We start from the raw sequence: 144179 nt of genomic DNA, 5'->3' as shown, positions 1-144179 counted from the left end.
TCTGCCTCAGGACTTGACTCCACACAGCTGCCGCTGAGCAGGATGTGCAGGGCGTCCTGCCTCCGTGGCTCAGTTTTGGGGGCTGGAGGAGGCCAGGACCAGGCTTGACTGTCTATCTGCCGTGGGGACCCATCCCCGCTGACACGGGCTGAAGTGACACGCATCCACCTGGGGAAGCAGGTCCATGAGCTGAACATTTCCCAAAGGGCAAGAAGGTGCCCAAAGTGCCTGGGCAGTTCCACTGGGGAGATGGGGCCCGCACTGAAAGAGGCTGCCCTGGGGCAACGCCATCTGGACAATTTTGAAAAGCTACCTTAATAGGTAGAAAATGGTATCTCATGATTAATTTTTCTTTAATCACTAGAGAGAGCAACCAGTGTTCCTCTTTTACTTTCTCTAGATTTCCATTGGGCTTAATGGAATCCATTCACTCTTCACCGTGGAGCCCCAGTGCGCAGCAGGATCCCTGGTGCACACTGGGTGCTCCACAAACATTTGCTGAATGGGTTTCACTAAAGTCAAGGCCACATTGATGGCGCTGGTGGAACCTGCCCTGGAAGCTCCCGGGCCGGCTGCCCTGCTTGCTGGACATGGGCTCCTGCGCCCCCTCAGGCACAGGAACCTCCAGAAGTCCAGGTTCAAAGTCACCCTGCCCTGTCTCCACCCCAGCCTCTTCCCACCTACTCCCCAAAGGTCTGGTGACTGTACCAGCCCCCAGTGGACCTGTCTGCTCCCAGCCTCTCCCGACGCCACCACCCTCCCCTCTTCTAAGTCATCTTTCTAAAGCACGGTTCTCATCCCATGACATTTCTGTTCTAAAGTCTTTTACGGTTCTTCATTGTCTGCAGAAAAGAGCCCTAAACCGGTAGCTTTCCATCAAGGGCCCTTCACAATCCATCTTCAGTTGCCCTCTCTGGTTTCTTCTCAAATCACCGCCCTGGTCCCTCACCCCCATCCTTGCCCCATGCACCCCCCACTCCAGCCAAAGGGGAAACTCCGTGATGCTGGGGCCACCATGCACAGTCCTGTCTTTTTGTCTTCCTCATGCTGTTCCATTTGCACAGAGTTTCTGCTTGCCTTGCCCAAGTGTTTGGCTTTTATTAAACCTGTGAGAGAGATCAAACACTCCTCTGAACTTTCCCTGTCTTCTCCTCAGTTCCATCCCAGCCTCAACCCTATAGAATCAACTGTTTCTTAGCCACATTCTGTTAGCCCCTGTCTGTATCATATTCTATGCACACATTCTCCCCTCCTCTCCCCTCTCTCTCTCTAGCTCCCCGCCCCCCCGCTCTCTCTCTCTCTCTCTGTCTCAGAAGTCCCTGGGGGCTAAGCAGGTAAACAATTCGTCAGCATCACCAGAGCCTAGTACTGTGCCTGGAACACAGTCGGCACTGAGGTCAGTGTGATTTTGTAGAATTAAATGGGATCTCTGTGGGTCACAGTTTTGCGACAACACCCCCAGGTTCTTTTCTCACCAATGCCCATGCTCTCTTCCTCCACATGCCCCAGACTGGGCTCAAAAGCAAACGCCAATTTCCGTCTTCCCTCATATTAGGCCCTGAATTTCACTTTCACAAGGAAGAGAATCTTCTCTTGATTCTATCCGTGAATGGCAGATGACCTCGTGGGGAAAAAACGATGCCATTGTGTGGCAAAAGTCAGGAGGGCTTAATGCTGTCTGAAGGCCAACCAGGCTATCTGTGTTCACAATCAGGCCTGCCATCCCCACGCACAGGGCGATGTTGGTTTGACCTCAGCAGAAATCAGATCTGCTCTACATGGTGATGGTAATAGCAAACATATGGAATTGATTAAATGAATAAATAACCCTACTTAGTTTTGCATAAGAATATGTGGCACCCAGGTCAAAGATAATCCCTAATTTTTCTATGCATAATAGATTCCAAAGTGTAAACATCACCAGTAGCCTGAACCAAACTAGATGCTTTAAGTCAACAGTCAAAGGTGTGATTGTAAACTCGGAAATATTGACAATGTTTGTGAATATCACTTCTCTAAATTAGGTGAGAGTCCATAGCTGAGGCGGGTGCCTAATTTAGCTGACATCTCAGCGTCAGGGCTTGGTCAGCCTCAGAAATGTGATCACAGCTTTCTTCCTACTTCGCAACTGTAGAGAATTTCTCTAGATTTTGTGGGCTTTTTCCTTAAATTTAAAATTATTACACATTGTCAAACACTCCATTAGAAACTAGCCATTCCCTGCTAAAACATTTGAGTTGTTTGAAGCCACAGACTTCTAATAAAGTTTGTTAGGGTCTCAAGGTGACTTCTGCCAATGAAAATTTTATTTTAGTTTGCAAAGTTTTAATTGTCATTCACTCAGTAATCCCCAGCCTTGTATCATCGGGGTCCCTTCCTTCTGTCCAAACCTGGCTAGAACAGGACACCAGCACCCAGAACCAGGGTGGCCGGGGTGTACGGGGGGCCCGGGGGGCTTGAGCAGCAGGCCACAGGAGGAAGGGGCCGGGAAAAGCACAATGCCAGAAGGCAAGCTGAAGGCCGCTGGGCAGGGGATCAACATCAGGAGGGCGGGTGGTAAAATTCAACAAGCCCCCTACAGTGGGTTAAATAGTGCCCCCCCAAAAAACAATATGTCCAAGTCCAAAGCCCAGGCACCTATTATTTGGAAACAGGGTCTTTGCAGGTATAATTAAGTGAAAGATCTCAAGATGAAATTATCCTGGATTTGGGCTGGCCCTAAATCCGATGACTGGTGTCATTGGGAGAGAGGAAGAGATCAGAGACAGAGACCCAGGAGGAAAGACCGCGTGAAGACAGAGGCGGAGACGGGAGTGATCCACGCCGGGGGACATCAGGACTGCTGGCAGCCACCAGAAGCCAGAAGAGAGGCAGGGAACGGACTCTTCCTCAGAGAGAATGACCCAACTGACACCTTGATTTTGGACTTCTGCCCTCCCAGAAGGACTGTGAGTGAACCAAGTCACCAAGTTTGGGGTAATTTATTACAGCAGTTCTGGAAAATTAACACAGTCACCCACATACGTGTGTGCTTCCCATGCACAGAACATGCCAAGATTATGTTTCAGGAGGGCAAGGTGTTAGCCTCCTTCACTCTGTTTCTCTAGTCCCAGAGAGGCGCCTGGCATTTAGTAAGCACCCAACCAGTACTAGCTAAGCGAATGAATAAACCTGCTCTTCCTTCCTCCCTCTCTCATAGATCAGAGGCCCCAGCCATAAAGAAGGGGAGGTTCTTTCCTACAGACTCTAATATAAATGCTTAGGATTGACCATCTCGAATAGAAGAATCAACCTTTAGAGAAATTTAAGTAAACTTATTATCTTTATTTATGTAAAGAATGAAAGAAAACCCATTTTTTTCCAGCTCAGGTACAGTGTTGGGTGTAAATAGGATAGGCTCATGATTTGTCGAGAGTAAGACACTCATTCATTCAATGTTTTCAATCAACCAATTCTTCAGCTATGTCTTTAGCACTCTAAGAGTGGTAAGCACGTCACTCAAAGTAGGGATCCAAGGCTATTACCAATAGGAACTTGTGGAGCCTTTAGCCTGATGGCAGAGGAAACAGCAGTTAACCAAATCACGCTCCAGTATATCATCGCAAACGTAGTAAGAGCAGGGGAAGGGAAGTATAGCACACTTTGTTCACAAGTAACTTGATGAGTGTGTGTTTCTGCAACTCACCTGTAAGGCCTACATGGCAGGACCATTTCTCGCTTTGCTCTCCTCTGTTTTCCTAGTGCCTCACTCAGTTCATAGTCCAGATATATTTTATTAAATAAGTAAATAAATAGTTCTTTTCTATCATCTAGACTCCCAGTTACAGCACTATACTGTTTTCCCCTTCTGACTTTTCCCTACAGGAAGAGAAATGCAATCCTTCTAGCAGGATCAGAGATGATCAATGAGCCACCGTCCCAGGCAATCAAAAGTCAATATGAAGCCAAAGAACGTCCATTCTCTAAGACAAGGGAAACTTCATTTAGTAAAAGCAAACTTCATCCAGGGAACCGCCAGCATCCTGCCAGGCCATCTGCTTTCGCAGCTTCCAGCACCTGTTAAAACGTGGCGACTAAACAGAATCTGTGTCTACAGTCACAGCCACTGTGAGCTGATGGCGTTTGCCGGCCAGAAGAAGAAAGTCCTTGTGGCAAAGTTTTGATTAGCCACAGTTTTACGAATGTTTATTATTTCTGGGTTTGGGGGTAGTAGTCAGAATGTTTCTGTGAGTGGTTATCCATCAATTGTGCCCTCATGAAGCACCTATTAAATGTAGGGTATGGCACTCAGCCCCGGGGAAAGCACAGACGTAGGAGCTGAGATTCACGTCCTCAAGTTAGCTTATCACTGGGTAGGGAGACCAGCCTCTAGGGCACATTTGCATCTCTGCTAACAGTGTCCGTTCTCTCTGTCCTGTAAAGTCACTCCTCCCCCATGTTCTCTGATAGACTTGTCTCTACCCCCTGCTCGAGATGAAAACATGTGGCTTAGATCAGGCCAATTGACTCATCACATTGTCCTATCCACGGTCAATGAGATTTTTGACTAGAAGCGTGGAACCAAGATCTTCCTTTCTCCTACCGCATGCGAAGCTGGGTAGGTAGAGCCCTGGGAGCCACTGGCAATTACTTTATGCTGAGGTGGGGCCACAGAATGAAGTCAATACCGAAGATATAGGACTGAGAAATGAAGAGAGGAAAACTGGATCTCAGGTAGAGCTTTGAATCCTGGATAAAGACTTGCCCGAAATCAGCAACCCCCCTAGACTCTGTTCAGTTATAGGAACCAGCAAACTCTCCCCTCCCCCTCTCCTTTGGCCTAAGCCAGTTTGGTTTGCATTTTCCGTCACCTGCAACCAAAAGAATCTTAACTGACATAGAGACACTACAAAAAAAAGCATTAGCAATAAAGGTCAAAAGTCGAGAGAGTGGCTAGGGTGGGCTATAGAGGAGGTGCGAAAATCCCTGTGCTCCTGAGAGGAACACTGTGGCTAAAGCACATATCAGAGGGCAGGTGTGGGAAATAATATGAGGTAGGCCGATGCCAGTTCATTGAATGGCTGAACAATGAGTCTGGAATCTAACCTGTGGCCCTTAGATCTTTTGTACTGAGTAATGACCTGATGCGGAGGAAATTGATCCTTAAGGATCATCAATTTTGTCAATCAGCTCTCCACACAATTAGGAGAGAGGGCCAGGTCAGCTTGAAAGGCAACCTAATGCTTTGTTTGTTTAACCACCCTTGGTGGAGGCTTTTAGCACCTCAAGGGATACTTTACATGGTGCTGTTCTCACTGGTGACAGGGCAGCAAACAAAACAAGGGGCCCTTACCTTGCCCCCAAGATAAAAAGCCAGGTAAGTGTACCATTAGCTACCAAGGAAGATAGAGGTAGCCTGTCTAGGCTGCTTTCGGAGATGTCAGGCCGGATGGTCAACCCCGTGCTGACTATGGATGAACCTTAGTCTTAGAAGTGCATCCAAGATCAGGTAACAGAAACCTGGGAAACTTCCCAGGTCAGCATCTTTTAAGTCTAATAATTAAAGGATCCTTAAATAAGAGCCTCTCAACTTCCCTCTCCCAGAAGCACACAGAGGGTGTGCTTTAGGCATTTTAAAAAATATGTTCTTATTGATGTTTAGAGAGAGGAAGGGGGAGAGAGGGAGAGAGAGAGAACATCGATTGGCTGTCTCCAGCACCTGCCCCAACCCAGGATTAAACCCAAAACCTGGGCCTGGGCCCTGGCCGGAATTGAACCGGCAACATTTCGGTGCATAGGACTATGCTCAACCAACTGAACCACACCCGCCAGGGTTGCTTTAGGCATTTGACTGTAGCTCGAACACATTTGATTAAAATTAGGACTGCAACTTGTCTCTAGAATATTCCTCAGTGCATGTACTATCATCATTGAGTCCCACTTATAAATTGGGGGCAGAAGTGAAAAACCAAAAGGAATGTTTTTACCCCTTTTAGCAGATGTGTAGACTCTCTGACTCCAGCGTTGGGGTAATTATCTTTCAACAATAGTTAATTCCAAAGTTAGACAACATGTGAGTAAACAGTTCCTTTCTCCGTAGCTCTCATTTTAATGTCCTATTATAAATAGCGAGTAAAAGGCCCCCTGGAAGATAAAATTCCAAAGCAGGAGAGAATTACTTCAGAGGGACTATCTAGAATTTGGTTGGGTATCAAGAGTAACATGAGGATCACAGTGGTCTTATGGGGAAAACGCCAGAACATCTGTTAGGTTAAGTATAACAACAACAGAACCAAAATAAATCTCCAGTGAAGAAAAAACTTTTAATAGATTACCGTGGGCTTCTGCCTTCTTCAGCGGGAAGCTGGCCAAAGAGCTGCAGTGGGGACGTAATGGGCAAAGTAATCCCAGGATGTGAATCCAGCAAGGCCACCTTGCAGGCCCGGCTAGCTCAGTCCTCTCACGCTTGGCATCCTTGCGCTAGGAGTCCCAAGTCACGACAGCCAGCTCCCAAGAAAGCCAGCTGTCACTCACATCCGGCATCGTCTTCTTATTTCCCTCATTGTTTTTAATAGAAGCACTTTCCTATGCATAAGGAGAGTGTGATCTGATTGGTGATAAAATAAGAACCCTCAACATTGTCAAGTCAGTTTCCTCCCTTCACTTAATGCGCAGCCATGCCATTTGAGATGAAAAGACTTTAGCCTGATCTGGCTAGATATTAAGAAATAAACAGATGAAATGCAAAAATCACCACAAATGTTCAAAATCCAGATTGGCTCAATCTGACTTACAAAGTGTTTGAATAATTTTCTAAATATAGCTAATCCAGGCAAACTTCCATGTCCTCGGGAAATAAAAATGCCCCTGTTCCTGCTGGAGCTGAGAAATCTTAGGGGCATGTAATGCATTTTGGATGTTTGTGCACATTTCAGCTTTGATGAGGGAGCTCTAACGTGGTCTAAACAGTAGCAACCTGATGCAGTCTTTACACCTTAAAGACAAAAGCTTCTTTAAAAAAATTGGTTAATGAGCATTAAGCATTTCCAAGTCAAACGTGATGATGTGATATTCAGCCACTTTTAAGGTAAAGAGAGTCTGTCCCTTTTGGAACAGAATAGCTGACATCTCAGAAATTTAGTAAATCTAGAGAGGAGCGGACTAAAAGATCTCCATATAAATTTGCTACATATTACGAAGAGGAAGAGCGGTAATGGGTCTTGTGTCCTTGGCCTAGAATATACGATGATCTAACCCCTGCTGACCTCTCCAAATTCATCTCAAGTCACTGGTTCCCTGGCTCACCTCCCTGCAGATGCGATGACCTGTTGGTTCAGTGTCATTTTTTCCTACTGCTCCTTCCGTCTGGAATGTTCCTTCCCACTTAGCTCTCCACATGGCTCGCTTTTTCTCATGCTGTGGTCTCCTTTGGTGGACCTCTGTGTGCATTCCTCCTGGGAATTTCTTCCCACTTCTTTGGGTAGCAAAATCCAAATTTTCCTTTGAAGGAATCAACGTGCCCCACCCTTAGAGAGATTTTGGAAGAAGAGGCCGAGCCCTTCCCAGGAAGTTCCCAGGCATAGAGCGGAGCTCTGGCCACGGTGACTGGTTCAGGGGTTAGCGTGGGACTTACTGCTGGCCAGTGAGGGCTCGCCTCTGAAGTGTTTCTGGAACCAAGAGAAAGAGGTTCTACGTTGTTAGGATGTGAGCTTGGTGCTGCCGTGACCACCTTTGTCAGCTCAGGAGGACACCTCTCGGGGAGGAGCGGAATAGAGGGGAAGGAGGAGCCAAGAAGCAGAGACGGGGCAGAGAAGCCAGGTTTCAGAATCGCCACTTCCAGCACATAGCCTCTGTGATTCCTCACTCACCTGGGAGTAATATTTGCACTCATGAAGCTATAGATTCACTTAGTGTGCGCAGGGAGTTTAAAGCAGTTTTCCTAAGAAAAGCTGAGGTCTGAGAGCATAGAAAGGGCAAGCCCCAGAATGTCCAATAAATGAGAGAGGACCTCACTCATTCCCTGTTCCCCCTGAACACAACCTCTCGCTGTCTTAGCTCTGTCATTTCTCTAATAATCTCTGCAGTGTTTAGAAATCCTTGGATCCCTGGGTTTTTAAGAGTTTCCTTAAAATTCAGAGGTACCAAGATCACTGTCATCTATTGTCCAAAAAGGAGACTGGCTGACGGGTGCCTAAATTCATAGGTAATGAAGCCCATGGCAACTAACAGGGATGGCTAATAGAAAGGAGCAGCCCTTCCCAGCCCTTCCTCAGCCCACTTCACCTTTCATGGCCCCAGACATCACTAATCAACAAATCACCCATTCCCACCAAGCCCAGGCGTGGCCTCGGAGCCCCTCTCCATCCAGGCGGCCACCACCTACGAACAGACTAGTCTTGACAATGCAGGTAAAAGCTGTTTCCCAGGTCTGTCAATGGGACAGGGAATGGGGTGCTGGGGCTAAGTGAGTGTAAAAGAGTTCCTTCTTTTCAGGTAAAGGAGAACCATTAAAAGGGTCACTCCTTTTGAGGATAAATTTACTTACCAGCTGCCTGTGTTGAAAATAAACAGAAACCCAACACTTTCAGGGGAATGATATTATCATTGGCCCTCCTTCCCCTGGGGTAGTTAAAGCTCTGGGGCCCTCGAAGTAACTTGACCGCTTTTGATAGGAAAAGTTCCTGGGTAATTTTTATTAACGTATTTAGCTTGGTTTAACCAATGTACGGGGGACCTCTTCGAATCTGTGAGGGGAGGGCGTCTCCACTTGGCCCAACCCGTTCGCCGCCGTGCTTTCAAGGCCACGGAGGAAAATGCATCCCTGAATCGCAGGCAGCTACCGCGGTGCCTGTGAGATGGGGGCCGCCTTCAGACCCAGCAGCACATCTTGAGACCTGTCTCGGCAAAATGACATTCCTCCGCACTAGCTTTCGGCTCAAAAATGTCACACATACTAAAATGCACTTGGAAGTATATTAAATTCCAAGCCCACGCTGTTGGCCAGAGAGCGGAGCACATACAAACCAGCCGACCGCGGAATCCAGAGCCCTGCTTCCAACCGGGGCGTTATTGGGCACCTCATCAGGGCACGGGCGAGCCCCGCGGTCCTCTGCGGCAGGCTGGGGTGGCAGGGCTGGGGTGGGGACCGAGGCTGCATCAACCCAGCCCGTCCAGAGCATCTGGGGAGCTTTATGGCTCTCTCTCGAGGTGGCGGTGTTTGAAATGGCAGACAACCCCTCTGAAGGAGCGACAGCAACGCAAGTCCCTTTGTCACTTTCTACAGCGTTGTGCAGATTTCTCTAGGGGTCTAAACCTTAGCGGGCCTTGCACCAGGGTGCGCGTGGTGTTAGGAGCAAAGCTGGAGGGAAGGTCAGAGGGACACAAAGGCCCTGTGAGCGACAGAGTTGAGCACATTTCAGGCAGGAAGCCGCTCAAGCTGTGAAATCCATCACCTCGGCAGTGTTTAACTTCAGGAGAAAGGGGACAGTTTCCCCAATTAGCCGCACCAAGCCCCCTTGCGTTACAGATACAGATGCAAATGTATAGATAGCGATTTTCAACCGGGGAGCTGCAAGAATTTTTAAAGCCTACGACTCCTGACTATTTAGTCAGGGGCACTGACCTCCTTTCCTTTAGAGTGTCAAATAAAAAAACGACCACAGCCAACACAACAATAGCTGTCTGAAGTGCAGGAACCAAAATTATACCTTATTTTTGGTCAGATTGGCAAAAAATATATTTTTTGGTGTGCCATTCCCAGTTAGAAAGGGGAGGTAGGAGAAATAAGGTAAAAACCAAAAAGCCAGACACGCAAAATGTCGTCTTGCTCAATGGCCGATGGAGAGACCCAGAGCTTATTCAGATATTTCGCTCTCATGAAATCAATTGAGCTCATTGCTTAAACCGTCATGTCTGCAGGTTATGTCTGTGTTTAAGAGAATTAAATATTTACCGGTATTTTTACTGAGTCCTTTTGGAAACTGAAGCATTGTGCAGCTGCGTGTTCTTTGGGGGGAGAGTCCTAGCTAAGAGCTGCCTGTCTCGACGGACTTGGGGACATTTGCCCAAATATTTCACCCTTTGCCGCCTCTGCACCCTGACCCCCACCCAGAAGAAAAAACCTTGAGTATATCACATATAAAATTCTATTGTCTCTGAAGATACACAGAGAGGGTGTAAGAGAAATATCCTGCTCAAAAGCCCAGGCAGAGCTGCTAAAAAGAGGATTACTTCCTCTCCTTCCTCTCACCAGCAGAATGATTCTAATTATGAAGACATCTCTGTTTCCATATATATTTATGTTTTGTAAGCCTTTGGTAAATATGCTATTGTTCCAAATAATTTAATATACACTAGGTGATAAAAATACATCGGCATCTATCCTGTTTAGCCGTCGCTGCATTTAAATGAAAAGATCACGGTGATTTTTTCGACCTACATCTTGGTGTGTGAACGTATATGTGCACACAGAATTAAAACAGGGGTAAGAAGCCTGCAGCAAAGTAGTGTGGCTCAATAAAAGAGAGGGCATCTCTTCAGTGCCTGCCAGGTGCCACGTGCTGTGGGATTTATTTTATCTTACAGCTGGTTGAAGGCAGATTTTTTTTTTTACACAGATGAGTCAGTCAAGACTTAGAATAGTGACCTGACTTGCCCGAGATTACCCCGCTGGTGAGAGTCAGGGGGAGACTCAGTTCCAGCTCTAGGCACCAAAGCTCATGCTCTCTCTATTCCATCTCCCCCCGTTCTCCATTGTAAAGAAGAATTCTCCAAGCAGCGACGGGCTCCTTACTTCCTACATTTACTTCCAGATGTTTCCGTTGGGATCATCCCCAGAGCACACATGTCCCTCGATCAGTGGTTGGGGACCACACTTAAAGGGGCGCCTTCCCCCTCAGGATGTTCTGTGTCGAGCTGCTGGGGAGCCTGAGTCAGCGTCGGGAAGGGGAGGCCTGGAGAGGCTCCAGCCTCACAGCTGTTCACAGCGCCCTCTGCTCTCCCGCCACCTCGGCAGGGCTGAGGCGGTCACCTCCATCAGCGGGGACCGTCTCATCCTTCCCGCTCAGCCCAGGAGAGACAGAGCGTGTCCCCTTTCCGTTGGTGTGACGCTTTCCCAGACTTGAGCATATTTGGAGAAGCACAGATGGCCAACAACAGGAAAAACCTCTGCCTTCATTACATTCGCCTCGTGATTCCCGACTAGGTTCCCAACTAGGCCTTTCTTCCTACATTGATAGTTTGCGTTGCACATGCAGGTCTTCTCCCTGCCAGGCCAGCCTTGAATATATTGACAAGGACAGCGATGCCCATTACTTCCCTGAGAGCTAGATTATGAATACTGACAAGTGCTCATAGTCAAAGATTTTCCCATTTTCAGGTCATGCTTCATATTAGGAGTTGACTTCCAACAACTTTCAAATATGCCTCCCCACAAACTCAGACTTTCATAGAAATGTGCTAAATAACCTTAAAGCCCTTTATGAATAATTATGAGTTTTTATGTTTTTGTGAACCTGCATGTTAATTCTGTCCCATAAATAAAACATGAAGCAAAAAAATCCAGTGTGTTGAGTGTCAGGGGGATAGCAGAAGAGAAGGAAGGATAATTAGCAGTTTAATGTGGGAACATACTTAACCTAAAAGATTACCTCCAAAAGTGGTGGCATCCGAACTATCTATAATGCACAAGGATGTTTTCATTTAAATAAAAGGAGGAAAGATTTAGATGGAGTCTCTGCCATTTTCACAGCTCTGTCAACAGCCCGTGGTTGTAAAAGCAATTGTCAGAGTTTTTATTTGCTCGGGATTAGCCCTTCCCACGTATTTAGTTTTTCCCTTCCCCAAGCACTATGAGCTTCCATGCTGTGTAATTCACATTTTTGTTTTTGCTGTGCATTGTTTGGTCATCTGCCTATAACTACAGGTTATCTTAGGTGGGACTTAATGAGAGACTATTGTGTTGACTGCATTTCACTGGCTCCCAGACCTCAGGCATATAAAGGGCAGGAGGAAGCAGAGCTGGTACCCAAACAATTGCCAGTCACTCAAGCTCGAAATTCCAGGGGTGGCAGCCCATGAACAGTGATAGCCAAGGTGGCTGGGGTGGAGATTCATGAATGTTTCCTCTAAGAGCGGGATGCTCCTGAATGCTGTGTGCAGGCTCTAACCAGTTTGCAAAAAAAGAGACAATGATTCACCCAAGGCTTCGTGGGTACACAGTGCCTCTGATCATGAAAACTGGTCCAACTGGAGTACCTGACTCTGAAATGCATTTCCCCTTGCCTTAGCATCCCTTGCCCTATTTGTAAACGTCTTCTGAGAAGAGCTCGAAGTTCTCCATGACACTCCTAATCACACCTGCCTCCATGCTTCACACTGGCTTACCAGCCAAACTCAGACTGTCACCAAAGGTGGCTTCTCTCTCATGACACCAAGCTGCCTTCCCCAGGACACCTGATTGCCAGAGCCGTGTATGGTGGAAATGGGTTTTGCACAGGGCATTCTGCTGCTTGGTTGGTTAAAAACAACGTCAAAGGCTATTGGAGAGTTTTGAGAAGGGCCAGCCAATGGTTCTTCTCAAAACTGATGGTACAAGGCAGCCCCGATTTATTTAAAATGTCTTGAGGCACGAGCCGGGCTTCCCCAGGAAGAAAAGAGGGGGGCATCTGGCAGAGAAAACAGACGAGTGAGGTCAGGGCTGTGTGACAGGCGCTGCATTCTGGGGGGAGCATTCGACGCCCACCTTCACCCTGGAGACATGTACTGAGCCCCTACCACGTACCAGGCGCCTCCTCCCCTGGAGCTGCCAGGAAACACCAACCACCAGGAGACAGGAGACAGGCAATGAACTAGTGCAGGCAAAGCGGGTGGGAGTGGCAGGGGCTGCTTCGGGTGACCATCCAACTCGGGATGGTGACATTAAGCTGAGACCTGCCTGGATGGTAAGCAGGGGCTACGGGGAGAGCCAGGAGAGAGGATTCCAGGAGGAAGGAGCAGCTGCTACGAAGGCTGGAGCACATCTCTAGACTGGCAAGAAAGAGAAGTGTCTTCACCCCTTCCAAGACTGGGTTCGAGAGAAGTTTCATGTAAAGAAGAAAGGGTGTCCCTAACTAACCCTGAAATTCAAAAGGATTTCAAAGTTTGAAATTTTGGAGAAATCACCTTTCCAGAAACTCCTTACAGATGTCAAGCAACAACTCATACTTTTGACTACCACGATTTCCTCTCTCCCACCCGTCTCCCCGCCATTAGGAAGCAGGAAACTATTTGTCATGAAACTTGAAGGGCCCTAGAATACATAAATTCCAACGACTCATGTGGACTCGTATAGGCCCTAGCTGTTGAAAAACGAAACATGAAAAAGTGGGATGGGCCTGGATATCGTCCGAATCAGAGAATCTGTTTTACAGAGTGATAATTCTTTTGAATTTCGCAGTAACCATTCTATATTTTTTGTTTCTAAGCAAGACTTTAGTGTGGGCAGATACTGGCAAGGCCAGGTCTCTTGCATGAGTGAATTGCCAATTCAGCTCATTAGTAAAAGGAAGGTTCTTTAAGACCTGGGTTGACTGAGAAAAGAGCTCAGAATTTTAACTGAGAGAGTCTTCCCCACACAGATGAAGGGGATGGTAGTAGGTAGAGTAAAGCATGCATCTTAATAAAAACCTTTAAAAAATTATACTCTTGTTTATAAAGTCTGTCACTTAATTATCATTTATAGATGACTCAATAGTAACAATCCTTTGAGCTGCATCATTGGCTGCATTGCTGAAACCCTTTAATCGAATCAACATTTTATTGACAACGCACATCATATTTGGGCTGATTTTTCTATTTGTGTGCTGAGATAAATCTTACATGGTGAAACTTTGGTTTCTGCAGCTAACATTTTAAAACTGCAAAGGCTATGCTCAGGATCAACAAAAAAGCAACGTTTTGATAATATGCCTGCCACTGTCACATTAAAACAAAATCCAAAATGCATCACATCACCTAACATAGTCAACAAATATTGTGTTTCATTTGGAAGGGCCTGGAGCTGTACTTTCCCCCCTCGCTAAATTATGGTATTTCCAGCTAAACCTGGTCGTTAACAGCTTAAGTTAATTCTGCCACGGGTAGGACTTACATAAATGCATGGACTTGAAATTACGAATTCAGCTGCCGTTTAAATTATTAGGTAAACTCTTTTCACGGAGCTCCGACACTTTAAAATCCACAAGGAAACTAGCAGGCCAGCTGCCCGCCCTCCAAGGAGAGCCCTCATTAGATGTCATTTGCATTCCATTAACCACCGAGCGGTGGGTCGGTCCGTGCCTGTCAGGCGTTCAACTCATTCTTTTTGTGTTAATTAGCAGAGAAATAAGGAGTTAATGAAGATCTTATGATCTGTGATGACTCATCTGGTTGTGTCAGAGGGATCGCCCCTCTGGACCCCGCCTGAGCATCCCACAGGATGCTCCGAGCAGGAGCAGGAGCTGGAGGCCGCTGCCCCTCGGGCTCAGAGGGGCGCTCTCCTCTCGGGCCTTTGGCAGGGTGGGCTTTGTTAGCTCCAGATCAGAAGGAGTTAATTGCTTCAAGATTGCTGGGAGATTAGGTTACTGGGTGGGGTGTATCTATATAAGCATATGTCAGCGCTAGTTAGGAGATAGGAGACGCTTATTTTAATAAACTTCTGAAAAGAAGAATTAATTTGTCATTACATTGGAAATCTTATTTTATTAACTTAATTTGAAAATGTAAAGCTGTCTGAAACGCCGCTTTTTCACTCACCTTTCTCCTGAATATGCATGAATCCCAGATTAGTTCATGCGCAACACTGTTCATTCAGAGCTTTCTTCCTGGGGTGGTTTTTTCCCCCTGACTCGGTTTGCTGATGGCATCTGGCCCTGGGGGAGCGGGGTGGGGACTGTGACCTCTGGGTTGTCCGCCTGTGTGGGTGGAACGTGGCCTCTTGGAGACCTATGGGCTGCCCTGTCTGTCTGCTTGGGCCTGTCCTGCTTCCTCCCCTCTGAGCGCCAGTTGTATACAAATGCTGTTTGTAGTTGGCACCCATGAAGCAGAGCAGGAAAGGGGCTGAGGACAGGAGGGAACTGCAGGGGCCAGTCTCTGAACTGAAGCCATCAAAGATGCTTCTCAATGCCCGGTTTGCATTTTATGACTGTTGGAGGGCAAAGTCCAAATTATCCTCATGGTATGTATTAGGGGTGCGCATGATGTTAATTGAGCACTTACTGTGTGACAGGAACTGCTCTAAGCACTTAATTTTTATTACTGCTTCATCTTTGTAACCAACTTCGACAATAAGGACTGTATTTGCCCCATTTTTCAGGTGAAGAAACTGAGGCACAGGGAGAGTCAGTAACTTGCCTAAGGGGACACAAGAGAAAGAGTCAGCTGGACACCCCAGAGCCAGCCCTCCCACTTGTTTCCGTGTGACAGTCGGGAGAGGTGAGGGTGGTGGTGACATTCCATGTCTAGAGGGACAGGGGGCAGGGAAAATGCAGCCTCAGTGTCATCAGAGCTCCTGAGGTATTAGGTTTTTCAACTACCAAAAGAGTTTGGAAATATAAAGTTTTAAATAAAGCTCCTGATTTTTCAATATTTGTCCAAGGTTTTTTGTTCTTTTTTAAATACTATACCAACCAAATTTGCAACTCAGACATTTACTGATGTCAAAATTGCTTTTCCTTATTACTTCCTGCTGGCAATACACCAAAAATTTTCAATTATCTCTTTAGCCCGCAGTCAAAAGGCCAGCAGAAGCAGGATGCAAGCTCTCTGAGTTTGAGGAAAACACCAGAAAGTAGTAAAGGGAAAGGAGTAAGGTCGCTGCCCGTCACTGGGAGCAGCTTCCTGGAGACTGAGCCAAGGGATGCTGTGAGGAGCGAATGCGAAAAATTGTGAACCATTCCTAAAATTTGTTTTGAGTTAGAGACTAGGTCTCTGTGCGATGAAAATGTTGCAGTCACATTTAATCACTTATTGATACGGTAATTGGGTTTACGAGATTCACTGATTTCCAAGGCACCATAAAATAATCATTGGGAAGTTAGGAGCCAGAGGCTGAGAGCAGGGAAGATGCCATTCAGTGCCTGAGCTCTAAAGTTAGATTCCAGGAAAGAGAATTGGCCTCCAGACCATCATTTATTTCCTCATTTCTTGACCTTTGTGAAGAAGCAGAACCCAAAGGAGATTATAAAAGGCTAAAATAAATGATGCATGTGTTTGTTTATAACAAACAATCATCGCTGGAGCCCCGGGCAGGTCCTCGCAAAGTCGCCGGCCCCTCCCAAGGCACGCTTTGCTTTAATATAGAGTTTTGCTAAAGTGCTGGTGTGACCATCACTTGGTTCCCAGTGTCCCAGGAAAAAGGATGCTGTGTTTTCCACCTCCCTTCCCTAAAAATAAACCTTTTTGTTTGAATCTACTATGGGTGAGCATTTTCTGAGGACTCTGGCTACTTTCTTCAGAGAATTCATTTAGTTATTTAGAGACACGCTTTCTGCCCCAAGCACATGCTGGGCAACAAGCACGAAAGCATGAGCCCTTTGAACCCAATCGTGTTTGCTAAGTGTGTTCTAAGTGCGGGGCCCTGGGTGGGCAGCTCTACAACAGGTGGCCAGGAGAGTGAGCTGAGGGGTCTTGCGCTGTCTGTTACACAGGCCCGGAGAGGGAAGGGAGGGTGGAAGGAAGGGAACTAGGTGGAGGTGACATGTGGCAGATGTTAACGCGAAGTGGGATCACCCAGCTGAAGAGGGAGAGGGGAACGCCAGGGAGTGGGAACGGCAGAGACCAAAGCACAAGGGTAGGAGACCGCGGAGCTGCTGTCCCTTTTTATGCGACTGAGACCACGCTCTGCACCTCTGATTTCTCCGACGTCCCATAGTCTTTTTATTACTGTCCTGAGGCCATGGTGGTCTGACCCCAAGGCGCATTCGTTTCCCTAAGTCCTGCAGATGCTGGCTGCCTGCTCCCTGGCCTCGGGTGGGAACAGCTGGCCCCGGGGTCCGTGGTCCTTGTGCGCTGTGCAAACCGTGGTGATGAGCGGGACCGTGTTGCGTTTCTCTTGGGGCCTGAGCTAAAAGGGGGTGTTCTCTCCATGTAAGGAACTAGAAATGCTGTGTGTCCTGTGAACCCCAAGCTGCCCACCCTTCACCCCGCTGCAGGAACTCTGGTGGGTTAGAAATGGCTTTGTGCACATCTCAAATGCTGGGGAAGTGACTTTAAAAAGTCAATTAAATGCTCACTTTACTAGAGATACAATCTGTATTCAAATTGTTTCTGTCTGTAATCCAATTTATACAAAAGCTGCTGATAGATTTTCTTAAATTTAGATGATGTGTGAGGGATGGACTGGCTTAACATACAAGCCACGTGGTATACAAAAATAAACTTTTCCAGGCCCTGGGGGCACGTCAAAGTCAATTGTACTCCAGGGGGCCTGAAACTGACATATAAACAGGGCAACTGGGTGACCCATAGAGATGTGTCGCACTCATGAAGATGCCACAGATAGAAAACCAACAGGTTTTTAAATATGAGCTGCAAAGGCCACAGGGACGTGTGCTCCATAGGTGGGGTCTTCCTGCTTCCCAATGGACCACCCTAGGTACCAGGCTCCAGGGCAGGTAGAAACAAGGATTCGCTTAGGTAGTTAATGACAGTCAGTGAGTCTCCTAAGCAACATGGGGTGGACAAGACAGCTGCTTACTATAAGGAGCTTTTACTTTACTAAGAAGGTGACATTTCAGCTTTTATCGCCAATGGCAATGTTGGCTCCTGTGGGCTCCGTGGTAGGAGTGGCTGTTCCTCTGAATGTTCTGGGTCCTGAGGTTTGATCACCAGAAGGTCACGTTAGCTCCTCCACCCAGGACCGTTTTCTTGTCTTGTGGGCAGGAGGCCAAACACCAATTCCTACAACCCTTGGCCACCTCCAGTTCTGCAGGCTCACAAGGTTAAATGCCTTCCTCTGGCCCCAGAGCTGGGTGCAAAGTCCTACAGCGAGCTTCCTCCCTGCAATGAGGTCCAAGGCTCACCTCCCAGTGAAACAACGTGCCAGAGACTCAGAAGGGCTGGTCCAGGTTTCAGGGGCAGCTTATTATTCATGACAACCGCCTGGTGGCATCATGAATGGGTAATGAGAACGCCGCCGTCAAGGAGGGATCAAGCCCAAAGCCCGGGATCGCCATGAAATACAGTCGTGTGTTTACGCGCCGGAGCCTCCCTCTCGGAGGAGAGCCGAGAGCGGGGCGCAGCTGAGCTCCCCCGGCCGCCCCGGGCCAGGGCCGGCAGGAGGGGAGGCGGCCGCCGCGGGGCCGCTTTAGCGAACCAGGCTGCCGACGTCTCCGAGCTGCGAGCCATACAGAACATGCAGTAAAAATAATTTGCATTCTCTGATTATATATGTAAGATCCCTAAATATCCTGATTATGTGATTTTGCTAAAGATATCCTGATGGCGGATCTGTGGATGATTTACATAAATGAGGCATTTGCATAAATTAAATTAACAAATATAAATACACGCTTATAAAATGCTGATACCACTTACTACTCTCATAAAAATAAATTATGAGGGATGACATATGATAGGCCATGTGGTTTCTGGGCAATCATCGCATGCCCCTGACACATACTTGGCATTTCATTGCCAGAAAAAGAAACTCCAACTCCAGGGCTGCTGAGGGCGCGGCCTCCAGGGGAAGCCATAGCGCAGACTTGTGCAGGAGACGACGTCTGAGTGAGGGGAAACCCAGTTTGGTGCGGTGACTAAGCACATGGGCGCCGGCATCAGGTTGCCTGAGTTCAAGCCTGACTCTACTGCTCACTGCATGTATAGTTCAGGACAAGTCACTTAGTCTGTGCCTCAGTTTTCTCATCTGTAGACTGGGCTTGGTCACAGTACCTGCCTCAAAGCTTGCTGTGAGGAGGAACTGAGTCAATGTACATGGAAGGAACTGAATGATGCCTGGCCTTGGAAAATGCAAAATATCTATTATCCCCATTAGTATTATTGCCATTCGACCACTGGGCACTTTGGACGAATCATGTCCCAAGGCTGCGCAGAGCGTTGCCTCCTACCTACTTTATCTCTTGACCAGTGATGCTCAAATTTTCCTGATCTTTGGAGCCCTGGAGTAAGAGAAGAAAAATTCTCAAGGATCATCCCTTTTACCAATATTCAAACCACAGCCTGAATTGGGCAGCTCCAGTCTCTCTTTCAGTCTCTTCCCCACATTGGAGAAGATTAGGTCCCGCAGTGCCCTCGGCGATGGCAATTAGGGCAGAGCTCGGCGCAGCCTGGCTTGGACCACAGTCCCAGCTGCAGGGTCTGGGGGCACCAGAGGCCCTCTGCCCGGGAGCAATTACACCTGCTTTGTGATCGTGCCTCACACTGGGCCTGGCTGGACTTCCCTGGAGGGCAGTGTACACATTTCTGGGGTGGGAGCAGTAATTACCGTAATAGCAGCTCTCGATCATCCAGCCCCTTCTCTGGGGCAGGCTACTTGCTTTGCATACACTGTCTCCACCACCATGTGGGCAGCTTTGCAAACTTTACATTAGTTGAGATAGGACCTTAATGCCTGGATGTAAGACTGAGGTCCCATCCCTACTAATGCACCATTAGCATAGATGGTGAAGTCCAACTGATGCCCCTCCACACTGGGACACGTGCTGGGAAGGGAACCCCACCATGTTCCTTTCTCCCCAAGGCCATGCTGATACCCTGACGTCCCCCCGCCCTGTAATCTCCACAGATTGTCCCCGCTCTCTTGTCTCAGCGCTGTGACGCAGCTTCTCACCCCGCTGCTCTGGGCCTCAGCTCGCACATCTGCTGGATGGGAAAGAGTTAGTTCTGCAGCATCTTCAGAGATCAGATGGGATCATGAGTGGGAGAAGCTCAGGACCAATGTTGGCTCTTGGAATTATCTTTCCACTGACAGATACGCTATCAGCTTTGCGTCTGAGCAACTAGTTATTGGAAACTCACACATTGGAAGAAAATGACAAATTATTAGCTGATTGCTTGAATTCTAATTCTGGATTTCCAGCTCCGACCTTTCTCTTCAGCTCCAGACTCAAGTATCCAGCTGCAAGCTGGATTGGCCTGGGGGTGAAATGAGCGCCATTGGCAGTGAAGGCTCATGCTGAAGAAGCACTGACGGACGTGGCTGCTGGGGCCCAGGGTGGCTCACGATCACTCCCTCTGTCACCCTTCCAGTCCTGGACTGAGCCTTGGGGGCTTCTCTGAAGATGTTAACTTCTTGGAATAACACATGGGGGCCCCAGCCTAATAAGACGCTCTAGGTGATTTCAAAATAGGTGCTAAGCTCTCGGAGCAGCATTTCTTAGTACGTTGCCCACCAGCCACCTACATCAGAGTCTCTGGGGGCGCATAATACAGTAGCAGAGTCCTAAGTCCACTGAATGGAAACCCGAGGGTGGTCCTGAGGGTCCTCATGCAATGCGCTTCTTAGATGATCTTTTCAGCCTGAAGGTTGAGAACCACAGCACGGGAGTCACTGCTCTCTGCTCTTCTGTGCTGTTCCCCAATGGACAGTGGTGCTATTTCTACAAAGATTTAAGAGAGAATGTAAACGTCGAAATTCATTTTTGCAGTTTGCAGCATACATTGCAGGACTGAAGGTATCAGGAAACCTAAGGGCTTTGAGAAAGGGAGCCCATTATAAAAAAAATGAAGTCTTCATATCTATCATTGGCATTTTATTGCCTTTGCTCCTGAGGGAATTTTCCTTAAAAGAGCCCATGATGTTTACAGTCATTCACTCAGTAGTCATTCATTCATTCATTCATTCACTTAGTGCTTTTATGTGTCACGTGGTAATGAAGTAGATAAATGACACACAATTGTTGTCTTAAAATAATGTTTTTATCTAGTAGAGGAGATAGATGCCTAAGTCAAGAAAGGCAACGAGGTATTCTAAGTACTGTCTCAGCTTTTCCCCTTGACCATCCTGCCACTTAGCCCAGCCAGCCTGGTGTCCAAGTGGAACTGAGGGGTCAGGGCTGATTTTTAGCAATGACAGCTTGAAACAGATGCCTTCAATTTGCCTGATGCAACATCACGCTACAAACAGGGTCCGTACCTCATCCGAATAGTTCTGTGGGATTATTCGGTACAGTGTGTGCCAACCAGCGTGGCACCCGGCGCTCCATTTTAAAGCGGAGCCTGGGGGGCTCCCCTGAGGATGTTAACTTCTTCACTTCTTGCTAATAGCACAAGCAGGTCCCAGGCTAATAAGCAGCTCTAGGTGATTCCCAAATAGGTGCTAAGCTCTCGTTGGAAACTACAATTACGACAGCAGAGCAGTAAGAAGACTAAGGGATGGAGGACTGGGCATGTGGCAGGGGTAAGAATGAGAGACGAAGAATTTTCTAAGAACTCAGAAAGTAGGGCCAGGGAGAAAGGAGAAGTAGCATGGAAATCAGAGTGAAAGACACCAGCAGAAAAAAGTGGGGTGTGTGGACATGATGGGAGATGTAGAGAGTGGTTCCTAAAGGTGGGCCACCCTGGTGACCCACGGCTGGGGAGCCTCTCTCCTGCCACCCCTCTCCCATCGCCCAGAGCAGCCTGCCCGTGACAATGACAGAAGCCGCGGAAGCCACCCCGGAGTGGGAATGTGCTGAGTCCCCCTTCCCTCTCCTGGTGACATCCATCAGAAAGGGCTGGCTTTCGAGTGCCGAGGGGGGGTGGGATAAGCAGAAGTAATTTATTCGGGATCTTTGAGAGGATAATAGCCAATTATTTGTTTATAACACTGGTTAAATTTTCATTAGGCAGATTAATGGAATATCATGTACTGTCAACATTGGACTGAGGGGTGGTCTGTAAGAGATAAACGGGCAAACAGGCTCTGTGTCTCTCTGAGTAAATTAGGTTTTGCTTTCCTGTTTTTCATATGAAAATGGGAAAGGTGGGCAAGGTGGTGCATTTTAAAACAGGTCTTGAGATGGGCCAAATTGGTTAAATATGAAAGCAATCCTGGTAATAAATACATTATAATAACTTGGTATCATGGCCGTAATTTTGATTTCATGAAAGTCTGGGATAATGTCAATTTTTAACCTGCTCTCCTAATACACACTTCCCCTCCCTGAGCTCAAACGCTGCTTCATCCAGTGAGGTGACGACGCATTGCTTTGGGGACCAATTTGTCTGTACCATGTGCTCAGCATTACAGCTTTCCTGTGAGTTCTCCCATTGTCATCCTGGGTGACAGGAGTGGCTCCCCGAGTGCTGGTATCCAGACCAGAATTCCCGGGGCTCCCCAAGGAGGGAGAGTTGCTTGTCCCCTTGGAGTACACTGAGAGGTGCCTTACTCAATGGTTTACTTGATGCCACATCTCTGGTTAGGGCTCAAGCCCGAAATGGGTTGGCTTCTGAATCTTGGCATTATTCCATGTAAGATCAGTGGGTCAAACCTTAGAATCAAAAATTCTATCAGCAAATTTGAAATTACACACACACACACACACACTGAAGAGGGCCATTTCACAACAATTATATTCTGCAGTTGTTTTTTTAAAGAATAATTGGCAATTAATTTTGTTTAGTTTAATTAGTGTTGGAGAGTCATTGAAGTTCCCGTATATAGAATACAACTAAGAATTTTCATTTGAAGCTCAACTTGGGATTTTTAAAAAATGTCATTATTTAGAAGGAAGGTGATAGAATATAATTTCTTCTATAAAAAAATAGGACACATGCCTGGCCAGGCGTGACTCAGCAGTTGAGCAGTGACCTAGGATCCAGGAGATCGAGGTTCGATCCCCAGTGGGGGGCGTGCAGGAGGCAGCCGATCAATGACTCTCTCATCATTGATGTATCTCTCCCTCTCCCTTCCTCTCTCTGAAATCAATAAAGACATATTTTAAAAATAAAATAGGACACAGAAAGATGTTATAGGAAAAGATGGAAGGAGGGAAGGAAGGAAGGAAGGAAGGAAGGAAGGAAGGAAGGAAGGAAGGAAGGAAGGAAGGAAGGAAGGAAGGAAGGAAGGAAGGGAGGGAGGGAGGGAGGGAGGGAGGGAGGGAGGGAGGGAGGGAGGGAGGGAGGGGAAAGAGGAGAGCTGGAAGGGAGGCGGGAAGGAATAAAGGAGGGAGGGAGAAGGGGCATTTGTAGTGAAGTAGAAAATCAACTAAAAGAGACCTGTATTCTTTTCATAAAATGCCAAAATTTGCAGCAGGTACGCCTAATGCATTTTTTACCCATAAAGATAAGGCACTACTGTGAGTTTCTGCAAGTGATTTTTCTGGTCTGTATATTGGCTTCTCTTCAAAATCATTCTCTGCCCCAAAGTCACCCCCGGCATGATTTGGTCAGGCAGGTACATTTACCTTCTAGAGAAGAAAACTGGCTTAGGTTTCCCACCAATGACACGTTGCTACCGCTCACCCCGGTCAGGTCCAGGAGGCCCATGTCCAAGGTCCCGTGACGGGGCCAACCTACTGCGCACGGCAGGGCCGAGGAGGTGGAGGGCCTGTCGCTGCCGGTACTTGGTTGCTCTTCTCAGCGCCTTCTCAGCGGTGATAGAGGGGGGATCAGATGCGCGGTCACCAGCTGGAGAGACCTGCCACGCCTGGTGTACTTGGGTAGCCAGGGGCCTGGAGGGCAAGCTGGGGTCCCCACCCCTGCTTCTAAGCAGCCTGAGTCCTTCCTTAGTCCTGGAGCCCAGGTCAGGGAAGAGCCAGGGGACCTGAGTTCTTGGGGGGTACCTTGCACTAAAATGGGGACAGACATGGACTGAAGGTCAGTTTGGTCCGCAGCCTCTATAAGGCGGCCCGCGCCCTTTCGTGGCTGCTGGCCAGGAGCGCGACCTTTCACAGTCTTCAGGGAGACTCATTTCTTTAATATCCAACATCTGTGGACACAACTGCTTCCAAAGTCAGGCAGCTTTGGGCGGAAATGTTACAGGCTTCGGGAGGAGTTCAGCTGGAGGGGGAGATGGGTGAGGGATCCTTTCCAAGTCTCTAGCTCTTAGAACAAGCACAGGACAGCTGCCTTTAGATACGGCACCCCTGCACCTCAGTTCCCAGGGTCTGGGCCGCAAGAGGCCTAGTAGGAAAGCCCTTTCGGTTATCCAACAACTAAACCCCCTTTGGCTCAAGGATCCAGACAGACCTGCCCCATGTAGGACTTGGCACTACTTTGACTGGCATTAAAGGGCTATCGCAGGAAGAAGGCGGCGCTGGATTTTCCCAATTTGAAATATGAAAGATATTCTCTGGGCTATTACATCCTTTTAGTGAAGGCAATTCACATTCTTTTGGTGGTTTATCCTACTTATAATCATCAAATCCTGGAGTCAGAGCTTCTAATGCAAACCACTTTTCCAGCTGTAATTAGATCTAAGGCAAATGCAACCACCAAGGCCTAAGACTCCCTGGCAAGGTTCAATCGGGATATGATATTGCTTATGAAAGTGATATCTTACTATTGATACTTCTCCCAAGAGCAGCACAAATTAGAGACATACTCGAACGATTCGGAGGCCCCGCAGTCAGACAGCAGGAGAGTAGGCCACTGTTGGAGTAGAGATTCACAAACGTAGCGTGATGCACATTTCATTGTGGTCATTTAATGGAAACCCTATGAGAGTCTTCTGCTGGGTTTGGGGATAAAAGAAGTTCTAACATTTAGGGAACCACATGAAATGTAGCTCTTAAGAAAATTCCAGAACTGATAATGCTGACGCATCTGAAAGCAGACTTTGGGGGACTATGAGATACGTGGTCACAAAGTGAAAACACATGGACTTCCCCATGGCATCCACCCACACAGGACCCTGCTCGAAGCTCGTGTACACAGACTCCAAACCCAGGGGCTTGCTCATGACCTCCAAAGGCACTGAGGTCTGAGTCCTATCAAGGGGTGGCTCCAGCTCCTAACTGCCAACATAAGTAGCAGGTGTGAGCCTCAGCCTACATTGAGGTGCGCAGAGAAGGGATAATCACTTTATTGACTATATTTATACTTCACGTATTTCAATATACAGCCTGTGGTTTCTATAGACTACGTAATTTCTGACTTTACCACACCTCCAGTTGACCTGCACCTTCCTCCATTCCTGGGTTTAAGCTACAATTTCAGAATCTTATGCACTGAGAGAAGAGCAAGCCCCTGGGTTTGGTCTACCCACCATGAGCCTACAAAGGTTACAGCTGAGACATCTACTGTCCCTCCCTGGGAGGCTCCCTCAGGCCTGAACTCTCTGTTGCTTCCATATCATACTCGAGGTGTGGAAAATCTGGCCAGGTTGCCTTTGGTCTTCTGCCTAGATACTCCCTGCAGCCACTTCTCTCTGAGGTCTTGCTGTCTCTTAAGAGGTATTACCAGTAAGTGGGGCCTCCCTCCCTCCTACTCAGAGAAAAACCCTGCCTGTTACTTAACCTCAATTTCCCCATCTGTACAATGGGAAGAGCAATAGCTCTAGTAAGGACTTAGTAAATACATAGCACTTTAAAACATCATTATTAACAGATAGGTTTGAATGGCCATAGATGAAAGCAAAAATGCCTGGCCTCCTAGGGCTCCCTGACTCATTAATGCTATGGTGGGCACGTCCTTTTATATTCAAATTATATTGGTGGCATTTCAAGGAACAATGGTGCCTACTTATCACAAATTCCTGGATGCTGCCTTTTGTTTGAGCTTGTCACTGTATTATATTATATAACATATGAAAAATTACAAGTATACAGCTCAAATGCACTCATGTAATAATACCCAGAACAAGAAACAAATCAGCTTACCACCCAGAAACCCCCCTCGTGCTCCGGTCCAAGGGTAGCCACGATCTTGACTTCAAACAACATCAATGAGTTTAGCTGTCCTTCTACCTCATATAGATGGAATCATATACTTGGTACATTTGGAGTCTGGCTTCTTTCGCTCTATATTACGTCTGTGAGATGCAACCAAATTTTGTGTCGTTCGTTGTATACATGTGTAATGCACTTGCACATGTGTGTCTCACTGCAGCATAGTTGTCCATTAGAGAAATACACTTCGCTTTACTTAGTTCCATTCAGAGCAGGTGAAAGTGACAACCCTGGAGTTTGGTGTCCCCACCTGGATGAGTCTGTAGGATACTTGGGGCCCTGTCATCATGATGCAGAAGTCTCTGCTCACGTGGGTGGCTCTGGGTGTGTGGCCCAATGAGTTGGAAGTATCTCCTTGATACTTGAAGAGTGACTGCATGTTATTTCTTCAACACCAGTTCTCGTGACATGTCTCTGAGCATGGCCCCGCACAGTGCCTTGAGTTATCTTGGCTCTCACACAACCCAGCTCAACAGCTTTAATAAGGGACACTAACTTTCATGTGATGCGCATGAGGTGACATGCATGCCCTAGCAGCTTACATGTGTTACCTCATTCAGCCTCCTACAAAGCCCCTGCACTCACAGAGCTCACCGTTGGATGGATGAAGCACAGGAATAAATAGTCTAACTCAATAAATGTGGACAAATGCTGGGAAAAGTGTGAGCAAGGGCACTATGGAAGAATCTAGAAGGACTGTGGGGGCAGAAGGAAAAATTCCAGGAGAAAGAAATTAATCTTCCCTTTCCCCACTCTCACCTGGTGTAGAGTCACCCAGATTCTCCCTCTCTCTTTCAACAAAGCAGAAAATCTGCCCTATGTATATCGCAAACTATGGCATCTGAATCACAGAAAGCCGAGAACTGCCAGTGGTCTCAACCCCCATAGGTGATGTCATAGAGATGATAATCTCCAAATTGCCTATAATCCTATAATGGCTTCCAAACCACACATTACGCCACACGTGACAACCCAATTACTAATACCACCATTTTCATGTATGCAAAGGGCAGCTAGCTCTGCAGTCCTGTGATTAGATGAATGCACGGCTACAAATTGACTGGCAATTTCAGCGCAATGTGAGGAAACTGCCATTCTTAGTACATTCCACAGAAAACCATAACCGAACAGGCACAGTGAAAGCCAAGTGTCCTCCAAGTATGCTTGTCAATCAGCAGAGCAAACATGTCTCCAGGGCGCCCAGCTGTTCTCTGGAGTAGGAAACCCTCACGGTTCTTTATTTAGTGAAGAGGCCAACAATGAGGACCCACGGGCGTCAGAATTCCAAGGTGCAAAACTAAAGGAGTACAGACTTTTTGCACCAGGTTTTCCCAACTCTGACCATTAGAATTAAAAATGGTGGTGGTTGGCCGGGGGATCTACAATTTGTGTCATTTTCAGAACCAGGATTGTGTAGTTATTCTCTGATGGGCCTTGCAGATCCTCTATTCTAGCCAAGACCCAGAGAGGAGAGAGGGCCCACGTGTGGCCAAGCAAAGCTCAGCCTCAGCCCATGACTCTGCACTTACAGCATCAACCAGGAGGCTGCCAGGAAAGGTTGAGAGTCAGTGCCCAAATTTTGAAAAGAGAGGAAAAGAAAGGTCTTCCACAGGAACACAGTTCCTGCAAATCTCCTTCCACCCATGAGCACCAGGATGGCTCTCACGTGGCTTTTACCAACCTCTTTCCTTTGTCTGCCTGTTCAAAGTAACCATTTCTCAATGGATGTTCCAACATACAACTCCTTTTGGCTTCATAGTTTTCCAACCACTCTTCAGCTCTCATCTTTATTTTGACTCCCCTTTCATGGCTCCTCTATGATATCTTCCCCTTTGTCATCCCCAGGCAAATCTGAGCATTCCTTCAAGCATGCCTTCTTTTTGCCTGGGCCCCACCTCAAATATGGCATCTCCTACATATTTCACTCGAAAGATACACCTGTCTCCTCTAGAGGGTGGTCAGCTCCCGAAGACTAGGGCCTGCCTTTTACTTGCCTTTGTATGTACACACTCCTTTGCACATGGGACACACTCAATAAATATTTGTTGAATGAATGAATGGTTGGGTGAAGGATAGGTAGATAGACAGACAAGGGAACAATTCTCATATTCCACTTATGCATCTTGGCCTGATTCAAAGTCAAGGGGAAACAACTGCCTTTCACAATCATCTGGTCCAGAACCTTCTGAGAAGAATGCCGTCAGCGTGATATAGGACGTAGAACTGGATATCGCTCCTTAGACTTCAACATGCTCTCCCTTAGAGAAACACGGCAGCCCTGGCGCTGCAGTGAGGAGCTATGTTCCCTGTAGAGCGATGTGTAAAAATGGATTTCAGCTAGAGGTGGATGGCCCCAGATGGATGCGGTTGGGGTGTGGAAGAACATCTTGAACTAGTTTTCAAACATTTCAGTTTCGGCAAAAACCAAAACATGTTTTGCCAATCACTTTCCCTTAATTTAAAAACCCATGGATTTCAAAGGAAATTTAATCTGAATGTTTCTACTTCATTTACCCCACCTCTTCAAAATGCTCTCCTGAAAAAGTGAACCGATGTCCTAGAAGTTTAAAGGGCCTTTTATAGTTTGCTGGTTTCTTTTAAACAGCAAACCACTTAATGATTTGGGAAGGAATCAAAAAACCCTAAACCTTGAAATAAAAGAAAAAAAAGTTGTGCAAGTGGGTGTAAGTTTGGATCTAGGAAGGGGGCAACATACTTCCCAGGCTAAAACAAAGAAGAAATGGTCAGAGTTAAAAATGAAGGAAAATACAGTTGTTTAAAAAGTGAGTAAATTCTACATGGTCCATGGACAAAAATCTAGCAATTGTTACAGATATTGACCCATCTCTAATAGAGATTATTATAGATCTTGGTTACTTTTGTTCACTTTAGTCTATTTGTGATGGAGTCCGAGTATGTGCTGTCAGTAACTTCCTTAATCATAAGGGCACATGACCATGGCAGAAAAATCACAGTGATGCTTAAAAGTGAAGGAAATAGCAGAATCATAGGCGCGCATCTCCCACTGAGCTCCTTATAATATGCCAGCTACCTCCCTGCTCATTACTTCATAACCCAATGGCCAGCGACGCTTGGGTGGAATCTGTCAACAGCCTGCTTCCTGGTGTTCATGCCGGGTGGGCGCCCCCTGCAGACCCTACCTGACACCCTCTTGTTCCACCAGATCCTTCCGCTGTGTAAGTTCCTAGCCGGGAACAGCTTGGGCCCCTGGGGCATGTGTCTAATTCACTGGAGTCACCAGGGGAAATTTAGTGCACAGCAGAAACCCAGTCAACACCCTTGTTCCCATTAGTTAATATACTGTTTGACACCACTGTGGCCAGCAGAAGAATTAGGCCATCTCTCCCAGACCACCCACGCCACTAATAGCTAATAACTAACACATGGGGAGACCATGGCTAATGATATCCTCCTTGGGTTCAGCGGTTCATTGTGTTTTTATTTCTTTTTTTCCTCCCTCTTTATTAGCATTCACTCATTCGGTGAACAGTTGTTGAGTGCCCATTGGATGCCAGGTGCTGTGCTGGGCATTTTGGAGGAGACACAAAGGTGAGAGCGCTGGCCACTGCCGTCAAGGGCACAGGCTGGCGATGAGCCGTCGTGGATGACTCATTCGCCCACTGCTGCGGCCAGTGCAGTACACACTAGGGAAGGGACGTTGCGGATCCTCGCTTCTACGTTTGGGGAGCAACTCCGATGGGGAGGTCCCATTCTGCCTCCCAAGGGAGTGAATTATTCAGTCACCCTCCCCCGACAGATAAATATTTAACATATTCACGCAAGGAGAAGACCTCAGCAACCGATACATGACATAGGCCTACTGGGGGCAAAGTAAAAAACTAGAGGCAATTCTTGAATGCCTTCTGAAGTACCACGGGAGTGCAGGGCATATGAAAAAGGCCAATAAGAAAAGCCATGAATCATAGACTCCTAAAAAAGCTGTCCGAGAATGCCTCCAAATGAGGCCTGATAATAGAATTCCCCCATCTATCAATGCATCTGTCTTTAGCCCAGAAATCTTTGACTTCTAAGAGCTTGCCAATCCCAGTCCCGCCGCATTAACTTGCCTCCCAAACAAAGATTCCAAGAACCACACGTTTTTAATTATACAAAGTAAAGGTTGATGAATGATTCATATAACTAATCTAAACTTGGGCCAGGTTAAAATAATACTGTGTAATAACTTATATTTATATAGCTCATTTTCTTCAGAGCTCAGAGTAGCTTTCAGATACTATCTCGTCTCTTCTCATAACATCCTTGTGAAATAGACGCGGTAGAGGAGCCCTCACCTGCCTCCCATGGACAGGGCAGTGAAGGGCCAGAAAATGTCAGACCCAAGTCCAAGATCACACGGGACGGCAGACCAAAATCCAGGACCACACCTGCACCTAGGAAAGGAGTCATCTCAAAACCATGGAAATGACGGGAATGTGGCACCAACATAGCAGGCTTCCTTCCTGAAGGCACTAACGGTGGGGGGTGAGACAGTGACAGCTCTCGGCCATAGTATTCCCTTTGTCTTGGTAGCTTTGGGGGCATCCGAGGGACTCAGGGGTTTGAGGTACTAAAGACGTAAGAAATTCTGAATCAAACCCATGGCCGTCAGCCCCAAGCAAGGCTGCTGGCAGTTGGCATCACCGCCTTCCCTGTCTGTACCTGTGCTCGGGGGCTTTCCCTCTGGTGCTGGAAGAAAGGTGTCTTGCCCACTTAGTGCCTGGGCCTTAGCCTCCCCCTGAAGGGGGCTGATGGTGATGCCTGAGCTCCTCACCCCGAGGCCCCCCTGGGATGAAGCTCCAGGCACTCACGATGGCCACCGCATGGGCCACTCACTTCGGAGCTTCCCCTCCTGCCTCACTTACAGCAGGCGGCTTGCCCAGGATCCCTGCATCAGGGCCAGCTTCTGGGGGCGCTCAGGCCACGACAATGACCATCCTGCTTGACGTCCTGCTGACTCACTGTGAGCCACGTCCGCGGCCCAAGCCTCCATGAAAATCTGTACCTGTCCCTCTCTCAGGGTGCCAGTGTCCCCAGGCTCCCTGCCCACGGTGGGAGGAAGAAGGTGTTGTGAAGTCCAGGACGGGCCCCGAGCAAAGAGCCTAAAAGTAGAAGCGTGCTCTGAGACCCTGGGAAAAAGGACCTCAGACCCTGTTTGGGTGGTTTCTTGCTTTGTCTTTCCTTGTTTTTGATGTCGGCTGAGGACTGCATGGGGAAGTTAGAGACGAGTGCACTTCTGAAAGCCATGCTCTCATTTTTTAATGTAGTTTAGATGAGGGTTTCGTTCCACCTATCACATGGCCCATGACACAAGTGAGAGGTGCAAGGCTGCTTGAGTTTATTTCCCGAGGCGTGCCCACCATATGCGGGACACGTCCACACGCAGGTCCGTGAGATGAGTGGATTTGCCCTCTAGTGGCTCAGCAGTTATTTGCAGAATGTAAACTAACTTCATTCATTCGTTCAGTTCCTCCAGCCCCTCCATCAGTCGGTCAGGTAAACACAGAGCCCTTATTGTGTCCCAGCGAGCAGGTGGAGCCTCAGATCTAAAGGAAGAAACATTCTTGCCTCAGTTTACCCGGGAACCGGACGCTGGGCGCAGGCACTCGGATGGGGCCTTGAGCCCTGGGTTGTAGAGGAGGCGAGAAGGAGGAGGGGCGGGGGGCGAGAAAGGGAGGGGATGCAGCTTTTCTTCTTTTACAACCCCTAATTTTTACCCCACGTTTCTTTTTAAAAAGTCTTCCTAAAAAGTGACTGATGGATCTCTCTTTTCTCATGTTTGGTTCCCCCCCTCTCGTCCACCCAAAATTGTGATTGACATCACTGTGTTGAAATGCAATCATATGTTTGATTATGTCGCTATGAAAAATAAATGGTATTTGTTAAAAGATGATAAGCATGTGAGAGAAATACCATATGGAGCAGGACTAAAAAGTAGAACTTTATTTTTTTTTTTTAAAAAACACACAATTCATCAGATTTTTGATCTGTGTTTTATAAATACTCCATGACTTTGGGATACTTCTAATATTATTTACAACACAGAGGACAAAACACAAAGGCACAAAACACAAAAGCTGCTCGTCTTATCTGAACATCAAGCAAGAATTTTTGGCACCATTTCCCTCTTAAATGTACAATTTAGATTTTGTCACATTTGTAATTACTTTGAACACTTCACACACGCAACACAAAAGGTTCTGATGAGACGTTTCCTTTGATCGCCTGTTATGTTCCAAGAGAATTCTAAATCGAATCTTGTTACCAAGTAATATTGCACATGAGAGGTTTTCATAGTTTATTTGCAAAATAAATAAATAAGCCCACACTAATCTCAAATGAAAACAAATCAAGGAGGCCTTCCTAATAAATCTGCATCACGTTTCATCATTCCTGTGATAAGATTTAGGTACTTTCACTAGAGAGAATTGCCTGAAAAACAACTTGTCTGTTGGACAGGCCCGTCTCTTCTCTAGTCTTCCAAGCACACACTTTAAATAACACCCACCCGATGGTGGGCCTCTCCCTGCGTTTAAAGGGCACCCGCTGGGCGCCACTGGCGGATTTCTGTGAGGAGCTCTTGAGAAAGGATCCCTCCCTCTCCCCGGGAAATAAATCCATGTCACCATAGCGGAAGACAACAGAGGGGTCCACATTGTTTAAATATCCAGCATACTTGGTACTTTTCTCCCCTGAAAGAATCCCAGGCTGGGATCCTTCAGAGCAGTGCAAGGGATGTGTGCGGGGGACGCTTAAGAATTCATTCATTCATTCATTCATTCACTCATTCAAAAATGGACATCGTCATTCAGCTGGGGATTGATGAACAAGGTAAGAACCCTATTAAAGCCTAAACGATTACCTATGCAGTCGTTTAAGAAATCCTCAAAAAACGGTACATGGAGATGTTAAGAAATTCCCACCCTCCCAGGACTAGCTTCCTGTCTGTTCCCATGGGACAGGAGCTGCTCCGCGGGCCTGTGGTTCTGTGAACGTACCTGCGTCTCCTCAGGGAAGGGATGCGTGTCTCGTTCACCTTTGTTCTTTGCACATCTGGCTCTGAGTGAGTGCTCAGTAGATGCTGGATGAATGAATGGATGGATGGATGGACAAAAGGGCAGAGGAAAGAAGGCGAAATGGCTAGATACTCTGCTCTCTCTCCAGTTAGGTTTGAACTGTGGAAGAGCAGAGGGGAGGGGAAAGAAAGTGGGATATTATTTTAGATTGTATTTGTTTAACTTCATGTAACAGAAACCCAATCAAACTAAACATAGAAAGAAAAAAAAAGAAAGAAAAGAGAGAGAGAGGAAGGAAGGAAGGAAGGAAGGAAGGAAGGAAGGAAGGAAGGAAGGAAGGAAGGAAGGAAGGAAGGAAGGAAGGAAGGCTGGCTGAATCTGGGTCATGTAACTGTGAAGTCCAAGGAGTGGGGCCTGCTTCAGGTAGGGCCGAATCAAGATGCTACAATGGCATCGTTGGAGGCTTGGTTATTTGGCCTTTTACTTTATTGCCTTTGTTTCCCTCCATGCTGGCTTCACTCTCAAGCAGTTTCAGGCTTACATAGTCTTTGCAGTACTTGCTCTCAAAAGGAGAAAGACCATCTTGCTCTTGGTTCCGCTCTCCTTCCATTCCCCACCTCCACGCTTTGCTTCCATCCAGGGCACACCCAGATCCACCAGGATCCCTTGGAGGTATGTCATGATGTTTGGAGAAGAGTTTGAAAGCCTAAACTCATGGGCAATCAATTGAAAAGAGAATTTTAAAAGATGTTTAGGAATCAAAATACAGGATTCTCTTTTGTAACAAGAGAGAGATTTTTATTTCAAGAATTCTTAACTATAATTTCAACTGTTATCCCATATTAGAGAAATAACATCTTAATGGCAATTGAAGCACAGAAAGCCTGAGAAACTTGTCTAAGGCCACACAGCTACTACTTGGTAAAGCTGGGATGCAAACCTGGGGAGGTCTATCAGCCAAGCCAGAGCCCTAACCTTTCTTTCTGCTCAGCTGCTAAGCGTATTTCCCCATCTGTAAAAATGTACATACCTCTAGGGTTGTTGGAAGGATTTTATGAATTAATACACAGAAAGTGCTTACAATAGTGCTTAGCACACAGTAGGGACTCAATAAATGCCAGGAGCTCTTTAGCTTTCATTCTTCCCAGGGCTGGGGACTGGAGAGGGGTGGGGCAGAAGGCAGGAAACCAAAATGTAATTAATCAAGTGTTCTACTTAGTCGGGTTCTGGCCCTACTGATATTAGACTACACTGAGTTGATGGATGTCACATTCCGCTATGAGGTTTAATTCAGCACATGTTTGAGGCAGCTCTGGCGGTTTTAACATTTCACCCAGAGATGGAGCCTCTGAGAGCAGCTGCCCACAATCGGGGCCGCCCCTTCCAGCCAATCACAGCGGAGATTTCCCCTGCCGCTGGCTATCATTTTAATTCTGTTATGGGAATTGCATGAGTTCTATGCAACAGAATTCCAAATGTTTTCCTCCCATTCTAAATGATCTCAAAATCGTTTGGAATTGAACAATGTTAGAGCATTTGAACTTTGGGCAAATGATAGGATCTCAAACTATAGGGGCCATCCTCCGTCCCAGCCCAAGGAACATGCCTGGAGGAAGGACTCGCACCTGTCCCTTCTGTCTGGTGGCGTGCTTGCTGGGTTGCTGACAGTGAAGGGCCCACACACTCAGCATGGCCACAGCCAAAGCAACCCTCCCCCAAACCCTCCATTTCTCCTCCCACAAGGCAATGTACTCCTGATGTCACCAAAATTCTGCTATAAATGGGAGGCGAATTCCTCAGATGGAGACACAGAGGTCCCTAGCAGTGCAGGGATTACTGAAAACGTTGGGGCATCTTTCGAAAGAGGGACACATGCTGTTAACTGACATGGACAAGTATTAGCGAAAAGGCCAAAGCAGGTGTCTAGCTTTGCCGATTCGGCACAAAGGAGAGGATTCGAGCGTTATGATGACAGGGCCATTCATGTTGCTACGGGCTATAGTTGTGTGTTCGCGCTTCCATAATAAACCTATTTTCAGGGGCTTAGGATTCAACCGTAAAAATCTGCCCCATGCTCAAACTTGGCAGAACAAAATCTCAGACTGAGCGCAGAATCTCTCCCTCCCTTACTTAAAATACTTTTTAAAAACTGTGTTTGGGGTGGGTTTAAATTTTCCCAAGTGCCAAAAATATTAGCCATTTGAACGGCTAGTCTTCTTTAGTTGATATCTAGAGACACCTAATCCGCTTCTACGTGAAGGAATCACCGGCTTATTTGATCAGTTTTGCCTGAAAGGTTTGTCAAGTTGGAAAGAAGTTAAACAGCAATCTGAAATGAATTAGAGAGCATTAGACAATAATTAAACTGAAATTAGGGCATCATTTATTCATCAAGTCACCACTAAGAAAAGAATCCAATCCTCGTAGATACCTTTAAAATATTTAGATATCTTAAACACCTTTGCAAGGAGGGAGAGGATGATGGGATTGTTTCTGCTCAGAGGGGTTTGCTGAGGACAGTGACTGAATTTTAAATGTCACTGAGCCCTGGGGTGGGGGGTGGGGGCAGGATGAAGCTGCCTTCGGCTTGTGTTGACAATTGGAAGCAATGGCTGATTGCAGGAAAAATCTCCTACCTCCATAGAATGACCTTGGTCCCAGAATCTCCAGGGTCAATGGGTGACATCAGAAGGTGGTGACATATTTTTCTGGCTTCCTCCTAGAAAGTTTACTGCCACGGACAACTGGAGCTGGCCCTGCTGTGGTGCTCTGAGGAACCTCAGAGAATGTGCCTCAGAGTTGTTTGTCCAAAGCAGGAAAGGATGGGCCACTCATCCATTCATAGAATTAACTTCCCTGCATGACTGGACTCTGGGGGCTTTGAGAAAAGCCCCCGGACATAAAAGAGATGCAGACTAGCTGCATAGGCCTCCCCTGGAGCTGGCTAGAAACGTGGAATCTCAGGCCCCACCCTAGCCCCACTGAGTCAGAATCTGCATTTTAACAGCAGGCTCAGGCCCTGTGCGTGCAGGTCAAGTCTGAGAAGCACAAAGCAAGTCCCCCGGGGCTCACACTCTCACCCAGCCCCCCGTGATTCCAAGCACCCAGGGAGCCTGAGTCCCATCCCAGACAGGTGCAGCCAGTGGTAAGACCAGTTTAAAGCTCCCCGACGTGCTTCTGACGTGCAGCAAAGTAAGAGAACTACTAATCTGGTCCATGTCACAGTAGGGCCAGTTGCTTCTGAAGGGACTGCGCCCTGACACGCAGGTGCGAGCAGGTCCAGTTTATTTCACACTCCCACGGTGTGCCTTGTAAATGTCACGCGGCACGAGACACGCGTGTTCTCTCTGGTTGGGGTTACTGCTGTTTTCTAGAAAGCGTTTTTTCCTAACTCCTTGGTATCTGGGATGGCACTGTCCTGGAGGAACCAATGAGAAGGATGTCATTTCTTCTCAGTGGAGGCATTCTATCTTCGGTTTTAAATTCAGCGCTGTGGACAGTTTCCTTGCTTTCAAAAATTAAGTAGATGGATTTCCTAAGAGAATCTTTAAATATTTTTGTGTAGAGCCTTAAGTCTTCCCATTATGTCCCTTTGCTTCCCCGGTCTCATCAATCATTTATATGATTTTAGCTTTATGACTTCTCTTGAAACAAACTCAAAGCTTATCGGCTGGGAAATATATACAGTGAAGTGGCTTGGGAGTGAAGGTGGGTAAAAGAGCTCTCGCTCCTTCTCTGGTTCTTTCTGAGTTTCTTTCTTCATTGCCGGGTGCGAGGGCTGTCCCTCCAGCCTGCCTGTCACTTTGCTGAACTGTACGCACTTTCAGTTGCGTGAACACAGAGAGAAGACCGTCCTTCAGGCGAGCCGAGGACGTCCCCTCAGATGATTAACAGATGAGCCCTAGAAAGTGTAGCATTTCAAAGCTGCCAAAACTTTGTGGAATATTTTACATTTCGGTGGGTTCATCTGTTTCACAGCCATTGATCGCCTGGTGCGCGCCCCTCGGGACATGTGCTTTTGGTTTGGCCTTTATTGGTTTTGTCTTTATTTCCACTCTTTCCTTCACACAGGCACATAGGAAATCATGACTGAAGTCATATTCATAAAGTGGGGTATGGTGTGAATGGAAAGAAATACCCCCTTCTTCCTAAGGAAGGGGCGCACCCATAACAGTGCAGGGCACTGGGCCGTCCACCTCGCTGCTGCGTCGCTCCTGGGCGGTGCGGGGCGGGAAGCGTCCTGGCTAAGGCCCCTTCCCTAAGCTGCGGGGAGTTTAAACGCGCTGAAGCCCACGGGCTGCCGTAATGACCAGGCTGCGAGAGTTTTACTCAGCTGTGCATCCAGGGGAAACCTCCTCCGTTTCCTTTCCCACCGAGAAACGGCTGAGCCACTGGAAGCCTGAGTCTCGAAACACACGCGTTTGTGCGAGGTAGGCGTTTGTTTCGGGGGCTTCCGCGGAAAAGCCCAGGCTCCTTAGGCGTGTGCCCGGGACCCCACAGACACAGCAGGCCGAGGAAAACTGGGAGTTTCCATTGGGAACAAAGAAACATCATTGATTTTAGTAAGAGGAATGAAACAAAGTGAATATTCTAAATGTGTATGTGTATGAGAGAGGGGCAGAGAGAGGCAGAGAGAGAGACGAGAGAGAGAAGCTGTGCTCCAATAAGGAGTGCTGGCTCTTTTTTTTATTTTCCTGAGAACTGATGACAATTACTCAACTAAGTTAACATCCTGTATTGACTGATTCATTTGTCAGCATCAAGAAGTTCACAGGCCAAAACCTGTGCTGACCCTCAACCCCCACTCTACACACACCCTTACAAACACATACCATATATATATATAGTTTCTATGTTACCAAGAAGCATCACACTGACTGGAGTTCAGATGGGTATAAGATAAGAGTCTATCAAGCCACAGATCTGAAATATTAAATGCTATGTTAAAATTCTAAGTCAGATATAAATTAGGTTAAACCACATGAAGCTGTTAATATATGAATTTTTTAACCTGTAAAATGGCAATTTCATATGGTTTAACCTTTATATATATATATAAAATAGAAACTATACTTTGCTGCTCATCAGATTGCTTGTAAACGTCCCTTTTCCCCATTTTCATGGCCATGTCTACCTGGCACGCTGGGCTGGGCTCTGTGCAAGTTCTACAGAATCCAGAGGCAGGGAGGCTAGACGGCGGGGTGGGCTCAGGGAGAGGGGAGGTGGGTGGAGAGGCATTTTACGTGAACATAGGCCTTTCATAAAATAAAACACAGTGCTCAATCCCTCTATTTAAACAACTTCTCCCCCATCCAGGCACCACCCCCAAACAGGCCAAGATCCTATTGAGTTATAGCATGAAAACAAAAAGCTGCAGTAACCCTCAGTGTCCAGCGATGACGTTTTACATGGGTGTCAGCCATGTGGCCCTCACCCATGTTACATGCAGGACATTTTCATCCCATAAATGACTACTTCCTGGGTCTCTCTGGTCAATTTTCCCATCCAGCAGCAAAATACTATTGTGACATCTATTGCAACTATCAATCGCTATACATTGGTTTTGAAATGACAGGAAGTTAAATATCCTAGAGAGAGGCAATAAGAAATAAATAAATTCACTGATAATAAGAATAATAGAAATCATTCATTGATCATTTACTGTGTGTAGACACTGTACCAAGTACTTTATTTTAACATCATAGTTTATCTTCACATCAACACTATGAGGAAACTACAATCCCCTTTTAATATATGAGGAAATTCAGCTCAGAAAAAAATATGTAATTTACCCAAGGTCACACCACAAATAGGGGGTGGAGCCAAGATTTGAACATGGTTTATTTCTCCAAAGCTTGAGCCCTGGCCCACTGTGCTATGTTACCAAGAAGCATCACACTGACTGGAGTTCAGATGGGTATAGGATAATAGCCTATCGAGCCACAGGTCTGAAATATTAAATGCTGTGTTAAAATTCTAAGTCAGATATAAATTAGGTTAAACCACATGAAGTTGTTAATATATGAATTTTTTAACCTGTAAAATGGCAATTTCATATGGCTTAACCTCATTTCCTTAATGAACAAATTTCATCCAAATACATAACTAGTCTCAACTAAAATTCTTGATTAACTTAGATTTTGCTATTTATTAATTTAACAAATATCTATTTGGTCTCTGCTAAGTATCAAGTACTGTGAGAAATGCTGAGACTAGAGAAGCAAAACAGTGTACAATCCAATATATCCACTTTTAGTAGGGCAAGTGGATAAAGCACCTTTGTGAACCAGAAATTTGTTCCTGAGAACAAAATCCCCTTTCCAACACCAAAGCTGTCTTAATTTTTATAATGGTCAATATTCTCAATGGTCAGATGTTTGTTATTCTGTAGTTTTAAGGTTAGAAAAGTGACTAGTACATTTTGTAAAGATTTGTCAGAAAAGTTCTTCAACAAATATACATCATAGGGTGAACCTTCTGTTTATTCTGAATTTTGTTCACCGGTATAAACAGTAACTCAATGTTGTTTCAAAAAGTGCCCGAGTTCCTGACTCCAACCAATCAGAGGCTATGTTGAGTGTGATTGGTGGTTGCTAATATAATACCCAAATTATCTGAACTCTCATTTCCCTACCCTGCCACATACCTGGTACCCTTTGTTCTTTCTGTTTCTACTGTTTTCACTCGGCTTGAGGGGAAAACAAATGAATTGGGAGTCTCTCAGTGGCGTCCAACTAAGGCTATAGTTGATTTTGCCAGCTAATGAAATATTCTTTTAATAAAGTTTATTTTTAGGGCAGTTTTAGGTTCACACAGTAAAACTGAGTGAAAAGTTCAGAGAGTTCCTATATACCTTTAGTCCCACAGATGCAGACCCCCCCGATGGAGTTTTTTATTTGTAAAGATATTTGGATGAAAAAAGGGGTTATGAAAGGAAGAATTGAAAATGGAGTTATTTGAATCAGTATTATAATAAATCTAGATGATAGAAAAAAATTAAGGGCACTCTGATTAATTTATACAACCAGAAAAAAGCCCAAATCTTATAAAATAGTACAAAAATAGAAAACAATAGACCCAATTCCCTTGTGGTTACAGATGCAAACTGAATCCAGCAATACGTTTGAAAATGACTGTATCATGACTAAGCTGGGTTCATTCCAGGAACGGAAGGATGATCTCACGTTAGGAAATCTGACAACATAACTCATTACATCACCAAATTAAGGGACAAAATATGATTACATTAGCATTTGATCAAATTTAACAGCCATTCTGAACAACAACAAAAATTTTAGTAAAATAAAAATTAAAGGAAATTATTTAAATAAGATAAATGCCAGTTACCCAAATCTTACAGCAACCATTATATCAAGTGGCAAAATACTAAAATCATTCACACCAAATAAACAAAGCAGGGTGTTTATTATCATCGCTATTTGGAATGGTTTTAGGAGTTTAGCTACTGTGATAAGACAAGAAAATAAAATCAATGTTCTAAATGATGAAAAGGAAGGGATGAAGCTATCTTTGTGTAAAATGACAAAATTCAACTGAGGTCTTTAGCTTAGTGAATAGTACTGAATGAATGCACAGTGGGTCTGCAAAGGGAGCAGTCCCGGTGGGCACCTTTTCACCAAGGCTGACTTGTCTACTGCTGCTGCTGCTAAGTGTATAATCCATCAGCTGCAGAAACCAATGCTGAGCCCTCAATGTGGTACCGTTCCTTAAGAAAGAAAAACATGCCACTTGGTGATAAGTTACTTTTACCCCTTCCATCCTGGAGGAGGTGACAATTTTTCCTTATGGGATTGAAACATATTCTGGGCATGGGCTTGCCTTTCCTGCCTGTGTTGTCTCTGCTGGAATCGCTATCCAAGAGCGCACATAGTTTCTGATTTATTACCATGGGGTCTTGCATCACTGAATCTCTCTTCTTGGACCCACTTTACGGAGGAGGACTGCACTCGTGGGCTCGTGTTCAGAGTTTCCACTCGTCCTGCCATATTCTGCCTTGTTGTTTAGGGCCTCCTCTGGAGTGGTTACTCTCCAATAGGCCCTTCTGCGGGTCGCTCTGTGCCTCCTCCCTTGGGTCCTTCCCCATGCGTCTCCCTCAGGCCTCTTTGCCTGTGATCTTCTAATCTTTTCAGATACCTGCTCAATCAGGCCCTTCACCACTGCTCAGGAGTCTATGTATATCCTCATGTCAGGTCACATAGCCACACCAAGTTCACGACAAGGTGTCCTCCTTGAAGCTATGCCCAGTGGGAGGGTTTTCTGTCCCATTGTCGCCAGGGCTTCACTCTAGTGGGAGTGTAGTGTGACGGCATTCACTTTTAGCTTTCCATGGCACGTGGAGGTGACCCCCCCTGTGAGCCCCAGAACGGGCTGTTTCTTCCTCCATGAGCTGGTCGCGGGGAACTTCCCATGTACTTGGGGAGAGGTGAGGTAGCTGGGGAATTTGTATTTTATCTCCCATCAGTCTCCTAGAGAATGTTAATTTCCTGGCACTTCAAAAAGGATGTCAACCTGGGAGCACTTAGCGGGGAGGTTGCAGGGATATGGGCCAGTACCACAGTATCGGCCACACTAGCAAAAACCAGTTACAAAATGGAAATGAAAAAAATCCTGTGCACCATATTAACCAGGAATAAATTTAATAATAAAGGCATAGAGCCTATATAAAGAAAGCTATAAAATCTTATTGAAGATCTTAAAATAAGACCACCCCCCACAAAATGGAGAAACATATCGTGTTCCTGGTACAGGAAAGCTTAATACCATAAAAACATCAGTCCTCAAATTAACTTAGAAATGCAATGCAATTCAATTCAGCATCCTGGTGCCTTTTTTGGGGGCTGGAAGTGCATGAAACTATTTTAAAGTTTATATATAGTAATAATAACTTTCTGAGAAAGACCAAGAGAAGTTTGAAGGAGAAAAATATTTGGAAGGGTTCCCTTACAAAAGAATGAAACTCATTACCCTATGCTACATAATGTGTGTATATGTGTAACATGTATGTATAACATACATACGTGTGTGTCATATACTATACTACACTATAATCTAAACAACATGCCATTGACAGAGGAATAAACGAACAGGTCAAGAACAAAAAAGAGAGCCAGACGTAGATCTGGGAACATCATACATGTGAAAGGTGGCACATTGATGCAATGTGATGGAGAGAGTTTACATACTAAATGACACAGGAATAACTGGCTGGCTATTGGGGGGTGGTGAATGCTAGATCTCAAACCTCACGTCATAAACAAAAATACATTCCAGATGAAATTCTCAAAAACTATGAGTTTGAAAAAGTTCAATACTTTCCACCTGAGAAGCAGGTGCCCTGGACTCTGTTCTTGGGGAGGGGAGTAAGGAGAGTGCCATTGCCGCAGGCCTTGAGGCCCCACCACTCCTTGGCAAATTCCAGTGTTTGGGATGGCGAAGGGGCTGGGTATTGTGTCCCAAAGCACTTTTCCAAAGTGAGCCTGTCCCCATACTGGGACAATGCACCGTTCAGCCCAGCTTCCCTAAGTTAGGGCTTCGAATGCCTTGGAAAGTCACTTAACGTCTTCAGCTCTGTTCCCTCACCTGTCAAAGACTGTGAAGGTTCAATGAGATGACAAAGGTCATCTTAAAAAGAGTTCCTGGCACACAGGAAGCACCAAATAAATACTGGCTATTATTATGTTTGTTACCATTGTCATCAACACAGTCCTTGTTTCCCTGTGTCACGGTGTCAGGTAAGAGCAACTGGTCATCACCAGACAACATCCTCCGCGAACATTCTGGACATGGACCACGTCTCAGGTGATCATTAATGCGCAGGCGCTGGGCCCGAGACAGACAGCTAATGCGTGGGTCGCGACCGCATCCCTTCCCCGTCGCACCTGCTTCCTAGTGCTTACTATAGTTCTTGTTGTTCCGCCAGCTCTGTGACTTTAGCCTGTGGCTATTTATTTTCCTTTATAATTTTTCCCCAAAGGCTGTTACCTTGCTCTTTGTGAGAATCCAACCTAACTGGGTCTACTCGTAGCCTATCATTTGCTGATGTGTTTGTTTCTGTTAAAGGCTTTCTCCACTGACTCAGAGAGGGAAGAGATCGTGCCTGGCTCGGCCCTATCAAGCTAGGCCAGTCCCTGTATCACGTTGTCCTCTTTTGATTAAACTTCCCAACAGTGTTCCCAGTTCCAAGCTGACACTCCTCAAGGATCGGTGAGATCTGAGAACGATTTTCCATAAAATAATCTTAGGAAAGCAGAAACCCTGAAACACATCCAATTTCGCCCTAGAGCTGCAGACTTGCCCTAACGGGAGACCAACTGTGGCCCCTTCTCTGCGCCAAATTCCCCTCTGGCCAGGTCTGAGTGGTCATTTCTTAGGCCTTTAGAGGTGATGCCCATTCTTAAACTGAATTAGGAGCCTGAGATGTTATCTCCCCACACTTTGAAATGGAGGATGGGCTTTCGAGGAGGAAGGTAACACGCATTAAACATCTACCATGTGACCAGGCGCTAAGCTCAATTCTGTGTTTATGCAAAGACCATAGGTAAGCATCTGAACTGCCTTGATTTTTTAAAAGTAACTTTATTTTGAAACAGTTTTACGACTAAAAAGGAGTTTCAAAGAATAGTATCGAGAGCCCCTGTGTGCCTTCTGCCTAGCTTCCCTCGATGATAAAATCTTACATAATCATAGCGTATTGTCAGAACCAGGCAAGTGACAGCTGTAACATATAAACCCAGGCCCCGCCTCGTCGGATTTCACCTGAGCTGCTTGCACGGGAGCCCGGCTCTTCCTTGGGTATGTGCAGCTTTGGGAAGAAACTTTCCATCTCTCTGCTTCATCTCACTCATCCGTAAAACGGAGACAATCATAGGGACGTTCATCACAGGATTACGGTGAGAATTAAACGGGATTAGCTGTTAGCATCTGCGAATCCTCACAGCCACCCTGGGAGGGAGACAGTGTGGGAGGCTGTTTGCATGACTGGCTGCCGTCACCCTCCTTCCTCTGAGACCCTGCGTTTCTCCCAGCGAGGGTGGGGTCCGTTCCCCGGCTCAGCGTCGGGGTTTGGCTGGGCGAGCCTCGCTTTGGCCGAAGGAACGGAGCAGAAGTGACGGGGACGCGCCAGTTTGGAGCCTGCGTCTCCGAAGGCCTTGCATTCTCTCTCTTCCTCTGAAGACTGTCCCCGCCGCAGGAATGAGCCCGGGCTGGCTTGCTCATGAGGACAGATGCATGACCCAGGTCACCTCCGCCACCCAGCAGCCGAACCCCAGAGGCAGAGCTGAGCTGCAGCGGCCTGAAGACGGAGGGAGCGCAGCGGAGGCCAGAACAGTGGCCCGGCTGAGCCCAGCCCGAGTTCCCAGCCCCGGGAGCTGAGGACGGGGTTGCTGCGAACCACGAAATTTCCAGGCGTTACGCAGCTATAAGCAACTGCAGCGGCCGCCGTGGTGAACAGACTACCGGCAATTACATTGCGGGGTTACGACGGGGATCCGCGAGACGATGCCTGGAGCCCGTTTAGCACCCGGCACATGCGACGGCCTCCACGCACGTCAGCTGTTATTGTGGCCGCCCATGTCATACCGTCCTGTGAATGAAAACACGGACGTTAGGGAAGCGCAGGGAACTTGCCCGTCAAGTGTCTGAGCCGGGTTTCAGCGCTGGCCTGACTCCGAAGCTGTGCGCTTGGCCCCGGAGAGCAGCGTCTCGTCCGTCTCCTCTGTCCTCACGTTGCCGGCCTGTTTCACGCTCAGCGAATTCACCAGGATCCAAGGGGCGATACGGCGTCACATGGCTCTCACGCCCCCCCCTTCTCTGTGATTCTGTATCAAACTATTAAATTCCAAGTTGACAATATGAATATTTATGTATCTGCAAAGAAAACTGTTTGACATTTTTAATTATTCATGTAAAATGAACACACTCGAGTTAGAGTTTTGAAGGAAATTCCAGGTGGTCTGCAAATCTTCATCTATGAAACAGCAGTGGGTTCACATTTCAGTGTGGGAACGGTGTCCCGGAAACTCTCCACTGTTGATATCTTTGGAATATTCGGGAGTGCTGTGCAGAAGTCAATTGAATGTCGCTGGGAAAAATGTAAAAGGAAATCAAATCTTAAAGGTTCTCAAAAATTGTTAGTCCTGCAACACCACAATGTATTTTTTTTAGGTGAGGACCGAGGAGTGAGCCCATGCACCAGCGTGTGAACGTGTTGACATCAACGTATTAATGCAAATGAGTAGGTCGGACCCATCAAAGCCTGTGGGAGAGAAAAGGCGATAATCTGCTGCACTGGTGCGTCCCTGCACCCGGGAGCCAGACATAGCGTGAGTGAAATATTTGGAAAAGGGCACGGATGGCTTAAGTGTGGTAAATTTTCATTTTCCATTTTGATGAATGTTTGATAATTTTTCTAAGGTCACAGATCAAGTGGAATTGTAGCTAAAATGTAAAACACATAGCCATGTTCATCTTCTTTTTTTAAAATTCTCACTCAAGGGTATGTTTTTATTGATTTTAGAGAGAGAGGAAGGGAGAAAGAGAGAAACATCGATCGGTTGCTTCCTGTATGCGCCCCTACTGGAGATCGAACCCAAAACCTAGGTACGTGCCCTGACCGGGAATTGAACCCTCAACATTTCTGGTGTATAGAATGATGCTCCAACCAACTGAGCCACCCAGCCAGGGCTTCATCTTTTGATGATTCAATCTCATAGCCATGTTTATGGCCACTTTATAAGCTATCATCTCCTCTCTCAGAGCGGTGATAAATATCCCCCTTAGTATGTCGCATAAGCTTGTGTCCCAGGGGAGAAACAAGGCCAAAAGCCAGTGTGGTATGTAGGGGGCCCTTCAGCCACAGTGGGAAGTCATGGACTTCTCTTCCCCAGAATGAATGAGAATGTCTTGCCTCAGGACAGAGGCTGTTGGTAGCTCACCCAATGTTTACTCTTTTCTTTTCATATAATAAAACCCTGATTTTGTTGGGGGCAGCCGTGTGCCAAAATGAAAATCTGTTATTTCCCAGTCTCCTCTGCAGCCAGGAATGGCCACGCGACCACATTCTTGAGACTGATATGTAGGCTGAAGTTACAAGGTGAGGCTTTTACCCTTTCCCTTCCTCTGTCTTCCTTCCTGGAATACAGTTGTGATGGTTGGAGCTGTAGCAGCCAGTTTGCAACTATTCAGTATCTAAACCTCTTGAATCTTAGCCCAAATTCCCACACTTAGTAGTTTAGCAATTGATCTAAGTTTCTTGTGCCTCAGTTTCTCACCTGTAAAATCAAGATAACAATAGTATCTATCTAGTCATAGATGAGGTCATCCATATAAAAGACCCTGCAGAATGACTGGATATAGGGAAAGTTTTGTCAAAGATTAATGCATTTTGTATAAGTCATAGGAGTAGACATAATAATAGTAGTAGGGATAATATTATTAGTAGCAACACTTAATCAAATGAGCTGAGGGCCAAACTAAGGAGCACTGAAAATGCTGTCATGAGGGTTTTGGCTTTTAGTCCATGAAAAGGGCATACGGAATCATCTTCAACAGAAGAGGGATGTGACTGCTTTCAAGTTATAAGAAAACTCTGGGTGGATCCAAGAACTATGTTAGAAATGGAATTAACTTCATTTGATACCAACTGTTCTATTTAGGAGCAAAATGTGTTCAATGGGAGACAGGAGCACTATTTGTTCAGAGATTAACTGGATGTCCTCAGTAACCCTGAAGAAAGGATTAAATGGGGTGGGAGGTTCCCCAAATGAGGTCTGCCCGGCAGGGGTTGGTTAAGCCTTGAGAAGGAGTTCCTTTGAAGGGTGCTCTGGGCTTCACCCATGCGGCAAGTCCTTAAAGCAGGATTTCCCTGCGCTTTCCTGCAAGCTTAGGCACAGTCATTTTCTTAACTCTGTCACTGGACACTAATTTAGCTCAAGATTCTAAAACGTTTTCAGATCCCAAGCGTAGCAATTGCAACTGACTTAGATGTCAAACTACTAGAGTTATTGGCATCAATGGAAGAAAATATTATTTTAAAGACATCTTTGGCTTCAAAACAGGGGACTATAATTCACTCCCAACTTTAAAGCTGCTCTGTACTCCACCTTCAAGGAAAGTGTGTGTGTGTGAGTTGCTACAGACACATTCTATATAAAGACTGCAAGACAATAGTTAAACTGCATAAGCGTTGTCATTTTGCAGGAGTCTTTTTTTAAAAAAGTTATTTTGATAGAATGAGAAATCCAAAATGACTATTATTAAAATTTTCCCTAGCTGATAAAAAGCACAGGGAAGGAGTTGAGCAGATCATCAAACACAATGCTGCTGCCTCAAATCTGTGTGTTGTCAGATGTCCACGCTTCAACCACTTATAGCCGTTGGGGCACCGTGTGCTTGATTTCCAGTTCTGATTTTGGGAGGTTGGGTCCAGCACCGCCCATCCGGTGGCGGAGCGAGCCGAGGATGTGCCCTCCTAACGCTCACGGCCAAGGCCTGTGGCTGTGGGCCTAGAAGAGAGGAAACGGCCGGCAAAGGGCCGGTGCGCGGACCAACACTGGCCACGTGGCGCCGACCCCGGGCAGCCGCGCCGAGAACTCTGAGGCCGCGTGTGGACGCCGAGGGACGGCGGGTCCCACGGTCGGTGGTGTCAGCCGTGGCCCGGGAGTTGGGACCGCCCCGTGGAGACCAGGATTCGTCAGTCCCCAGGAGCCTGTCTCAGGGGACAGCGGCATGAGGAGCGTCTATCAGATCAGCAACCTGTGCATTTCCAAAGGAGATTTAAGGCCACTTATAAACGTGGGCATTGCATCCACGTGACAGAATGCGGGGGATACTGGGGTGAAGCGGAAGCGATGTGGGAAGCCAGGACTGTTAGCTCGGGGGGCAGTCGGATGGCCTCCGTGGGCCTCAGCTGCCTCGCCTGTAAAGCCGGGGGGGACGGAGCAGAGCCCCCATGAGGTCTCTTCCAGCCCTGAGCCACATGCTTTTCACAGTGTCCGCAACCAGGCAGATGGTCATCAGGACGAAACATGAACTCCCAGGGCGCTTGCTACGTGCCAGGCCCCTGCTAAATATCGCCTCCTGTAACCCTAAATCCAGCTCTCTGAATGGGGTGGTTACTACTATTCCATTATACAGATAAGGACACTGAGGCACCCGGGAAGGTCAGTAAATTGCCCCAAATCACAGATACAATACGGGCAAGAGAAATACATTGTGAAGCCAAAGATAGAATGAAAAAGGCTGAGGGAAAATTTCCTAATTAAACAGATGGCCTGAAGGAAGTGAACTTGAGGCTGGCTTTGGTCTCCTCTCAGCTCTCCCTGATGGGCACAGTGGGGTTAGTATCTCGCCCCGGTTGTGTCCCCTGGGGAAGTCCTCGGGCCCAGCCTCTGTGGCAGAGTGAAGAAAACTGGAGTGACCATGTAGGCAGCAGGCTGTGGCCACGTAATTTTCCTGTCCCCTTCACTGTGCCACTCTGGCCTCCCACAAAACATGAGTCTCTTGCCAAATTCAGTCCTCTGGGTTTACCGCAGGATGGCCAAGGTAACCACAAAACACAGCTGGAAGTCATGAGAGGAACTGAGGTTACGCCAAGGGGGCCAGTGGCTGCCCCTGGGGTGGGGATCCCAGACCGCCCTGGAGCTGGACCGGCCTTGTCCCTGACTCTGCTCCCAGCTTGGCGTTCAGAGAGTGGTCTGTCCCCTCGGGAAACCAGGGCCGGTGACCCCCAGCTGGTGCTGGGAGAGGCACTGGGCTCTCTGCTGAGTGCTTGGCAATCCTTGGAGGTGAGAGCTTCGGGGTCTCGCTGCTCCAAGTGTGGACCAACAGCGACAGTGTCGCCAAGGAGGTGGTTAGATGTGAAGAGCCTTGGGCCCCGCCCCAGGCCCCCTGGGCACACTGCATTTTTGCAAGATTCCCCAGGGCAACAAGCACCCGTGAAAGTTTGGGAAGCTCTGGAGCACAAGACAATTTACAAACTTTAAAGCACTGATTCTCACTTTTAAAAAATTCTGATGCCTGCCTCCCAAGCTAGACCAATTACATCAGAACCCCTGGAGGGGGCACCGGGCATGGGGAGCCTTGGAAGCTCCCCCAGGTGATTTTAATGTGCAGCCAAGGTCAAACCACTCTGAATTCTGCCCCCATCCCCAAACTCCGAGGCTACACCAGCCATTTCTAGACAGCAGCTGACAGGCCAGTGCCCATCCATGGCAAAGAGCTCACAGACCTACAATTACAAGAGGAAAATAGAGGCGATGTAATGAGCTTTTTCATTAGCAAAATCTCATTTTATTTAAAGGGCTGGCTTTTATTCTGAAATTATGTTCTTACACTTTTCTTTTTGTCATTTTCTAAAATGTCCTCTCTTTCATGCAGCGTTGGAGGGGCAAATGTTCATTACAAAGAAAAAAAGCAGCAAACCCCAGTTGGTACCCTGAAAAAAGCTTTTTAAGGATCCACAAGCCTAAGAGTCACAACTCTGGGAAATAGATTTAAATATTTCAGTGGACACACTCTCCACCTCCCACCCCTCGCCGCCACCCACTGCTTCCTCAAATTAGCACAAAAGTGGCCTCACTCAGTAAGGTGCTCCATCACCAGTTGGAGTCAGGAAATGATCCCCGCCTTGTATACACGAGTTTCGAGAAAAGATGGACAGGATCGGGTCAAGTTAAATAGCACAGGGTGTCGTTACGTAATGTGTTATGGTTAACCATCCGAACTAGCCATCGACAAAGGAGTTTCTTGGGCATGGCTAGACCTGTGCCTTTCCAATGCTAGCATGCCTCAGAATTACCTGGAAGGCTTGTTAAAATCTAGGGTAATACCCTGGCTTGTGTGGCTCAGTGGTTAGAACGTCAGCCTGAGCATCGAAGGGTCACTGGTTTGATTCCCAAAGACACTTCCCTGGGTTGTAGGTTTGACTCCTGGCCCTGGTCAGGACACATGCAGGACAACCAACAAATGGAAAAAATATCCTCTGGTAAGAATTAACAAAACAAAAATCTAGGGTACCGGTCTCCCTCCTTGGGGGCTTGATTTCAGTAGCTCAGAGTGGGGCCTGAGAAATCTGCATTTCTAACAAGCTCCCAGGTAAAAGTGCTTGCCCAGGGACCACACTCGGAGAGCCACTGCTCTAGATAAAGGAAAATTGCTGGAGAAAATGTGATTCCCAAAGATATTTCTCGCAAAAGAAAGAAAAGTGTATTTTTAGTTGGGTTTGTCTAGAGAGTACGTCTGCCTCCAGCAGCAATAAGTCACTTGAAGGAAATGATTGGCAGTGATCTCATAAAATGATTTTTCAGAAACAGCTCCGTGTTAGCTGAGGCGTCCTCAGGAAAGGGGGCCTTTCTTTCGTTTGGGGTGCGTAACCCCGTAGGCAATGGCCTCCTTCCCGGCCTGAACTTCGCGTCCGTCGGTGTCTCTGCCGGCCCCTTTCTCGCTCCGGGGGGACCTCTGGTTTATAGAACAACCCTAATAAGATGCAGTCTTCCCAGGGGCTGGCTCCCCTGCGATCCTGCTGTCCCGCACTGACAACAGGCCCACGACATTTGGCAGAAGTGGAAAAACCCCCCCACAGCCCCACTTCGGGGCGCACCTGCAACCCACTGGACGGCCTGCCAGCCTCCAAAGGGTCCTTAAAAAATGAGGCTACCTTTCATCAGCTATCTATCATGTGGCCTCCACCGGGCTGCAGGATATGAGGGCCATTTAATTAGGCCCTGCACCACTCTCGGGTGTGAAAAGGCTCTCAGACACTTGGATTCCCCACTGCTTCCCAGCAGGAAGTTGTTGGCGATAATTGACATAGGATTTCCTTGTTAACCAGCAGCAGACATGCGGGATTAAAGCGACAGAGATCTCGAGAAGAAAGTGAAAGAGATAAGAAGCTCCCAAAGACTTCTGCTTATTTGGCACTTGAGGGACTGGGAGGAAAGAGCGACTCCCAGAGTGGAAGGGCCTCCCCTTATCAGGCCCATTTCAGCTTGGCTGATCAAAGATTGGCTCCCCGGAAAATCACACAGGCCTGGGGTTTGTTAGTTTATTAAGCGGCAGGTTTTAGGAATTATCACAGGTTTAAAGATGGATTGCAGCCTATGTGAAGGGGGAGAGGATTATCGGGTTTTCATCTGAACAATTATAAAATATCACAGCTGAAAGCTTGCTTGCAAATGACATAATTTCCCACTGCCAACTACACTGGTCATTGTGAGGTGGCGCGTAAGCGGCCTCCACGAGGGAGGGCGTGCGGACAAATGAGCTCCGGGGAGGACAGAAGATGAGGGGCCCCCAAACGCCTTGTTCCACCTTGGAAGCTGGCGCGATCTCATTTTGCCCTGTGCGGTTCCGTAGGTAATTATATTTAATTTCTTACCGGGGCTGTTTAGGTCAGCTTGCGTTAAAAGAGGGGGACGGGAGAGGGAGCCCACTGAGATGGGCCTTTAAAAGCGCCTGTGATAAATGATACCGAAATGGATCCACATGAGCCGAGTGGAATGAAATGTCGACTTTGGAGTAGAGACAATTATTGTATATCACTTAATAACTTAACCTTACAAGAGCACATGTGGCATTAATAAGGGGCTGGGAGCTGCAAAGGCATGTTACGGGACTTCCTTTTGACAACTATATACAGGTCCTGGAGGAGCGGATCTGGGAGACAGGTTTGCGAGCCTGCTGGGCTCTGTACTTGACGGTGGATCCTGCCTGGCTCTGGATAAATCTGTAGTTACAAGGGCTTCCCTCCTGGCTGGTTTTAAAAAAAGGCATTTACCGGTTGTTCTTTTGTTTTTGTTCGTAGTTATCAAAGACATGTGTTTATGGCAGAAAATTTAAGAAATACAGCAAAATATTAAGAATGAATAAAAATAATTCCCTCAGGTTTTGCTGTTATAAATACACAAATATGTCTTGTCTCATAAAATGCGGCCCATTCCTTATATTTTTAACAAATGCGTAGTTTACTTAACCATGAATTTTTCCTATGTTTAGTACATATTATTCGAAGGTATGGTTTTGAATCTTGGCATTACGTATGACAACATCGTTTATTAGATAACCCCCAATAGCTGGACATTTAGATTGTCATCAGTTTTTTTGCTGTTACAAAGGCAGCTGAAATGATCAGCCTTGGACACAAATCTTTGCTTTTCACCTTTTATTGCTTTTTTGGCAGAATTAGAATTAGAAGTAGAATTCTGGCTCAAAAGGCATGGGCATCTTAAAGGACCCCGATACCTATTCACATTTGCAGGTTTTCAGCATAGCTTGAAAGTGACTTCCCAGGGTCGACGTCGGAAGCATTCTGTCTCATTCCCCCCGAAATAAGAGCAAATGACAGCAGCTGCTCCATCGCAAGGAGATCAGCGTTCTGACCGCGTCACTTGGGTCCTTTCGTTCTGATCTGACCCTGTGCCGTTCAGCTCAGTGACACACGCGACAATAAACAGTGACTCAATAATCAAATTAATAGGGCCAGACTCTGAAGATAATCACGTCAACGTTGACAACTTCAACACTGAACACACCTTTCATCCCAGAAGTTCAAGTTCCTCTAGGAACCCCAATCCATTATCACTCGCAAGTGCAAACGGCATTGGTTGGAAAAAACCCACAACAGCAAAAGCGAAAACCTTTAAAGCAAACAGCAAGGGGGGCAGCAGGGGGCAGGAGACACTGATTCTGGAGGAAGCTTTTAAACAAAATAGTCCTGGGGCCTGATGTAGTATAGAGAAGAGGCTTTTTGTTTCCAATTTTTTTTCCTGTGCAAAGGCCGGGGCTGGTCAACCATCAAGCCTTTGAGACCATCTTGAAGCAACAGAACAACAGCTTTGCTTTCTGTGCCCTCGCCTTCAGTCTCCCCTCCAAGCGAGGTTTCAGACGTCAAAGTCCAATTGCTCCTCACCTGAGGGATGTCTGCAGGAGGCGGAGGCGACCTGGGCTTTATATTAGTCCTGAATTAAAGACAGTGGTCCGCACAGGTAAAAGTGTATGCTCCTATAGGATTTTCCTACAGAGTTGATTCGTAAAGAACATGCAGAAAAAGATGCTCTTGGTTCACTTATAGCTTTGGAAAATAGGTGTATCTACAAAAAACATACTTTTCTATATATATATCTATGAAAGATAATCTTGCCAATATATTATCTATATAGAAAAGATAGTCCTAATTGACCTAGAGTCCTTAAAATAGATATTTATGCAGTTATTGTGACAAAACTCAATGTCGCCGATCTGATAACGTATTACACGCAATATTTAACCATTTATTTTGGAACCACTTACATCCCTTCCACTATGAGCAAAGATGGAAAATGGTTGTTTCCCTCTCGGCAGCAGAGGCTAAAGCTCACTCTGTTGAAACCCCACTGAACCCAAACACACGGTGCCACGTGCCGGAAGGGAGCCTGCTCCTGCCTGGGGGGGGGGGGGGGACTAGCATACATCTATTGATCCCGATTTTTTTTTTCTTGCCCTTTTCATTAGGGGTAAACTCTAGTTGTTTTAAAAGGCAAAATCTAATGAAGCGGTATACACCGTGTAACCTACAGGGCAAGGCATTTATGAATCCTGCTGCTAGAGTGGTAACCCCAACTTTCAACACTTTTACTCACCTGGAGGGCTGCAGGCTAACCAGCCTCCTTGTCCCCCCTCCGATCCTGCTGATGGGCGAGACCTAGAAATCATTTCAGCAGCCGGGGCTGCTTTGCTCACAGAAACATCTGTCCAGGAGAGGCAGGGAGTGTCACGAACTGAAATAAGACACAGCAAGAATATCACCTTCTTGACCGGGACCCAGAGGTGCCCCGGGAAGGGCTGTCCCCAGGACCCTTCATCATTTCGGGAGCAGGGATCAGAGACAAATGGACCTTGTTGTGAGGGTTTTCGCATTTCCACCCTGGGAAAGGCCCAGGGAAGTCCTCGGGGAATGACGCCATGGCCCTGTTCTAGCATCGCGGCCTGACGCGCAGTTCCCGCTCGGTGGGCTGGACAGGACTGACTTCCAACCTCGAGCTCGGGACCGTGTGCACAGGGGACACCGGCAGAGGGGTCAGGGAGCTTTCCAGCCAGCAGCGGTCAGCTTGCTTTTCACATGAGGAAGTGTGTGTTTCTATCCTACAGAGAGGGGAACCCAAATTTTCAACCCCTTATATTTGCCTTTGGGGCCCAGCAAAACAAGATCTGTGTTAAAAATCCTTTCATCAAGGAGGGCTTGTGGATTGCTTTTATTTTCTTAAGTTGCACATCCTTTGTCCATGCGATAAGGGATATTATATTATACATATATCATATGTGGCATATGTGATATATATATACACACACATATATAATATCATGATATGTTATAATGTTATAGAGCAAAAGAAGAGTAGCCCTCGCCCGTGTGGCTCAGCTGGTTGGGCGGCGTCCCATGCATCAAAGGTTGCTGGTTCGATTACCGGTCAAGGGCACTAAAGTGATGTGTGTGGGCATTTTATAAATTGTCATTTCTTTATGAAGGGAAATTCTTTTCAACCGAGGTATGTACTTTCAGGTGTACAACATGCTGACTTGATATTTGTACATACTGCACTGTGATCACAGTAAGTCTAGTTAACATCTGTCACCACATATAGCTACAGAACTTTTGTTGTTTTAATGAGAACTTTTGAGATCTATTCTTTTAGCAATTTTCCAATATGTGCTACAGTATTATTAACTATAGTCACCACGCGGCACAACACATCCTCACGGCTTATTTATTTTATAACTGAAAGTTTGTACCTTTTCTCCCCTCCCCCATTGCACCCACCTTATACATGATCATTTCTGATTTTTCTAATCCTTTTGGAGAAGACACCCTGCTTGAAGATTTCTCTGGAGGGCTGCTGGTCCTCCTCTCATGGGTCAAACCCGGACAGCTTTCTCCAAGGGGCACCGTTTTCTTAGCACCAGTCATGACAGTCACCCACTTACATCAAGGGCTCCCTGTGTTATGTCAGCCACAGTTTTAAGCATTTTACATATATGATCTCATTTAAGCCTCACACCACCCTGTGTTCGAAATCAAATTTCCCAAACCCCAAGCCTTCATTTATTTATTTGTTTAGAAATGGTCATCGATTGTCTACTGTTGATCAGGCCCTGCACTGTGCGTTGAGGATTTCAAGATGACAAAGGACACTGAGCACAGGTGGGAGACACAGACCCGCAGACAAGTAAGTACAGTGGCGCGTAATCGGAAGAGGGGGCCGCGCTGGGTAGAGCAGCGGCTTCTGGTCCCCGGGCCTGGCCGTGGGCTCTCAGCCCCATCACTGGCTACCCGGTGCCCTTGGGCTGCTCTAGGACTTCTCCGGGCCACGCTTGCCTGGCTATCAAGTGGCAATAATCATACCTCCCGGTCCCATAGGTTGTTGCAAGAATGCAAAGAAACCAACATGTCAAGAGCAGTAAAAAGCAGATATCTAATATATATTTATTAAACAAATAGTACCTACTTATTTTTATTATTTCTGTTACTATAAGTGCTGTAACGATTAGGAAAAGTATTGTGGAATTATAAAAACTTTCAGAACAAGCAGTTTCCACCTCTAATATCAGTGTTGCTCCTCGCAGATTTTACCAGATTTCCCCGTGGTTTCCGAGGACCGTCCGCAAGCCAGTGCAAGCCAGTGACCACAGCTCTTCCAGTCTGCGGAGAGAGCACCTAGGGCTCTCCCCCAGGCAGGAACACTGTCCTTCTGAGATCCTGTGTCTCTTTCAGTGTTTATGTAATTTAAAAATTGTGTGTGTGTATTATAATGCCCTTTCCTTATAGAATTATGGAGACAAGATATAACATTCGTAGAGGGATATTAATGAGTTCATTTGGCAAAATTAAAAACTGGCAATCCACTATAGAGCCCTCCCCCCTTTAACTTAAAACATAATTTTGTTGCTTTACTAAGTCTGGGAACCCCTGGGTTATACAAAGTGTTCTTTTCAGCAAAAGCAAAAGTCAACTTTCTTCCTAGAAAAAGTGAAGTTTTGGGGGTAGGTGGGGGGTACTTGTTTTAATATTCCTGTGGCAAATGCCTTTTTCTGTGGCAGGGGGGCTTTTGACTAAAAGACTCATTTTTCTAAGTGATGCATCTGCTTTTAATGTCCTAAACGCTGGGATGGAGCAGACATCTCTCTCTGGTCTGGGTTTTCTTAAATAGCTAGAAGTCTTCATGATAGAGACAGCAACCATCTAATAGAGAAATAACTCTAAGACAAAGTGCCGTGGCTGCACCATGTCGCCTCCCTGACAACCTATAAATGGGCCATATTGATGAAGTGAACGGGACTCTCTGGTCATTTTCAACTAGAAACTAATAATCCCCGTCATGATATCAGGCATGCAATAACCTCGGTTAAAACTAGGTTCATCAAATAAATCACTCAGGAATTTTTCTATTTCTCTCTCCGGACGCACTGCACATCTGCTCACTGAAAGGAGGGGAGAAGCAATATTTCTTTGATCAGGATTTTTTTTTTTTAATATTCTGTATCTGTCCCTGGGGATGCTAGCTTTTCAAGTGGGTGCAGATAGCCCATCGCTTTCTAATGAATGTAGAGAATTTATGAATTTAAGCTATAAAAGCAAATCTGAGGGATTTTTAGTTTATCTCAACCTATATTTTATATGAGAAAATAAACTGGACCACAAAGCTGTATTGTGCCCAGTTCACTAAATCTCCTGATCCCTCATGACCTTGTCAATGTGTTCCATTTGTGGCCACATATGGGAGGGGAATACAAACAGATGATCGCTTTGTACTTTTCCTCCCAATATGTCTAAATACATGTAACACTTTTCATACCCTCTTGGCCGTGGACAGTAAGAGGTGGGCTGGAGCGTCAGACGTCAGCCTCAGCTAATATTGTCATATGTTAACATCCTACTGACTCCGCTAATGCTTGCTGGGTCTCAGGTGAATTTTGAAATTTGTAAAATGGACATGGTTGTCATCCTGTGTCCTGGGGATCTGAAAAGCCCTAGGTCAGCTCCCTGAGCCTTAAGGAATTATGAATAGAAGATGTCTTTTCTGCTTGTAAAATAGAAAATACCAGACAAGGTAGGACTAGGGAAGCTAAGCTTTCCTGAATGTGGAATAAAACGTGAATGAAAAGGCCGAGCATCCGGGTTGCTCTTGCTGGTCTGTTCTGCTGGCACGGAGAGGAGCCTAGTGTGGTAGAGAGGACACAGGGCTGGGGTCCAATGGGCCCGAGTTCAAATCCCGGCTCTGCCATTCTCCTGCTGAGTTCCGGCACTGATCTCATAGAGTCCAGAGAAAAATTAAATGACTTCAAGTTCAGGACACATTTGGCACCTGGCCTGCCTCAGTGAATCTCAGGTCCCTCCTTTTCCTGAGTTCACAGCTCAGCCTTGCAAGCTGTGTGACCCTGAGCGAGTTCCTTAACCTCTCTGTCCCTCAGCTTCCCCCCCTGTAAAGTAGAGACTGTCATAAAATGCATCGTGCAGGGTTGTCATGTATAAGCATCTGGGGACGGTGCCTGACTTACAGTAGGTGTCATTTATGGCTATTTATTAGTGTTACTTTTTAAAACAATCTCACTGTTATTTCTGTTATTTCAATTATCATTATTTTTCCTCTTCTGGTGGCTATTTCTCCGACTTCTGTTTCTTCCTCTGGAAAGCGAGGGGGGTGGACCAGATAATACTTCCATCCCCCCTTGCTCTAAACTGTTTTGACTTGATTTGTGAAATAACATTTGGAGGAGCGATTTTCCATACGAGTTGTTACGCAGCGTGAGAGGAAAGTTCTGTACTTTGCATTTTCTGCCAGTGCCTTTCCTAAGAATAGCAGTAGTCCCCGTTTATTGAGAGCCTGCTATGTTGCCTGGTATACTTATTTTTTAACAATCTTTTTACTTTGAAATAATTTAGATTTACAGAAAGTCATGAAGAGTGTAGGGTTCCCTTGGACCAATGTTACCGTCAGACCATTTGTCTAAAGGAAGGAACCAAGATTCCTGTATTACTAATAACTAAACTCTGGCTTTCTTTCGATTCCACCATCTTTCACCATTAATGCCTTCTTTTCCTGTTCCAGAAAAACAGTGACCGTTTCTCAGTCTTTTCTTGGGTTTTATCACCTTGACCGTTTTGAGAAGTATTGCTCAGGTGTTTTGTAAAATGTCTTTCCATTTGGGATTCTCATAATGAGATTATGGTTTGGAGGGAAGACTACCCCAGAGTCCAAGGGCCCCTCTCGTAGTAGCAAAGCATTGGGGTGTCCTGGTGTTCCCGTGACATCATCAGTGATGCTGCCTGGCATCCCTTTCATGGGTGGCCATTGCATGGGTCTGTCACAGGGGATCTGCTCCACAGCTGAGGGACATTGGAGTGGTTTTCAGCTTTGGTGATTATGCACAAAGCCTCTGTAAACACTCTCATACAGATTTCTGTGTGAACATAAGGTTTTCTTTCCACTTGGGTAAATACCTAGGAGTGGGATTGTTGAGTCTTATGACAATTGTATGTTTAATTTAATAAGAAATTGTTAAACTGTTTTTTTTCAAAGTGCCTGTATCATTTGTATCCTCTAGCAATGGATGAGATTTAATTCTCCATATCTGTGCCAACACTTGGCATTTTCAGTGTTGTTGTTGTGTTTTTGGGTTTTTTTTTTAATTTTAGCCTTTCTAACAAGTGTGTTGTGGTTTCTAAATTGTGGTTTTAATTAGCATTTCTCTGATGACTAATGGTTTTGAGCATATTTCATGAGCTTATTTACACTGAATATCTTCTTTGGTGAAGATTTTATTAAAATATTTTGCCCATTTCTTTTAAAAATGGGTATTTTGTTTTCTCATTATTGAGGTAGGAGAGTCCCTTGTATGAATTTTGGATATAAATCCTGTATTAGTTGTGGGATTTGTAAATATTTTTTCCTAAGTGTAGCAGGGGCTTGTTGTTGTTTTGTTTTGTTTTTTCATTTGCTTAACTGGCTTTTGAAGAACAGAAGTTCTTGATTTTATTCATTTTTTTCTTCCATGAACCATGCCATTGGGTGTTGAAATATTTGAAATATTTGCTACCCAATGTCACAAAAATGTTATTCTAAAAGTAGACAATTTAGAGTGTAATCGCAGGCCACAAACCTCAGTTCATGGGGAGGAGTTTTCACCCTAATGGGCCCATTCCAAAGAGGAAACCTCACCTTGCCCAAAAAAGCAACATCTTAAAAACTGGTCAACATCCAGGCCTCTCCAATTTGGACCAGCGTTAAAGAAAGACACATTTTATCCGTCTGCTCATGTTTAAAGATGCCCCTTAAACATCTCTTCGCCCCGTATGGGTTTGGCTATAGTGTGAGGCCAAGCGTGTTTTCTGAAATTTAAGCATTTCCAGCAAGAACCTGATATGACCCAGCTGAGCTTAGGACACCTGTTAGGCCTGGCCCCCAGCACCAGAATGACAAAGGAGGTCTGCCAAACACAGAGGGCCTTGAATTAGTCCAACAGAACACACCTTTGTGGGGGCCCTCGGGGACTCTGGCCTAATGAATGAGAAGGACTGATTTATAATTAGCCCAGCAATTGTGCCTGCGTGGGTGTTTCCAAAGTGATTGAAATGTACGCCTTAACCAAGTTGAAAAGTGCCCATCATTCTAATTATACGGGTTTATTTTTCCTGCTTGGAAAACCCATTTTCTATAGACAAAAGGAAAAAGGGTGGGAAACAGCTATTTCTTAAGAACCTACTATGTGTTCAGCATGTTGCATTCATGACATCATCTTAACCTCACAGGACCCCCCCACCCCCACCTCCAGAGGTAGGCAGCAAATTCCAAGTGGGTGGGGCTCAAAAATGAGGTTTGCTATATTTTTATTTCTCTCAGAAAAATGACACATTCCCTAGAGACTGTACCTGCCCCATAGGGTTATTACAGTCCATTGTAAGTGGCACTTAAGTGTTTACTTAATAGACACACCCTGGGACTTCAGCATTGTAAGACTCCAGCCAGGCCCCTCGCCCTCTGATAGACGAGATCAGGTATCTTTATGATATTTCTACCAAGAAATATCCTTACATCCCAATGTCTTTAACATCCTGCAAGTTTACCAAGTAGGTTCTGAAAAGCCAGAGAGACGCAGAGATGAGAAATTTGGTTTCTATTGCAGGGAGGAGGGAGAAGACAGCAGCTCCCACACTAAGTGCTTTCTACGTAGAATGTACCGCGCCCGCATGGACATGCAGAGCTCATTTATGCTCCTCAGTCCCCTGCGTTAGGAGGACACTGAGGCGGATGGAAATGACGCGAGGTGTCTGACGTCACCCAGTTCCTAAATGACAGAGCTGAGATCAGATTTATTGAAGATAATGCAATTTTTCTAAAACCAAATCCCTCTTGGCTGAGAAGGTGGCAGTCTTGCATTCGGTGTTTGTGAGCAAGAACAGCGCCCAGCTCACGGGTCTTAGGTATTGCTATTATCTGCATATGAAACCGCACCAACAACCTCCTCCCTGGGCAAACCCCATGGGCTGGAAGGCCACCCCCATCAGGAAACTTGACCCAGTGCACGCAGAGCTCCCTCTGTGCCCACGGCCCGCAGCGATGGCCGTCGCCTGCCTCTCCCTCTCACAGCTGAGACTCCCAGCCTAGGCGCGAGGACTCCCCAGGCTGCATGACTTGGATGAGGGGTTTGCCACTCAGTGACAAGCCTCTGGGGCCTGCCCTGGGAAAGTCCCAAGAGTGAATTCCTGGCTGACCCTTTGTGTGATGAGGGGCTGGGACTCGGGGCTAAATGACCAACCAAACCAGACCGAGGATCAGGAGGAGGTGGGACTTTTTCCCCAGGTTACTCTGCCATCATCTCCAGTAGATGATTTATGCCCTAACCTTTCATCAAGCTCCTACTATGTGCCATGTGCCAAGGAGCCCCCAGGAAAGGGGAGGAAAGAGACAGGTAAATAATGACAGTCATGTAAATCGGTGGGAATGATTTCAGTAACAGGGTGGGGAGGAGACGTCAGGGATGGCTTCAGGAGGAGGGCGCCCCTGAGGTTAGATCGGTTCCTCTTACCTCCATGAATGGCTAATTCATGCCCAGGGGACAGGGAGAACCAAACCCCTGACTGTCCAACTTCCTGACCACGAGGCTCTGCCTGGGGTAAAGGGCAAGGGGTCTAGAGTCGGGGACGCCCAGGCTGAAATCCCTGCTCCACCGCCCACTGGGTCTGTAACCTTGGCCAAGCGCCTTGGCCTCTCTGAGCCCCGGTGCTGTCACTTGCACAGTTAGGACGAGGTAGCACCTGCCATACCACTCCGCGAGCTGACGCAGGGAGCGCGCTGCTCAAAGGCCAGCTGTCTGATCAGGGCAGCACCCGGCCCTTTAACGCTCCGCACGGGTCAGGTGGGATCCAAACTGGGCTCCAGGCAGCCAAGCTGCGTGACTCACCGGGCAGCTGAGCCCGGGGTGCTGGGGGGAGCAGCTGAAAGGGCTGCAAGAAAGATTCTTGCACCTTCCAGAGGTGTAGAAGAGAAAGGCTTACAGAGGCCAGATTTAAAATGATGAAGTGAGTGAGAAGACAATGAGGGGGGGCAAAGAGGGAGCTTCAAAAAGAAAATTGGAGTGAACTGGGGGAAAGCACAGTGTTCGGAGACAGAAGCGGACGGATGAAGTGTGATAAGAAGATTATGGGCTGCTGAGAGCTGGAGTGGGCAGCGAGGAGGGAGATGGTGTTGAAGGGGAGCTAAGAACTTCGCTGCGATAACCAGATGGATCAAAGGTAATGAGGTGTGAAGGGGAGCGGATGTGCGGGGAGCAAGAGAGAGAGGCGAGCTGTGCTGGCCAGTGTGGCCCAACCAGGGGCCGGGAGAACGGGGTAGATACCCTGCACGGACTGTGCCCGGGAATGCAGCGTGAGCATGTACACCAGTGTCCGTGTCCATCCAAGCAGGTCTGCTCACCCAGAGGACCCAGTGCGCATGATCTCGGGTGTGCAAGAGCGACAGGTACTCTTGCACATACAAATATGAGTGATAATAACCAGTATTATCACTAACCACTTACTATGTGCGAGCCACTCTGCCATAAGCCTTAAACGCACCTGAAGATCTCAGTCTCCACAATAATCTGGTGGAGTCGGCACTATTATTTTCCCATTTTAAAGATAGGAATTGAGGCTCAGAGAGGTTAGGTTGCTTGCTCAAGGTCACACAGCTGTAAGAGACAATTTCTAAAACTAGCTTCTTTTTTTAAAAACTTTTTATTTATGTCATTTCAGACTTACAGAAAAGTTGCAAGAACAGTACAGGAAACTTCCAGAAAGCCTGTACACAGATTGCCTGAATGGTTACATTTGACCCACCTTTCCTCTCTCTCTCTTTGCTGTTATACCTCCTCACCCCTAAATACGTGAATGAACACTTACTGAAATCAGAAAAATCATTTGCAGTTCGCTTTCATCTGGAACACTTCCTTAGCCTTTCTTTGACCTTGACATTTTTAAGATTGTATGTGTTAGTTTTTGCAGAATGTCCCTCAATTTGGGTTTGTCTGATGTTTCTTTATGATTAGATTCAGGTTATGCATTTTTGGCAGAAAGAGTGCATGATATTGTGCCTGACTAGGCATGCATTACTTTTTTAAATAAAAAGGGAAATGCTGTGGAAAAGAAATGACCTGATAGGTGAATAGAGCCCTCTCCCACTAGTCTTCACTCCCCACTGCCTCCAAGGACAGGAGCCCCGGCCGTGTCTGAGCCATCCTGACGCTCTGTGCAGTGTTCAGTGTTCCTCTGTTTTACATTTTACTTCGCTCATTTACCAAACATTTCTGGAGCTCCTACAACTCCGAGCTCGCTTTTTATATTTCGCTTCACCTCCTTCACTGACTAAACCTTTCTAGACCCAAGCTCTGTGCTAGGCCTCTGTCCGGATTGTGCCCGGGCACAGCAGGCAGCTGAGTATGTGCTGCATTGAATTGCGCTTTCCCGCCTCATCCTGCAGATCTGTGCAGCCATCCAGCGTGCTTTTCCTTCTTTAGTGGCTTCTTGGCTATTCTGTTTTTATCTCGGGGCTTATAACATTTCATCCAAATTATTTATCTGTCTCCCTGACTTGTGTCCGAGCTACTTGAGGAGAGAAACCATGTCATGTCCATCTCCAACTCCCGGGAACCTAGCCCAAGGCTCCGAGTCAGTGCTTACTACACGTTTCCAAAATAAGTGGTATTTCAATAACACTCGGTGTGGATGGGTCACTTTTCACTTGGCTCATCCTACTTGACGATCCTTAAATTATATTTGTAAAGAAGCCAAGAGCCACCCAAACACAGCAGAAACCCATGGTAGCTGTACACACACAGACGAACACATACCCTTGCTCTTTTGGGGTGATTTGGGTTGCTATTAGTTCAGAGTGTATTTCTTTCATCAAAATGGCCCATTGTGCCCCAAACCAGCTAATTCTGTGCTCAGAAATTGAGCATCATATTATGTCGTTAAATCAAAGTAGTTTAAGGGTAGCAGCCCCCAAGCTGCCGGCCCACGCTCGCTCGGAGCCTAACGTCTTCATTCCAACTACCGGTTGTCCTGGTAACTTTCTTCGCTTTCAACTCCCAAACCATGAAAAGTAAATGGGAATGAGCCACTTTACATTAACTATGAGAAACAATTACATTTTGACAGTTTAATTGCGTTTTGTTCTCCCAGCCTAACTTTCTAAACAAGATAGCACACACATCAAGTACACCAGTTGTATTTTTAGATTCTTTTTGCAATTAAGAAAGTATCCCTAAAAGAGATAAAATAATTGGTGGACTAAACGGTTATTTCTTGAGGGAACTATATTAGGAATGAATGCTGAGCCATCACATCCACAATAATTAGCTTTTAAACCACCGAGGACAGATGGAGGAGACTCCTCCTTGAAGCCACGATCCTACCCTTAACTCCCTCCCTTCTGCTCCAGGTTCTGACCCAATCAAGTGTCAAGCAATGCCCTGGGCTGGCAGAATAAGGTGGCTTCATTGTCCTGTGCTCTGTGCACCCCAAGGTGGCTTCAGAGGGGGCCTCTTGTGTGTCACCACCCAGGCTGAAGAGTGACTTAAGCATCTGAGACCTGAGAATGCATTTGGAAGATAATACGCCACTGTAAAAATTCCAAAAACTGATTCAACATATTCAGTGGGTGGAAGAGGGATATGTGATTAACTAAAAAAGGTAAGGTGCCACATGGCGCCATCTCCGCTGGTCCCATCGAGATGCGCACATATTGAAGAAAGGCAGAAAGAATGCACCTCAGGGCGTTAAGCCCTGGGTGGCAGGATAAAGGATGAGCTTTACTCCTTTATCATTCTCTTTTCTAATCAGCAAAAACTTGGCGTTAAACAGATCTCACAGGGTGGGGTTGCCAAACGTGTGGTTGGCGCCAAATTCAGAATGACGACCACCTCAGCATCTATATTGGATGGCTCCTCTTATGGGCTGAATTGTGTCTTCCCCCAAATCCGTATATTGAAGCCCTAACCCCCAGTACTGCAGAAAATGGCCCCGACAGGGTCTTTAAAGAGGTAATCAAGTTAAAATGTAGTCGTTAGGGTGGGCCCTAATCCGTTCTGACTCGTGTCCTTGGAAGAGTAGGGCACAGACACACGCAGGGAAGAGGGTGGGAAGACACCGGGAGAAATGGCCATCTGGGAGCCAAGGAGCGAGGCCTCGGAAGACAGGTTGATCCTGGACCTCCGACCTCCAGAACTGGGAGAAAATACCTTTAGTTGTTGCAGGTGCACAGTCATGGAACTTCACCGTGGCAGCCGAGCAGAAGAATGAAGTTCTTGGAGGATCTTGTCCTCCAAGGAACTGAGCTGAAGAGGGAGAAAGGCTTGGGGACAACAGCTCGGTGTCCATAAGTGGAGGAAGCAAAGGGTCACAGGGCAGCGAGGAAGGCACATCCTCAATCCAGATGGCTTCACACCAAACTCAGCCTCACTTTCCACCCCGTGCCCATCCTAGAGACAATGAGACTGAGGCTGACCTGCCCAAGCTCAGCCAGCTGGTCAGTGACAGGCTCAAACCCTGGTCTAACGTCTCCTTGAGTCCCTGAGGCCATGCCACTCCCAGCAGGGTCCTTCGTGATTTCCCAAGGTGGACACACTGAGCAGGTGTGTGGCGTACTCACACCTGAGGATTAGCAAGGCGGTGGGTACCTTGTGAAGGCATTTTAAAGGCTCATGTTTTCAGCACAGGGCTCTTGAATCGCGAAAGGTGGCCAGGGCACGTGAGGACAGAGCCAAGTGTAGGACAGAAAGCCTAAAACCAGGCCACAGATTCCTAAAAGGGAATCACAGTTGGCCTTGAATTAAATCATTTCAGAAGCAATAGTGTCTGGGTTTGTTTCTGGGGCCACAAGAACCCCTTTGGGGGGAGTATTAATGCCCACTCTCTACCAACTTCTGAAGTGTCTACTAAGTCATTTATTTCCCAATGTTGGCAAAAATAACTGCTACAAGAAAGTTCCCTCCCCAGACATTATAAACAAAGGCGATGTTAAACCAAAGTCTGCATTACCAGCCATATAACGGGTTAGGGTGCCTACCAATGGCACAGTCAAGAATCCTCTTATAACTTGTCAGCCCCCCACATATGCGGCTTTCCCATCTCCAGTTAAGTCTTGAACTTCGGCCAGTTGAACTACGGGGGTCAACTGGCAAATACCTGCATAGAAGCGGACTGGTGCAGTTCAAACTCAGTTCAAGCCCTTGCTGATCAAGAATCAACTGGAGATGGTTTATTTCCATTAAAAATAATGCCCTGCAGCCCGGCCAGCATGGCTCAGCGGCTGAGCATCAACCTATGACCCAGGAGATTGCTGTTCCATTCCCATTCGGGGCACATGCCCAGGTTGTGGGCTTGATTCCTAGTGGGGGGCGTGCAGGAGGCAGCTGATCAATGAATGACCCTCTCGTCGTTGATGTTTCTATCTCTCTCTCTCTCCCTCTCCCTTCCTCTCTCTGAAATTAATAAAGACATTTTTAAAAAATAAAATAAATAATGTCCTGTTTACTGTGAACCCCCTCCACCCCTGTCTGATGGATTTTGCTCAATACCCGAGCATGCCTTCTTTATTTGGCTCAGAGTTCTGCCATTTTAGTAACCTCGTTACTTAAGATACCCATTACTTAAATCTGGTTGAGAGTAATTCTTTTCCAAACTCTCAGGCAAGTGAAACTTTGCCGTTTTTATCAAAGCAAGAATGAAAAACCATCTGCTTTCACCTGCGCCAACCAGTCCTGGAAGCACCACTCGCCCTGCCAGAGGCGCACAGGGTCTCCTGTCCCCCGCTGGCCAGTTCAGCACCTTTTCTTCTCATATATCAAACTCTCTCGGGCCTGTTAGCCTGAGTGCCCACAGGCCATCGAGAAGAGGCACCAGACTCCATTATAACATCTCTTAGCACTTTCTGCACTTCCACGCCATGCTGGCGGGACACCTGGCTGTGTGAAAGGCGACTGCAAATAGGATTCGAGACATAACATCACCTGCCTGTCCCCTCCAGCCGGGCGAGGGAGAAGGCGGGGTTCGATAAGCAACCAAGCCCGTCCTTTGATTTTCTCAGGTCCGTTGCCTCCCTGACCGATTTCTGCTCTGATGGGTGAACCAACACTTCCCAAGCCAGGCTGCCACCTGGGGGCCCTCTGCATGCGCAGCTGGGGAAACTGAGTCACAGTGACTTAGGTCCGAGCGCCTCTATGCTCAAGCAAGATTGTGTCACCTTCTTTCAGCTTCTATTTTTGGGCCATAATGGTAATGAAAGTGTGCAAGCATGTGAGTGTGTGCACACGTGTGTGTTTTCTTCCACTTCCCGCCAGGAGAGGACCATGGCAGCCTAGAGGCAGGGTGCACGGGGGTCCAGGCAAGCAGAGGACAGCCGTTGATCGGGGCATCTGGGCCAGCCAGGCAGAAGAAGGTCTGAGCAGTTGCTAAAAGAAAACACACACAAGGAAGGGAGCGATTGGAGTCTTCTGCCTGCCTGTCCAAGTTCAGCAGCGTTGACAACTCTGAGCTTCACTTGGTACCATTTGGACCGTGCCCGAAACCCTTCCAACTGTCCCAGGCGGGAGAGAATAGGCCCTCTGCTAATTACCCGGAGGCCAGCTTTCTGCTCCTTTGAAGCGCTCGCTTTGATGTGATCTAATTCGGCTGCCAGGCCCGGCTGTGCCCAGATTAAGCACATAATGAGCAATTATCAGCCGGGCTCTAGGAGTGCGCGAGGCAGCCGAGAGGGAGCGCGGCCTGCGCCTGCCGTCGACCATCCCGGCCGCTGCCGACCCCCCGGGGCTGGTTAATTCACTTACCCGCTTCCCCTCACACCCTGGCCCTCCAGTGACACCCTTTCCATCTGTAAAATGGGGCTCGAGGACCTCGAGGAACCCCGCTCAGAGCACTCCTGCTGGCCGGACGCCCTGTGCTTCGGTCTCTGCCCAGGGCGTGCCAAAAATACTGGGAGACGCAACCTCGTCCGTCACAGAGCCTAAGGGGCCAACGTCATCTCAGGAGCTGCGTGAGAGGGAAGGGACTAACCTCCTAGCCTCAGTGCCCGACCGGGGAGGCAGGACCCCAAGGGACCCCCCTGCAGCACCGGCGCAGTACAGGGCGCCCCGTGCCCGTGCCTGGCTGCTTTGCGATCCACGCCGGCCAGCGGCATCCTGAGAGTGTTTCGGTTTTTGGCCCCACAGGGTGAGGCGGGGATTGATGGGCTCATAATAAGGCAACTGAGGCGCAGATGGAAAACGTGATCTGCATGTCTGCCTGCCCTAAAGACCGAGGAAGGAGACTTGAGCCCAGTTTGGAGGCGTGAAAAGGGCGCCAAGGGCAGTTTGGTGGGAGCTGAGTCCCACCCTCCTTCAGGTCTTAGGGGCATTTGTCCACCTTGACCTCAAGTCCTGTGCGGACTGCTGTCCTCAGAGCCCAGGGCGGCCTCCCCGCCAGGAGGGGGCTATGAAGCCAGAGGAGGAGCCTTCTCTTTCCCAAGAGTGCGGGCTCTTCAGGAGTCTCCTCCCTGCTTCCCAAACTCCTTTTGTCCCTCAGCTGCCTCCGTGAGGCGGAAAGACTGGGCGTCAGAAGTGAGGTTCAGAAGTGAAAACCAGAGCGTCCTGGAGAAGGGACGGAGGACTTGCCTTCCAGGTGGTTCCCTGAACCTACCGCCAGATACGTCTGCAGAAATCCTCCTCCTACGAGACGTCCTCCATCCGCCTCCCCTGGTGGCCAAGTGGTCTCTGAACCCCCACCATTTCCCCTCTCAGGCCTTATCTCTGGGGTCTTGCAGATGGTTCTGTGGGGGCCACTGAGCACCTAGGGACACAGGCCATTTCCTGTTCGGTTCTGTCCCTTCCTTTTTTTTTTTTTTTTTAATTTAAGCCAATGTCCTGAGATTATTTCTTGAGAACAGGATTGGTGGAGAGGGGGTGAGCGTAGGCATCCGGGGTGGAGCAATTGCCACAGAGGAAAGCACTGAAGAGAGGCCGCCTTCCGGCCAGCCTTTGCCGTCTTGAAGTTCCAGAATGTTCCCTCTGCTCCACCCAGGGGAGCCTTGCCTTCTCTCGGGCCTCCCTTCAGACCCTCGAATGAAGCAAACGCTCTCCTGCTCCTGCTCCTGCACACCTATGTTCCTCCTTCCTCCCAACCACTCACCCCAACTCCAGTCCTGCGGACTCAGCGCCCCTCCCCAGAGAAGCCACCTGGGCCGCGCAGCCCAGATGGGGTGCACTTCTCAGCTCACTGCACCCTTCCCTCGTCCCTAGGGCCCTTATCCCAGTTTCCCCTCCAATGCGTATCGGTGAGCATATCTGATGAACCTCACTTCTGACGCCCAGTCTTTCGGCCTCACGGAGGCAGCGACCCTCGCTGCCCCGGCACAGCTCCCTCCGGGACGCAGCAGGCGCTCGGGGAAGATTTGCAGTGTGATGACCCGCGGTGTTGGGGCCCGGGTAGCAGTTCCACGCTGAAGCCCGGGATGTGCAACGAAGGAAAGGTCTGCTTGCTGTCTGCTCAGAGGAGACCCCCCAGGTCGCCTGAGCCTCAGCTCCTGCCTCAGCTTTACTCCCAAAAAACTCAGGTTGTGTTCAAGCGGGATTTTAGCAATAGCCCAAGCCAGCAAAATTCCCTTAAGATCAAAGCCCTCCCTCTTCCCAAAGGTGGCTGTCTCAGACGCCCGCCTCCTCAGGGGAGTCACCATCACCTACGCCCCCACCCCCAGGTAGCTGGGCCGCCCGAGCGGCCCTCCCGGAGCCAAGGCCGTGTCACCTCGGGGGAGGCCGGAGAAAAGGGCAGCAGGGGGAGCGAGGAGGGGCTGCAAGCAGGCAGTTTGCACCTCCCAGGATCTGAAATGATTGCCTCGGTCCTCTCCCTGTGCGGGGGGAGGTGTGTTATGAGCTGGTGACTTCAGGCTGGGCCTGGAGATGGAAGAGTCACACAATTGTCAGGAGCAACTTAGCAGGTCCCTCCACACCCATCACAACTGAGGCCTGGATCAATCCACAGCCCGTCAGGGGGTATTTACCAGGGTTAGGGTGGTGACGGGGCCTGGACCAGGGCCTGGACCGGGGCTGCGAGGAGCAGAGAGCGAGCTGCTGGACCAGAGACCAGCGAGAGGCCCGTGCTGGAGAGAGAAATGAGTGTAACGGCACCGATGAAAGGACAGGGCCGAGAGAACCCTGCCCACCGCGGGGCGGCTACAGGGAAGGGCTGTTGGGGAGGCTCCCCACCGGAACCCCCATGAGGGGATCCACCACCGGAGCCCCCGGATGCCAGGGCAGGACCATAGAATGCCTTTTCCTCCACATCCGTGGTACCAGGGACAGGTCCTGGCACCCAGAAGTTTCGGGGTTTCTTCATCTAGGGTGAAACATGGAGAAAGACTGAGTTTGAGGTCAGACAGGTCAAGGTACGAATCCAAACTGGCCACTTGCTGATCAATGACCTTAAACAAGTCCTTAATCTCTCTTGGTTTGAACTCCCTTCACCTTCCCTGTAGGCTAAACACCTAGTGAGGCTCTCAGGATGGTCATGGGGGAAGGTAGGGGTGCTCTCCGCATATTACCACGACTCACACACCAGCATTCCTCTCCACGTAATGAAGAAAATGTATACCCCAGGCAGAAACCGTGGTCTTAAATAAGATTCTCTCCCTCTCCCCCCCCCCCTCGCCCTCTCCCCCCCCTTTCTCTCTCTCAGATCCTGCTCACTGTTGCCCATCGCCTTCGAGTCTGGAGTCCACTATAATTCATCTGAGAATTCACTTTCCCTGGGCATCTCCTTAGCTTATTAGCTTGGATAGAAAATTACAGTAAACAGTTAGATGAGAAGAGAAAACAGCCTGGATTTGAACGTGTGCTTCATAGTTGGCAGTGTTTTTACGTACAGCCTCGCTTGACAGACAGGGAGTCTTGTTGGAACGAAAAACACAAAACAGGTGGAAACCAGTAAATAAATGGCCTAGCAAGCCCGCCTGTCCGGGAGTGAGCATCTGGCCCGGGGTGTCGCCGTGTGGCTTGCGCCTGCCCTGACAGCAGCCTGCAAACAGCACTCTCGGCCTTTGGAAATGCTGGCGTGAAGGTTGTTAAAGTGTTTCTTTGAAAAAAGAGGAAATTCCATAATGATTACCAATCCTCTTTCCTCCATAGTGAAACCTGGCCATTCAAGCTGTTCTATTGTCACGGGTCTCATTCATACAGCCTCTTAAAGAAGGAACTGGCACGAGCTCCTCTTACAGATGTAGGGAGAGTGTTTGGGACACACACACACACACACACACACACACACACAGAGCTCACATAGAATAAAATAAATAGATGAAGAAATCAGGGTGAAGGGGAAAGAGAAGTGGTAAAATGAAATTAATCCCAAACTTAGGCCGTAAAATGTGGAGCAGTTGCTACAGGTGGGGCAATTCTGATATCAAACTACCCAGGGATGGGATGGGAAGTGGGCTTTATTTACACTCATGCAAAGACATTCTTTTTTCTATTGTTGAGAGTATTACAGATGTCCCCCATTTCTCCCCTTCGTCCCCCCTCCACCTGGCTCCTGCCCCACCCCAGGCATTCACCTCACTATTGTCTGTGCCCATGGCCTATTTTATTCACCCCAAGTCCCATGCCCAGAGCCTCCTGGGCTCCTGTGTAGACCCTGATGTCACTAATTCCCTATGTGGGGTGTCCTGCTTCACATCACTGTTTTACAGTGAATTTATTTCCTGGCAGGAAGCCCACTCTGCCCACAGAGCCACAGCCTCCGTCTTTTTTCACCTGGGATTCTCCCAGCCCAGGTACCCGCCAGCTCCCAGGTCTGGGGTAGCAACCTGCCTCAGCCTGTGAAGACCAGGCCAAGCATCTTTGGAAGAGACATTGGCTCAGTGAAATGTAGTTGTTGAGTGGTTTCTAATTCTGTCATGGGCGTACCATCCTGAGTGCTTTCATCCTCAATGTGCATCCCATGGACCAGTCACATGGTGCTTTTGCTTTTCCTTTTTTATCCCTACAGATTCTTAAAACAAGTTCATTACCAGGGACAACAGGAAACGAAGTTGTACAGTTTGGGCATTTCATCACAAATCCAAATTCAGCAGATTCACTCTCTCTTTGGTGGTATGGATGGCAGTCCCAAGGTGTGCAGCCCACCCCTGGGACTTACTAGCTTTGCGAACTTGGGCAAACATTAATGTCCCTGAGACTAGACTTTCTTGCCTGTAAAATGAGGTAATAACAATATCCACATAATCGAGTTATTGTCCGGATTAAATGAGAGAATGTACATAAAGTATTTAGCTGTTTCTAGCACTCAATAAAAGTTAGCTGCTGTAATTTATATTATTAATCTCCTGATGAGGGTGACATTACTTTAAAGCAGTGGTTCTCAACCAGGGACAATTTTACCTCCCAAGGGGCATTTACAATATCTGGAGACATTTTTGGTTGTCTTAACTGGGGAGCAGGGTGCGAATGGCATCTAGTGGGTGGAGGCCAGAGGCCTACAATGCACAGAACAGACCCCACAACAAAATGAACCAGCCCAACATGCCAATAATGCCAAGGATGAGAAACCATACTTTTAAAAAATATATATGTATATATCTTTATTGATTTTTTTTAGAGAGAGGAAGGGAGAGGGAGGGAGAGAGAGAGAGAGAAAGAGAAAAGCATCAATTGGCTGCCTCCTGCATGCACCCCAACCACAGATTGAGCCCACAACCTGGGCATGTCCTGTGACCAGGAATTGAACCAGCAACCTTTCCGTGCATGGGACAATGCTCACCCAACTAAGCAACACTGGTCAGGGCAAGAAACCATACTTTAAAGTACAAAAATGCCTTGTTCAGAATTTTTAGGAATTCTATTACATCAGCTAGACAAACCACACTTAAATGAAAAAGGAGGGAAATACCTTTGCCAATTTGCTAACTGGCTGTATAATTTGACACAGTCTGCTCAGGCCTCAGCGCTGCCATCTGCACAGTGCACGTCGCACTATTGATTTCTAAGTGTCCTTCTGGCTCTGCCCCTCTCTGTGACTCTAATTTTCAACAATCCCCTTTTATGCACGAAGGAAGAGGGGCCGGGTGGAACCCTGCTACATTCTGGATAAATAAGAGCACAATAGAATTCCTTTTGGAAATAAATCATCTTTTCATATAAAATCTTCTGAAGACCGTTTCGAGAAGAGTAATAGATCTGCCAGTCCAACACCTGCAGGGTGGGCAATAATTTACTGAGCCCACTGACTTGGAGGCAGGTCCTGCTCTTGATAAATGGCCCAATTAAGCATCTGTTAATCACAGCATTATCTCATCGGAAGGTGGAATACCTACTTCTCTCAAGCAGTTTCTCAGTGAGATAACATCACAAATTCCCCGAGCTGCGAAGGGCATTTAACAGCACAGGGGAGCGTGGGGGGAGCAATGCCCCTCTCCGGGACTTCAGCCCTAAAGGTTGCTGGGAATATCCTCTGTGCCCCATCCCGGCCCTTCCCCCATCAACCTTCCTATAACCTCAGCTCCTGAACTCTCCTGTTCGTCTGAGGCCTTGATAATAAAGCAACATCTGCAAAACCTACAAGAACTTTACTGCAGTTAATTGAGTAATTGAAGCAAGATGCAGGGAGAGGTGATCTATGGGCCTGGGTTGAGGGCCGAGAAGGGAGACAACGGATTTATTGCAAAGGCCGTGGGCGGCCTTGGGTCCAGGCCCTGGTTCACGGGAAGTTTGAGGTCATGTGGGATTAAAATATCTTCAGAAACAAATGGAGTAATTTGACTGAAATATCAGGAACGCTGTGCCAGCTTATGCCAGGAGGCCAGGTGTGATTTATTTACCTGCGCCCAACACATTTTTTTGATACCTGCCCCATTAGCCTAAATTTATAGATTATTGAGCAAATGAGTATTCCTTGTTCGTGTCTGTCTGTTTGTCTGTCTCATCTTGATTGTTACATGAAGCCTGGCTTTTGTAGTTCAAGATAAGTAAAGTTATGCCTTAAAGGGATGAGAGCCCCGGAAACTAACCAGGTGGTAAGCAGGGCCAAAGATATTTACAATCTAGCAGTTATATTTGCTCCAAAGAGGCTTGTTAGAAACAATATGCAATTGCCGGTAATATCTTCTTGTAGTAATCTGAATAAATCCATAAATCTTTACATGTAAGCACAATTCACCACCTTGAAGTCATTGGGCACGATGTAATGTATTTGCTAGCCTTGCAGATGCCAGATACACACATTATAGATACATAAAATCGCCCACGTGAGCGCCTGGCATCAGAGCTGGCCCATGACTAGCCGGAGCCCAAGCCCCCAGCCTGCAGGAGGATTGGCTTTGGGGAAGGTTATTGCTCCTTTTGTAGTTTCTCCGCTGCTTTATTAAATCCCAAATTCCTTGCAAAACTGTACAATTTTAATAACTCAAATCTGCGTGGATCATAAAGCTGTCTAAATATACCTCTCACCCTGGGTATCAGACAGATCCGCGGGTGATGATGTCACTGGACCTGATTAACCGGAACAGGTCACCGACAAGATTTTATTACAAGTGTCATTTAGATTTCTGACAGCTTTACAAGGCTTAATGGCTTTTTATTAAATACATTGTGTTCAAGGAAGCTGACAGTTGGGGATGCCTTGTAAATACGCTGCAGTGGAATTTCCTTAGAAGCCGAGTGAGAGAAAGCAGGAGCATGGGACATCCCTCCCTGTCCCCAGTCCCATTGCTCAGGAGGCCCGGAGTTCATTGTCTCCTGAGGCTAAAGACAAATGACCCCCTGATGCCGTCCAGCAGGTCTGCCCCAGGTCATTCATCTGGTGCTCTCCAGAGAATCAAATTCCTCAGCCCAGAGGGTGACCCACTCAGGCCACCCCCCCCACACCCCTCCTCTAAGCCGGGCTCCCTCCTGGAATCCGTGAGGCTGGCCTTCCTAACACTCATGCTCTCCGTGGGTCAGTTGGCTAAGTTTTGTTTGCTTCTGCCCAGCAGTTTGATGGACTCACTTGGAGGGAGATGGGAGGAAGGACGGATGGACACACCAAAGCCCCCACTCCCATCCCCAGGTGTTTGGCGCCCTGGTAGGTTACCTCCTCCCGTCACAGGGCCACCTGCCTGAGCAGGTGCTTTCCCCCCTTTGACAAGCGAGGAAGTGCCGTCCAGGAGGATTCCGCCAGAGAGGCGAGGGGAGAAAGAACGCTGAAGTGCTTCCTACGCGCCTGCTTTGGATAAGTTTGGGTTGTTTATTCCTCGCTTCACTATCTGAAGGAGGTGCTATTACCCAGCTTTAAAGCTGAGGAAGTCGAGGCTCATGTGACTTTCCCCACCCCTGTCTCTCAGCCCCGGCCAGGGGCAGTCACTCGTGATAGTAAGAATCGCCACCACTCCTTGGGCGTCCTTTTTGTCTGAGTCCTGTCTGAAGTGCTTTGCCTGCCCTGTGTCATTCGGTTTTGACAGCATCCCTATAAGGTCGAATGCTGTCTGTGTTATCCCGCCTCACAGGGGGGTAGGGTGCCCAAGCTTATGTAGATAGTCAGTGGCAGGGGCAGGATTCGAACCCAGGGAAGCTGGGTCCAGAGCCTGTGTTCTTAGCACCTGAGCACCGACAAGCCTTGCCTTCCCCAGCTCACCGTGGACCAGGGAAGTGCGTAAACCCTGAACATCTCTGTGTTATTTACCGTCCAAATCCTTTTGCCTGCAGCCTCTCGTGAGATTTTCACAGCAGCGTTTGCAAGGCAGGGAGACAAGGAGTCATGACCCCCATTTTACAGATGGGATAGCTGAGGCTTGACGGGGTGACACATCTTGCCCTAGTCCCATGAGTTACAAACTGTGAGTCCAGGGCTGACCCCATTCGCTTGGCCTCTCCTCCAAGGCCAGGGCTTCATCCACCTGCTGCGTCCCTCTGCTTGGCAGTCGTGTCACCCAGCCGGGTCTCCCCCTTACTAAAGCCAGGCTTCGCTCAGAGTTGGGAAGACAAGTGGACGAACAATTTTCTTTCATTCCCGTGGTCCCACAGCCTGCAGGCCTGGAGCAGGGCTATTGGGGTCTCTCCTTGTAACTTGCTCACCATTTCTGATCTCTGGGGCTTGGGAGTTTAATTTTATGTGAGGGCTGAGTTTCTCAAACTCGATTTAAAGGAAAAAAAAAAAAAATAATAGATTATGGAGAATTTATCTTGGACCCCAAAGTGAGTCGCAGCAAAATGGACGGCTTATTCTACAACAAAGCGAATTATTATCGCAACAGGGGTGTGTTTAGGTGTCTGGTTAAAGAATTGTGTTTATGTTATTGAAATTAGACAGGATGTTTTTTTAAGTTTGTATGGGACTCAACGGCTTTCCAAGACTATGTCTACGGACTGCAGCTTGAGAGTCAGTGAATTAGGGAGAGTTGCAAGGTGGGGGTCATTTGGGAGAGGCAAGGGCAGCCTGAAGGGATGGTCCTCACCACTCCGTCTCATCCATCATGTCACCTCTCAGCCTTAGGGAATGGACACCTGGCTTGGGCCCCTGTGCCCACCCCAGCGTTTGGGTGGCAACCTGGAGCTAATTCCCACAGCCCGGAATCCGCCTCCCTGGCCCGGCAAGTCAGCGCCCGCCCTCTTCCCACCGGGGGGCAGGGAGTTTTCCTGTTTGATTCCTTTTCCCCCAGAACAAGTGCCACCTTTTTTTGCCACTGACATTTGGCAAAAATTTCAGTGGTGGTCGGTTCACCTTCAAACCGGGATATTTTGGAACTATTTCGTGTGCTGGAGTTAGAAAGCAGGCACTGCTTTTATGAATAATAGAATTCGTCGAAAATGATGGCAATTTGCTTTGCAACCCACTTTTACACATTTTCTAAGAAGGCCTCCACCTGCCCCGGCCCTCCCTTTTGTGAGAGGCTCCCCCAGCCGCGTGGAAAGGACGCCTCTCGAAATGAACCAGAAATAGGCGGGCCCCCAGCTCCCCTGCTGAGCTTTGGAGCATCAGGCTGAACCTGTGAGTCTCTGTGCCCTGCTTAGGACAATGCGGGTCACCTTAGCATTCCCAGGGGAGGGTGGCCAAGATGAGTGAAATAACCAAGATGACCACCTCAGGGCCCAGCACAGAATAGAGGCCAAGTGCTCCCATTCCACCCCTAAAACTCACTGTGAAGTCAGAAGGGGGTCGGTCCTCTCTGTTTCTGGCCACCTCCAGGGCAAAGCAGCCTGTTTGGAAAAGGCATCATCGAAAGGGATGCTAAACATCAACTTTTTGGAGATGGTGTCAGCCTGCTCCTATTTGTGCCACCGAACCATAAGCAATACTTTCCCTCCATTTCTCTCAGCTTTTCTCAGGTCAACATTTACCATCATGTCTAATCCATCGGCCTGCCTGCTGTCCCCACAACCCAGGGGCCCTAGGTAGCACCCACAGTGGCGTTAGAGGCACAATGCGCCGTATTGTGCAGCTAAGTCCTAGCGCCCGGCTCGACGGGCCCCTCCCGTTCACCTGGCTGCGACTCTGCAGGAGGAGCGGTCGGGGAGGGCCAGGCGGGCGAACCTCTCCTCCCGTCTCCCAGGCTTTCCCGCAGACAGCGTGGCATTCAGTGCCTTGAAAAAGGCTGATAAGTGGGGCCACCTAAGTGAGCGGCGCTGAATGAGGGGCGGCTGGGCAGGAATCAGGACGTGCTAGCCAAGCTGGCGGGCGGTGCCTTCCTGTCTGTCACCTGGCAAACGGAGGGGCAGGAGGAGGTTCGGAGAGCCCGCCACTGCACGCAGACAGCACCTAACTGCTCAGGGGAACTGCCCCTCCCAGGAACCCTCACACCTACTCATGTCACTGAACACCACTGCGGAGCGGGACGATTCTCCAGCCCCATCTCCAGGGGCCCCGCAATCCTCAAGGAGTGTCTCAGCCAAGGCTGGATTTACGTGTCATGCTGCGACAGTTCCCGACTTTTCCACATATCAGCCCTGTGACCTTGCCCCAATGATTTACTCTCCCTGAGCCTCGATTTTCCCATCAGTGAAAATGGACACAACGATGCCTACTTCTCAGGGATGGGGAATTAAATGAGCTAATATGGGAAATCATGCGCCAGAACCAGTGGGTAGTAAATGTTCAATTAACTTAAAAAATAATGATTGCTGGAGGATGTTCACATTGAGCGCCTTTTTGGAAAGAAAGGACTGAGCATCTCATTGGGTATAGTGAGTACTTCTGCCTACCTCACCATACGCCATGAGGAAAAAAATATATAGTCTCCACCACTCAGGCCAAGACATCTTGATGGTTGACCGAAGTTCATGTCACCCAGGGCCACCCACCATGGCTACCTTGTTGTATACTGAGGCTGAACAACTGTCCATGGCTGCCCCGGGCCAGCTCTCACCTGCTCTGTGTCTAGAATCCGAGGAAAGTTCTTTCTCGATTTTCAGTCCCCAAGGCCATCCAACTCCATCAGTTTAATTAAGTCTTATCAGACTTGAAAAAAGAGCAACCCCCCATCTGAACTCCAAGACCTCTCCTCCCTGTGACTGTCTCTATGTCCCTGAGAGTGCCCATCTCTGAGTAGGGGCTTAGTGGGTTCAGGCTCAGACAAACTTCAGAAAGGCCCTGCCTGTAGTCATCCTGGAGGGAGGTTCATGTCCCAGAGCCAGGTGTCCTGGCAGGATCTCCCCCACACTCCCTGGCAGCACACCTGCCCAGGTTTGGCTTTGCTTAGCCCAGAACATCTCCTTGCCAGCCCCCTGTTAACAATGTCATACCAGTTAGACCTACCTGGTCTCCCTGCTGCTCCTCCTGCCCCTCCCCGCTCCTCTCTCCACACCTGGCCCTCTAGAATATGAATCTATTCATGTTGCCCACCCTTCTTAAAACCAATCAGTGGCTTCTGTTATCCTCAGATGAAATTCCAAACTCTTTCCCGGGGTTTAGAAGGTTCTTCTGAGCTTCCCTTTGCTTTTCGGCCCGTCATCCAGCTAACTCCTACTCCAGCTTCAGGTCTCAGCTTAGGTATCACCTCCTCTGGGAAGGCTTCCCAGATGCACCGCCTCAAAGCTCCCACAGCTCCCTGTTCCTCCCCATCCAAGCGTGTACCAAGCCCTGTGCGCTCACACTGTCTGTTCACCTGCCTCTCCGACTGGCTGAAGTAGACTCCTCTCTGTTTCCCAGTGCCTAGAGCAATGCTAAGAACCATGCAGAATTAACAAGTCAATAGATTTGTGGTGACCCTTTCTGGAAACTCTATCCAAAGCTCCTCAGATTGGGACAAGCAGCTCAGAGCTCCCCCGAGGCACCGGGAGACATCAGGCCTGTGGCCCTGCAGAGGTCTGCCCTGCAGAGGTCTGGGCTTTTACTGCTCATGGAAATTAGGCTGGCAGATCAAAGGCAAGGCTGCTCCAGTCCAGATTGCCAGCAGCCAGCACTATCGAAATATCGCTTGAATTGGTAATTCAAAATTAAGTGGGTTAATGATTGACATCGATTTGGAAAACCTGGCCCACCACCTCGCCTCTTGCAAACTGGGGTTGGCTGGGAGCATGGAGCTTTCCAAGGAGTTCATTTAGCTGGAGCCATGCCCCGCCCCCACCCCAACTTTAAAGGGCCCCTGTTCTCAAAACTCTGCACCATTCCTGCGAAAAGGCTTAGCACCTGAGATCCCCTTTCAGAAATAAAAACTCACAAATTTGAGCCAAGGGGGAAAAGCCTGGTGCTACTTTGCACCTGTAACACATGAGTCACTTGATTAAGAAAATGCTCAAAATCAAATGTGTGATTCTCTCTGTGTGGGGTACAGGGAAGTGGGGGGCATGCAGAGGGTGAGAAATACCTTCAGCCACACCAGCTTTCAAATCCTAACCACGGTCTAAATATTCTGGGCCATTCACAGTTTGGAAAGCGACTTTCCCCCACTGGTGCTTTATTTTGCGACCAACCTATCTAAGCAAACAACTGCTGGAGGACTTCAAAGCCACCCCACCCCGGGGCAGGCAGGGCTGTCTCCCCACCTTTGCTCAGAAGCTGGAGAGGTCAGGGGCCTCCAGAGGGTGGGAGTCCCGCTGTATCAGATGAGGGACACCCAGCCAGGAGCAGCCCTTATGCCAAGCCTCCAGTGGCCTCGGACTTGGAAATGCTCTGAAGGCTGCGAGCCCTGCTGGGGGCCTGCTGGGCTCTGGGCAGAGCTCAAGTCCAGATGAAGCACACACTGCCCAGTCCAGTCCATCCACACCTCCTGGTGTGCCCGGCAGTGTGATCCCAAGAAGGCTGGCCTGGGCTAAGGATGCCCTTGGCGACTGCTGGAAAAGAACAGGATAGCCCTGGTTCTTCTATAAGATGGAGATGCTCACTGCTTTCCGTCAGGTAAGGGCAGGATCCAACGAGATCATTTACCTAGAGCAGGTGGCCCAGTGCCAGGCACCTCGCCCTCCCCCAGCTCTCCCGAGGCAGGCACATTAGTTCTTAATGATTGTGACTCACATGGTCACCTGGGGTCACTCTGGGAATGTTTTTCCGGCTGTTTGTTTGTCTTAGGCCTTTCTGGAAAAGAGGCAGGAGAGCCAGGAAGAGAGGAGGAAGGTGGCTGCTTTGTCACGTGGGTCTCAGGTAAGGGCTCTGTCCCCTCGCCTGGCTCCTGCCTGGGGTTGGACAGAGTAGGTGTGGGAGGGCCAGGGGGCTGAGCAAGGCCGGAGAACCAAAGGCCAGCTCCAGCTTCCCCACCTCGAGTCCTTTTGCCCAACTTTCCAAGTTTGTTGTGAGCGAGAGATCCTGGGTTGCATATTAATAAAACAATGGAATTTTTATTTCTTTTTCTCATAAATTACATAATTCAAACCTTAAAACACCTTTAATGAACAGTGACTGGGCATGTGACACTTAATAAAACGGGGCTCGGGTCAGTTTCTGCTTGACAGGCTACCAGCCGAGAATGTGCCTTGCGAGTAAATGATTAAGAGGCGGGGATCTTTCCTGGGCTCTCCTATTAAACACTTCAAAGGTTTCCCGAGTCAGATAAAATGAAAAGCAAATGTGTTTCACTGCCTCTCAAATGCCTCAAATGTTTTAGCAGGTGCAAGCAATGAAACCTTCCATGGTGACAGCATTTTAGGGTCTGCAAAGTGCACCCGGCTGAATTCTGGGAATTCTGGACCAGCTTCATAAAAATTCATGATTTCCAATGAGGAGAGGTGGGCGTCTTCAGAGCCCATCTACATATGGGGCACAAAAGGAAAATTATCTCGGGGTCCTCCGGGTCACAGGTCAGCTTAACCCTTTCTGTTCCAGGAGAGAGCCCTGCGGGGAGCTCGAGCATCCCCAGCTGGGATGGGCAGCCTCGCGCTGGCAAAGCAGACGCGCAAGTCCCTGGGTTGGCCCGGACTTTCCAAAGGTGCATTAATGGTCAGGAGAACCCAAGTCCTCTTTTTTTCTGGGCATGAGTACATTTTTACGTGGTCTAGGAGTGCATCGTAGACGGAAGACTTTGAACATACAGATGGCGGGATTTTGTGCCATTTTTTAACTTCTGTACCCCAGTTTCCTCATCAGTAAGATGGGGGTCATCGTAGCACAGGTTTTTGTGAGGATTAAACGGGTTAGCATCGTAGAAGCACTTAGAGCCCATAGCAGAACTCAATACAAGTTCTCCTCTCTTATGTCAGGAAAAATGAATATGAACGTTAGTGTTCTACAGCTTGGCCACTTGAGATTTGCATTTAAAATTTGCTGTAACTTAGCTTTATAAGTCATAGTCATCTCTCACATAGACATATAATATTTTATGGTTTACAGAGGACGTCCTGAGACGTTACCTCATTCCAACCTTTCAGCAGAGAAGCCTGAAAGGCAGGGATGGTCATCCATGGACCAGGGGTGGGTTTTCGGCTCTGCAGTGGCTCTCTCGTACAGAATCGGACCCATCACTGGGCCTCTGTGTTCCGAGGGCACCCATCTGTGAAATGGGCACAGAGAGGCTCCCTCTGAACCACAGCACAGCCCACACTGAAGAGCTGGCGCCACCAGCAACTGCTAAGCTATCAGAGCTCTTGGCCCCATTCTCAGGAGGAAGGGACTCAAAGGCACTTTGCATATTATCTCAGTAATCTTGCAAGCGCTTGTTTATGAGGCCTTAACTTTTATTCTTCCCCTTTCATAATGAGGAGGGCAATGAAACGACATTCCAAGAGTCAATGGAGGAGAACCCCTTAGTTCTTGCCTCGGGGAATAGCTGAGCAGCGATCGTTATCACAGAACATTCTCCTGATTTCCTGGCAACGTGGAATTACTCACCTCCCCCTCAGCAACGAGCTCTGCAGGCCACACCCCTGAAAGCCTTGCAGCTCAGGGTACGCGAAGTTGGGACACATCCCACAGGCTCTTCGCTACACGGCCTTTTAAAAATAGGCATACATATCCTTTAGCGTTTCTACGTACAGTTTGTACTTCTAGCAAACAAGGGATCATTCCAGACATATAGCATTACAATATGTTCATTTGCAACTTAGCATGACATGTGGACCCAGAAGTATCTCACTACCCAGCCACCCAACCCCCAGTGTGCTCTACGGTCAGGTCAGTCGCACACAGTGGAGATTCCCTTCTACAAAATCATGGTTAGTGTTTGGCTCCGCCATCCCTCCTCCCCTGCCCCCCCACCCCAGTCCACCCCAAAAACATGTTAGACCTGGGTTGGCCTCTACTCTGCTCCCAGCACATGCCATCCATTAACTATCCATTCATACCTTTCCAACCGTCCTATTCAAGGACAGATTTTAAGATGTACGTAAAGAGGTAATTACTAGGGCATTCTTTATAGCATTATTTATAATAATGAAAGATGCCAAACATCTGAAGTGTCCAGCATTAATAGAATTTGGAACAAGCCTATGCTGAGGAGCTAGGCTGGCATTTTCAATGAGGTTGATGTCTAGATGAAAAGACGCTCACATGTCATGCCAATTACAAATGCGCAAGTTGTAACGCTACATGTCTAGAATGATCCCTTGTTTACTAGGAGTACAACTTTTATTCATATACGCTAAAAGATATGTACGCCTATTTTTAAAACCCATGGGTATATACATGAGTTGGTTTATAATGTTTCCTGCTCAGTAATATATCAAATTTAATTTTTTTTCAATTTCTATTCTCAGTACTGTACTTTCAGATTTAATACTTTGTTCAGTTTTCTTTCTTTGGCCCATCCGTATCTTCTGATTTCTCTATTAGAAAAATGATTTCTTTTGTTATATTAAAAAATGTTCTTTTTAGTTAAAAAATACTTAGAGTTTCATAGCTGAGAGTGGCTTCGGAATTCATCTAGGCTAATGGCCTTAGTTTCCAGTTGGGTAAACTGAGGCCCAGAGAAGGGAAGTGCCTCCACAAAGGTTCCTCAATCTATTGGTGGCAGAGCCATGACCAGAGATCAAGTCCCCTAACCTATCCCAGTTCTTCCCCTGAAGTTCTGTGATGTCAATAATTTTTATTTTTTATAACTATGGAAAGATCATTTCCATCAGGTCAACCGAATGGAACCACCTCTCCTCTCACTGAAACCAGGCATTCATCCATTGGCTCAAAGCTGCGTTCCCCCAGGTTAGAAACCCAGCAGCACACATCGTAGCCTGTGCGCCCGGACACAGGGTGAAGGGTCCCGGACACAGGGTGAAGGGTCACGGACACAGGGTGAAGGGTCACGGACACAGGGTGAAGGGTCCTGGACACAGGGTGAAGGGTCCCGGACACAGGGTGAAGGGTCCCGGACACGGGGTGAAGGGTCACGGACACAGGGTGAAGGGTCCCGGACACAGGGTGAAGGGTCACGGACACAGGGTGAAGGGTCCTGGACACAGGGTGAAGGGTCCTGGACACAGGGTGAAGGGTCACGGACACAGGGTGAAGGGTCACTCCAGATTTCAGATCAGGCAGCCGCTGCCTGCGGAACAAGAGCGGGACTCTGCCCTGCCCTCAGCCTGCGCTGCCCCAGGCTCATCCCGGTCCCTGGTTAATGAGTAACGTGACCAAATGAATGGCCAGAGATTGTATCCGCCTGTCTCAAAGTTATTTTTTTCCTAAACCACCCTAAGCATTTTGTGGTTTTCCTTCTCCTTCATCATGACTCACTCACTTGTGGGAGCTAAAATCTGTTCAATTGCAGTCATTTTTCCACCCAGGAAAGGACAGAACTGATGTCCGAGCAGCACCTCTAGTGAGGCCGAATCTCCCGCTGAGACACAGCAGCGGGTGCGGGACGGAGAGGAAGGCCGGGCTGAAGCTGAGCTCTGCCAAGGCCTCCAAGGGCAAGTTCAAGCTGCCGCTAACAGTCCACCCACCCATTTATTCAGCAAGGCCACAGAGATGAGTCTGGTGTGAGTCCTGCCTCCAGATATATGATCATACAGTAAGGGAGAGTCATGGGCACTCCTGGGCGGAGCAGATAGCTCTACCTGGGGAGAAAGTTCAGAGGGGAGTTCAGAAGAGGGCAAGAACACCTTAGCAGAGCGAATCCCACAGCCAAAGCAAGCGGCTTGTTTATGCCTGACTTAGACAGGGATGCAGACAGCACAGCCTTGTTCCTGGAAGGGGGAAACGGGGCTGCAGTGAACAGCCCTGAAAAATCCAGTTCTGTGCACAGTGCTGGGCTAGGAGCCCTGGATGTTGGGGGGACATGGTGGAGCAAGAGTAGTATGAAGAAGGAGAAGTGTATGAAGAAGGAGAAGGCCTGCCCTGGCCCATGCGGCTCAGTTGGGTGGGCATCGTCCTGGGCACCGAAAGGTTGCCGGTTGGATTCCCTGCCAGGGCTTTTGCCCGAACTGCAGGCTCAATCCCTGGTAGGGGACACGCAGCAGGCAGCCAATCAATGTTCTGCCCTCACATTCATGTTTCTCTTTCTCACTTTCCCTTCCTCTCTCTCTAAAACTATCAACAAAAATATTTTTTTTTAATTTAAAAAGGAGAAGACCCAGGCTCTGTTCTCTGGGCTCCCAGAGCCTCTTCCTCTTTCCTGCCTCCAGGCCCTCGAGCCCCTGCCCCATCTGCCTGGACCTCTCTTCTCCACCACTGGTGGCCTATGTTATTCTGCTGATCTCAGGACATGCCTTATACTCTCAGAAATCTCTCAGCTGCCCTCCCTCTACAACTATCCAGAGATCTCTATTCTTTTCCATCACAGGACTTAACACACTTGTAATTGTGCGTTTATTTTTCTGTTTTTGGGGTGGGTCTTCGTAGACTATAAGCTCTAAGAAAGCTGAACCCACACCTGTGTTTTCACGGCTGTATCCCCAGCACCTAGCACCGGGTCACACATAGTAGATGCTCAGTAAATATTGATCAAAAGATTTAACGCTTTTAGGGAGGCAAAAAATACATGGAATGACCAGAAAACAATTTAAAGGAATGTAATAATTCCCTTATATTTATATCATGCTTTTCATTCATACTGCTTTTGGCCAAAAAACAAAGGTAGGTGTGAAAACTCTCTGGAAGCTAGAGGGTCTCCATTAAGTAATTACCATTCTTTCCCATGTTTCCGCATACCCCCAACATCCCCAATACCAGGACAAGGACTTCTGGCCTTGTCTTAGAGAGAGGACAGTGACCTACTTGAGGTTGCCTGGATAGTACTCTGGTGTGAGAGCCTAAGCTTTTCCCTCTACATAACCCTTCCAAACACAGGCTCTCCCCAAAGGCTTGCCAGCTGTGCTGGTTGGTTAAATGTGCCCACTGTTAGGTATGAGTCCAAAGATCAACCAGAATGGCTATGAAATAGTGCAATGAATTGAGTTCATGATCTTGGCTGATACTTTTAGCAGACTCTTCCGTTGCTTCCTCTAGAAAAATATATATTCCTTTGGGAAAGGAGAGGGGGTCTCGGGAAGGGTTAGCTCTGCGTTATGGGTTTATCTTTCCCCACCCCTGACCGCCCCTGTGGCTGCACGGATCTGAGGAAGGCCCGCGGGAAGGGGTATGGGAGCGCGGCCCTTGAGGATTCCCGGTCCTGTTGGAGAGGCAGGGGACCTATAAACGCGGGCCAGCCGGGCACTGCTGAGGCCCCGCTGAGTGATGCTGGGGGGGGGGGGCTCAGCTCACTCTGGAGCCCTCCGAGGGGCCGCAGGAGGAGGTAGGGCTGAGTCCCAGCTTCACGGCTCTCCCTCAGCTGGGAGTAGGAAAAACCAGGCTGGCAACAGGAACTCATCTCAAACTGGCTTATGGGGAGGACACAAGGGGGGGTAGATCATGCCACTGAAAAATCCTGGAGTGAGGCTGGATAGCTCCTCAGGTCTCTGCCTGTCCCCCTCAGCTGTGTTTGTGACAGGAAGGCCTTCTGCACAGAGCTGTCGGGGGGCTCCTGGCTTCCAGCTCCTGGCTCAAGTCCACTGCAAAGGGAGCCCAGGATGCGCTCTGCCTGGTTCTGCCTGGGCCCGGGGGGGGGGGGTTGGGGGGGGGTTGGGGGGGTTGGGGGGGGGTTGGGGGGGTTGCCCTCAGCTCCCAGCCACTGTGTGAACCGAGAACCAAGGAGCAAGGCTTCTGCCTGGAACCGTGGAGGCTTTTACTGGAAGGGCTTGAGCTGGCTGCCTGGCAGGACAAGCAAATGCATGCCGTAGAGAACTGTTATTATTACTCCTGCTCTTAGCAATGAGAAAATTGAGGTCCAGAGAGGTTAAGCAACATCTCCCAAATCACACAGAGATTCCGGCCAACAGTTCCCACCTACCTCGTTTCACCACTACGCCCCAAACAGTGCTCAGGACGCCGAGTCACCGGCGGCTGGCTCCTGAGACATCACCGCTTCTGCCCGCATCCCGGGGAGAGAGGTTCTGAGAAGGGTGTTTGCAGCTTGAGCCTCAATAACCGCTCCTCCCGCCCTGAGGGCTAAAGAGAGCTCCAGCCTCCACGAGCGGAGCTCAGGGTCGTCCTCGTACTATCCTGCCCCCTTTTTTCTTTTGGCTCTTGCCGGGTGGGAATTGAAACACCATTGTCCTAACTGTTAGTTTCAAGGAAAAACTGTAATTGCTTCTAGACCCACTCACTGGCTTCAAGAGCTCTTTAACCTTTGGCTTTCTCCGTACAAAGGAGGCTCGCTGGGCGGTGAATCTAACAAGACCATCATTTATCGCCGGCGGAGTTCATTAGTCAATCGTTACAGTTTCATTATTAGCATTTTCATGCGTGTGCATTGAACTAGACAGAACAGCAAGCTTTGGCGGACAGAACAAGCCTTCTTAAATGGAGCTGAATTAACCCACACAATTGTTTTGTATTGTGGTGCATTGTTAAAACGAGATGATTAAAATGCAAGAAACAAATGGATCCATATATTTAGCCAACACACCAGCATTTGGCTTCCTGGTACTGAGGGGAGGCTTTTTTTTTATGCTCAAATTTTAAAATCTTTATTTATTTATTTTTTTCCTGTTCCAAATTGTGGACTAAAAGGATATAAAGATGATCCAGTTTGATCACTGACCTTGATGGGTGACTTCAATAAAGAAAGAGGAGACCCAAAGGAGGGAGCCTGGGAATGGGAGAGAGGGGCCTACCCTGGGAGGCTACCCTATGGGCTCCACGGTCTGGGTTCTGGCTGCACAGAAGGGTCACCCAGAGGGTTCTATAAACTGCTCCATCCAGGCCGCGCCTCCAGAGAATCTAACATTCCAATGGTCCAGAGTGTTTTTTTCTTTAACTGTCCAAGCCATTCTGACATGCAGTCAGGGCTGAAAACTGGGCTCTACCTTCCCATGAGATGAGGTGGATCATGTACCCACATTTGTCCAATAAGAATAAGACTGGCCCATGTGGACAGCAGCTCTAGTCACGACAGCCAAAAAGGAAATTCTGATACACCTTACAACATAGATGAACCTCGAAGACATGCTTAAGTGAAAGAAGCCAGACACAAAAGGACATATATTGTCTGATCCCATTTATATCCGGCACATGGAATGGTCAGATGCATAGAGACAGAAAGTAGATTAGAGCATATTAGGGTCTACGGAGAAGAAAGATTGGTGGGTTATTTTTAATGCTTGTGAAGTTTTTGGTTGGGGTGATGAAAAAGTTCTGGAAGTGGATAGTGGCGATGGTGACACAGTGTTGTAAATGCACTTAATACCACTGAATTGTACACTTAAAAACTGTAAAAATGGTAAATTTTGTGTTATGTATATTTTACCATAATAAAAAATGGAATCAAAGTGCATTATCAAGTGGAATTGTAAGCCTGAAATGATGTGCATATTTAAGTGGTAATAATATTCTTTATTTGGTTTAATCATATTGTTTTCATAAAGAGACTACAATGTAAACAGCTGAGAAGGTTAATTAATAATGTCAAACCCAAACGAGTATAATTAATGTCACTTAGCAAAGGCCTTCACTTGATGCAAAAAGTATTTTCTCTCCCGGGTAGCTGTGGCCTGACTTTTCTGAACAGTCTCTCCTTTAGGATGCAGGAGCTATTGGAGAATCTGGAAAGAACTGGAAGAGTCTTGCTCTTGTCATTTGATGCCAGATGTTCATGATGTGGTCTCACATAGTGTTGGTGGTGCCCACTTACTGGCCTCTTGGAAGTAAAAATCTGAAAGCCCTAGAATTGCCTCTCCAAAATGGACAAAGTGTAACAAGCAATGATTATAAGAGCCAACATTTGATAGATCTTTTATAAATGCCAAGCTTCTGATGTAAATTATGGTTGAAAGTGGCTGGAAGGATGGATGGACAGAGAAGAGGTAGAAGATCTCCTTTGGCCAGGCAAGAAGTAGCTCAGAGTCCCAAAGAATTTTCTGTTAGTTCTTTACTTCTGATTCAAGCTATATAATCCACCCCAGAGAGTCTGTGTGTTGGTGGGGATTTGGGCCTGACTCTAAGACTATGAAGATGTCACTTTGGTTCTCGGTTGACACCCAGACTGACAGGAAATGGAGGTTCTAACAAACCCACCATCTGACACGTTTATTCATTTTGGTTGAGAGGTCTCCTAAAGCCCATGGAACTGAGTACCACCTTGGTCCTAATCATATCTCAGTAATGCCCCGTCTCCCATCTATATTTGGGCAATGGAACTTCCTGGAAAATTCTCCAAGGCAGGCTAGTTGCAATATGAACCCAACAGGCAGAGTTAGGATTCAAGCTGAGTACATTGGAGTCCCCTTACTTTGCCTGTTCTTTAATTGCCATTCACTTTTGGATTTCAGCCTAAAACATCACTTCTTTAGGGAGTCTTTCCAGAGTACGCCATGCACCACCCACCAAGCTTAGGTGTAATTCCTCTCTTGTAAGATCCTGCTCTTCACCTGCATGACGTTGCCCACATCTGCAACCACTCATTCAATGTCAGCCTCCCTGTTAAGGTATAAGAACCATGGAAACAAAGTTGGTTTCTGGAGAGTTCACTATAATTTTAGGACCTACGGTAATGACTGACAAATAGTACATATTCAGTAAAAGTGTCTGAGTAACATAACTCATCTTAGCTTCCATATCTGAGCGTCTCTATCAGGATGTGCAAATGGACAGAAGAAACTAGAAGAGGTAAGGTCCTGATGTACAAAAACAAAAGAGAACCAATCTGAGAAATCAGAGAAAAATACTTTCCTGAGAACCTGGTACTGCAGGAAGCAGGGAAAATTTTAGGAATTGTCTAATTTGTATTCTCAACACCATATCAAGAGCAAGTGATAACTTAAAAATAACATCAGGAAATTCTATAAAATGATGAGAAGCACAATTGCTTAAATGAAAGCAACAAATAGTAGCTTGAGTAGTTTTAAAACTGTAAATCAATGAAATACAAAATAAGGTCAAGACATTTTCCCAGAATAAAGAGATGAATATTTTGAAAGAAAATATTTTTTTTAAAGGAGGATTCAATAGATTCAATTATTATTTATCAGGAATGCCAATGTAAATAGCAAAAAAAGATGGAAGATAAAGTAATCTAACAAGTAATAGTCAAAACCTTTATAAAACTAAAAAAGAAAGAAAGGAAAAAGGAAGGAAGGAAGGAAGGAAGGAAGGAAGGAAGGAAGGAAGGAAGGAAGGAAGGAAGGAAGGAAGGAAGGAAGGAAGGAAGGAAGGAAGGAAGGAAGGAGGGAAGGAAGGAAGGAAGGAAGGAGAGAGAGAGAGAGAGAGAGAAAGAGAGAGAGAGAGAGAAAGAAAGAAAGAAAGAAAGAAAGAAAGAAAGAAAGAAAGAAAGAAAGAAAGAAAGAAAGAAAGAAAGAAAGAAAGAGAAAGAAAGAAAGAAAGAAAGAAAGAAAGAAAGAAAGAAAGAAAGAAAGAAAGAAAGAAAGAAAGAAAGAAAGAAAGAAAGAAAGAAAGAAAGAAAATATCTCAAGACCTAAAGGACTCCCTGGAGATCAGGCAATATTAATTAAAATAGCCAATATAGAGAAAAAATCTGGGAATTATGTTTTAGTTTTAGGTAAGGGAAAATTCTGTAATTCTACCCAAGAAAGGAAGGCCTGTCTGGCCTCAGAATTCTCCTCAGCAATACAAAGCAAAAAGATTACATAGCACTGGCCATTGTGGTCCCCTCATCCCATGAAAAAATGTAAGCAATAATATATAAACCTTAAAGTACACAAATTATAAGCATACATCTAAATAAATTTTCAAAAAGAAAACACCCATATAATCAGTACCTTGTTAAGAACCAGAACATGACCATCAGCTCTGAACCCTTGTCATGCCTGGACAGCTACTCTGTACCCCAAAGGGTAACCACTATCCTGACTTCTAACACCATAGGCTAGTTTAGCCTATTTTAGAACTTTATATAGATAGAATCATTCATCTTTTATGTCTGGCTTCTTTTGTTGAACATTGTGTTTTGGCATGTAGTTGTGGTTTGTTCATTCTCATTACCATACAGTATTCCATTGTATGAATTTATTGCATTTATTCCATTCTACTGCTGGTGGACATTTCATTAATTGTCTTTGGATGAACATATGTATGCATTTCTGCTGGATGTTTATTTACAAAGGGAAGTGTTGCATCATGGGTAGACATACATTTACATGCAATGGACACTGCTTAACCATTTTTAAAGTGATTGTACCAACCTACATTCCTATGAGGGTTCCAGTTGCTCCACTTCCTTCCAACACTTGGTACATCTGTCTTTAATTTTAGTCATTCTGGCGAGTGTGCAGTGGTATCACAATGTGGTTCAAATTTGTATTTCTCAAATGACTAATGAAGTTTAGAACCTTTTTATATATGCTTATCATCCCTTTGAATGTCTTCTTTTTGAAGTGTCCATTCAAATCTTTCAACCATAATACTTTTATCTTAATTACTAGTCTTTTATAATGCCTTGATATCTGGTAGCATAAGTCCTTCATTTTGCATTTCTTCTTTAAGATTGACTTAGAGATTCTTGGCCCTTGAAATTCCATATAAACTTTAAAATCAGTTTTTTACTCCACAGGGGGGAAAAAGCTTGCTAGAATTTGTTTGAGATGGCATTTAATCAATAGATCAATTTTGGGGTAATTGACATCTTTACAATATAAAGTTCTTCCAATCCATGAACATAGTATATCTTTCCATTTACTTAGGTTTTCTTTAATTTTTTTCAATCAAGTATTGTGGGTTTCAGAGTAGAAGTCTTGTATAAATTTTGTTAGATTCATTCCTGGGTATATGATGTTTTTGAATGTGGTATTAGGATAGACAAATAGATCGATGGTGGTGGTTCTAGACTATTCTGGGGTGTTAGAAAGGTTTTATATCTTAATGTGGATGTTTACACAAATGTCTACAATTGTCAAAACTAATTTAACTGTACTCTTAATTCATTTCATTCATTTTCCCCTATGTTTGTTTTACCATGGCAAACAAGTATGAAAAAGAAGAAATATAAAAGATATGGCAGGTAACTCAAAAGAAGAGAAATCTACTGATAAAAAATGTAAATTACAATAAAGCACAATAATTTTTGTCAAATTAGCAAAATTTTTCTCTCTTGATGATATTACTAGTATAAGAACCCTAAGGGCACAAGAAAGCATATACTTTAAGGTACTACAAGTGGAAATATAAATGGGTATAACTGTTCTAAAGAACAAGTTGGAAAAGACCTAAAAATGTGCATACAAGTCACTTCCAGAAGCTTATTTTAAAGAATCTATCATGAATATAGCATCGATTTAGCTCTTAGGGTGTTTACTGCAAAGTTGTCTAGGATAATAAAATACTGAAATCTACCTAGTACTAGGGGATTAATAAAATAAAGTATAATATAGAACAATGAAATAATATCAACCACTAGAAATGATGACATAGAAAAGCTGTGATATAGAAAAATATTCTTAATGCAATATTCAGCAAAAGAAAGTAGTCTACAACACTGATCACTCAAGAAGTTTCCAATTTAAGTTTTTAAATGTACAATTTATAAATTGAAATATATATTGAGAAAAAAAGATTAGAAAAATATGCAACTAAATGTCAGCAGTGACCACTTCTGAGTATGGAGATCATGGGAGATATTTTCATTTCTTCCTCTTGTGCCTTCACGTTTTCAGAATGTTTACCAATGCACACAGATTACTCTTGTACTAATAAAAATTAGCAGTTAAAGAAATTATAGGAGGAGAATAGCATATACAAACATATTCTAATGAATATGAAATGCAAATTTCATATTTGGAAATCTCAGTGAATAAAAATATTTTCTTGGCAAGAAAGTAATTGAGCAAAGAAAAATATATATTTGCATACATAAAAAAGCACACCAATGTTTTATTGAAATTGTGGGTGATTTCTTTTCCTTCTGAACATCCATCTTTAGTTTCCAAGCTTTCGCCGCTAAATATGTATTTATTTTATAATCAGAGAATAAGCCATGAAAACAAAAAGAGAAATGGGGAAACAACCCTAGTTTCCTGTGTTAATGGAATATTGAGCTCTGTAGAGAACTATAGAGCTCTGGACACAGAAACAGAATCTCCATCTTTTTAAAAAAAAAAGTTTTTTTTATTGAATTTTAGAGAGAGGAAGGGAGAGGAAGAGCAAAACATCTATGTGAGAGCAAACTTAGACAGCTGCCTCCTGCATGGCCCCTACTGGGAATGACCTGACAACCTCGGCCTGTGCCCTGGCTGAGAATCAAACAGCCAACCTTTCGGTGTTCAAGACGACGCCCAACCAACCAAGCCACACCAGCCAGAGAAGAATCTCCATCTTTACCCAAACAAAAGCTTGGTCCCAGTGCCTACACTCCCCATCAGCAGCTCTCACTTTGCAGTCTGTCTCAGTTTCACAGCAGCCCACAGAGGGAGGCATCACTTTTCAGATTTTTACAGGCGAGGACACTAGCCCAGACAGGACAGTCACTTACTCAAAGAGGCCCAGGTCGTGTCAAAGGGAGGAGGGATTTGAACCCAGGTCGGCCCACTTTCAGAGCCCAGGCCCTTCCCACTACATGAGTGCTTTCTATTATCATATCACAACTAAGGCCACCAAAAAGTTGTTACAAGCTCTCACACCCCAGTCCAGAAGGGCCTCCTTCAGGATGAATGCAATCTGTTCGGAATGCGCCAGCTCCGCAGAAAATATGGCCCAAATCAAAGCATTTCACCCTACTTTGTTCATTCTTGTTATGGTGCTCGGGGTTTTTGTGGGATTTGTTTTTCATTCACTTCTGCAAGCCTGCCAGTGCTTTAAAGCAACATGTCAACTGAAGGGAGGAAAACTGTTTTCCTAGAAAAAACTCAACCTTGTTTTTCATACTTCTTTCATATAGATCTGGGAAATTCTCTCCTCCTGCTCCCCCGTCCCCTGTTCCCAGCTCGCATCAAGTGCATACTTAATACTCTAGCTATCACGTAAACACCCCCAAATGTTGAAAAGAAATTTAACCTGTGGCCACAAAGTTTTGACGTGTTGATTACATCACCCACAGTTCCACCTGAGACGTCACAAATCATCCCGGTACGAAGTCAACCAAGGCACAAGCTCTGTAGTCCCAGATCAAGTCAGAGCCTCTGTTGCCCTCAGAGGTGATAATGGATGGCAGGGAGGGGTGTCCCTGCACCCGAGAAGCCAGCCAGGGCTCTGAGATGAAAGCAGACTGCTTCCCTCATCCATTCACTCGGCAGCCACTTGTGGTTTCTGTGGGCACCCGACACTCCTGGCCCTGGAGAAGCTTACAGTCCGGGTTTGGTTTAGGGCAGGTAGACTTTGGAAAGTGAATTTCATTCTGCTTATGTCCACTGATCCTGGAAAAGTGTACTTTCAAATGGTGCTCCCTGGAACTCTAGGGACACCTTCCAGGTACCCCGGGGGCTATGAAAGGGAGAGGAGGGAGAGGTGGGGACTCTTCACCCACCGCCCCACCCCTCCTTTCAGCCGCTGTAGCTCTGCTAGGATTGGTTTAATGTATTTGGATTCCCTGTAAGTTTTATTTTGGATCAAGGTGGCTATAAAAAAGTTCGAAAAGACCCCCGGCTTTAACGCATTGGCTGCGGGATGAGAAATGAGGGCCTCCCTGCTCATCAGAACATTTTCAATCTACGAGTGCCCAGGACCAAATGGCCCCGGAGAGTCCAGTGGGGGACATGAGCTCCGCTGCCCCATCTGTCTCCACCGCCACCACTCTGAAGACGGCTGTCATCAGGGGAGCGTCTCCCCTCCCAGCCCTGCCTGCGCGGCACAGCGGGGAAAGCCGTCCGACGGGCAGAAAGGATTCTTTCTAAGCCCCTGGCTCGCTTCCAGGCCCACCGGTTGATGAAACCCATTGCAATGACCTCCACGAAATGCAGGAAAATGGGTCACTCCCCGAATTGCCAAGTCTGCCCAAAATAGGTACGTTACATCATCGCCACACAGGACCTGACTCTGGCTCAACCAGGTGTGCCACTGGGGGGGTTTCTAAGTAATTTGCCAGCTGAAAAAAGAGGCTGCCGTCCAGGGAGCCCTCATGAGCCCAGAGCAGCAGCCAGCGTGTGTCCCGGGTGCTGGGAGCTATTCTCAGCCCTGAGCCCGGATGAACTCAGCCGTTCTCACCCCGGCTCGGCCGGTGGGAGGCGGGTGACACCATCATCCCAGTTCAAGGCAAGGGAACCAAGGCGCGGAGAGCTTGCGTCACTCGTCTGAGGTCCCCAGCCAGAAAGGATGGGATTTAAGCTCCTAACTGCCCGCTCTGCTGGGTCTCATGCAACGAAACAGCTTTTCAAAGGCCTATGAGAAGGTTTGCATGATGTTACTCGGGCAAAAATCAAAACCTCCTATCCAGCTGTCATTGGGACAAACAAGGGAAGATGGTAATGGCAGAGATGACATGACATTCGCAGTGGTTGTCAGATTCCAGTTTCACTTCAGTGACATGTGAAAACCATGCACTTCAAAAATAAAGACTCAAGGGTGGGGGCTGGACCCGGGGAGAAGGGATTAGAGATGAAGTTAAAGGTCTTCAATCTTGGGGCCTGAATTAGCCCCTTCCTGTGATGTGCCAATCCCTTAGTCCTGACTGCTGGTCATTTGCAGGACAGCAGGCCTCGGTTCTCCAGACCCTCAGGTGAATTCGAGCCATGTCCACCAGGAGACCTTCCAGGAGCCTTCCATGGGGCTGCATCCATGGGCATTGCCAGGGCCTCTGCCCCCAGGCTCCTAAAGGCCCAACTCTCAGAGGAAACACCTCCCCCGGGCAGCCGATTTTATTTGGGCTGGTGTTGTGTAAATTCAGTGAAGAGCTCTGGGCCGAAGACAAAGTTTGCTTTCCTGTAAGGAGGCGGGTTCAAGAAATCACATGTTCAAGGTAGAAATTAATCATCCCTATAGTGACAGCTTTTTTGTGTGTGTGGGTTTTTTTGTCTGTTTTTAGTTCTGAGAGAATGAGAGAGACCTGGAAACAACACCCAGTTCCTTCCTCGTCCTCTATCCCTGCCCCAGGCAAACAGGAGGTTAGAGTCCCCACAAGCTCGCTGTCTCCAGCAGTGGGAGAAAATAAGCCACACAGGGTCCCCCCGGGGACACACGCGTGGACATCAGCTTAGGGTCCTAGTGAAAAACTGTGGACTCCTGGGTGCCCATGTTCCCGGGGGACCTGAGGATGACCTGCTCGGTGCTGCCCGATAGAGATGGAACACGAGCTGCAGAGGTCATCTTGCATTTTCTAATCACCATGGTAAAAAAAAAAAAATAAAAATAGGTAAGTAAAAGGAACAGGTGACATTAACTTTCATATATTACTTAACCTAATATATTCAAAATATTATCACCTCAGTATGGAATCAATATAAAAATTATTGGGATATTTCCATTCTTTTGATACACTAAGCTTTTGTGTGTTTTACACTCACAGTACATCTGAATTTGGACTCAGCCACATTTCAGATGCTCCGCAGCCACATGTGGCCAGTGGCCATAGTATATAGGACAACAGAGGTCCAGCTCATTGCTCCATCTGGACGAACACGGACCTTCTTTCAGCATCCCCCAGGACCCAGCCAGCTCCCTGCTACTCAAGTGAGGTCACTGGCAGCACTGACGTCACCTGGGGCTCGTTAGAAATGCAGAATCTCAGGCCCCACCCAGGACCTGTTCAAATCAGAATCTGAATTTTAACACTTTCCCCAGGTGATTCAATCAAACAAGAAACTCTGAGAAGCCTGATGCTTACATACTTCCAGGGGCAGGGGACTCACTACCCGTCCCCAAAGAAGCCCCTGCCATCTTCAACTGTTCTGACGATTAGAAAAGCATCCGTCCATCCTTCATTGAGTCTCGAGGAGCCGGGCACTGTGCTAAGTGCATCGCATAAATTACCTCATGTAGGCAGTGCAGCACTGCTTTATGGGCTGCAGGCTAATTTGGGCTCCCTTTTTTATACATGACCAAATGGAGGCCCCACAATAGTGGATAACTTGCCCCAGATCACAGGGCTAGCCGGCAGCCTGTCTCAGTGCTGGTTCTCTTAGCCACTCACTGCCCCCGGGCATCTGGTACCTTCGGCCGCTGCTCCACCTACCCCTGACCCGGAGGCCGTTGGGAGCCCAGGACACCCTTCCGTCTTCATAGAAAAGGAAAGCGTTGTTGCTCCTCAGAAAGGATCTGCATACTCCGCCTTTCTATCTGTGTGGGTTTCGTTTCTTACAGAATTCATTTCTTTTCATTCAACATTTCACTTATTGCCTAATAAACCCTGGTGCTAGCTGCCTGCTCAGCAGTTCCTTTCCTCATCAAGGGCTCGACGAGTTTAGAATCTGGCAACTAAGCAAATAGGCAGAAATTAATAAAAGGCATATGATGTCATTAGACAGCTCCACCGGTCCCGGTTTCCAATTAAATAAGGTACGTGGTTAGAGCAATTATGTAGGGTACACATATTACGTGAGGGACCCCAATTATACAAGTTCACGGAGAGGGGCCGCATCGAGGAGGACACTGAACCTGTCACAAAATGCCACGAGGGAGCGAGCGTGCTGGGAGCGTGATCGGATCGGGAAGGGGAAGCGAGTGAGCGAGCTGTGCAGGGGCTGTGCCCCTAACTGTCACGCGTGAGCCCCAGAAAACGAGAAGAGCCCTGCTTTCCATCCATCTTCCCGCCAGGGGCCAGGAGGCGCCCACCGCACAGGAGAGGGCGGAGCATCGATGTGGAAAGTATTTTGTTGTCCCCGAAATGAACTATATTCTCAATTGCAAAGGAAAGTCATTCGCCTTGAACAACAACGGAAATCGTTTTTCAATGACTACCAGGCTCCTCAGCTTCCCAGGGGACCAAGAATCACTGTGATTGAGGGAGAGTGGGGCATGGAAGTGGGAGAAGGGGGGTGGAAGGACGGTGGTAGAATCATTGGAAACCAAGTGGCACCTACTGGAGGCCCCAACATCAAATCTATGTAAATAAAATACCTTCGTGCCATTTGCTTCCACATCACTTGAAAAGCCTGCGCTGATTTTCTCCAAATGCAGAAAGTGTACTTGGGGTGGCCAAACTTAAGACAGCGACTGCGTGGGACACACAACATCCACTTGGGGGAGTTCAAGGGGTCCCAAGAAAAATACACAGCCATCCTCCTGAGTAACCAGAGACCTTTTTATATCAGGTGATAAAAAAAATGTCAGACACATCAAAGTGCCCCCAAATGAGAAAACAAAGTGGTTTCAAATACTGAGTCCGGGTTTAAAATCCTAACAGCAGACCATCTGACTTGCAGCCATGGCTTAGGGTCCAGATCCTTCTGATGCGGGCATTTCCTCGCGGCTACGGGAACTGATCGATCGAAGGATGGTTAATGATCATCCAGAGCAACACAGGGGACTCCAGCTGGGCTGAAAAACACCCCAAACATCAGCGCCAATGCCTTCGGAAGCCACACTCCAGTCACCACGGCTCCTTCCTTTCATCCGACACTTGGGGTCCACGTTAGGCGTCCTGCAGGCACAGGCCGGGGTCTCCAGAATAAGCGAGTTCCAGAGGCAGGAAACCATGCAACAGAGCCTTTGGGACAGACCCAGCCTTGGTCACCATGGAATCCTCGGGCCCAGGTCAGTGCTTAGCTAGCAGTGGGCACTCTGTAGAAATCTGTCAAGGGACCACCCTTGGAGGCCTCGCTCCCGTGTCCTGACGCTCCTCCTTTGGAGCAGGAGGAACCTCAGCAGCTGACACTTGTGGGAGGTTTATTTTGTCCCAAACACCGTGCTAAACATTCTCCTGACATTGACCCAATGAACACGCACCCAGCACGAGGAGACTGGGACCATCACTTCTCTTTCACAGAAGGAAATGAAGGTGCCAGAAGATTCAGCAACATGCCCAATGCCCCCTGCCAGTAGGTGGCAGGACCAGGATTCGCCCCCAGGCTGCTGGCCTGCTGGCCTGGAGCCACCTCACTCTAATGCTTCACTCTTATAGTCATTCTGGGCCTCCGAGGCCCAGAGTAACCCAAAGTGCTCCTGCTCGAGGGGAGGGAAGGGAAGTCCTTCTGCTGCAGGAGCCCCCACCTTCGAGGCGCCCCTACAGCAGCTCCCCTGGAGAGCCCACGAATTTGCTAATTTTGCAGCTTGAAAGTCACTCGGGAACCTGGGCCCCGTGCCAGGCGCCTCGGATAGAAGGATGAATAGTGTGTGGCTCCTGCTCCCCAGGACTCACAGCTGGCCTGGGGGGCAGATGAGGACATGTACAATGTCACCACAACGTGGCACTGAAACAGATTTCTACCAAGCGCTGCCAAGCTGGCATCACCAAGCCAGGCCCTGGGCAGGGTGCGGGCACGGTGCAGCCCCTGCCCTCCGGTGGCTTCCAGCTTGCCTGCCCCCGAGCAGCTTAGGAGCTGGGCAGCCCCACACTTGAGCCCAAAGGCAGGGCCGAAACCAAATGTGTTGGAGGCGTGCGGAGCGGGTGAGATCATTGTGAGTTGAGGTCATTGCCACTCTCTGGGAGATGAAAGCAAAAACAGTCCCGACAGATGCCCCGAGTGTCCCTGTCACTTTTAAAGATTTCTCTGGAGATGGTTATGCAGGAGGTGGGATGGCAGAGCTTGCCGCGGCCACATGTGTACAGCAGTCCTCACTGAGGGCTCCCCCGGCTGCCTGTGAGCGCCGCGGCCCCGCTGCGGTTAGAGAAACCTCAAAGGAGGGTCAGTGAGGTCGCATGAGCTCCTTGAACTTGGCTCTGGCTTTGAATAACACGTATGAACTGCTTTAGCCCTGCGAAGGGTAACATCCAGTGGAAATAGCCAGGAGAGCTTTCTCCAGAGGGCCACGTGCGCACGCCCGCTTCTCAGGGCCCTGACCAAAGCTCTGGGGACTTCTGCCAGCCTTCGCTGAACCAATTTTCCAAAGTGCTCTGTAATTAATGCCTCCCCAAAGAGATCCTCTCCGTGTCACCAAGAAGAGAGAAATAAAAGCATTCTTGCAACTGGTTTATACCTTGGGCAGAGCAGACTCATTTTTTTAGCCAGCTTGAATAAAGTGCCCTGATGTGAGTAATAACAGAAGCCAGCATTTTACAGGACAGCCCGTCAGAGGCCAGTCAAGCATGTTCATCACATTTAAAATGCAGAAGTAGAGTTGACATAGAGTTCGCAGGAGATGTTGCTATTTATAGAACACTTTGGGGTTTTTTCTCTGAAAATTCTGCAGGAGACTGGCTGCTTTAGTCTTTGTGGCACCTGGCATACAGTCTCTTAAGTACAATACTTCTACGCAGTGCATGGATTGATTCATTCACTCACCAAGTATTTATTGAGCAGCTACTAAATGCAAGGTCCTCGGTAGGATGCTGGAGAAAACTGATAAAATCCCTGCCCTTATGGGGCTTGTATTCTTGTGGAGGAGACAGGCAAAAAAAAAAAAAAAAAGACAAGAAGCGACTAATTTTAGGGAAAGGTTTATTCTGGGTTCAGGCTCAAGAAGGACCCCCCTACAGAGGGAATCTGTATGCTTCATTCAAAAAGGAGCCACCCTTGCAAAGGGCAGGGAACGGTATTTCAGGAGTGAGGAATAGCTTGTGCGAATGTCCTGGGGCAGGAGGGAGCTCAGCTTAACTGGCGAAGCTGAGAGAGAACCAGCGGGGCTGCGGCGTGGTAAGTGACAGGGAAGGGGCTAAAGGAGTGGGCAGGGGCCAAGCCGAGTGCTCCGTGCTCTGCAGGTGGCCTGTCATCGCCAGTCTTCTGCCAGGCTTCACTTAGCAACTCGGTGCAACAGATCAGTGCCCCACTCCCCCCTCCACTTAGCACCCTAGGAGCACTATCCCGAGCCTTTTAAAAAAACCACGGACATGCTCTGGCCACCCTCTGCTTCGTGGCGCAGTGTGTGCAGCGATGGAGAGGCAGCTCCCTCGAGGAGCGCGTGGGTGACAGCCTTCCCGCCCCACCCAGCCAGCCCGAGGTGGCTGCACTCACTGCGCTGCCACGGTCGTTGATAATAATTGTCCCATTAATTGGTGCTGTCCGAACCAGACAGAACGTAAAAGATCCCACTGTGTCCAATAATTAATGTTTTTCCCTCACTGCAACGCCATTAACAAGGGGCTCTTCCAAGAACCAAGTAATTGGCTGCTTGGGCGTCATTAGGGTATTTATAGATAAGCTTTGGTCTGGAGACGTGGGGGAAAGCTGATTATGTTTATTTAGACTCTATTATTTATCGCTAATGTGTTATCCTGCGTTCCGACTGTCCCCATCCTCCGGGTCCTAATGATACAGGGCATGGTCGCCATGTGATCTCGGTGACCTGCGACACAGCGTGCTCTGCAGCCGGGGAGGGGGGGACAGAGGTGGGGGCCATCCACAGGTTCCACTTGCTCCCATCCACCCAGCGCGGCCCTTCCCTTTCTGCTGAGAAATTTGGAAGGAGGCTCTCGGAAGCGCCAGAAAGACAGTTTCTCCTAATTAACCCTCAGAGAAGTGCAAGCTTCCTGGGTTTGCGATTATCGGAAGGGTTTTTGAACGTGTAAATCCCGTTGGGGAAACAGTGCTCTGAGAAATGGAGGACGAGGCGGCTGGGCTTGAGGTGGTCTCTCAGTGGTAGCAGGCCATGGTCCCAGCAGCCGACAAACTGGCAGAAATGCACCCCCCTGGGCGGGCAAGGGCTCGCTGGGCCTTGGGAAGCGGCCACAGGGCACACGGGCTGCTTTCCCCCCAGAGGCCTTTGGCCCATGCCTCCTTTGCTAGTATTTTTATGAGATTTCTTAGGTTTTTAAGAAGGGTATAGATACGCACAACAGTGTGGATGTGCTTAATGCCACCTTATTGTACATATGAAAATTATTAAAACAATAAATTTTGTTATATATATTGCCACAATATTACTAGGGGAATAAATAGAATAATGCCATTTATAAGCAGAATTGAAAGCATAAGAAAAAACTAAGGTTTTAATTTTGTAACGGTAATATATGTAATATTGATTTTAGAAACCAAAAAAAAACTTCTAAATACCTCATCTATGCAGAGAACTCTCCTCCAGTGAGCTTTTAAAAACCCTTAAATTGCCAACAATAATTCAAGACAATTGTTTTGTCACTTGAATGAGCTGGACTCAAAGGGACTGTAGAGTGAATTCAACCTTATTTATTTTACCAGTTCTTACTAAACTTGTTCTGTGGACGATTCTTTATTGTCTCCTGGCTGTCCTCTCACATGGATCCATAGCTCTTTCTGCGAGTCTGAACCCAGGCCCATCCAATAATAAAAAAAGTACACCTCAGTGTGTAAGCACATCTAAGCCCTAGCTGTGTGCTGTGTTCACATCTCTCACTGCACCAGATGGTGGGGAAAATGTGGGATTAAGAGCCTGGAAACCTGGGTTCAAGTTCAGGCTTTGACCCTGTCACACAGTGTGTAAAGGGTAAGAACACACGTAACCTGGTTAGGCCTCAGTTTGCACACCTGTGACACGAGGATGCTGTTAACACGCACTTGGCAGGGTCCGTCTTGGAAAGACGTGAGGTGACGTCTGTGGAGGCACCTGGCGCCTGCAGAAAAGAAGCCCCTTGACGGGCCACCCCTCCCCGTCTGACCCTGCACATGTGAGAGCACCTGACACCACGGTCCTCCCCCCCCCGCCCCCCCGCTTTCTCCATGCAGAACATACTCAGGATCCCTGACCTGCCTCTGGTTTTGAAATAAGGTCCCCGAACGTGTGCACGAATGTGTGATGTAACTTTGCAAATTAAATGTGTAACGCTTTTAGAAGAAATGATGCCCTTTCTTTCCCTGCTCCCCCCACTGGGACCAGGCAATTTGCGGGCACATCTGTTGCAGGTGTTGGGGAATACTCTCGGAGATATTCTTAGATCCTGGCCCGGGGTCTAAAGGTTGAGAAGCTGGCCCCTGGGACACAATGGTGTCTGTAGCATCAGTCGAATGACAGAGCGAGGCCGGAGGCCTATGAGCAGGGCTGGGCCTGGGCCGGTGACCAACATTAGGGGCAGACCAGCAAGCAGAGGAGCCACAAAGCACTTGGACTGATGTCAGGGGCAAGGAAAGGAGGCCGGTGCCCCCAACCCAAACACACACCTACACCCTTATTTAGCAACTATTACCAGATATTGCCTGGCCCCAGCAGGCCACTTAACCCCTCTAGGCCTCAGCGGTCTCCTTGGTAAGGGAGGAGCTCAGCTCATGGGCTGAAGCTGTTCTGCCTGGTAGCAGTTTAATTCACAGAGCGCCTCTGGGCACCAGCACTGTACCAGGGAAAAAGAGGAGCTGAAACCATCCCCTTGCCTGAAAGAACACATCACTCTTCTTAAAATCTTGCCAAAGAGGCTAATTTTTCTGAGCATAAAATCCTGACTCTCTCAGGGGCCATACAAAGCTTTGGGATCCAGCCCGGTGCCTCCATCAGATACTATTTTATAACACTCCTTTGTTGTCCTGAAACAAAATTCAGAGGTAATATAATTCATCTACACACAAGATGCGTAGATCAACAGAATGCCTTCACTTTCACAGGAAGGGAGACAGAGAAGGAATCGGTAGTAAAACCATGAGCGCTGCAATGGGCAGATCCTCTGACACGACTTCACTATGTGACACGAGGACTTGCGTCTGTGCGTAAAAGCACCGTGAGTGCCGCAGCTACTAACACAGACTGACAACGGGCGTGTTGTTTTGGAGACTCCAATACCGACAGCGGTGTTGCCACGGGTGACGCGATTTTCCCAACACGGTGAACACTGCTTGGTAATGTTCCAAACAAAACATGGCGCAATCTCCCCTTGATCTATAGTAGCTCCATTCCTAGACGATTCGATGGATAATTGACACCGTGTTAAAACTACCTTCTGTTTGTATGAATAAGAGTTATATCCAGGCTCAGGGCATTAGAAGTTGCCTTTTCATGCATGTGAATATCCATTAGGACACCCCAAAGTCATGCAGGACCCAGGAGTGAACATCCTTATAGAGCACTGTTTCATGCTCTGCTTGAAGTCTGGGATCCTTGGCGCCTACTCGCTGAATTTATGGCATCCTGCCCCCCCCCAAATATCCCTAATAAACTCTAGAGAGCAGTATTGTCCCCCTTGGGAACCACTGATCTAGTCCCTGCTTGCCTTTCCAACACTGGTCTTGTCCTACTCTCCCCTTGTTCACTGCATTCCTGGCTACACAGCTTTTCTCCATCCTTCCAACACATCAAAGGGCCTTTGCACATGCTGTTCCTTCCACCAGGATTGCTGTTCCCAGCTGTTCACATGGCAGCCTTCGCATCCTTTGGGTCTCAGCTCACATAATGCTTCCATAAGAGCAGCTTTCCCTGGGCGCCCTAATCTTCAGTAACATACACATATCTCGTACTCTGCCAGTCTCCTTCATGTCACCCTGTTTTTGTCCCTCAGGGCACACATCACTGCTGTAATGATCCTTTTCTGGGCTATCTCCCCCACCATACTGGTACCAGCAAACTTTTCTGTAAAGGACCAGAGAGCAAATGTTTTAGGTGTTGTTGACCATCTGGTCTGTCACAGCCCAACTTTTTACAGCTCAAAAGCAGCCACAAACAATATGTAAACAAATGGGTGTGGCTGTGTTCCAATAAAGCTTTATTTACAAACACCGTAAATAAAATCCAGGGGGTTGGATTTGGCCTGTGGGCAGTGGTTTGCCAATCGCTGCTAGACTCTAAGCTCCATAGAAACCCGCACCTGAAACCTGCATGATCATGTTAATCAGTGTCACCTCAATACATTTTATTTTTTAAAAAAAGAAAGGGCTTTCAGAGGAGGTGACATCTGAGCTGGCCAGGACAAGGGCAGGGGAAGCAGAAGTCAAGAGAAGCAATGGTCAAAGTCCAGAGCCAGGAGGAACGCGGCCGTGGAAGACGCAGAAGTGGGGAGGCCAGCGAGGCTCCCGGCCTCCACCTGAGGTTTCAGGTGGACAGACAGCCCTCAGGATGCCCTGAAACGAGGGCAGGACAATGCCACTCCCCTCCCACGAGAGGGGGACCAGAAGACAAAACACCGATCCTAACAGTGGGCCAACCAAAGCAAAGAACAAACAAAAAGTGGGGGTAAAAATGAGGCCCGCGGCCCACTTTTTCTAAAATAAACCTTCGTGCACATAGCAGTGCCGAGATATGAAACCCAGGGAGCTGCCAGTCAGCAACTTGAACTCCACGCTCCCCCCAGAGACCACGCCTGGTGGCTCTGTGTCATTCAGGTGCCATCTAGAGGACCACGGTGCTGAGATGCTGGGAACCTCAGATGATCTTTTATTAGCTGACAAGCGAAAGCTCTTTCCCGTCTGCATATGTCTTGAGATAATGCGTTCGGGCCGCCTCCGCTTGATAAACAGCAAGGGCTTCTCGCCCCATCAGTGAGTGGGCGACGCTCTCGAACCCTTCAGAAAACAGTCACCCACGCCAGCAATCTCGGGGCGCTCGCTGGGGGCCTGTTGGCGACATGCGAATGCCAGGATCACGCAGCGACAAGCAGGGAAGGCACCGAACTCTACCTCGCCACCTTTTTAATGAGTAAAATCCTCTGGCTGCTGCCGGGGCCCTCGGAGACCAGCTATTAATGAGCGCTTAGAATAGACTGTGCCGTTTTATACGTGTACGGTGGCCTGGGAGAGACACTTCAATTTCCATTTTACATCTGCTGCCATGCTCAAGTGTCTCCTTAAGGGCAGGAAAACACTTGGCAAATTTTGTCTTTAAAGAGACACGTTCAAAGAGAGCGCTCCCTCCCCGCAGCCACATTCTATACGTGAGCGCTTTTCAATTTTCAAAGCATATATTTAGATTATGTATATGAAAACCTGAGAGACGCTGGGAGGCCGCACACAGCTCTTCCTGCCTCGCGGGGCTGCGGGGAGAGGGGCTTTGGGGTTTGTCCTCAGATGCGACGGCTTCATTCATCGAGATGGGGATGGTGCAGGGGGCGGGGACAGCCTGTGTTTGGTCCTATTTGCAGACCTTGGGCCCAGCCAGAAGATCATTTCCACGGAGGCTTCATGCACAGTATGTGAGCTGAGATGCGAGGAGGGGGGCTGGACTGAGACCCTGAGCCAGGTGAGGCCGGGAAAGGAGGTGTGACTGGCCCAAGTCCACCTGGGGGACAGGTGATGGGGCTAGATTCGGGCGGCAACTTTCCAGGGGTCTTTCCAAGATCAGAGGAGGGTCTTGAGTGGAATAGAAAGGAGGAAGTTGGAGATAAGAGAGGACTCTGGGAGACAGCAGATGCTTGGAGGTCTCCTGGGTGCCCCGTTGTCACAGGAGACATCGCCTGGAACGGGGAGTGAGGCTGAAGGCCGGGAACGCACCAAGCGGCCCGTGGCCTGGTGGAAAGCACGGCCTCCCCCCGGCTCTTGGACTGAACTTGGCAGCTGTGCTCGCCAGCTCAGGCTGCGTAAAAACACCGCAGACCAGGGGCTTAAAACAGACAGTGATTTCTCACAGTCTGGAGGCCGGGCAACCAAGATCAAGGGGCCAGCATGGTCAGCGCCCAGCAAGGACTCTTCCTGGCTTGCAGACGGCTGCCTCCTCACTGTGCCCCCCACGGCAGAGAGAGGGCTCTGCAATCCACCCCCTATCAGGGCACCGATCCCACCACCAGGCTCCACCCTCATGACGTCATCCAAACCCAACCCCCTCCCCCCTCCAAATACCATCGCATTGGGGGTCAGGGCCGCATCTGAATTTAGGGAGAGCACGGACGTCTAGTCTATAGCACCGGCTGAGTGATCTTGGGCAAGTCACCTAGCCTCTTTGAGCCTCCGCTTTTCATCTATAAAATGGGTCGCCATCCCTCTGCCGCACGCCTACTGTGAGGACAACGTGACCTGCCACAAGCACAGGGCCCGGCACACAGGTGGGCCGGCCCAGGGGTACCTGTGTGTGTTTCTACAGCCCAACAGTCATCAGGATCTTCCAGAACAGGAAACCACTCCTCCAATCAACCTCACAAGAACAATAGGAAAATATCTTATGAACAGAAGAAATTCAGAGAAATAAAACTAATTTTGAAAGGGGACCACGTGGGATGGACGTCGCTGACAGCGCGATTTACTGTTGATTTCATCATCGTTGCCATCCTCAGAACAAACAGCCCCAGAAAGCACAGTGGTTCCAACCTAGGCCAGTGGCACCCCAGGGTGTTTCCAATGTGTGTTGCAAAGCGCCCGGTTAGAGACTCTGATTCCCAGCCTCTCTTACAGCTGGCTGTCGCCACGTGACTCAGTTCTGGTGCTGGAATGGGAGAAACATAGGGAAGGACCTCGGGGGAGGTCCTCTGAAAGGGAGGGAAGATGGCTAGAGATAGACCTTTGGCTTTACCCTGCTCCTCCTTGGTGCCTCCTGGAATGCGGGCCCGATGGCTGGAGCTGCAGCAGGCATCTTGAAACACTGAGGATGGAAGCCACATGTTGGGAATGTCAGAGCAGGAGGAGAGACACAACCTGGCCCCAGGTGATCACGAAGCTACCACGCCAGCCTACCCAGGACTTCTTGCATACCAGAGGGGAAACCTTTGTGCATTTAAGCCACTGTCGTTTGAGTTTTCTGTTCGGTGCAGCTGAACCTACTGCTAATATATATACATAGTTACTAGAGGCTGGTGAGTGTGTGAAAGAGGAGCCCTGGGTCCCCTTCTTGGCAGGAAAGGTGGGTGGGAGGTGGGGGGAAGGGGCAGAAGGTCAGGGTGCAGGATAAGGGTCCCGCAGCACCCCCTCACTAGTGCCCACTGCTCTTGGCTCGTGCTGGGCCTCAGGTGAGCGATCCATCTCTCTCCACTTCATCTTCTAGAGATCTCCCGCCTAAGCCAAAATCTAAGGTGGGACCGGAGGGTGTTGCCACAGGAAACGGGTGTAAGTCAAAACGAACCTTGGTTTCGGTCCTCCCTCTGACTCTTACCAGTTGTGTGTGACTTCCGACAAGTCACTTAACTTTGAACCTCAGTTCCCGCCTCAGTTCCTGTCCTAGTAACACCTGCCTCAAAGGGCTACCTGGGTGATGTAAATACGGTGCCTGAAACTCAGCCCTCAGAAATGGCAGCCGTTAGTGCTGCAGGTCATTATGTTTGAATATTGTTATTGTCACAGAGAGGTCCCGGGCAATGGTGCATCCTCTCTCCGTAAAGGCGGGGTAGCTGGGCTTTGGCCCATGGCATTGCTCTGTTTCTTCCCAGGTAAGGTGGAGTCAGTCTTGGTGCCACTAAGATCACTGTCAACTGTGAGAACTGGAAAGAGGACAGGACCAGGTGGGAGGAGACACAGCTCCTGTCACTGGCTTCACCCCTAACTAGCTGTGTGACCTTGGGGCGGTCACAGAATCTCTCTCTGCTGGTGTTTTCCCATGCGGCAGAGGTGGGCATTGGATAGATCAGAGCCCCAGTCTGGGGGTGCTACCTGTTAGTAGATCTCCAAGCTGCCAGGATGCCCTCGCCTGGCTCTGTGCTTAATACATACAGGGCGGCCCAGGGGAGAGCAGGTAGCCATGGAAACAATGCCCTGTCTGGGAGCCTCTGGATGGACAGAAGTCTGGGACCTTGACTTCACATGTCATCCTTTCCCTGCCCATCTCTGCCCATCTCCAGACCCTGCAGAGTGTCTCCACTGGGTTTTCAAATGCAGAGAGTCGGCTTTCGCGCCCGAATGTGTGGCGCTGGGGCTGTCTGAGGCCTCTCCAGATGTCCAGCCCAACTCCCGTTCCATTGAAGGCTCCGCCCAGTAGTTTCTTGAGGAGACGGGGGTCGTGTCCCTTGCACTAATGTTTACCTGCATCGGCCATTCGGTGCCAAGTGATGCAACTGCTCGGCGGCGTCCTCTCAGCCTTTTGCAACCTCGAGACGGCACTGCCCTGAAAAACCCAACGTGTTGCCAGAAGCGTCGCTTGTCCCCTGATTGGCTTTTCTCCACGCTGCTCCCAGAGCCCGCAAGTAGGGGTGAAATGGCTGATGTCTCCGGATGCCACGGAGGCTAATCAGGCTTGCTGGGCTCCCAGCATGCTCTCTGCTGTCAGAAACCGGCAATTAACTTAATAGGGTTCTGGAAATGGAGGCGATCCGGGAAGCGTGGCACGTGTTGACACTCTCCCGCTGCTCCAGGCAGCCTCCACCACTGACTCGCGGGCTCTGTTTGCTATTTGAATTATTTAGGAGCTTGTTATGTGAATTAAAAAGCAGCACTTTGCAGCATTAAGTCTAATATTTTGTGATCTTCAATTGATTAGGTGGGCTGCCAGCATTCCAGGGAAAGGTTAAGATGAAACGCGCCTCAGACAGTCCCCTCTCGCCGGTCTGCTTTGCTTTTCAAAAACATTGATGAAAAAGCCCAAAAGAGGCAGCTTCCCTTTTCCCTTCCAAGTGAGCCTTCTGGGACCTGTTTTCAGACCATCAGAGCTTACTCTGAAGACACCAGGGGCTCTGAGTTCTCAGACCAAAGGGAGGCTGGTCCCCATTTCTCTACCTTTCTTTTCTCTCGTTCTTGGCACAGATACGACTGATGGTGTGATGCCCAGGGGGACCGCATCCCAAGCCTGGGCCTGCAAAGGGAAGGCCCTGCTCTGGGTTCCCAGCCACTCGCTTGGACCTGCATGGGCACCCCTGCCACACTCGCCCTTGGCCAAGGGTGCATGTAGCACAGCCGCCCTGCTGTACGAAGCTTACAGACCGCCAAGCTCCCGGGGACTCCCTGCCACGAGCTCCGATTTAAACTCTTCACCCTGCCTGCTGCCACAACCCTGGCCGATGACAAAAGCTTTCTACCGGGCATTTCCCATAACTCCCATTCCAGTCCACCCTACACTGTGACCAAAGGGACTTTTCTAAAGCCCAGCTCTGGCTGTGACACTGCCTTGCTCAAAAACCCTCAGTGGCTCCCCATTGCCAGTTGAGTTGAGTATATACCCATAACCTGGCCCCAGCCTCTCCTTCGAGCTTCATCTTCCATCGCTCCCATATGAACAGCCAAATCGAGCTACTTAGTGTTCTAAAAAACAAAAACAAACACCCTCTGTGTTCTAAACCCTCAAGCTCTGCTCATGGCTGTCCTTGACAATGAAAAGAGTAAATAAGTATGTAATACAGAGCTGCTGATGTTCCAAGCACTTTACCTGTTATTGTTTAATACTCATAATAACCCTGTAAGCTAGGTCCCTTTATTATCTCCGTGTTATACGTGGTAAAGCTGAAGCTCTGAGAAGTCAGGTTACTTCCCCAAGGTCACTCGGCTAGCTGGGATTCCAATCCAGGCAGACAAGTTTCATCTCAATTTCACTACCTTGGCAAAGCTAGGCCGGCCCCTACCTGGGTTCCCTCCTTCTCCTCTGAGGTTTGCAGCATCCACAGCACCACGGCGCTGACTTATTCAGGTTGCAGGTAGAGGTACAGAGCTCTCTTTACCAGGATGCCACTCCCTGAGACAGCCTGGGCCTCCTCTGTGACAGCACAGGGCCAGACTTTGCACATAGTAGTTATTGATTCAAGCTGCCTGTCAACCTGACTGCAGGGGGGCTCCCTGTCAAAAGTCATGCCCCCCCATGAGGAATTAGCTGGTCCCTATTGCACCTTCTGAGGGGCAGAAGGAGGCACTGTATCCCCTCTCCACGGTGCCCAGCACCCAGAAAAGTGAGTGTTTCTGAGATCAGCGGTTCACACGGTTTTCCTGAGAGGCAGGGAGAGCTGATCTCATTACACCCATTTTACAGACAAGGAAATGGAGACTCCCCAAGGGTTTTGGTGCATGAGCAGCAGCTCTGGAGCTCTAATCACAGGGTGTTTGGGCTCCCACCAAAGGGGCTCAGCACTCCTGGGTGCCTGAGAACTGGCACATGGGCACCAGGACTATCAGGCAGAAGCCTGACCCAAGCTCAGGGTAAGAGCATGGGCCCTGGAGTGAGGCTCTGTGGGTTCCAGTCCCAGCTCTGCCACTTGCTAGCCCTGAGACCTTGGACAAGCCGCTGGACCTCTCTCAGTGTCTTATCTATAAAATGGGTTGACGTTACTTCCTACCTCCTAGGGTGCTGTGAGGATTTAAAGAGCTAATGACGTGTGAAGCAATGAGAACAGGGCCTGGCGTACGGTAGGAACCACTGTGTGTCAGTCACTACCGACACCCTGTTCAGGGAAACACACACACACCTACCTTCTCTGTTTGCTTCTGACGCTGTGTCGCCTGGTAGCCGAGGCTGCCTCTTTTCAGTCTTGGAGACTAACGGAGGAAGGATGCAGTGTGGTGGTTAGAACGCATGGGCTCTGGTTCCAAGTCCAGACCCGGTCACTCCCTGGCTGTGTCACCTTGGCCAGCTCTGTGTCTTCTCTGAGCCTGTTTCCTCCTGCATGAAAGGAGATTGTAATAGAACCTATTTCATAGAGGATTTCCTTAGGTGATGTAACACACATGAAGCACCTAGGACAGTTGCTGGCATATGGGAAGCACTAAACAATGTCAGTTATTATTGTATCTCTGCCCCGGCACCTATCACTGTGCCTGATCCAATGGTGCTAAGCAACTGGTTTGGGCTATGTGAATGACTTGAGTATTTTTATTTCTTGTAGATAGCCAGAGGTCTTCTCCAAATTCTCTCCTAAAGATAGGACCCCAGGACAGGAGCTAGCCACCAAGGATGGCCACCGTGTCCCAGATACTCATTGTTTATAATGATCTCACTGAGTAAATAAATAGTGTGAGATGGGGAGCCAGGCCAGGCCTTCCAAAAATACTCTATCCCTGGCTCCAGCCGGGGCATGGAGACACAGTGACCCTAGCCAGTTGACTCATCTCCCCAACCGGAGCTGAGCGCTGGGGCAGCCCCACCCAGCCTCTCTGGCTCCTTCGGATGGTCTGGCAAGCCCAGCAGGAGCCAGTCTAAGGCAGCTGGCTCTGGGGAGAAGGGAAAGCAGGTGTGAACCTGTGATTGATGCCAAAGAGGGGGAATCAAAGAAGCGGAAAAGCTCTGGCCAGGGAGATTGAGGACAAAAGGCCACTGTCACAGGATGTAGTCACTGGACGGGGCTGGAGGACCCTGCAGGGCAGGTAGGATAAGGGTGGACATTGCTGTGCTGTGGGTGTCTACAGGGTTCCTGGGCCCAAGCTGGCCAGAGCCAGCACAGCCCTCAATTAGGGAGAAAGTCCAGAGGGTCCTCCGTCAGCTCCCTGGGAGCCTCGGGAGAGCTTAGAGAGATTGGCTCCAGCCTCTGGGTCAAAGCTGGTCAGATAGAAAGATGGTGATCCTGAGAAAAGTCTTCAACTGTCTGGCCCCTTCTTGAGAACTTAGATCTCTTTAGGACTTTTTTTTTTAATTTTGAAACTATTATTTCCATGGTGACAATTTCACCTATTACCCTAAATGACAGAACCAGGCGCTCAGAGGTGATCCAGTTCAACCATCTTGGTGTATAAGTCAGAGGAAGTGACTCCGCTCATCCACTCTAAGGTATATTCTGCGCACCTTCTCCTAGCAGGCACCGATCAAGGTGCTGGGGACCTGCGGAGAGCAAGACAAATGAGGTCCTGTCCTCAGGAAACTTACACTTGTGGGAGGAGACAGGTAATAAATGCTAAACAAATAAGGAAAAACATTCAGATCAGGATAAATATCAGGAAGAAGACAAAGAGTGTTCTGATAGTGATGGGCGGGTGGTCATGAGGATCTCTCAGACAGCTGAGCGCAGGCCTGAAGCAGAGGCCATGACAGGAGCAGGGTAAAAGCTCTTGTTGCAAGTGCAAAGGCCCTGAGGCCAGGACTCCGGAAGGGGGTCCAGGAAAAGGGAGGGGGAGATGTGACTGAGGTGGAGCGAGAGGGCCCTGTCAACATTTATCAGGCACTTTACTTGGTGCCAGGCTCGATTCTAAGCATTTTCTTTACAAATAGTTTATTAAATACCTGAAAGGACCCTTGAAGGTAGGGTTCCATTATTAACTCTATTTACAGCTGTGGAAACTGAGGCCAGACAGATTAAGGAACCCACCCTCCCCACCAAGTTACCCCACGAGGACAGGGCAGGCAGGATTCCCTCTCTGGCATCTCAAATGCAGAACCTCCACCCCAGCAGATCCCAGGAAAAAGCTGGAGGGCACAGCCTCGCAGAAGGAGTTGGGATTTTGTTGAAGTACAACAGGAAGCGTTCAGGTCACACCGTTGGTCAGATCGATGGTTACTGAGCACCTACTGTCCAGCCCCATCCCAAAGCCCTAATGGTGTGCCAGGCCGCCCTCAGCCAGGGAGCCTGGGGTGGGGACACCAGACACACGCCCCTCTCAGACAATCACCGCTTTTCGGGCTCTCCCCTCAGGCCTCCCCAAGCGTCTCCCTTTTGACCCCGGGCTTTGCGGCTTTGGGGGTTGAGAACTGGCTCTCTGGGCTCCAAGAGGCTCTGATCTCTGGCTCCCTCCCCACCCAGAGGCCCGCGCCCAGATGGCACTCACAGAGCCCTCCCCCCGCCCCCTGGATCGGGCGCGCCGCCTCCTCCAGGGAGCCCTCCTGAGTGTCTCCAGGGGAGGCGAGCGCGGCCTGGTTACTCTATTATCAGCGCGCCCAGGACCACCCGCCCGAGGAACCCTGGTCCAGCTCCGTAAGCCCCTAGTGCCCGCCGTGCCCACGGCGCCCACGCGGAACCCCCGGGCCGCCGCGCGCACCCCTGACCCGCGCGGGCCGCGGGGCTCCGAGCGGGCCGCGGGCCCAGCCTCCGGCGGCGCGGCCTGATTGGCAGGTCCCCCCGCGGCGGGGAGGGGCCCGGGGAGGGCTGTTGTGCACAATTGCTGTTTTTACTCCTGCCACCCTTAATTCAACCGCTGACAGAGAAAGGAGGGCCCGCGCGGCGGCTTTGTGTCACACACTCGCTGTAATTTGCTTGCAAAGAATTAAATCACAATTACCTGCCATTCGTTTTGCATAAAACGACCGTGAGGAGTCGGCCGTCGCCGCGCGCGGGAGAGGACAACAGCCCCATTGTTGCCATATTAGAACAATATTTCTCAATTTGAAACTTAAAACATTCGAATTAGCAGCTTTGTGTGACTGCGGTGGCCCGCAGATAGGCAAGACTGACACCCCACCTCGGCTCCAGACGTTACAGTTAACGAGCATAATTTTCACTCATTTAAGTCTAGACCGATCTTTTAAAATCGTTGCATTTATTGTAGAAGTATACCTCCCCAACGCTGGAAAGGAAAACATCATCTTTTATCTGTTACCTAAAATGATAAATTACCTAAATGCCATGAAAATTCCTCTGGCTGGAAGAAAAATCAGAGCACACTGTAATTAACCCACTTGAGATTTGTTTAAATGACCAAAGAAATCACACAGTTTTCTCAAATAAAGTTACTTCTGTTCTCATTTTCTCCCCTTTTAGATATGGTCATCAGGTAAAAATGACTGATTAGCTTTTAAACCGAGGCTTTTAAAGTGTATTTAAAATTTCAATTCTGCAAAATTACATCACCGTTCACCGGTGTGTTCAACAAATTTGAAGCCAGGCTGGTTTTTTAACAACTTCTGTAAAAGTAAACGGCTGCTTTGAGTGAGCTGTAGTTTCCATTAACATTAATGGTTTTCCAGTAACAAAATGTAACTGTTCAATCAAGCTTGCATATTTTTTTTTTTTGAAAAGTTACTAATTGTAAGAACTTGAACAACAAGTGAAAACAGCAAATAAAAAAAATACAATTGGTAACCTTGGGAGCTGTGTGCAGGGGCAGGAACCTGCTATAGCAACTTTACGTGTGTGACAATAAAGAGAAGTGACCCCCAATAAGGCTGAAAATAGAAAAGACGAAAAAAATAGGAAAGTAGAATTTTACAGACCTGAGTGGCAAAGAGCAAGCTGAAATGCAGATTTGGTACAGGGAATAATTAAATGTGAAATAAGAAAACCTTGTCGCCTAGGGAAAGCAAGTCAGAGAGGAAGTAAAAATAATTCTGCTGTTGTTAACAGCGGACTTTCCTAATTTAAAAAAGTGCAGTCTTATGATTGAAATGTTATTAGTATTTTAAGAGTTTTATTTTTTAAAGAACGAGTATAGGGGGCCAGCTGAATTTTTTTTTTTAAATGGCCTTTTTCTTTAAAAAAAAAAAATTATTGTCTGCTGCCTTTTATTTTTTTGTAACACATGTGAAAATTAAAATGTTTAATTTTCTTTTTAGTGACTTTAATTTTCTTAAAGTAATTTTTCCTTTCTTCTTACGGGAAGAGAATAAACATTTGACTTTAGCAGAAAACAAATCACACATGGAACAAACCAAGGACTCAACTCTATTTTCATGACTGTTTTTTTCTGAACAATAATCTGCAGAGAAAGGGATTCATCGGGCAAATGAAACAATGTCCCTGATCTATATTCCTGTTCTGGTGTCACTTCCTGGGACATCGGCAACATTTTCAGTTCCAGCCCAAGCCACAGCTTCCTTCAGAGCAAATCAAATGTCTTTAAAGAATATTTCTGTTTGAAAAGGAATTAAGCTCTCCTGGAAGAATTTTAAAGGTTGTGATTTTCACAGCCTGATAAAGCAGCACCTTTAATGAAATTCTAATTAGCAATTTCATGCACTTTGCTATTAGTCATATCAGATTAGTGCACATTTTCACAGCCTTCCTTTAATTAAGTGCACTTATTCCAAGTTTCAAACACTTTCCTTATAAGATGAAAACTGTGCTGAAATGTTATTTAGTAAACAGAGGAAGTGTGAACGTGTAGGTGTGCGTGTGTACAGGGACGGGCATTTTTAACTGTCTACAAATTTTTTTACATTTGGAGTTGGTGAGCTCGGGTTTCCATTCCTCCTTCCTCGCATTCTCAGTGTTTCCTTGCTACGTGGAAGGGACCTATTCAAACCCTTAGCCCAAGTACACATCATGTGTATTTTGCTTAAAACATATTTTCTGTGTGTGTGTGTGAGAGAGAGAGAGAAACTATACAATATACAATATTTAGTTTAAAAAAAAGTCTCCTCTGAAAAGCAATGAGCAAGCATTTGTCCATATAGCACCCCCACCCCGTCACCTTTTGCAGGCACCTTCTTTCCTTTGAAAACAGCAATGCGATGTCGCTCTACCTTCTAAATTTCATTCCAAAGCCCCGGCGAGGAGCGCGGGCAGCCAGCTGGGTGACCGGGAGCCCGGGGACTCGGGGCGTCTTCTTTCATTTCAGGCTCCACTTCTCCACTGGAGAGCCCAGCAGCCAGGCCAGTCATTTCCAGGCTCGGCGGGATCTACCCCTGGGGCGCGCACCCTGCAGCCCCGGCGTCCCGGACCCTGCCTCCCTCCCGGGCTCCTGGAGGGTCGCTCCAGGGCCGGGCCACTGCACTGGGTGGCGACCAAGCCGATCCTTATCTGTAGCTTTTTGTCAAGAGGAAATTTTTGTTGCCTGTTTTGCTCAGAGGTTGAAAGTTGTAATATATTAACTAATTGCTTGCATCTCTAACACATGTTCTCTTGTTGGTGTCATTCATTTATACTGTAACATTTTTGACATTTTTAGATCCTCTCTGGGGACTCCTGGGCCTCTTAGCAGTTCCCTCCATGAAGAGTGTTTGCCTAATGATTACTGACTGACATCTCAATAACCAGGAGTTGGGTGCATCTATTGAAGAGTTCTGGGGTGTGTGCATGTGTGTGTGTGTATGTGTGTGTGTGTGTGTGTGTGTGTGTGTGTGTGTGTTTTAATTCATGGTCCACTTTGTCAAGTCATGTGTGAGCCATAATTTAAGCTAATAATTACCAGACATGAATTCAATGAAACATTGGTGTCTACACTTAAAAAAAAAAAAAAAAAATAGTCCTGAATTTTAATGCATTCAGAAAACGTTTGCCTAGGGCCAGGCTGGGTCCAACACGCATATGGAAGCACTTTAAAAGTGATAAATGATTTGGAATCTACCCTGTCTACTGGTGTGCTTCTCAGGAAAGAAAATTAGAGCTAACAGGTGTTAGATAGGGAATGCTGGGGCATTTTAATAGAATTGTCAAAATGTTGGTACCAGATGTTGACATTAATGCACACAACTCGGAACGTAATGCCGGGCCGCCATTTAAATGATTATTTGTTTAAATTTCAAGTCGCCAGCAGGAAATCCTTACTTTGTTCAGCACCTTTCTCTACACACCATCCCCCGGCTCTTTCCCCTCCGATTGGCATCAAAGCGCAGTGGCTGCTCGGCTCACATATGCGCGCTTTAAATAATCCATGCCTGTCAAATTTCATTTTTTCCTTTCAGATCTTACTCATCACATCCCCATGGTCTCCGGCCTTGAAGTCGGCCTCAGCGTATTCCCGCACGAGGAGAAAATGATTTAAATACTGCCAGTTACAGGATAATTAATCTTTGAACTACTCGGGAACTTCAAATGTATATAGCAAGTAATCTGCATGAACTTGTAATTACTATGTATTTATACGATATTTGCCATGTAATCACCAAGTCGTTACATGGTTATGTGAGCCTTGTAAATTATGGCAATAGCGGAAAGCTAATCTCGCCCACGCCACTGCAAAGAGCCCGAGCGGGAGCTGCCGGTATCCACTGCAGGCAATTAATCGCGGGGTCCAGAAAGAGTGTCTTTTAAAGGACACTAGAGCCTCTGCCTGCGATAGAGTCCCGGCCTTAGGAAATCCGGGGACCGCGAGACTGGGGAGGTGGGCAGAGAGCAGCCTCTCTCATCCTGCTTTCATACAAAGACCGTGATTGGTTTGGGCCATTTATTGCCGCTGGAGTTGAAAGGCAATTAGAAAAAATAATAATCTCTAGGCAAAATCCAACATCAGCTCCACAAGCAGCGCTCTGCTGTGACTAGGGGAAGGTCCAGAAAGAAATTCCAGTGTGAGGCTCAAGAACAAACCCTGGGACAGGTTTGGTTTGTCATCTTTTTGAACCCGATTAAAGCAGAAGCAAAACCTCCTGTTTTTCCAGACCAGGGAAGGCATCTTGTCCCAAGTGTCCAAAAGGAAACTCCTTCACAGGCAAACTGTGTGTGTGTGTGTGTGTGCGCGCGCGTGTGAGTGTTTCTGCGTGTGTCCTCAAAAGCCACATTAGACCACATGGTCCCTCTGGTTCGAAAGCATCCACCCAAATGGGCAGTACCTGTCTCTCCCCCTTGTGAGGTCCCCTCCTTTCTTCCTAAGTGAACAGCTGAGCTCTGGTTTTCCCTGGCGCAAGAAAGGAGGGGGGAGTGTACGGAGCCATGGCCTCCCTGGAAGCTACACGTGGCCACTCAGAACAGAGCACGGGGGACAGAGGCTAAATTGATACTGGATTTTGGATTTTCCCTGAGTCATAAGCTTTCCTCCTTTCTCAGCCCTACTTAGAAATAGGAGGAAACTGGCAACAACCTTGGAGTCTCTACCAAGGCCCGGCTGCTCAGCTGACCGGCACCCAGACCCTCCCTCGGCTCCCAGACAGCTCCAAGACAATGTCCCCAACCCACTCAGGCCCGACGGCCATGTGGCTCGGCACCCTCAAAGCCCTGTCCCTTCACAAGCTCACCCGGTTAGAACTGCACCATCCAATGTGGACATCTCTAGCCACAAGTGGCTCTATAAATAATTAACTGCAATTAAAGATTCTGTTTCTTGGTTACACTCTCTACATTTCAAGTGCTCAGTGCCCACAGGTGGCTAGTGGCTACCAGACTGGACAGCATGGCTATAGAATATGTTCAAGATCATTGCCAGAACTCAATGTAATTCTCTGCTCTCTGTCCTGACCTTTTTCTGCCCAGAAACACTGGCATAGGTGCAAGGGTGTCAAAGGGCAAAGCCAGAGAGGATTCCTGAGCCCAGTAAGAGGCTGCCTCGCCTCCTCAGTAAGACCTCTCCTCACTGTCCCTCGGCCTGCAAGGCCAAGGTCAGGCCCAGGGCTGAGTGTATTACCCAGGCCTCTGTGGGCACTCGCTGGGATGCCTGTTGAGGAGCAAAAGGCCCCGCAGAGCCCTGGGAGACACCTGAGGCCACGGGGGCCTTAAGTAGCTAGTGGCGGTTCTACTGGCCATATTGGCATCATGGAGATGCCAGCCTTTGCAGCTGTAAGCCTGGGGTGCACTCTGCCTTCCAGGGTAAGAAATCCCAGGCTCCTTTGCTAGAGAGAGATCCTAATTCTTCATTATCATTCGTTATCTTTCATCGTACGTACTGTGCATTACTCATGATTGCAGCTCTTTTTCCAGTGCCTTCCATATGCCTCACCAATTGCCTCTTTGATTCTCTTTGAACCCTATGAGGTAGGAACTGTGATCCCATTTTACAGATGGGAAAACTAAGGCTAAGGTGGAATCCCTAACCACCCCCCGCCAAGCCACATGGCCGGTCAGCGGGGGATCAGGATCCAGACCTCACCCTGTTCTCCTTCCGTACACACGGGCCTGTTTCTCGGCCTCACAGGCTCTTCCTGCTCCCGGCAGGCAGCCAGAGGCCCAAGAGCCTCGCTTTCCAGGCCCTCCGCAGTGCTCCCTCTCGGCCTGCAGCTCCCCTGTCTGCTCCACTCCCCTGACGCTGCTGATTGATCAGCCCTCCCATCTGTGCTGGTCTGTAAAACGGCCCCAATTTCCCACTTGTCCCCAGCGCCATGCCTCCTTTGCCACGGGACACGGCGGCTCCTTTCCTCAGGAGTGGAATGTGTTTTGCAGAGTGTGTTACTGAATCGGGGCTGGCCCTGCGAGTTGCTTTAGTCAGTAAACTGGCAGAAGCAGCACTATTCCCGTTCTGAGACTATGCCTTAAGGGACATTGCATCCCCCCGCCCCCCCCGGACCCTGCCACCACCACCTCAACCATCCCAGGCCAGTCTGCGGGATAATGAGAGGTAAATGCCCAGTTGTCCCCACTACCCAGCTAGCAGGCAGCCGGCTCTGGTCCACCTGCAGCTGACCACAGCTGCATGAAGAACCTCCCTTAGGCCCGGCCGGACGTGGCTCAGCGGTTGAGCATCAACCTAGGATCCAGGCAATCGGGGTTCGATTCTCGGTCAGGGCACGTGCCCGGGGTGTTTCTCTCTCTCTCTCTCCCTCTCCTTTCCTTTCTCTGAAATCAGTAAAGATATATTTAAAAAAAAGAACTTCCCTTAGGAAAGAACAGCCCAGCTGGGCCCGGCTCAGTTTGGTGACCCCTGGGACCGTAAAGAAGGGGTGGCTGTCCACGGCACCGCACCCGCGGCGGTTGGGTTCGCGGGGGCCCTAGCTGCACTGCGCTCTCCCAGCCAGGCCTTTTCCCCACCATCTCAGGTGCCTCGCGCTGCGCCCCCCTTCTCTGATTGACCGGTTATCTTTGGGGCAGGAGAGCGCGAGCGGGAGACCCTGAAATGCAGCCACCTGGCGGGAGTCAGCGGCGCCCCCCTCCCCCGGTCCCTCAGCACCATGAAACCTCTTCGCTCACCAAGCAACTGACAAATGAGAGTTTTTATTTTAAAAGTCTAACTTTTTGGCCATTGGGCATGAGATTCATTCCCACTTTTGGTTCTGATTTTGGACCAAACCACAAAACTTCCCACATCCACTGAGATTCTTCCTTTTATTTTCTTTCCTTTCCTAGCCAGGCATCCAGAGGAAAATGCTTCTCCCTCCCAAGTCCATCAGCAGCCAGCAGGGCTGAGGGAGACTCACCCCGCTCATGTTCAGTCTTCCCTTTGGCTCCAGGGATCCCAGGGCTTCCCAAGCCTGGAGGGGAACTCGCAGTGGAAACCCCGTAAGGCCTCGTGCCTGGAACGGGGCTGTAGAGCCCCTAACACGTTTCATGGAGCTGGAGGCGAGATGCTGGAGGCTGGGTCATGGCCAAGCTGGGCTGTTCCAGCAACCTCCACGGAGCCTCGTGAAATGTCCCATCACTCATGCTTTGGGTTTTATGGTTTTGCTCTATAGAGATGAGCATTCCTGAGCATTTTAAAACACTCTGCATTTATTCAATAAGTAGGTCTTAGTCACCTACTGTGTGCAAGCACGACTTGGAGGGGTACAGTAAGGAAGGAAGACAGGCCTGAGCTTGGAAAGAGCTCACTGATGGACAGGGGTCAAAATGACAGAAGACATCAAAAGGCAGAATAAAATTGGTGTCTGGCAGAGAATAAAAAAACAAAAAGAATAGCTGGTATTTATGGACACTAATAAAGGGTGTTTGCCAAGCACTCTTCCAATTATCTAACATGCGTGACGTCATTCAGTCCTCACACCTATCCTATTATGAAGGCACTGTTACCTGTCCCATTTTATAGATGAGAAAACTGAGGCACAGAGAGGCTAAATGATACAGGCAGTCCCCTACTGCATTCCTGAAAATATACTTAAGGATTAAATGAGTGGAACTTGTGTAATAGACTGATGTGTTAGAAATCAACTCCATTTCAAGGATGTAAACATAGAAAATATCAGCACAAATGTTCAAGAATGTACACCTGATTGCTTAAACATTAAAAATTATTCATATATCAAAATGACTCAGACCCTAAAATATTAAATATAAATATAGACAAAAGCGTTGCTAAAATAATTTCTTATGCCAGATCCCTGACCTCATGGGCGGCCTGGAGTCGTGTTTACAAAGCAAAAAGGGCCAGTTTTAATATGGGTTAGAGCATTTGCTGAGAGGGAGGCGTAACTGCAGAGCCAGAGAGACCAGCTCAGCTCTGAGCATGCTCCTGAGCTGAGAGGCTCTCTGCCTGCTGAGCCAAGCAGAGCCTGGGAGCTGGCAAAACTGAATTTGACACAGGGCTTTTCCCCTTTGTAGCTGGGTGTCCTTGGGCTAATCACTTAACCTCTCTGAGCCTCAGTCTCTCAGCTTAGCAGGGAACCATTGCTAACAAACTTCCAGGCTTCTTGGGCTCTTTGGAAGGATCGATTAGAACAGGTCCTTACACCCCAAGTCAGGCTTCTCAAAGTGTGATCCAGGGGGCCTGCAACATCACCTAGAAACTCATTAGAAGGCAAATTCTCAGGCCCTAATCCCACTGAATCAGCCTCTCTGAGTGCAGGGCCCGGGAATGTCTCTGGCAATCGTTAGCTTGGAAACGTTGGAGAACTACCACCTTAAGCGACGCCAGCTCCGCGGGAGAGTCCCAGGCTACCACCGCGGTCCTGGAGGGGTATCGAGGGTGCCTTTTCATTCTCAAAAGCATCTCCGAACGGGCGGTAGATCACATAGTCCCTACACCTGGCTCACATGAGCCTAGCAGTCTTCCTAAGGGACAGAGAATCACGGCATCGCCATGGAGACAAGCGACAAAAAGGGAAGGAGGGCAGGAATGAAGGCAGGTGGGCAGGCTTTCTCTAGGAGCTGCCTTTTGGGGAACTAAAAACAACTAGAATTAGAGGCATGGGGCACGGGCCCCTAGGCTTCTGTGGCCCAGAGGATCCTGGCTATTGGGCCATTTCTATGTCAACAATCATGCCGTATATAAATGCTAGGGATCCTCACTGGTCCCCTCGCTTTCACAGAGCCTGGGTGTGGCCTCAGAATTCTTCTATACATGGCACTCCATGCAGCTACTAATACGCCAGACCTGACTCAATCCATCCTGCTTCATCCTAGAGATGAGCAACCTGGGGCCCAGACAGACTCCCCCATGGCACAGAGTGTTTGCAGAGCAGGGAGTGTCCTGCAGCTCATTTTTCCTGGCCCTTTGCAGAGAACTCCCAGGGGTGGAGGGAAGCCTGGACATGGCCTCAGTTTCTTAAGCTCTAAAACGAGGCTGAGCATGAATATTTTGTCATCCAAGGATGCTTAGGAGGACAATTAATTGGGATTGTGGCTATTCATGAGCTTCACAATCAGTGACACAGCCCAAAATTGAATGCTCAAGGTTCTTTTTCTCGGCTCTTCCCACAGCGTGAGGCTGCCAGTCCTGAGCAGAGGGTGATTGCACATGGGAAGCTGCTGTCCAAAGAAATCTTGTAACATGTGTCATGGCAGCATGTAAACATAAAACAGACACTTAGAAAATGAAAAGGAGACCATCAAGACTAGGGAGAACAAAAGAGGAGTGTGCAGGTCATAATGGATCACATTTGATTTAGCTGCAGACTTCATGCTGAGCTTCCTGGTGGCAAAAGGGAAAAGGGAAAGTGTCAGCTATGAAGGAGGAAAGCAAAGAAGCATTTTTCAGCTTCTCAGGGGACAAAGAGGTCTTCTTAGGCTTGAATTTAAAAAAGTTAATTTCTCACACAGGGTTTAAGATAGGGACACTAAGTGGCAAGAAAAACAGTCTCACCCCAGGGCTGCACAGCCTGCCTCAGCAGTCCTGCAGATCCCAGGGCCACTTCTGAATCTGACAGTGCAACCTGGATGCTTTCAGATTCATGCTTCCTCTTAAAATAATTTCATTTTGTGACTATTTCTACAGTGTGCACAATAGCAAGAGCACTAAACAATTCCAGTCCTGGGTTATGTGACCTCACACAAGACACACAACTCTTGCCAAAACTTCTCCACCTGGCGGTGCAGCCACTCAAAATCACTTTAGAATTATAATCACATCAGAAATGCGCACCACGCAATACCAAATGGAAAAAAAGGCGGATGCAGTACTGTAGCTATGGCATGATCTCCCCTGTATTAAATAAGTTTACAGATGACTAAAAAGGCCAAATACAGGGTGCTGAGGACATAGGACAGGGGCAGGAGCCAGGCCTTCTGTCTGGGTTCAAATCTTACCTCCCATAGCTGCTTATCTGTGTGGCCTCGGGCAAGTCACAACCTCTTTGTGCCTCTTTCCTCATCTGTAAAATGCAGGTAATAATAGTACCTACCTGGTGCAGTTGCTGTGAGGAGTAAGTGGACTAATACGTAAAAAGCACATATAATGGACCTGGCATCCAGTGTGTGCGTGTACGTGTGTGTGCGCGCACGTGTGTGGCCCCTGAGAGAAGTCCAAGAGATAAAATCCAAAACACTAAATGTCATCTGGTGATGATTTTCATTTTCTTCTTTATGATTTTCTTGACTTTTCAAATGATTTTCTTTATTTTACTTTTCTGCTCAGGCTGGAAAAAATGCTTTGCGTTTGACTTTCATTATCTGCGATATCGGAAACGCGAGCTTGATCCAACACCTCCCAGGGTCATCGTGAGGTTCAAAGGGGACACTGGACTCAGGGGTTTGTAAACTGTGAAGAGCTGTGCACAGGAGGGGAATTACCTGTACAATCACACAAGAGCCTCAAACCCGCAGCTCTTTGGGTACGGTCCCCCTCGGCGGGACCTGTGGCTGTGTCTCCCTCACATTCCGGCCCAGGATCTGGGCTGGGGGCTGCCTTCCTCTCTCAGGTGAGTCCTCTCTGAGCCCCTGGAGCCTGAAAATCATCTCTTCCCACACCCCTCAAATGCTTACCAGCCCCTCAGGCTTAGAAGCCGGAGGGCCCGTCGTCAACCCCTTCATGATGGAAAGAATACCTTTCCTGCACCCTCGACCCACATGCACCCCCCACCCTCGCCACAGTCCAGCCTCTGAATGTTTTCCATTAAACTCAGGGATCTTTTTTTTCATGTGCTGGGGTCTCCTTCCTTGAGCATTTACCCCACCACTTGGGGGGCATCTGGGCCAGCCCCCTCCTCCAACTCCCTGATCCAAATTCATATCTAGATATGATATATTTTTAAAAACCAAGAGGTCTTTTGGGCTTTTCCACATTTTCTCTTAGAGTATTTTTTTCCTTGAAGCAAATTTGGCATCTTAAGCGAGATACCCCCGTATATTTATGGGAGTTTAATAACTTCTTCCATTAATAACATAGACAAACTAATTTACCCAAACGTGTCTGTTTTAAACTCTGGGAACAAAGGGTGGGGGGAGGAAAATCAATCTTTCCTTTGTACTTGAGCCACTGACCCGTTAAAGCTTTGAAGATCATTTCTTTAAGAAATTGTGAGGAGTTATTTAACTACAAACAGCAGCTACCTTCCCATTCCAGCTGCGTAATCAAGCATAATAAATTAGAGTTAAAAAAAAAAAAAAAAGTTGACTCCATTTTTTCTTTCTTTTTCTTTTTTTTGTATAACCGAAAATCCTTAATAGCACTTTGACAAATCGTCTTCATGGCTCACACCGCGCACTCCGCCTGCCCTGGAGCTGGGTAGGCCAGGCTGAAGCCATTAGGAGACATTCCCGATCGTCGGGAGAAACCCAGGTTTTACCCAAGACGCAGGCTTGATAAAGTTCCTGCTGCTGGCAGGAGTGAGCGCTGCTGTGCGACCTGGTCACCCTGCCCAGGGTGGCAGTTTCCGGCCTTCGCCCTGCCAGCCCACCCCACTGAGGGACGGCACCTTGAGAAGGAGCAGCTCAGGCTGGCCCGATGGGCGTCGGGGACCCTCCCTCCCCAAGCTGGCCGGCATTCCTCCGTACAAACCGTTCTGATCCGCTCTGATAAAAATCAGTCTCCGTGGGTCTTGAAAGAGTCAAAGGCCCTTCTTAATCAAATGATCAACTATTCATTTTGAAAGCTTGACTGGTTCAATTAAGATCACAGGCAGGAGACAGGCTGGTCATATTACCCTCCTTCCCAGCCGGCCTGGCCAGTCGCCGTCCCCACAGCCTACCTCTGACCAGCCCACTCCTGCGCCTGCCCGATCGCTCAGCCGCCCCTCGGTGAAATCTGACTACCCTTCAAGGCCCCGCTGCTCCCACCTCCTCCCAGAAGCCTTCCCTGGCCCTGCCAGCTGGCCTTGCTCTCCTCCCTCCTGACCTCGCAGCCATATTGAGTGTCCCCTCGCTGGGGATTTCACTGTGGCCCGTCTTAAGCCGCTAGTCACTTTCCATGCCATCAGACTGTGAGCCGCAGGATGGGGCCGTGGCACCCACACCCCAATCGCTGACTGAAGAGGGGCCTTTATCGCCCCTGTGTGAGCCTGCGGGCAGGCAGCCCTTGGTGACAAAGGGTTGGCTTCCCAAAGTTCCCCTGTGAGTCAGCCATTTGGAATTTAGAACGAGCTCTTTCATTTTTTTCCAGAATAACAACGTTCTGAAATGATGCAACGACGCTCCGGTGGTGGCCACGTCGCAGGTGAGCCCACAAAGTCCTATTTCGCTGGTAACACACCTGCAGTCCTACTCAACAGACACGCTGCAATTAACAGTGTCAGTCCCCCGTGCGCTACATGACGTTTTATGGGCCAGCCCAGGAGCTTGACCCCATTTCCACGGAAGGGCAATGCTCTGGTGAGAAGCACACTCGCCTCCCCTCCTTCCCATCCACCCCCGGCCACAGCAGCCGGCAGGGCACACGCAGAAAGGGGGCCGGGCTCTGAGCACCCTCTGCTGCTTTCTTCCCCTGATCAACTCAGCCTGGTTGCACCTAAAACGAAAAAAGAGGGGGCCTCAGGGGACCCTTGTTGGCCAGGGCCTGCCCCTGGCAGGGCCAGCTGCCCAGTGGAAGGGGCAGCAGGAGTAGATTGGGATACAAGTTTAGGGATCATGGGGGCAGCGCCTACACCACAGGCCCGTGGGCAGCAGGCCTTCCACGCAAGCCCAGCCCTCAGATGTGTCACCTCCCAAAGGCCGTATTTTAATCAGGAGAGACAACAGAGATACCCCTGAGCTCTGATGTCACCGTAACTTAGGCTCTAAGCTTTCCCCTTCTGTACCTGGCACGGGCCATGTAGACTGGCGCCTCCCTCCACCCCCAAACCTCAGAGCACAAGGTCAGATGATGCTGGCACCTCCTGGGCTCTGATCCTGCTAGTCTGTCCACACTTCATGCTGAATTTCTATTTTTTTAAACAACGACACTTAGGGACAGAGTGATTCCTGTCTTCCCACCGGTTAATCAGCCCCCTAAGAGCACCTCCTTCAGAATCTGTAACTCACAGACAATACCACATAGTGTCCCCTCTGATCAGTGACCAATAAATTATGTCCATGTCAGCGCTGTGTGTGCTTTTTAGAAATGACTCCACCCCAAATTTCAGACCCACCCCCTCTTCAGTTCACGTGAGCCCAGAGCACCTTTTAAACCAATATGTCAACAGCCAGGAGGTTGGCCCCGGAAGGAAAGTCAGAGGCCTGCGCGGCAGGGCTGTTGGGCAATTCTAGTGGCAGAGCCTAAAACGGGGACGCTTTCGGGGCCTGCTCACCTTATCGCTCCACCACTTCGGCAGACGCTGTGTTAGAGCCCGTTTAAAGCATTCAAGCATATAATCAAATTTCAGTAATGAGTTATTAATTAAGCAGGGGCAACCAATTCTCTGCTAACTGCCTCATAAACAATCGACAGGAGATTTGTGAATTTTGACTTCCTGACACTATTAAACAAATCAATATTAGGTTTCAGACACCGCGATTCAGACAGTTCTCTCTGTTATTTGGCAGCCGTCTGCCTGGAATACTAATGAAAGAATTAAGAGCTGGAGATTTTGCATGTGTTCCATCAAAAAGATCCTTATCTGTGGGGAATTGGGGCCTGATTTGCATGGAAGAAGTCTTTGCTTTTGTAGGTACGATTTTTTCTCAATATGTCACTCATTAGTATTTATAAAAGCACTGGGCAGCGGAACGGCCACCGGGCTTCAGAGCTCGCAGCCAGAGCCCTACTGGAGAGAGCTGGGAACAAAGCGATTCATTTATTTATATATTTTGCGACTGGTTAATTTATAGCTAACCTAACCCATGGAAAACTTGGGGCTAAGAATTCAGCCAAGCTTCTTAGTTGGCTTTTTTTTTTTTTTTAAATAATAATAATAAAAAGGATCTGTTTGTTCCAGTGTAGAAACAACCAGCTCCACGAGGAAGAGAGTTTTGCGCCATCTGGCAGCCTCTGAGTGATGAGACGTGTCATCCAGGTCCTTTACCCCTAACCTGCCCTCTTTCCTCTTCTCTTGGTTCCTTCAGTGTTCACTTAACTCAACAGCGGTGCTGTTAAAAACACCTCTTAGGGACAATGACAGAGATGTAGCTGTTTCGCTAAAGAAGAAACATCGTGCAGGTGGTAGCAATGGTGAGGACCCCTCATCCTTCCTCCAGACACCCCAGGCCCAAAGTGGGGGATTTGTCCGAGGGGTCCCTCAGCACGTGTAACCCACTCACTCTGCGGCCTCCTGGCTTGGTCAGCCAGAAGGTGCCAGCTGGGGGTCAACCTGAAGGTTTAAGGGGGGGCTAGCTCAGTGATAAGGGCCCATTCCAGACACAGGTAGCAAGTGCCCTTGCTGATCAGATACTGCGCTTGTCTAAGTTCCTTGGAGCCAAAACCCCCCACAACTTCTGTGTATGTGTGTGTGTGTGTGTGTACAGATATATAAACACATGCCTATTAGGTCCTTAGAGAGCCTCCCTGACATGTGTCAGGATGACTTGAGATTCCAAAATTTAATTTACATATGATATTTCAGAAGTGTAACTGAGGTGGTATCCCCCTCTATGTGCTGCAGTAGGTGAGGGGGAGGCAAGAAGAGGGACCCAGCACCAGCTGGGCATTTATTATGTGTTGGGCCCATTCCCATACATTGTCTTCTTTAATTCTCACCACACCGGAGAGTGGGCTCTATGGATATTCTGTCCTTAGCTGGTCCAGGGTCACCCAGGATGTGGCAGAGTGGTTCTGGTGCCAGTTGACTGTGCACCCCCCCCCCCCCCCCGTCTGCTCTAGCTGGCTGTGAGATGTCTCACACTATCCCTTTGTCAGGCAGGATCTCTTTTAATCTTGTCCAAATGTCTTATTTTGGTTTTCCATTGAAAACCATCAATTAGGACAACACCAATGGTTAACCATATAGGTAGTTTGCTGTTTGAGGACATGGAAATGTCCTTCACTGTTTTGCAGAATTATAACTTGGTTTTCAAATTTTAAAATCCCCAGGTTATCTTTGCAGTCAATACCTCCTGCTGCATTAGGACTATCAGTTTGAAATTACTACAGATTGTTAAAATAATTCAAGAGAAATTTCAGAAACTATCTCTGTTCCGCATGTCTTCTTTGCCTTGGTAAGGCAATCTAGAAACATTAGTTCAGAGCACCGGCCATATGCCCATGGACAACTTGACACTCAATGTTGATATTTTCAAATCCTTATTCTTGGCCGATACTATGTCAATCTATAAATATTATTTCTAAACAACAGGAGCTACTCTAGTCAGTTTAAGCAGAAAGGGATTTATTAAGTAGCTCATAGAACCTCCAGGAGGGCTAGAGAACCAGATGTGGATGCTACAAGAAATATTGTAGCCAAGAGGCCAGATGAAAATACCAACCCACACCATGGGACTATAAAACTCACTGATCAGAACCTTTGATATGGAACAATGGGCTCCACAAACTCCACCACAGCCAGCACCAGACACAGATGCCAACACCCCACTCACCAACACACCTGATCTTTCTGAGCACGTCTACCAACTTGTATTGCTCACTTTACTACCAAGATTTGCGTGGGACTTGGCAGAATTCAGGTGCTATGCCAATTCCTAGCTGCAAGGGAATCTGGGAAATGTAGTCTGGTTTTGTTTTTGCTCTATAATTTCTATAATACAAAAAGATAACCCAGAAGGAAGTTATGGTGAGTTATAAGTGAGCTAATCTACAAAATTAGCCATAGGAATGTTGGTCATGGTTTTCCTTTTTAAAAAACAAACCCAAACAGTGCAAGGCTCACAATATACCTACAGCGTGTAGGTGCTGAGATAGTACTTTCAACCTCTAATCTAATGTAATTTCCACAAAAATCTCCTCAGTTAAATATTTGTGATCTTATCTACAGATGAGAAAACTCAGGCCTAGACACATTAAAAAAACTTTTTCACTACAGAATGGGGCAAGAGTAGGCTTCTAATTGTGAGTACGCGAAACACAGTTTATCCTCGTAGTAGTATTATTTATTAATTATTGCATTATTTTCCATTTGAACAACTGTAAATCTACTGTTGCCCAACCCTGTATTGTACAGATAGTAAGTGGCGTTGCTGAGCTTTGCCTGGCTATCTCTTAGTTCAGCAAAAGAGGTACTATGGTGAAAAGATCACAGAAACTCAGCCACTGATAAATCGAGTAGCTTTAAGTGAGATTTTATTTGCCTTTCCCAAGCCTCACGTTACTCATCTAAAACATGGAAATAATTACTAGTTCCTAGGTTGAGTAGCGAGGGTTGAATAGGATAATATATTCATATCTTCTAGCTTCAAGTCCAGAATATATCTAAAATAAATGTTAAATAAATAAATGTATGAAGAAATTTAGAAAAACAAACCAAACAAACAAAAAAGAAGATTCTTCTAACTTTTCACACCCTGACAGCCCCCCTCTTTTGCTCAGAGGGACATGAATTACTTGATAATCTGCCTCATGCAGGAAGGTTTAGTGGCCAATAGCTCAATGTTCAAATAGGATTATGTGTCCGGGGAAAGGGAACCCTTTATAGTAGCAGTGGTTCACTTTAAAAACGGGAGGCCTGTTAACACTCAGGCTTAATTAAACTGATTTCCTGATGAATCTAGTGTGACAAGGACCGACACTGCTAACTGTTAACACGCATACGCTTCAGGCTCTCCCGGGGGGGAGACAGAGAGAAGGGCGTTTTAGGAACTGTTGCTGAGGTTATCCGGTGGATCTCCCTTAATGTTTTTGGGATGATGTAAGTCAAATTTGGAATTCCTTTTCAATTAGTTTTGGCAGATGGGTCGTGCTTCTTGGAATATGACCCTACATAGACTGGGTCACGTAAGGACTACACTAATTTTTTAAAAACTTGGCCAACCAGGCAGTGGTAGTTGCCTTATTTAAGGTTCCTAACTTATAGGTCCGGGGCCCTCAGAGGGTGAGGGGTAGGCAGAAATCTTGCAAGAAATCTGTGCCTTCATTTGTTCACCAAGCATTGCATGTAGATTAAACACAGGACATGTGACAAACACAGATATATGCACAACGATTTTTCCTCTTTGTATTTAAATTTTTAATTATACAAGCAATACACCTAATTCTTGTGGCAAAAAGTTCCGAGTTAAAGACCCTTCATCATTCATTTAATTCAAAAAGAATAAAATAACACTTCCTGAGCACTGAGCACTTACTATGTCCCAGACACTGTTCTAAGTACTTTACATGTATTAACGTGTGTTCTCCTCTGGACAGCCCCAGAGATTGCTGCTGCTGTTACCAGCATTTTACACATGAGAAGCCTGAAGCACAGGGAAGCTCAGAACTTGCTGAGATTACACAGCTAGCATGTTGTAAAACTAGGATTTCAACCCAGGCGGCCTGGTTTCCGAGGCCACCACGACACGCCGATTGCAGTCCCACTGACCTCCCCGGAGAAAGATACTGTTGCTGCTTTGCTGTGATGCTCCCCAGATATGCTTCTTCACGTTTACATACAGAGGCAAAACCTCTAAAATACCTTTGAATTAAGTGTGTTGTATATTAACAGGGTGGTCCTCACAGTGTGGTCCTTTTCGGGCAACATCACCTGGAAACTTGTTAAAATGCAAATTCCCAGACCCTGCCCTAGACCAACTGGATCAGAAATTCTAGGCCTGGGGCCCAGCCCTCTGTGTTTTAACCCACCTTCCAGGTGATCCTAAAGCATGCTGAAGTTTGAGAGCTGCTGCGTGAATGAGAGGCAATGGGTATCCCAAGTAGACACCAAAACAGGATTAAGGGTGTAAGAATCTCATTAAGGGAAATTCCTGTGCGAGAGGTTTCGGGGCAGGAGCTACGCAGGAAGGGAGCGGAGAGGGACTGGAGGAACTCGGAAAACCATCAGACCACCATGCAAGCGTGACCCCGAGGAAGAGAGGGGAGAGGTTAGGCGGGAGCCGCCTAGACCGCCACTGGGGAGCCCATGAGTTCAGAGCTGGCCAGCGAAGCCCACTGTCCCCCAGGAACCCCTGGCTATACGGCTCCGCCACACCCGCTCACTGAAGGGAGCAGCCGTGGAAGCGTGGCCTTGACTCCGACACAGCAGCAGACTTCAGAGCGCAGCGATGAGGCTCCGTGACCCACCCATGATGCTGCCAGGGGACACGTGAAGGCCGCACACAATATGCTTGTTTCTTTTACTCAACAACATGTCTTAGAAATCTTTTCCCTTCAGTGCATATTGATCTGCTAACTCATTTTTTTAAATTCTCACCAAGGATTTGGTTATTGATTTTAGAGAGAGGAAGGAAGAGAGAGAGAGAGAGAGAGAGATGGAAACATCGATTGGTTGCCTCCAGTATGTGCCCCAACTGGGGAAAGAACCCGCAACCTAGGTATGTGCCTTGATAAGGAATTGAACCCACAACCTTTCGGTGCACAGGACGGTGCTCCAGCCACCTGAGCCACCTGCCAGGGGGATCTGCTAACTCATTTTAACGGCTGCATCGTATTGCACTGCATGAATATCCCACTGTTTGTGAAATCATCTCTCCATCCCCAGACACTTAACTTACTTCCAATGTGTTTGCTATTTCACACAGCGCTTCAGTGTTGTGTATATAAAGGAGTGTGTGTGTGTGTGTTTGTTGCATTTTAATCATCACTGCCGCATTCCCCTCCAAACTGGCTGCATCGATTTCTATTCCCCTGAACAGAAAATAGATAAAAGTAACCATTTCCCCACACCCCAGCCAACCCTAGATAACATCGAACTTTTAATTTTGCCTATCTGATGAATGAAGTGATGTCTCCTTGTCATTTTAATTTGCATTTCCCTGATTACTAGTAAGATTGATGATTCTTTCATATGTTTTTTGGCCATGTGTATTTCCCCTTTGATTTGCCTATATCCATATCATTATTATTAATTTACATAGATGTTGTGATGGATAAAAGACAGACCTATTTCCAAGTATGACTGAAGTAAGAGTACCTTTTCATCATTCTGCTTTGGGTGGTTTTTTTTGAGTTTTTTAATTTTTAAAATAATTTAAAGTTTTTTTCAGTTGCAGTTGACATACAATGCTATCTTAGGGTCAGATGTACAACACGGTGATTAAACAGCTCTATAACTGACAAAGCGATCACCCCAGTGAGTCTAGTGCCCCTCTGACAGACAAGGAGTGGGCTTGAGAAGAATTCGCTGGGAAGGGAAACTGGGGTATTGATAATACAGGAAGAGATGGCTTACTTTGGGGTCCCTTGGCGTTTTAAGGAACTGCTCCTGCGCATCCCATAATTACTCATCCCCTGACTTTCTGCTCCCTCCCTTCCATTATGCATGTATTAATTAAGCATTCCATTTTGTTGGATTCTGGAACCATAGTCTTCAGCTGTGCTATTTATTGGTTGACCTCATGATGAGTGACAGTCCTCAGCGCTTCTCGTCTGGTTTGTGAAAACCAATTGTGGCCACAGCCATCCCTGAGCTGTGATGTCGATCGGCCGGCGGGGGTTGCACAGCCCGCAGCTGGGTTCGGGGCGGCTGGGGTGGCTCCTGTTTGCACCAGCGTCCCCGCTTCAGCAGCAGAGGGGCGCCTGATAGAGTGCCAACTGCCCCCTTCACTACCCGCCTGACTTTCTTTCATTTTGTTTTTCAATGAACAAATACTAAAAAGATTTTGAAGGTTTTAACGTTAAATGGGTCCTTGTATAGGAACGGGGTAAGAACCAGGGGGTCCTGTGGCCTGCAGGCTCTGCGAGCCCAACACCTGCTGCCGAAGACAGGGGGGCGGAACCCCTGGTCCCCGGAGCTCCTGGCCTGCAGCACGGGGCTTTCACAGGCCCTGCAAACGTCAGCCCCGAGCAGGATGGGTCCCAGACCCCCAGCCGGCCCAAAGACAGGTGGCCTGGGAGGGTCCCTCCAAGTGATGAGGCTCAGTGAAGGGCCATCTAAGGCAGGAAGGCTCCGCTTCCCACCCTGTTTTCAGCCCAGTGTCCTGCTGTGGGGTCAGGTGACAGGGCCGTGACCAACCAGTTCTGCTCCTTACTCCTGTGTGACAGGCAAATCAGGAAACCTGTCTGAGCCTCGGCATTCTCATCTGTAAACCACAGATAACCGTACCCTTCCTAGAGCTGCTGTGAGAAAGAACCCAACCCGGAGATGAGCACATGACATGCCCAGTGAGGTGCTATGTGTTACTGTGACCAGCTGTCACTAATAAAGAGAGAGGTGAAAATACCTTCCAGGCCGGTTAGTGTTAGAGAGAAAGCGCCTCCAGCCCTAACCTGACACAAGAGCCCTGGGCTGTGGCTCTTCCCACAATGCACCTCTGCAGCCCCTTCTACAGAAGACCTGACGCAAGCCTGGGACTCCCACTGCGTGTTGTCCCCTGTGGCAGCCCTGTCACTCTCCCAGCACCCCAGCCAGGCCCAACTTGTCACTGACTTCTTATGTCTCTTGCTGCCCGCCTTAATCTTGTGATGCCAATTAACTTTAACGAAAGTTACACGGGAAAATTGCGGGGTGTAGACACACAACTATGTCTTTCCCAGGGAAACAAGGACAGCTTAGAACCATGGCAATTTCCAGGTGGAAAGAAATGTGGCTCTTTCTGTCTCCTCCGGGTAAAAGAGGATTTGCAAAACCCAAAGAAAATAACTCTTGAAGCAGAGGTTTGCACTGTGCCAAGTTTGTGTCACGAAGGAGGCCGCTCCCAGAAAGGAAGCTCTGATTAAGAGTGACAGCTCGGCTGCCACTCCCGGGGGACGAGCAGGCAGTGCTCTTGGACAGGTAAGCGGGCTCCACCCACCCAGCACATGAGCCCAAGCCGGTCTGGGGACACACCTGACTCCTGGTGATGGATTTCCCCCACTTGCATTTAATTACCCTAATTCCTCACATCTGTAGAGCCTTCCAGAGTTTCCAGCACACCCATTCTCTTGCTTTAGTCTCACAGCCACACCTTAGGGGAAGCATTGTTTGGGTCCCCATTTTGTGCATGGGCACAAACGAAGCTCGGAACAGTGAGGGGACTTGCCAGGGATGAGACTATTAGAACGCAGGTAGCCCCCTGCATCATGCGGCCTTCCCCACGAACACGCATGGCCTCCCTCACCCTCCTGAAAACTCACCTCCTGACTGCGACAAGCAGGATTCACAGGGTGCCTGACGTCCGTCACATCAGCTCCCTGCCAGTGCCAAGTCCTTCTATCTTAGGGACGCCTCTAGGGTGCCTACTCTTCCTCCAACACTTCACCTGGAGACATACCTGGAGCAGGTGTCATGTCCTACAAGGGGCTTTGCCTTCTAGGCTACACACTCCCTGCGTCACGTCTACACATTTGTGGCTGGGCTCTTCCGTACCAGCCTGAGCCACCAAAGGACCAAGAAGATGTATAACTCGATTACATCGTTATGACATTCATCTTAAAAGAATTCCTTTGAAATTATTAAGTAATAGCTCCCGTTTCTCAGGTGCACACTCATGTCACACCCTATGCTTTGCAGGTTATGCGCATAACCTTAGTTCTTACCACAGCCATCCGACGTAGCCATCTGTGGTAAGACGGCTGGTTATCCACCAACGAGCAGTCTCCCCTTCATCCCTAGAAAAAGGGCTGGAGCTGAATGCGTAGTTGCCCAGCTAAAGACTACATTTCCCAGGCTCCTTTGCAGCTAGCCTGGTCATGTGACTACAGTTAGCTCAGCAAAATGTTATCGCAAGTTCTTTGGGCAATTTGGGGATTATTTTTAACTCCAAAGGCAAGTCCATTGCTATGATTTATATCCCCTGTTCCTGCATATTGGTGTGGACATGTGGATGAGAATAATGGCCCAGGGGAGGCAGAGCAACAAGATGGAAGGGGTCTAGTCTGGGAATGACCCCATGAGCACAACTGCCCATCAACTTCAGCTGTTCACCCAGAATGGTACAGTAGAGGAAAACAGGCATAAATTTGGAGCCACTGTGTTTTGGCATCGCTCTCTTTTATTACTATAGTTTCATCTTTAAATACTGCTGTATTATTATTCCATTTTACAGATAGAGGAACTCAAGCTCCTAAAGATTAAGTGACTTGCCCAAGTTCACACAAATATGGAGCCCATGTCTGTTGGGTTCTAAAACCACTGTAATAGGATATAGTCACTCACTGATTCATCTAAGCTTTAATGACTATGGAATAGAAGCAAGAATCCCAGGATCCACACATTGCCTCCCCTCCTGCCACCCTCAAGAGAATGCCCTGCTTAGGAAGTGAGTTTCAGTCCAGGAGAGCAGGCAGACAGGGAACCAAATCATCAAAAGGCAAAAAATAACCACCATGCCGGGGTCTGTGCTGTAAAGAACCCGGCTAGCATTTGGGGAGTGTGCCCTCGGGGCTGGTCCAGGTGTCTCTCATATGTTAGCTCATTAGGCCCTTCCATCATCATCTCCATTTTCCAAATGGGGAAACTGAGGCATGGAGAGCACTTGCCCCTGGCTACATGCCCAGTAAGAGGCAGGTGGGATTTGAACCCAGGCAGTCTGGCCCTACCATGGGTCTTTCCCTGCCTTGCTGGGTGTGAGGCGGGGAAGGGACACAAAGCCACAGGAAATGGCTTCTGCTTGGGGAAGTCAGGGCGGGTTTCAGCAAGGAGGGGCTGCTCAGGTGGAGCTGTTTAAAGGCCAGGAGTGACTTGGCAGATGAAGGGGAAAGTGGGGTTATTCTGGGCACTGTTGATGGTACAGAGTTGATAGAGTGGCAGTTTTCAAAACACTTTATTACTGTGCCCCGTGGTGAGCAACATGTACAAGAGTATGCATGTATAACTGAGACCCTCATTTCCTCAATCAGTACCTGCCCCATAATATAGGATGAACTTCCATATTTTCTAGTCATTTCAGTTTTGTACGTGCTGTGCAAAATATCCTGCAAATTGGTTTTGGAATCCCCTGAAGTGTCGTAATGAGTAATTGAAAAGCTCTCTCCACAGTAAGTTATGTAGCAGGCGGAGGGCAGCGGATCAGCAGCACCACAGCTGAGCAAGGCCTGGACCACGAAGAGGCAACCAAAATGCCGAAAGTGTGTAATTTAAGGAGGCCCTTGCTCTCAGGGTCCAGCAAGGGTGCGTCAGCTCCTTAAAATTTTCACCCTAGGCACCTCACCTGCCACACTGTAGTCTCATCCCTATAGCAGAGTGCCCATTCTGTGCCAGGCCTCGTGCCCAGGGCTTCACGCACCATTACATTCAATCTTCCAAACAGCCCCTCTTTCCACTGAAGAAACTGAGGCCAAGAGAGATGCCCAGAAAGTGTCAGCTATGACTGTTAGCAGCCCCCAGAACTCTTGGGTGATGGAAAAGACAGCGCAAGGACAGGAAGAAAAGAGATGGCTGGGGTGAGGGTGGAGGGCCGGCCGGGGGCCACCACGAAGCAGGGCTGCCATCTATGCCCGGGCTCGCTCATACTTGTTGATCTTGGAGCCCAAACACCCACAGGGATTTCCCACAAGCCAACTTCTCAAGACCACTTTTTTGCAAGTTGCAAAGAGCTCAGCCTAGGAAATTCTCAATAGCTGTCTACCGTGTTTAAACATCAATGGCACAAAGTGCTCAGATGCCCGCCAACTAGTAACTTTTGCTGTAAGCCTCCCTCGACAGGGTGAAGTCCTATCTACTCAGAGAAAACGAATCTATGCTCCACCAGAACCAATACAGTCATAAAATCTGAAAATCACAATGTTATGTCACTACACACCCACCGTAGAATAGGTAACGATATGGAGCCACCGAAACTCACACACTACTGGGGAGTGTGTGAACTGATACAACTTCAGTAAGCATTTTGTCATGTCTACTAGAATGAACAAATGCACGCCCTATTAAACTGCGGTTTCCGTTCTAGGCTGCAGGGAACAGGTATAGGAACGTTCCTCGCAGCAGTATTCATAACAGCCCCAAACTGGAAACAGCCCAAAAGTCCATCAATAGAAGAATGGATAAATAAATTGTGGAATAGTCATATGATAAAATACTGCACAGCAATTAAAATAAACTACTGATAATCGGATGAATCTCAAAAATGCATCGTTGAATGAAAGAAACCAGACACAGCTGAATCTATACTGTACGATCCCGGTTATGTAAAGTTCAAAAACAGGCGAAATGAAACTATGCTGATTAGGTACATCTGCTTAAGTAATAAAGCGAAAGAGGAAAGCAGGGAAGGGATCCTGTAAGAGTTCAGAATGGGGTTCACCTCTGCACCTGAGGGCGACGGTGGCGACGGGGAGGGCTTCTGGGGTACTCATGCAGGAACCTGAGCGGAAGTTACATCAGTGCTGACTTACAACAAATAATTCATTAATATATAAATTTACGTTTTAGGTCCTTTCCTGTGTGTGGTATGTTTCACAGTGTAAAAATATGGACCTGTCATCTGGGACCCATTCACATTCAAGGGACCCTGGACAACTGCCAGCCCAAGGCTTCCAACAAGTTGAGTTTGGAGCCAGGATGTCACGGGTTCAAATTCTGATTCCATCAATGGCAAAGCATGAGCTTAAGCAAGTTACACAGCCTCTCTGAGCATCGATGTCTTTATCTGTAAAATGGGGATAAAACCCCTGTATGAGAACCAAAACGTCACTTATAAAAAACACATGTGTTCACAGCACATTGACAGAAGCTCAACAGACAGCAGCTGGGTTAGAGGCGGAGGCAGAGGTAACAGTGGCCTGAGTTCTGCATGCACAGCACAGCTTTACAACGAGCGGTGCCCACCTGGATTTATCTACTGGGGTTGCCACCGTTACCATCCTTCCTGCCCCATCTCAGGGTGCACCCTGGACCACAGCCAGTCCTGCGGTCACTTTTGTGTGAACTGTGAATTAGAAAAATGCACCCCTTCTGTGGGTGAATGCAGCACCCTTCCCTGCACAGCAGCCCTGGTGCCATGGGCACAAATATCCCTTTGTTGGGCACTTAGGGGTCTGTGAAGTCCTTGCTTTTGAAACAAGCTGGATTAAGGGGAGAAAGCAGGTCCGATCCCACCCCAGAGAAGTGTGCAGGCAAATCCCATGGATGAGCACGGCCGTTCACGGAGCCACGTGGCCAAGTTCAGCCCGCACGTTGGTGAGTTGAGTGAGGCCCTGCTGGAAACCACTCCTTGTGGCCATTCTTTCTAAAGCCAAGATGCTGGGGGAGGGGAGCATCGGGCCTCCCGTGTGTTCTCCATGGAGAAGCAGCAGGAACACAGTCTGAGCCTGTTCTCACCAGCACGTTTGTCTCCAGGGGACACGTTGGGGGTCCGTGCCTGGGCGCAGGACTGCGGAGGATAACCCCACTCAGCGGCAGGTGGACACTCCCCGGGGATCCAGGCTTTGGAGGGCCCTCATACAAGTGGGTGATGACCTAGTATGGGGCAAGGACGTGATGCCTGGACTGTTAGACACTCTCCAGAGTCAGTAGCCTCGGAGACGAGCCCAGCTCCTGGGCCCTGTCCAGAGAGAGCCCTGTTACTGTGTCCAGGAAAAGCTGTCAGGGCCGGGGCCCCAGAAACTGAAATCATCTGAAAGAAATCAGACGAAGGAGGTTCCGCCCCTCAGAGCCAGGGCCTGACAGGCCCATAAAGGCCGCCTAATGCTGCCAAGCCCACGCGCTTTTGATATCGTGTCTCATTTTCTGCATGAATGAGAGACTAAGCCGATGGGAAGAAATCTTAAGTTTTTGTTTACAGCAGACGAAGCCTCGCTCACCTGCCGTCTCCTGTCACACACGAGAAGAGTGGAGTTTTCCAAGTGGTTATTCAGCAATTTAATAAAAATTTGAAACTCCTTCCCCTTCCTGAGCATGGATCCTGACAAACACAAGGCTTCAGGGCCGAATCAAAGTGAGAGGACAACCCAGATTACCTGATGCCTTGGAGAGAAAAGAAACTCAGGGCCCAGAGGCGAAGCCAACCCTTGGGAACTTGGTTGAGTTTGTGATTGGTGACCCTCATCTTGATGTTCAGACCCTCCTCTCCTGCTCCCCCTCCAGGAAGGGTTAGTGGAAGGGAATGGATGCTCATTCAACACCTACAGTCTCAGGCTGCGTGTCTTCACCTCTGCTCTCTTTTTAACAATATCCCCATTTGACAGACAAGAATACTGAGTCACACAGCCAGCAAATGTCAGAGCTGGGCTTCTCACCCTCTCAGAGAGCCGGAAACCACTGGGCAATCCTTCCCCAACCCCAGCACCTGCTCCCAAGTAAAGGTCTGAGAGCAGCCATTACCCCGCAGGACAGAAGTGTCCCTGGGGCAGAAGTGTCCGCGGGGCAGAGGTGGCTGAGATCTGGTAGGCAGCAGGCTGGGATGCTGCCTTGAAGGAGTGTGTGCGAAACAAGCATCCTGAGTTGCCTCACATACAGAAGCTCCCACTGGAGGACCCCTCACTGAACTCATTCATTGCAAGGCCTGGACATGGTTTTGCATTTGGAGTTTTGTATTCCTACCCCAGATTGTAACAGCTTTAAGCCTGAGACTTCCCTTGCTGCGTGGATGGAATGGCATTTTATTTGGGAGGGGCTGGGAGGTGGCGCTGATGGAGATGAGGGGGAAGCTTAAGGAAGCCGAAAGAAGAGGGGCCACGAAAGTGCTCCAACCCTGAGTCGAGAGGTGCACGTGCCCCAGGGTGCTCCTGTAAATAAGTCTGCAGAGATCTTGGTGCTGTTGCCCTTGACTATATTTCTGATTATTTCCTTAGGAGAGTTTCTCAGAGAAGAATTACAATTTTAAGGCTCTTGAGTCATCTTGACAAATTCGGGAGACATCAATTTATTTATTTTTTTATTTTTTTATTTTTTTGAACCAGGCACTGCACTTTGACCTACTTTTACTTGCCCCAAACGCTGTTTTCCAGATGTTTCCTGAGCAGGAATTCAGTGTTTTCTAGGAGTTCCAATATCTCACATGTAAAGGCGTGACATCTTATTCTAGAATTCGTATGCCTTGCCCTCAGTTTTGCCATCTCCCTGCCCCACAACACACACACACTCACACATACACGCTCTCACATGCATACACACACACCTGCGCAGTGCCTGTTATGACAGCACGCATGTGATGAAAAGGCTACTGGGCAAGCAGCTGAGCAAATGAACCCCACATATTTAAAACCCCAAGAAGGCCTAATCCAGATACGCATGGCCAATCCCTAAGACCTGAATGAAGGGGACCTTCAGAAACTATGTGGCAAATGAACTTAACCCTTTCCCAGACAACCCAGAGCAAGATGTCAAAGAAGACAATGATTCGTCTCAAAGTCCTATGTCCCTCTTCGTTTCCCCAAAGCTTAGTGCCACCCCAGCCCCAGCCCTTCCTCGGAGAGGCCCTTAGAAGGGCATCAATGGCCCCCTTGGGCTTTCCACATCCCCCTTCATTGTCCACCAACTTCCACATTTCTTCCAGTCCCACCCCACCACGGACCCTCTCACAGTTAACTGAGACTGAAGGGAGTGGCCACCACTGCCAAAATGAAGCTCATGAGAAACTGAAAATGTTCTCCTACATTTCTTTTCACCTTGAATTTTTTTGTGAAACCAAATGACAGTTTCCAAAGGTGAAAAAGTGTTATTTTCCCAGAAAAATTCCTGCGAAGTGAAAATTGCTAGTTTCACACAGCTCTACTGCTGATGACTGTTATTACTATGGGCACTAGATGAGCACACTGTGATCAGGAAAAGAATAACACTTGGCTTATATTTCCAGCAGGCCCAAACCTTCCAGTGGCCAGACTTTCCCAGACCACGAGCCAGTGGGACCTTCCCAAGGCCTGGTCACCATCCCTATGGATGCCCGCTGAACCCAGACCCCCTACCAGACATGACCACACTAAAAAATGTTCTTCTTCTCCTGCCAAAGGCAAGACTACACACCTCCCCTATAAAGGGCGTGGGCTCAGACCCTCTGAGAAAAGGCACACAAGGTTTCCTAGTTCTTCTAGAGTGGGGACAAACAGAATTCCTTAAAATGGTAACCTGTATGGGAAGCTATCCCCCTCTCTTCCCCGCTTATATTAGGTCACAGGGCTGCCATGGCAAAGTACCTCAGGCTGGGTGGCTTAAAGAACAGACGTTTATTTTCTCACAGTCAAGGAGGCTAGAAGTCCAAATATCAGGGTCTCTCTCTTTGGCTTACAGATGGCTGTCTCCTTCCAGTGTCTTCACATGGTCTTCCCTCTGTCTGTGTCTGTGTCCAACTCTCTTCTTCTTATAAGGACACCAGCCACATTGGATTAGGGTCCACCCTAGTGACCTCATTTTAACTTAATTCTCTCTTCAAGACCCTAGCCCCAAATACAGCCTCAGCTTAAGGCACTGTCAACTGATGGTCATTGGTGACAATTCAAAAGACAACAGGAATTCCCAATTTGGGGTGCAGTGAAGGAAAAGATCACAGCACCGCAGTGAGGCTGCCCCCAAGCCAGGCAGCCCTGGGGCCATGCCCCTCCTCCCTGGGCAACTCCACTCCATGCCCGGCTGCTGGTCCACCCACCCAGGAGCTCAGGCTCCAGCCCTCAGTGGAAAGGTGCTCTCCAAGCAAGTTCCGGGGCTTGTTTATATAGACAGAAGTCCCCGCCCCCGGTCCCTGATTGGTCAGAGCTGTGCAGCTCCAATTGGATGGGGAAAGCCTCAGTCCTATTGGCTGAAACAGGATTCCAGAAACTCCTTTATAAGGGCAGCTCCCAAGGCAGAAAGGCAGTGCAGGCCGGCAGGCAGGCAGTGCGGAGGCCCCTGTGCAGAAACTGCTGCTAGCTCTGCCCCCCCCCTTTTTTTTTAGCCCAGTTAGCAACCAGCACCCCTTCTTAGTCCTCCGGGTTCACAGTACTTCAAGACAGGCATTTTGGAGAGACACAATTCCTTCCATAACACTCCATATCCCCAACGTGGCCATCTTACTTACCATCACTTGGTTGACCGTCAACGGTAAAAGGACCTTGGGGTTTATCTAGTTTCTTGGTTTTCAAATTGTGTTCCGTAGACACTGTGTTTGCTAAAGTGACCCTAGGAGCTTCCGTGGTTGGAGGGGGGAGGGGGAAGCAAGTGGAAATCTGTGTCTCCAGCTCTGTCTCAAGCAAGTCTGCTTGGCTTTCGTCTGTCCCATCCTGAGGCTCCATTTAAAGGTTCTTTGTTTTGCAAATTGTGCTGATTAGTTTTCAAATGACCAGACCTCCATGCAGAGGCGAGGACACGTGCCTGGGCTGTAGAACTACGTGTCAGCACATCTGGGGCGGTGCTGAGGTCTCCCACTCTGGTGTTGGCTCCCTTCCACTCCTCCTCACTGAAGTGGTGTATAAGTGAGACCTTGGGACCCCTGTGCCGTAAGGATTTTGGTGGAGCTGAAAGGGGAGCATCCTGCTAGAGTCAGAACTGACCTCACATGTCCCATAGCATCGTCTTAGAGATTTGGACACGTGGGTCTGGGCTTAAATGTCCGAAAATCTAAGTCACCCCTCTCCTGATGTCATCTATTACTTGGAAATTTTCACTTCGAGCAAGAACAAACACGTGCCCATTTGGGTGTCTCATTTAGGAGTCACGCACCGCGCTGAGAAGTGATAAATATCTTTGGCGACAAGCCGTGGATAACTGCGTTTGCACGCTTTCCTGGGTGTCTGGCTGTCAACAGCAAAGATGGAGAGGAGGGAAGAGGATCAGCCTCCATTTAAATAACAACAACAACAACAAATTTAATCTCCTAAAGCCCAACTCACTGAGCGCACAGTAGGACAAGAGTTTTGAGGTATGTATATACTGGAGAAATGCCCTGTGCTTGGAACATCCCGAGAAGTCCTTGGCTTTGAAAAGCAAAGTGCTTCTTTAAACCACACAGCGTAGGGGGCAGCTTTGGGGTGACAGAAAAAGGTTGGAGCCAGCATAGGAAGGAAAACTGAATTTGACCAGCACTTTCCTGGGTTCCAGGGTAAATTGGGTGAGAAAAATGGGAGTCTCACCCAAAACCAGGGCCCCAACCAACAATGGGAAGCTGCTTCCCTAGGATTTTCTTTGTAATGTTCTGGAAGGGACTGCAGCATGTAGTTGGGGCCACTCTCCTAATAACATCTGGAGCAACTCTTCATAAAGTCATTGAAAGAATTCCTGGAGGAAGAGCTGGCCCCACAAGGTGGGAGGGCATTACCGACCCCCAGGCTGCTCCTTTGCACGCCCTGCTCCTTGGTCCGGGCCCTCTCTGCCGTAGCCTGGCTAACTCGGGGCTTCCATCAGGTAGGTCTCAGCTTGATCTCATCATTTCCCAAAGCAGTTCCCATCCACTGCCTGGGCCCAGCAGCCTCAGCCTCACCTGGAGGCGGTTAGAAATGCAGAGCCTCCGAGTTGCCCCAGGCCGACTAAATTAAGACCTGCGTGTTTGCAAGACCCCCATCAAGGTTTGGGAAGCACCGGTCTAGGGAAAGCTGCTTTCAGGGGCTGCTTTCAGAGGCACAGTGAGAGGCAGCCCCTGTGACAAACGCTGGGCAGCAGCGAGCCACACCACCAAGGTGCCGTGCGGGCAGAAAAACCCACAGTGCTTATAAGCCCCACCGCGAGAATCCCCAGCAGACTCTAGTCAAGTGTCAGGTGAGGGGCAGCGGGAAGAACTGCTGAAGGTGGACAAGGACTCCCCCAAATTCTCCGGGAAAATGGAGCCAGCTAGTCACGGATACTGTGCCCTGAACATCTCCTGTGCCTAAGGCTTTGTGCGCTTGGCATGCGTTAAATTCTTGCGTCAGCCCTATGCAATTGGTGTTCATGTTACAAATGAAGAAATGGAGGCTTTGGATACAAACACTGAATAAGAACTTGAAGCTATTCCATGAACTTGAATATTTCTACTCCCTACAATCCAGCAACCCCACATCTACATGTTTGTCCCATAGGAACTCATATGCACATGTCATAGAGGCACACGCCAACATGTCCATAGAAGGGCTGTTTATAGTTGTGAGTGTACTGGATACATATGACCCGAGTACCCATCAAAGGGAGTCTGAAGACCTAAACTGTGGTGTAGTCACACAATAGGACATTCTGCAGCAGAAAAAAAAACATTGAAACAGCCTCGCACCGTAACAAGGATGAATCTTAGGAATACGTTTAAGTGGGGAAAAGCAAGACACGGAAGACCTCGTACGCTATGATATAACTTTTATAAAGCTCAAAAACAGGCAA

Source organism: Miniopterus natalensis, chromosome 14, assembly GCF_054644295.1.
Source record: "Miniopterus natalensis isolate mMinNat1 chromosome 14, mMinNat1.hap1, whole genome shotgun sequence".
In the NCBI taxonomy this organism is placed as follows: Eukaryota; Metazoa; Chordata; class Mammalia; order Chiroptera; family Miniopteridae; genus Miniopterus; species Miniopterus natalensis.
The sequence above is the reverse complement of the archived record's forward strand: the minus strand, read 5'-3'. Positions refer to the sequence as shown.